Below are 115,166 nucleotides of genomic sequence, written 5' to 3'. Positions count from 1 at the left end.
TGGTTTCTAATAAAATGTCCTAGGCTTTAGTGAGAACTGTCTACTTTTAATTGCCAATTACTCCCTTTTTCTCATTTGTGTGATGTGCTCTTGGCTAGCTTTTTATAGGTTAATGTTTTTTCCTGAAAAACCTCAACACTTTAAATGTGTTCATTTGGGTGTGATCCTAAAAAGCCTGAATCAAGAGCACATCTCTGACATGCAACCTGCACGAGCTCCTGCTGCATCTGGATGTCTAGAACTGTTGGAAGATTTTGATGTCTTAAACCCTGAAGTTTGATTTTGAAATAAGTTTTGAAGTATTGTTCATTGCATTAAGATTTGTGTGTTTTTGCTTTGTAAGCCCAGCACCAGGTTTTGGAAAATGCCTGTACTGTGAAAGCAAATCCGAACTCTTTCTGAGCCTCTTTCATTGTCGGAAATAGAATTCCTTTCCATCAGCTTCCAAAAAATTGTGTATCTGGAGTCAAAGAGATTTAACAGCAAGAGTCCAGATTTTTTTTTAATGTACTTGTTTTCTAAATGCTGATGTTTGTAAAGCACCTTCAGTTCTTTGAAAGGTGCTATATTCTCTCAGTGTAAATTAATAAAAAGATTATAGGAAGTTTGTCAAAAATTTTTATCTAATGCATAGTCTGTAGTATGTCCCGACAAGAAGTTAGCATTTTATATAACAGTTTAAATTAAAAAATGCTTATTCCTTCACTTGGTTGCTTGACTAGTAAACAGAAATGAAACTTTTTCTTGTTCTGCATTTGACTCAGATGAGTGTTCCAGTTCTTTTAAAGCAATATTCACTGTTATGTCCTGGATCCAGTGCCCAGAACCATGCTGCATGAGATCGTCTCAACTCTTTCAATTGTGTATTTAAATAGCATGCAGTCATGTTAACGAAATATACAGTAGTAAAACATCAAAAAGAAGCATTTGGAAAATCCCCTAGCATGAAGCCAAGCACGGGAGGTGCTTGGGGAAGGTTAGTTCCTTATTTCCCTCTTACTAATTTTCTATTTCCTTTTTGATCAGTTGATGAATATGTGCCTTTCTTACCCTCATGATAGTAAGCTTATGCTGGCTTGGATCATTCAGGTGTTTTCTTGATTCAGAAATGCATGAAATTTATTAACTTTTTGTGTGTGTGTCAACAAAAATACTTATTACGTAAGTATATTCCACTCAATTCCTGGGCACTCACTATTCTCAGCATTTTGCTTTTTTATACAAATGGGAATGGGATATAGAAGATTGCATGGAAGCATTATGGAATAGTGGAAAGAATATAGGGTTTAGGATCAATCTAGGTAAAACCCCCAGTTCTGGCAGGCAGCGATAGCAGCTAACCTGTATTGAGCACACTTGGCTAAATGCTGTACGTGCCCTATTTTATGTTGTCCTTACTATGGCTCTATGACTATTCTCTCTCTCTCTCTTTTTCTTTTTTCTTCAGATGAGGAAACAGGCCTAGAAAGGATAGGTAACTTGCCCAAGGTTACACAGGAGATCTGGAACTTGAACCCCTTTAGGGCATCCCAGAATAGTACATGTTAAGCAATATTGGTCTTGTAGCTGTGCGACACTGAGCAAGCTGGGTTCTCAAAATCTTAAAATTCTGTGTCTAAAGAAGGAGGATACCATGCAACGTTGATCTCAGGCAAAAAATAGCACACATAAAATGCCCAGTCCCTGGCCCAAAGCTGCCATTTATTGAGGACACACACACACATTGTTTGCCCAAATTCAGTGTAGTTGGGAAGTAAGAATAATCCAAGGCAATGTATAATTGCTGACATAGTGTAATTTATGTAAGTACAACAGATTTGGAGAAGGAAATGTTTGACGTAGGATGGAGTAATTTGGGAAGGCTTAAAAAAGGAAGAGTGAATTAAACATGGACTAGAGTGATGGGGTATGCATTTCTTATATAGTAAAAGCACAGAAGCAGAGATTATTAAATCTTGGACATGCATGATATGAAGATAGAACTTGAGAGTACTTGGGAAAGCCTAAGAAAAGAGTAGCTCTGTTTGACAATACCATGTATCAGAGAGGCCCTGGTCAATTGTGAAAGACCTTGAAAATGAGGCAGATGATTTTAATTTATATTTTAAGAAACATAATGAGTGATATTCAAGATTAGTACCCTTGTAAGTTGATTCCCCCCAAGACTCCTCCTTCCCCAGTCTTCTCTGACAAATTATTCTGGGGTTCTTTCCCTTTTCTGGGTTGATGATAATAAACGTGGGTATTGTTGGTTGGGATTGAGGCGATTGTGGTTCTGTGATTTTGGGATTATGTAAAATATTAATTTTGGGAGCCAACATGTTCAATTTTTTTCCTTGCCAAAGCCATTAAAAAAAATCCCATTACAGTTTATCATTATAATTTAATAGAAGGAAGGTCATTTTAAAAATTAAAGATGTAAAAAGAGCCTTATCAGGATAAAGGACAGCTGTCTACACTAAATAAATTTGGTTTTGTGAAAAACTGAAGTATTCTTATTTTTGCCATATGTGAAGATCAGTAAGAGATTGGTCTCCAGCCTTTTGGTGTGTACAACTCTAAGCTGTCACATTAGTGATGCATAAAAATGTGTTGTAATAAATGGAAGGAGCTTAAGAGAAAGTTTATGCCTCCTCCCAGCTCCAAATAGATGCCAGGGATCTACCGAACAAACTAAACAGGAATGCAGAAAGGCTGAAGGGGATTCCACCTTACAGGAGGAATTTTGTTAATATGTTAATAAGCTATGTCTTATTTTCAGGGCTGACCTTGTTGAAGTAGAAGAGAACCTTAATTGTGCTCATGTGCTGGTAGTTTTGCATGCCTAGGTCTGTCACCAACACTAAAAATGGAAGGAAATTTATTCTAAAATTGATTAGCTGGAGTGGAACTCACAGTCATCTGCAGTATCACAGGATGGCTAGCAAAACATTCCGGGGTCAATTCTATTTAGGCCTTAGAAACGGAACAAATTTCTTTTAGTTATGGCATCAATTCTGTTTGCAAGGTTGACTTTCCTTTCATGGTAATTTAAAAAATCACTTGCTTTCTTGGAAGCCTGCACCCAAGCTTGTGACTTATTCTGCAGAGGGTTGAGTATCTAAACCCTGCTTTATTTTGATAGATTCTTACAGTTTTTTTGCTGCATCCTCTGTGAAGGGTATCTGTGAGCTCTGACCATTCTAGCATGGTGTAGTCAGGGACCGGATATGAGGTGGTTCAAAATGAAGCTCATTTTGGATACTTGCCTCACTGTCTCACCTGCCTGAGGAGTTTGGGAAATTGTCGTGCTTGGCTGTTGGTACTGGCGTGCTGCAGCGTTGCGGGGCGCCAGCAGGTGTGTGGGATGCCGGACGCAGAGCCGGGAGAACCTGCCCGCAGGTGTCTGGCTCCGGAGGTGCAGTTTCTGCTTTCGTCCGCACGGTGGCACTTAGGTTTCCCCGGTCTTGCTAGCAGTCTCTAAGGCACCTCCGCCGCCACCTGCAGTCTCAACCAAACTCTAGGTGGCGGGATATGACGGCCGGAGCGTCCAATCGACCACCAGGCTGTTGGCCACCCTACAGCTCTAGCCAATGGGAGCAGAGGAGAGGCGCGGGGGAGGTGGGCCCCACGGCAAGCCTGGCAGAGGCGCGAGGCCCTCCTCCCGCCTCTCCGCCTACTCCAGCCTCCGCCGCCTCAGCTTCCCGAGCGAGCCCTGCGGCCGCCGGAGCAGCTCCCGCGGCGGAGCAGGAGCCGGATGGTCAGAGGAGCCCGGCAGCCCCAGCAGCCGCGGAGTCGCCTGGCCCCCAGGTGGGCAGGGGCTGGGTGGAGGTCGGGGTTGGAGATGGGGCGGGGGCGCGGGAGCGGGCCCAGGGGCAGCAGCTTGGGGCCGTGAAGCATTCGGGGCGCAGACACTGGAGGGGCGGGGGTTCAGGCTGCGGGGGATTCGGGGGAAGCCTGGGGGCGGCGGAGCGGGCTGGGCGGTGATCGCATCCTCCAGGCAGGGTGAGAGGGGCGTGTGAGCGAAGGGGCACCGAGGGGTGAGACTGGGGGCGCTGGGCCGGGAGTGGCAGGGCGCGCGCGCCCGCTGGAGGGGCCGTGGAATGCGGGGGGCGCGGGGCCTGGAGGGGCGGGGTTCGGAGGGGCAGTTCTCGGTCCGGAGGTAGTGGGCAGAGGGAAGAGGAAGCCGGAGGGGCTTGCGGGGGTGCTGAGGCAGACAATGAGTAGGTGGTGGTGGGTGGTTTTGGGGAGCTAGGCTCTGACGAATAGGAGCTGAGGATGGAGTGAGAGACCAGGAGGCAGAGCAGGGTTTGGGCTAAGCAGACATTAGAGGAATAGTGAGTACCAGGATTACTTGGTCTTGGTAGATAGGAGAAACAGCATAAGGCATTTGTAAGGTCAGGTATGGGCTTAGCGAGCCTGTTGTTCCAGAGGGTGGTGCATCGAGTTCTTGACTGGCACAGTAGGGCTCTCAGATGTGTTCTTGTATGTTACTTTTAGTTATCATATTATCTGTTTGGTCTGTAGACTGACTGGCACAGTGGAGAAACCACCTCGAAAACGGAAAAGCAGGTAAGGCAAAATGCCTTCCTAATTTTGCTTCGTGTTTTTCCATTTGCTTGGCTGCACCTATGCTATACTGCATAATTACACACTGTCAGTAGGTGAAGTTTTTTTATTTAGCTCCTTTCTTAATGAATATAGCTATCTGCAGGATCTCTTTTTTGAGGACTTCAAAATACTACCTGTATGCTTTTTTTTTCGTTATCTAAAATTATATTGGAAAAAGATGTGGGTAATTGAGAAGTCCTAGTTTTTTACTTAAACCTTAATTTAAACTTCTGCACCAGCTCTGTTTAAAAAACTGATGTTTATTGAACATCTACTATGTGCCAAGAATGATGTGCAAGTCCTTATTTGTATCATCTTCTGTAATTCTTGAAGCACCCCGAGGAAGAGGTAAATAAGACACAAGAGAAGCTGAGCATTTACCCTAGATCACACATCTAATAAGTGATAGAACCAGGATTTGAATCCAGGCAGTCTGACTCCAGAGCTTAAGCTCTTAACCATTATACTATAATACTTCTAATAAATAATCCATTGAAAATAGATTTTCTTACTGCTTTTTCTTTTTCTGTTGTACATAGAGTCAAATAAACAGTTAAACCATAGGAAAACAGAGACAAAGGGCTTAAGTAGTCTGCAGCAAGTAATGAGGAAGAGCATGCATCAATTCCACAGACATTTCTGAGCACTTTCCATGTGTCAGGAACTACATAGCAATTCCATGTAGTCATTAGAAGATTCCTTTTTCACAGATGTAGGCATTGACTAGAGAGAGTAAGTTTCAGTAGTGAGGCTGTGACCAGTAGTTACTGGTTACTGATGTTACAGAGTTACTGATGTTAATACATGGAAGCCCTTGGCAGTAGGTAGATGTGAAATGCTGTTGGTGGAAGTTGCCAGTGGCCGAAGTTCCTTTGTCACTGTTTAGGCCTGTACTATCCATTATGGTAGCCATATGTGGCTGTTGAACACTCGAAATGTGGCTCACACAACTGAAGAACTGAATTTTTAATACTATTAATTATAATTAATTTAAATTTACATACTGATACTTACTGGAAAATGTTTAAGTATGTCTGGAACAACTTGGGTATGTGAATCAACTTTTTCATCTGTAAATTTTATGGAATCTAAATACAGGTCAAATTTTTCCAGTGAAAATTTAATGTCCTAAGGGAGATGTACTCTAAGTATAAAAAGCACACCAGATTTCAGATTAGTACAAAAAATGAGTGTCAAATTTCTGATTACTAATTTTTATATTAATTACATTGTGAAATAGTATTTTAGGAACATTGGATTAAGTAAAAGTTTTACTCAAATTATTTTCACTCTTTTCCTTTTTCTAACATGACTATTAGAAGATTAAAAATTACATACATGGCTTGTATTATATTTCTTTTCAACAGCCCTTGTTTAACTCTCATTACCCCACTGCCAGACCCTTGGAGTAGCTTTCTGACTGGGTTCCCTACCTTGAATCTGTAATTCATTCACCACACTATGCAAGTTGATCTTATAATTCTCATGCTTAATCTCTTTCTGTGGTTCCCTGTTGTTTATTGAACATAATTCAGACTTTTTAGTCTAATCGTAAAAAGAGACTGCCTTTTTTCACTTCTACCTGTCTTTCCAGCCACAGTTCAGTACTGTGGCCATGGAGATTCTCAAAAATGGGTCTACTGAAATGTCTAGTATTAAATGACTTAACTTTCTGGTGACCCCTTCACAATGAATTAATTGCTGAATGTAACTCTGTGTTGTTTGCCATTACCAGAACTCATGTTCTCTTTTTGCTTTAGGTTCTTGCACGAGATTTTTCTGTCTCTCTGGAATACTTTCTCCTTGCTCCCTGGCAAGCTCCCCCTTTTAAGACTTCCCTCAGACATCACATCCTCCATGCGGACTTTCCACCCTCTCCATCTCACCTGCCTCTTTTCTACTTTGTTTGCTCCTTTAATAGCCTGTAGATACACCTAAGTGCAATGGTTGTGGCTGAATGTGAATCCTAGTTCTGTCAAATACAAATTATGCAATCACATGCAAGTTAATAAACCTCTCTGAACCCCAGTTTCCTCATCTGTACAGTGGGAATAATAATAGTTCAACTCGTATAGGGTCGTTAAGTGCTTAGTATAGTGCCTGGCACATAGAAAGTATACAGTAAATTTTAGGTTAAATAGCACTTATTAAATACCTTTTATTTCCCACCTCTTTTCAAAATGTATGTAGTCTAAATGATTAAAAATAAAGATTAAGGCAAAGAAATGAGAGAAGAAGAATAAAAAATCAGTGGCAAAGTTAGTATATAGACTAGAAAGTACTGTGCAGTTACTATAGGTGGTTTCCATATTTGGCTCTGAGTTTCCTAGGACAAAAGTAAAAGAGAAAATAAAACTCAACTTCCTGATTAATGGTGCTTGTAAAATCAAGCACATGTTCAAGAGAGGCACACCTTTTTTGACTTGGAGAGAAAAATTTCTCTCATTGGTTTTCATAACGGGGACACTGTGGTTTTGTAGGGGGAACCCCCCCATGATAAATATATTAATGTGTTTTTTTTAAGACTGCTTCATATAATGTGTCTCAATCCAGATTTAGGTAATTCCAGTGAACGTTCTCCCAAGACCCAAAGCAGTTGGATTTAGGTATACTGCTCACTGATGGTTTGGCTTGGTTCAGAGAGGAAAAGAGATGAATAAACTGCAGGGACTCTGCGTATCCCCAGCACCTAGAAGGATGCCTTTGCACGTAGAGAGCATTCGACTGAATTATTGAATGAATAAGTCCTTAAATAATTTGCTCTGTGAATACCATTTCTTGTAACCAAGTCTCGATAAGCATCAGGCAGCAATGAGTTTGAAGTTTATATTCTCAGTCAAGAGTCATGAGCGCATGTATTCTGTATGTCTGACTAAGGTCAGATCCTGATCAAGTCAGGATTTTGACCTGAAGGGCCAGCCAGCATTCATCTCAGAAGAGATCCTGTGGGCAACAGCAAGATATTCCTCAGAGAACAGCTCTGGGATTGCTCTAAAAATAGAAAAAATAAGGGCCAGATAAAACTCTGAAGATGGATTATAGAGAGAGGATGTAATGGTTGTAGCCAGAAATTATTTATAGCCGTTTTTATGACTTGTATACTGTGGCCATAAAATTCTCGATATCAAATGATACAGCTTCCTGGTGAACACTGCAAGATGAATTAATTGCTGAATGTAGCCTTAAGTATCCCTTTAAATTGGCCTTTTGTGTAGAGTTGTTGACTATTATACTGTATATCCGATTCCATTTTGGAAAACAGTTGCCAAAATACGATTTTTATTTTAGGATAGTTAAGTTATTCGTTTTGATAGATATCAGTTAGTGGCTGAGTTATCTTCTGAGAACATTCCTAGGGAACCAAACTATAAGACAGTTTAAGAAGAACTAAGATAATTTGAGATAAGTGACTCATACCCTATCGTAATCATTTCTTTGTGTCTTTTCCCCCCCACTGAAACGTTCATTTCCTTGTCATAGTTCATCTTTGTACCCCTGTAATGAGGGGGTGCTCAATAAAACCGTAGTGAACTAATAAATGAATTGGTGGTGAGAGGGAGTTAGTATGGGATAGGACTTCGGTGGTCCAAAATGATATGTAGTATTTAGTGCCCCTGATAAACTGTACTAGACTGAAAGGAGTTTTAAGATTAGGGAACTTGATCTCTATGTGGTTTTAGAAAGTTCTGAAAACTTCAGTATGCTTGTTAATAAAGTTTGTGTTACGAGTTGGAGAGTCCTTTCAGACCCTGTTAGGAAGAAGACCCATTTGTTGGTTAAAGCTTTACTGTATGATTTGTGTGTGTGATGTATTTAAAGTAAAGAGATCCAGACATTTTGGTGGTGTATGTAATTTGTCTGAATTACATTTGAATTAATGCTTTCTAGTTCTGGATACTAAGGATATAGACATGAATGAGGTGTGGCCCCTGCTGGGGAGTAGCTCGTGTATTAGTGGGGAAGATACACACACAGAGATGAGACGGCGTAATTGACTTTGTGTGTATACATAATGTTTATGGTAATTCTTCATACTGGCAGTGAGGGCAGTTTCCGCAGACATTTTATCTAGGCCCTGAAGGTTTAGAAGGTGAATTTTGGCAGTAGCATGCCTTTTGAAATGACAGAAAGTAGAGCCTGCATGTGAACTGACTAATGATGAAGTCTTAGGTGAGCTGGATTCAGGACCTGAACCAAGACAGTGTTAGGTGTGGAGAGAAAGACGTTTTTAAATGCTTGGGCATGTCAGTTTAGAAGCTAGGCAATAGTTCCCAACAAGAGGTGATTTCGCCTCCCAGGGGCAGTTGGCAATGTCTGGAGACAGTTTTGATTATTACAATTGGGGGCAGCTAGTGGGTGGAGTCCAGGAATGCTAAACACCTACAGCGTACAGGACAGCCTCCCAGCCTGAGAATTCTCCAGCTCAAATTGTCAGTGATGCTGAGGTTGAAGATTCCTGAGCTACAGTTTGAATCCTAGCTCTTCCTAACACTTACTTGGGCTCCTGGACAAAGTAGTTAACCTCTAAACCTGTTTTCTGTTTTGCCAAATGCAGGTAATGTTAGTACCCACCTTGTAGAATTATCACTCTCCTCTATTGGTATATAAGCTGCATGAGGACTGAGGTTTTTGTCTGTTTTCCTTACTATTCTATTCCTAGCACTTAGAACAGCGCCTCACGTGTAATAGGTGCTCAGTAGCTCTTTGTTGGATGATTCAATGAATGACTTCTTGAGAGGATTTATTGAAATAATGAATGTAAAATACAGTTATCTGACATACATTAAGAGCTCAGTAAATGATAGCTGTGGCTATCCTTAGTTTAAAGATTTTAATTTTGCTTTTCCTTCCAGTGTTTTTAAAAAATCAAGTTTTATTGAGGTGTTATTTACATATGATAAAATCCACCAATTTTAAGGAGGAGTTTTGACAAAGGTATACAGTTGTGTAACCACCCACTGCAAGTCTGATACAGAACATCACTGTCCTGCACTCCCCCTGCAAAGACACCCTCATGTTTCCTTGCAGTTGTGGCTGTGGCAACCACTCATCTTTTTTTTTTTTTCTATCACTATAGTTTTGTCTTCTAGAATTTCATATAAGTAAATCATTCAGGATATAGTCTTTTGTGTCTAGCTTCTTCCACTTGGCATATTGCTTTTGAGACCAGTCCTCCATATTATTGTTTGTAATGTAGTTAATTTCTTCTAATTGCTTAGTGCCATTGTATGGTTTTACCACAATTTATTTATCGATTCACCAAGTGATGGAAATTTGTCTTGTTTCTAGTTTTTTGGCTAGTATGAGTACAACTGTTAGTTAAGTCTTTGTGCAAACGTATATTTTCATTTCTCTTGAGTAAATGGCTGAGAGTGGACTTGCTGGGTCTTAGGGTTAAGTGTATGTTTAGCTTTTTAAGAAATTACACCAATTTTCCACAGTGGCTGTACTGTTTTGCATTCCCAGTAGCACAATGGGATTACATTTGCTCCACATCCTTACCAATACTTGGTATTCTTTTTCTTTTTAGCAGTTATATTGATGTATGTAATTGGCATACAGCAAGCTGCACATGTTTAAAGAGTACAATTTGATAAATTTTGATACTTACGTATCCCCTTGAAACCATCACCATTGTTTGCCATTCTGGAGGTGTGTAATGTTATTATGTTTTTATTTGCCATTCCTATTATTTCTTTTGTGATTTCCTGTTCAAATCTTTTACCCATTTTTAAAAATCAGTTTTTTTGTCTTCTTATATGGTTATAAGAGTTCTTTATATATTCTGAAAACAAATCTTTATCAGGTATATATTTTGCAGGTATTTTCCCCCAGTCTATGGCTTGCTTTTTCCTTTTCTTCACAGTATCTTGAGGAGCTTTTAGCTTGAATAGTAGGTTGGAAGAGAACATGTCTACTTGAGACAGCAGATACAGGAGCAAGTTTGGAAGGGTAAGATTATGAGTTTATTTTGGCTATATGGAGTATAAAGTGTTTCAATGTAGCATCTTTAACCAGGCAGATAAAAATGTGGGTCTGCAGCTGAGAAGAGAGATTAGGGCTTGAGATACAGATTTAGAAGTCATCAGCAGACACTTAGTGATCTAAGTCGTCAAAAAGAGTGAGATGACTCAGAGACCATGTTGAGTGGAATGTGCAGAAAGCAGTAGAACATTAGAGTGGCATGGTGTGGAAACAGACCAAACAGCTTCCTGTCTTTTGGATGTTCTGTCGTGTGGATTATCTGTCCACTGCTGTCTTTCTGTAGGTAGTCATCAAACATGTAGTGTTTATCTCTGGGAGACAGATCTCTACACAAAGAGTACACTCTTTGGTGAGAAACTGAAATTCTACAGGTAGTTAAGGAGAAAACTAGGGGAATGTCTTCTAATCTACACTGAAACACAGGACTATCCTCCACTTACAGAGCTTCTTTGGAATAGTGTCTGTCTCAGCAGCATCCCTACAGAAAGGCAGTGGTTTCAGTAAAGCTGTTTCTTGTAGCATGTGTCAGTGAAAACCTAGGGCAAAATGCCAGAATTCAATTCTGTAAAAGCAGACTCTGTGGGGACCAATGAGAGCATGGTCAAATCATTCAGCATTTTCATGACAATATTTTATTCAAGATTTAAACCTAGACTAGCTCGAGTGGTGGTTTTCAGGGGTGTTCAAAAAGAGCCTGCAGGTTCCTTGGCAGTAATTCAAGGGCTCCCAGCGGGGTGGGAAGCCAGGAGTAGTCAGAAGAAGGTGAAGCAGGCTAGCTAGCCTCTCAGGTGCTGTATCTACTTTTATGTATGTATATATGTATATTTTTAATATGGAAAATTTCAAATATAGATTAACTTAAAATACTGCTGTGAACCTGAATTGTTCATCACACAGCTTGAATAATTAACAACTCAATCCCATTTCATCTGTATACCCCCCTACTCTATTCTATGCATATTATTCACCTGTAAATATTTTAGTATATATTGTTGAAAGATAGGGACTCTTCTAAAGCACATAAGCACAATTCCATTAACAATAACTTAAAAATTTTTATTTCCTTATCGTTAAATATCTCATCAATGTTCAGATATTCACAGTTGACTAATCACTTAAAAAATGTTTGCTTAAGTCAGGATCCAGATAAAGTTGAGACTCAGAATTTGTTGATTAGATCTTAAGTGGTTTTTTTTAATGTATAGTTCCCCTACTCTGTCTGTTTTTCTGCATGATGTTTATTTGTTAAAGAAAACATGCTTGCTATTAAAAGTTTCCCACAATCTGAATTTTTAATTTTCTAAAAGGTAGAGGTATAATTTATGATATAATTTATAATGAAGACATATGCCTATTTTAGTGTACAGTTTTGTGAATTTTGACAATGCACACAGTTGGGTAACCACCACTGTACTCATAATATAGAGCATTTTCACCACTCCCCAAAATTTCCTTCTGTCCCTGCTGACGAATTGGCAAACACTGACCAGCTTTTCCATAGTCTGAATTTTGCTGGCTCTGTCCCCATGGTATCATTTGGCATGTTTCTCTATTCCCTATGTGTCTTCTAAGTTGGTAGTTAGAACTACTTCTAGAGACTTGATGAGATTCAGGTTTTGTTGTTGTTGTTTTTGAAAGAGTAGGAGTGGTGTGTACTTTTATCAAGGCCTCTTTTTTTTTCCCTTAAATGTTAGGAAGTCACAGTAATTAGTATCTGTAATTTCATTTGGCTGGTTTTCAGTGCACTGTGCCTCTGACTGGTAAGCGCCTTGATTTAAGAGGGCGTGTTGATGTTTGGTGGCTCTAATCCTTATGGCTAATTTGAGGCATAAGAACACTTGCCAGATGTGGGGATTTTTGTCTCGAGGTTTCCGTTTTCCCAGGTACAGCACACACCCATTTCCCTGCAAAGACTTGTCATTCATCTAGGGCACTACTAGAAGGTGGAGTTATAAGCCCCCTCTTTTTGTAAGAACCAAAGAACTCCTTCCCCTTTCCAGTTAAATTACTCCCTTTTTTCTTGTTTCTACCTTTCTGCCCTCAAAGGCACTGTTTTTCCACCCTTCCCTCAGCGTAATCTCCTCAAGGAGTTCACATTTTCAGAAACCAAACACAAACCTCCCTTGAGGCAAGGACTGTCTTCTTGGGGGCTGGGCGAATCCAGTGAGAATAGAACATCCACTGATGTCTTAATAACTTAACTAGCTACTTTTTTTTTCTTTCTCCCCTCAATAATTCTTTTAGTCCCTATGGTGATTTTAAAGAAGTGTCCACAAATTCTTTGATTCTCCTTTCTTTAAAAGATGGAGCTTAATTCTCCCCTTGAGTGTGGGCTGGACTTAGTGACTCACTTCCAGTGAATAGAATGCAGATGTGATGGGATGTTACTTCCCAGATCAGGTTAAAAGGAGACTTCGGCTTCTGTCTCGGGTATACTCTCTCCCTCTGGGATCATTACCTCTGGATCGCTGGCTGCCATGATGTGAGGCAGCCCTGAATAGAGGGGAGCCAGTTGCCATGTTGTGAGGACACTTGGGCGGCCTGTGGGAAGGGCCACATGTTAAGGAAGCAAGGCCTGCCAGCAGCCACATGAGTGAACTTGGAAGGGGATCCTACATTAGTTGAGCCTTGAGATGACTACAACCCTTGCCAGCAGCTTGACTTATTATCTTGGCTTCACAAAGGCTGAGTTATGTTGAGCCTATGATTTTTTTTTTTATTTTCTGGAGAGTCGCCTTTCTTCCAGCACTGGCTCCATTGTACCCAAAGGGCTCAATCCCTGGCTAAGGTTTTTCTCCTTCTGGATAGGTCTCTGGTGGCCTCTGTGTGTGTGTGTGTGTGTGTGTGTGTGTGTGTGAATGTATGTGTGTTTTGGAAGCAGCTGTCTTTTGATTAAAGGGATTAAAGGACATTTTGCTTTCAAGCAGTGATTCCCGCCTGTGCTAATAACTGAATGTCTGGCCATTTGCACATTGTCTTCAGAGTCTTTGCTCATTCTCTGGTCTTCTGTCCCACAGACTGAGAGGTAGTCCCCTACTCATGTTCACTCTTATTAAGGGAAGAGCCAAAAGGTATTTGCCCAGTGAAGGATCAGTTTTCCTCTGTCTGGTACCTGTCACCAGGTCTTGAACAGTTTTTCAACCTCTTATTGGTTGTCCGGAAAGAGTGGGCAAATTAGTCAAGTAAACTGTGATGGTTAATTTTATGTGTCAACTTGACTGGGCCACAGGGTGCCCAGACATTTGGTCAGATATTATTCTGGGTGTGTCTGTTAAGATGTTTCTGGATGAGATTAACATTTGAATTGGTAGTCTGAGTAAAGCAGATTGCCCTCCCCAGTGTGGGTGGGCCTCACCCAATCAGTTGAAGACCTGAAAAGAACAAAAAGGCTGAGTAAGAAGGAACTCTTCCTACCTCACTGCTTTAGTTGGGACATCAGTCTTTTCCTGCCTTTGGACATGAGCTGAAACCTTGTTCTTCTTGGGTCTTGAGCCCACTGGCTCCCAGAACAGAACTTACACCATCAACTTTCCTATTTCTTAGGCCTTCAAAGTTGAGCTGAAACCATACCATTGGCTCTCCTGGATCTCCAGCTTGCTAGCTGCAGATCTTGGGACTTGTCAGTCTCCATAATTGTGTGAGCCAATTCCTTATTAGGTATCTGTGTATTTATACACACACACACACACACACACACACACACACATACACACACACACATCTTGTTGATTCTGTTTCTCAGGAGACCCTTGTCTAATACATAAGCCTAGTCTTTTTTATGGCCTTTATTTCATTCCTGGTTTTCCATAGTGCTCCTAAAGCTGCCATAATGTCTGCATTATTAGCTGCGGGTTCCTTCATGGGTGCAGTCTGTCATGAAATGGCCATCTTCACCACAAGCTAAGCAGGAGAGTTTCTTGTGTTTTCAAAAACTTGTAGGCTGTTTTGGAAACATTTCACTCTAAGCCTGGGCACCATTCTTTATATTCTTGTTTTGCATTTGGGTTTCTTTCTCTCAAACTCTCTCCATGTATTCCGTGGGCCTTGAAAGCATTTGTGCCTGTTGGCAGTCTCCTGGGAGCCCTTCCCAGGATGGGGAGCCCATGTTGAAAGTGCTCACACATGGTTTCCCAAAAGCCTGCAAAATGGCTGTCAGAACTTTTAAACTACTGTGATAATTTCCAACTATAGACTGATCACATGTGGATTTTTAGAGAATAACTGCCAAAAGTAAAGATTTTATATTTAGAATTGCTGCCATTAGCCTGTCTTTCTGATAGATAAGCAAACCATTTATCTATTGAGGTAACTCCTGGCTGGTGATAATAAAACTGTCATCAACAAGTAAGAGGATTTGTACTTTTTTGTAAAATAGGAACGTGCATCTATATTGTCCCAAACCAGTTTTATTTATTTATTTATTTTAATTTTTTATTTTGGGGAGAGGTATTTATTTTTTATTTATTTTTTAAATGGAGGTATTGGGGATTGAACCCAGGACCTTGTGCATGCTAAGCATGTGCTCTACCACTGAGCTATACCCTCCCCACCCCAAACCAGTTTTAAATCATTAAGATGTAAGTTTAAAAAAAGGGGAATGCTTTTTTAATAATTTATAAGAGAATTACAGAATTTATACAGGAGGAGACTAGTTATTGAGTCCAACCATAAACACAGCAAGGGAAATCCTACTGTAACATACCTGAAAAGGAAGTTCTGAAAAATTCCTCAGTCTCAGTCTTTTCCAATATGGTTTACTTTGTATTTACTAGTACCTGACATGTATTCCATGCTTCTTAAGAATTTTACCTAAATTGAATGTCTCATCTACATGATACTGCATAAAAATGCCCCTGTAACAAAAGACCAGTAGCATTTAGTAGAGGCGTCAGTGAGTTCGTGGTACTTCTTTCATTGATTTTTCTCAATACACAGATAATAAAATCACAACAATTTTCATATGGTTTGTCCCAGAATTTTTGCTCTTAAAAACATTTTGAAAATGTTGGAAACCACTGGATTAGATATCTTGGAGCCTAGTATGTGTAGAAAGGACTGTGATTTAAGGATGGAGTCTTTGTATAAGAATGTGTGTAAAGAGCAGATCGCGTAGCGTGCTGGTGGAATCCCCAGAGCTTTGGTTTCTAGCCACCCCCTGTTTTTTCCCTATAGGTCTCAGAGGTTTGAATTTTCTCCCCCCACCCCCGACATCTATTATGTAACCTGTTGTTCTCTTTGCCCGTAAACTCTTCTTGAAAGGGTTTGAAACAGGATGCAGGTGCTTCAGCTTTTCCCTTACCCTGTTAACTCTGAAAATATTTGATGCATTTAATTTTTTTTTACTTGAAGTACAGTCAGTTACAATTTGTGAATCTCTGGTATGCAGCACAATGTCCCAATCATGATGCATTTCATTTTTAAGGGTTTTTACTGACAATAGGTAGTGAAGTGAATAAATAAAAGTTTATACATTTTAGAATTTAGAGTTTTAATAAAATTAAGAGGTTTCCCTAATCTTCATTGTAAGGTACATGAAGAAAGCTCAATTTCCTGGTAGTCGCTTCCAACTCAAATGTGTTTAATTTTTAGTGAGAAATTGCTCAGTTTCCTCATTTTTTTCATCTTTTTATTCTGGGAAGTACCTAACAGTCCTTCTCTTTTTCTCTATCATTTGGCCCTGAAGATAATTACTTGTAGACCCATGAATTCATTTTATCACAGAGGAGGAGAAGCTCCAATTTATTTTCTCTTTACTCATTGCTTTTTTGCAAGAGAAGTCTACTTAATAAAAACCAATAAACACTATTAACAAAAAGTCAACTTTGATATATTCTGAACATAACCATTCCATTGGTGTGATAGATTGTGTTTCCCAAAGATGTCTGCAATTGTATCTTTCATTCCACATGTTCTTACATTGTGACCTTGACATTCCTCCCACGTAGTGATGAGGTTCATATCCCCGTCTCCTACAGGGCAGGCCTTTGTAACTGTGTCGACCAGTAGTAGAGCATGGCTCTAGCAGTACCATGTGACTTCTGGGGCTAGGTCATATAAATGCCTGTACTTCCACCTTCTTTTGGGATACGTGCTTGGAACCTGGCTACCAGCCTAGGTAAGAGGCCCACGTAAGGGAGAAACTGAAGCTCCTGACCCTCAGCCCCAGCTGAGCTCCCAGCTGCCATCCGGCATCAGCTTGCCAGCCGTGTGACTGGGTTGTCCTAAAAGTGGGTCCTAATCCTCCAGATCCTCATCGTGCTGCCGCATTGGGTGCCCATGTAGAGCAGAGAAGAGCTGTTTCTGCCAACTTCTGTCCACACTGCAGATTCACATTCTCAATGGAAAGTTGTTTTAAGCCACTAAGTTGTACAACAGACAATAACGGAATTGGCATTCCGTTTTGCCAGATTTTAGAGTAGAGACTGTACTATATATTAAACTGCCTCAACTTTTAAGAAAAAGATGTATTTCTACCTTCAGGAGCACTGTCGGTATTATTAAATAGAAAAACAAATTTTTTGTCTTCTTTATAGATTCTTATCTCACTGACTTTCATCTTGCATGTTTATTAAATTTTGGTTTTTTATATTAAAGAGTAGTACAAAACAACAAAAACTGGGCAATAATATCCTTGCCCAGATAACTCCATTCTCATGTCCTCCTGATTTAGAAGATTGTGTCCATGTTAATAATGAACAGTGACTTTAGAATGATTCAGGCCAGATGTGTGACCTTGGAAAGCAGCATCCTTTTTGTAAGTCAGTTTCTTTATCTATAAAATGGTATCGACTTCATAGGGTTATTGATAGACTTCAATGATACATATTAAGTGATAGTGCCTGTCACAGAATGTTGGCTGTTCATTATTATGCTGATCACTATGCTGTTATTGGCCTTATTATTTTCAGACTAGGGAGAGGAAGGATAACTAGTAGAAAAGTTGCAGTCTGAACTGTTGGAATAAATACTCCCAAGAAGTTAGGGATGGAGAGATGTTGGGAAATCTGAAGGGACTAAAGAATTAATAAACACGTTTTAGATTTTTCAAGGCTTAAGGGTTTACTTAAGAGGTGAAGAGCAGAATGACCTCTTTGGGGAAAAGGATTAGGGAGAAGGTAAGGGAGAAATTTCAAAACCAGGGGTGGGCTGGTGCTGGTTTTCAGACTTCTTGATAATGACTGGCATTTGCTGATAGATTAGGCAGTGATGTCTCAAATATATTACCTGTTGTCACTAGTTTATTTTTTAGCAAGCCCTTTAAATTTATTGATGAGTACTTTACATGCAATAAAATGTATAGATCTGAAGTGTTCAGCTCACTGTGTGTTTTTATCAGTTCTTAATTGTTTAATGTTTAGGTTGACTAGAGTAAATGAACTAAATGGAAGGAGGAGACCAAGGGAAGATAATTTAGTCCCTCATGTGCTGGTGCTCATTAGCAGATCAAGTTTATATTTGTTACTTCGTTAGAAGACAGATGTGTTATTCCCATTTACAGATAGAGAAACTGAGGCGCACAAAAATAAAGTGACTTACCCAAAGTAACATAGCTAGAAAGTGGCATAGTCAAGACAAAACACAGTTTTTGTTCGGCTCTGTAAGATTTTTACTATTACAGGGTTAAATAGTGACGTTGGAATTTATTATTATTTTTAACTTTGCTGGAGATAATTTCCTATGTGGGTTTTATTAAAGTCCCAGAAGTGAAATGAAAACAGTTCTTAATGTGGATGTCTTCTGGTTTCAAATGCTTTAAACTTCCTTAAAGCTTCTAAAACTGGTGTTTTCTGTTTTACTAATTTCTATAATTGAGATAGTGTGGTATTAGCAGATATTCCTCTCCAGTGGTTCAGTTAGTTAGATAAAAGTAGTTTTGTTGTGAGTAACCTAGTGCATTTTTACTTTTAAGTATCAAAGAAGGTAAAGACCATTAAGAACAAAGAGAATTGTTTCTAGACAGTTCATATGAATACAGGTCTTTTAGATACAAGATTTAAAAGCAGAAATGTTTAAGTGATGTTAATAAATTTTACTGGATAACAACCAAAGCATCATGCTTGAGACTAGATGATGGACAGGCAATTTGAAATGTTACTGAGTGAAAAAGATATTCAGGTACAGGAATGTAGTCTCTGTAATTCAGTCAGCACAGCAAAAATCTGAAGGCCTCAGATTTTTCTTTCCTCTCTCATATTTTAGATTTCTCTATTCTTTGCAGCATGTTCTGTTTTTTTGGTTCTACCTGAAAATTGACATCAGATAAAGAAATAAATATGATAGGTGGAAGGGTAAATGTGAGGCCATTTTTACAAATTCTTTTTTGAAATATTATTTTATGAAAAATACCAGCACAGAAAATGAGATAATTAAGACAGATTTCATGTGCAAACAATCATTTCTTCAGCAGATATTCCAAAAGCGTCTAGGTACGCTAAGGTTTTGGGTTTTATTTTTTATTCTGAGGACTTTTAATGGATAGTCTCCTCGACATTCTCAAGAATACTGAAAACAGAAAATGATTTTCTTTTAATATATTGTTGATGGTTTCATCTCTTAGATTTTTCCCTAGGTTCTTATAAATTGGTAAAAATCTAAAAGTTTTTATTTGTAATTAAAAAATTTAAACATCTGTGAGATAATAGAAAAGATGTACTGGTTTCTGTGCTCAGTTCCTGACAAAAAGCTCCTGAAACTAATTTCCAGGGTAATGAGTGTTTTGTTCTAATGAGGTGGCTCTGGGTGGGCTCCTGGGCAGGGCTGGTCACTGGAAAGACCATGCCACGATTAGAAACTTGGACGTTTCAGACCTGCCCCCCATTCTCTTTGAGAAGGGAGAAGGGCTGAAAGTGGAGTTAATGATTGATCATGCCAAAGTGTGAAGCCTCCATAAATTCCCTAAGTGTACGGGTTCAGAGAGCTTCCAGACTGGTGAACACTGGAAGGCACTGGGAGAGCAGTGTGCCTGGACAGGACATAGGAGCTTCACACCCCTTCCCGCTTACCTTCCATCTCTTCCATCTGGCTCTTCCTGAGTTATATCCTTTTATAATAAACTTGATCTAGTAAGTGAAATGTGAGCCACTCTGGCAAATTAATCCAATGTAAGGAGCGGATTTTTGGAACCTCTCACCCTGTAGCTGGTCAGCCAGAAGCAGTTGGCATCTGAAGTAGGGGGAGGCAGCAGTCGTGGGGCTGAACCTTTAACCTGTGAAATCTGATGCTCCCTCCAGGTAGATAGTGTCAGAATTGAGTTGAACTCCTGCTGGTGTCAGAATTGCTTAGTGGTGTCCACATATTTGGTGATCAGAAGTGAAGTGTTTTGTGTGAGCAGTAAAGGAGACTCACAGGAGAGAAATAGTAGGGAGGAACTGGGTTTTTCCCTACATAGGAAGGAAGAGGCTGGAGTTTTTCCTTTTTAACATCTCAGGTTAAATCCAGTGAGTATTTCATACTACAATTTGTCTTATACTCTTGATATCCCTTTCTCTGTTTTACAGTTTTTAAATAAAAAAGAGAGTGTGTGTACACATACATTCATTCTGCATTTTGCTTTTTCTTCTCCCAAAGCTAGAATATAAGCTCTGTGAGGGCAGGGATGTCTCTTTGTTCAGAAAGCACAGAAAATGTCTGGAACATAGTAGGTGTTCAGGAAATATTTTGTTGAATAAATAATGTTAATTTTAATTAATTATTTAAAAATGAAATCTGATACATGAACAAAAAAGCATATATAACATATGTGTACTTTAAAGAAGAATAATAAACATCCTCGTTCCCACTGGCCAACTTTAAAAATAGTATACTATCAGTATCTTGAGAGTTCCTCATACACCCCCTTTTATGACATTCACTTCCTTTCCCTATCAGAGGAAAGAACTACTTTGAAATGGTTTTCATTCCTTTGTATTTTCTTCATGATTTCATACATGTAGATGTAATTGTAAATATATTGCCTGGTTTTGGATTTGTTGAATTTTATATATGTATGAAATCATACTGCTTGTATTTTTTTCAGTTTGCTGTGTTCATTCAACATTAAGAGTCTGAGATTCATTCATGTTGATGCACGCAGATGCGTTCCATTCATTTTCAGTGTTACATAGCACTCAATTACGTGACTATGCCACAATCGATCTATTCCCTTAGATCTATAACTGGATTGTTTCTAAGTTACAAATATCTGTGTAACCACAGATATTTTTAAAAAGTTCCTGATGTACATGTGCAAGAGATTCTTCAGGGCTTATAGCAAAAGACTTCCTAGATCATTAGATTTCATCAACTAAGTATTGACAGTTGTTTTCCAAAGTGGTGGTACCAACTTACTCTCCTATGAGTAAGAGTTCTTTCTCTGCTTCCTTACCGGCACTTGGTATTTTAAAATTTTAACCATTGTGGTAGGTGTGTAATAATATTACTATGTGTGTGGGTTTTGGGTTTTTTTTTTTTTTTAAAGAAAACACTAAAAAAAATTTTCTTCTTAACTACAGTTACTTGGGCACTTCACAACTTCTCAGACCTTGGGATCATATTGGATGCCATCACCTCATTTCCTGTACCACATGATTGTCACATGGTTTTTGTGACAGCAACCACTGAAAAAACCAGCTTCACAAAGATACGACATTATTGAAAGGAGGGTAAAGTGAGCTAATGTTAACACAGAACTGAACACTGAGCTTGTAGTTTGTGTAGTAGCCAACAGGTGTCACTGTGTTTCCCTTGGAAGTTTAAAATATCCCACAGCATCCCTGTGAGTTTGCTGTCATGCCCTCAGGTGCATGAGCACACACAGTTTGGGAACCATGGTCTTGGGGTATTGATCGTGGTTATCTCTAGGGAGTAGAATTTTTACTTATTTTTTATACTTTCTGAATTTTCTACATTTATTTTATAATGAGCATATATACTTAAGAGAGATCAGAGAAAATATTACGTATATTTACTGTTTTTAAGAGAAATTATTATCTAAAGTCCATACTTTATTCTGCCTTTTTTAAAGTTTTTACCTAATGTCCTTTTTCTGTTTCATGTAGGATACCACATGAATCATCGTATTTCCTCAGAGGCCTCTTGACAGTGACAGTTTCTCACATCTTTCCTATTTTTGTTGACTCTGACAGTTTTGAGGGGTATTGATGAAGTAGTTTTTCAAGTATCTTTCAACTGGGGATGACCACAGGGTAAAATGCCATTTTCAGCACATCATATCAAGGGTGCGTGCTCTCTGCATGACATATCGCTGGTCATGTTAACCTTGATACCTAGCTGACGTAATGTTCATCAGAGTTCTTCACTGTAAAGTTACTCCTTTATTCCCCCTTTCATACCATATTCTTTGGTAGGAAGTCACTGTGTGCAGTCCACACTCAAAGAATGGGAGTTGTGCTCCACTTCCTTGCAGGCAAAGTACGTAAATTATCTTAACATTCTTCTTCATAGATTTCTCTATTCTCTCATTTATTTACTTAAATTATTACCTACCTATTTATATATTCAGTCAGTTATAATTGGACTCATGGGTTTTTTAATACTTTGGGCTATAATCTATTATTGCTTTATTCTTTGTTGTTGCTAAAATTGTTCCAGCTTGGCCATTGAGAGCTCTTCAGTTGGCTGCTGTATCCCTTTGACATACTCCTGTCAGTGTGAGTTTAAAAAAAAAAATTTTGGGGGGAGAGGACACTTCCCTATTTCTAGCACTACAAGATGTTCCAGGCTCATCTTGTATATTTCTTGCCTTGGAAAACAGAATCAGACATTTCTCCAAGGAACACTGTTTCCTTTTATTGGAGAATGGTATTTGCTGCTGGGATACAGTGCTGTATTCCTCTGATGACTGGTGATCACAAGCACCTTTATATGTGTTTATTGGTCATTTGTATATCTTGCTTGTTATATAACAAATCTGTTTAAGACTTTTGTCCAACAGCAGAATTGAGTTGTTGTGGCAGAGACCATGTGTCTCACAAAGCCTAAATATTTATTATCTAACCCTTTCAGGAAAAAGTTTGCTTACCTCTATAGTTATGACAACTTTTTAATGTCAGTTCTGGGTTGGTTTTGATTGGTTGATTTTTCTTGTCATTTGTGGTTGTATTTTACTGTTTCTTTGAATGCCTAGTAATCTTTGATTTGATGCCAGACATTGTGGAGGAATGGGGTTTTGTTTTGGTTTTCTCTTAAATTTCTGGAGCTTTTTCCTGGGACGCAGTTCAATTATTTGGAAATATTTTGATCCTTTTGAGTCTTGGTTTTAAGCTTTGTTGAGTGGGACCAGGGCAGCAGTTAGCGCTACTGTCGCTTGGGCTTATCATTCTCTTCTGCTGTAGCAAGACTCTTCTGAGTATACTACTAAGGAATTATAACGTTTTCCAAGTCTAGCTGATGGGAACAGACACCAGTTTTGGCCCTGTGTAAGCTCCAGGCACTGTTCCCTCTAATCCTCTCAGATGATTCTTCCTCTGTCTTCTGTAGTTTTCTCCCATTCATGGGCGGGTACACATTCAATGGAGTATTTGAGAGGAACTCCCCACAAATCTCCAGCATTTTCTCTCTGGGCAGCTTTTCCCTATATGTTATCCTGGCTTGTAAACTCTAAATGCATTGGTCTCTCTCGGCTCTCAGCTCTGTTTTTTTCAACTTATGATATCCCTTGGGCTCTGCCTAGGTTCCACTTCCCTGCCCCACACCCTGGAAATGCTTTCAAGGCAGTGAGCTGGAGCAATTACAGAACTCACCTTTTTTGTCTTCAGAGACCACTGTTCTTTGTTGCCTAATATACAGTGTCTTGAAAACCATTATTTATCTACTTTGTCTGCTTACTTTTGGTTGTTTAATGTAGGAGGGTAAATCTGGTCCCTGTTACTATGTCTTCGCCGGAAGTAGAAGTCCTTGAGATCCTTTTTTAAATCCTGAATGGTTACTTAATTTTGTCAAATGCTTTTTCTGTGTCTTTTGAGATGATCATGTGATTTTTTCCTCTCTTTTTTTTTTCTTGTTAATGTGTGTTGAGTTACCTTGATTAATTTTTCCTAATGTTCAATCAACCTTGCATTTCTGGAATTAATTATACTTAGTCATGATACATAATCTTCTTTTATATATTGCTGTATTCAATTTACTAGGTTTTTTTTTTTTTTTTTTAGGATTTTTGCATCTATTTTTATGTGTATATGCTCCCCCTCAGGTTTTGACATCAGGGCTATCCTGGTTTATAAAATGAGTTGGGAAATGTTTCATCTTTTTGTCTAGAAAAGATTTTATAATACTGATACTTTTTCTTCCATAAATGGTTAGACAAATTCTCTGGTGGAGTTATGTGATGATTTTATTTGGGAAACTGTTTAATTACAGATCTATGTCTTGAATAGATATAGGACTATTGATTTTGTTTTTGTTTCAGTTTTGATCAACAATAGTTTTAAGAACGAAAATGACCTGTTCAAGGTCATACATCTAATAATGAATGAATATTCCCATCTTGCGCTTTTTCAAACTGTCATATCATAATATATACTTTTAAATTTGTATACTTTTTCTATCCTCTCCGGTAGATTATAAACTAGCAAGCAGATTCTGTCTCTGATAAAACTCACTGTCAAATAGATGCTTGAATTGAATTAAAGCATACTTGGGGTTTATATTGAGATTTTAAATGGAGAAACCTTGGTTTAAGTAGTTGTTTTAACACTTCATTTGGGCTCACTCAGTCCCTAAAATGTACATTTTACCTCCTTGGTAGTGGGTATTATTGTTTAGAATATGTATTGAATAAAAGGATTGGGATAGTGAATTGAAAATATAGTTCTTAAATTTTGGAAATACCATTTATGTTACTGTATTTATTTTTCTAGATTTCACTCAGTTTATTTTTATTTCCTAAGTCTTAGTAGAATTGATATCTGTCTATAATTCTAGGGCATTTGAAATAGAGAAAAATAACTAGTTCAGAATATGATTTACCAAAACCGTTTTTTATTTCTTTTCAAGAGAGATTGTAACCTGAACTGAATTCTGTTATCAGGGTAATTTAGTGAATATGTAACATTTCAACACTGTAAAATGTGTCCACCTTGTTATAGTAGACTTGGTTTAAGATTCACGTGTTAGAGAAGAATGTGAAGTGGAGAGGGTTCAATGGAAGGTCTGTTTCTGTAAAGTATGTAGTCTGTTGCCAAAAGAAATACTACCTAGCAGCAGTTTACATGCTCCGAGAGGCCAGAAAAGTATTGTAGTAGAAATTGTACAGGAGAGCTGTCAAACTAGATCCCTGAGGGTGTCAGGCAGGAAATAAAGCTTACCGTGCTAAAAAACTTTGCTGGATGGCTAGGCCATTGGAAATGAATCTTCCAATGCTTGTGTTTTTTAATGCACTTTTATGTTGAGTAGACAATCAGAGTTACTCAACTTAGGTAATTTAAACCAAAATTTAAGAAATGTTCTAAGATCATGCTGAATAAATACTAACTTATTTATATCTTCTTCCTACAAAGTTTTTATTCTCTGAGATTAAGGTTTGGAAATGTATTAAGAGAAGGGCTTTAAGTTCTTGGGGATAAAATATAGTAAGTAGTTAAAGCAGTTTTTTTTTTTCTGTACCAAAAATGGAAAATACAGAAAACATAAATAAGCTGTTGTGCCTAGGTATTTATCTGTGGTTTTCTTTATTTCTAAAATACAATATTTCCCATTTCCACTGTACACATTCAGATATACTATACAGATTCATAAGAATTTTGAGCCTAAAGGACTTTGAAGGAACTGCTATTGGGATTTCTCTAATTTGTGGGGAAGAGAAACGAGGCAGGTATGGTTGAAATACAAGTAATTTGCCGAGTGTCATGAAGGAAGTAGGAACATTTTTAGCACTTGAGGAAATAGAATTTTACCTTAATTACTGTTGTGTTAATGAGTTATTTGAAATTTTCTGTGTGTGGTGATGGCTTGATTTTCACACCACCAGTTGGCTTCTCAAAGTTAGTGTATTGCTTTTAGTTCACTGCCAACATAAGTGAAAACTGTCATCATTCAGGAAACAAAAACAGTGTTGACAGTTTTGGATTCTTAGAATTGAGAGGTTATATGAAATTATTTAATTTAAGCTTTCTGGGCTGCTTCTACGTTGGTGACACATTTTTCTCTCTTTGATTATAAATGCCCCTTGAGGTTCACAGATAGGTTTTAGACTAATGTTATGGAACACTAATAGGAAGAGAGATGGTTCTGTAACTTCAGTTATACGTAGTCCTTGTAACTCTGTTGTATGTTGAAATCTTCCCTTCTCTGTTATACTTTAAAATCAGTATGGTTCACTTCTGGGTCATAGAATGTTGAGATTAATTATTTTAAAAATACATTTTAAAATTGTTTTAAAAATTCATAACAGCATTAAATAAATTTTTGAAGAAGCAAAGAAATTTTGCCATATAATTTGAGAAAATTTTCTTTTTGCAGAAAAGTTTTATTTTGAGCTCAGATTGCAGCTGCATTATGGCCTATATATGTAGCAGAGGCAGTATTGAAACAGAACTTAAAAGCTGAGACTCTAATGTTTTTATGATAAAGACTTATTAGTAAAGAAATGAAAAAGAAAAGGAAATAAAGTTTTGTATATGAAACTGAGTATGGTGTTTAATAAAAGTGTTTAATAAAAGCCATACCTCTGAAATGTGTTGTGTAAGCAGCTGAGCATGCTGATTTATCTTGAAATTTGCTGAGGATAAATTTGAAATCAGAAAAAAAAAGTTTGAGTCTTCCTGTAATTGGAGTTTCTAAGCCCAAAATATTCTTAATTTGGTCCTTAAAAACCGAAGTGTTCAAAGCTTACTACAAAGCTACAGTAATCAAGGCAGTGGGATCCTGGCGTAAAGATAGGCATATAGAACAATGGAATAGAATTGGAAGTCCAGAAAGAAAACCTGTACATCTGTGGTCGATTGATTTTCCATAGCGGTGCCAAGAGAAGCCAATGGTGAAGTAATAGTCTTTTCAACAAATGTGCTAGGACAACTGGATATCCACATGTGAATGCATGAAATTGGACCCCTCACCTCATATCATATGTGAAAATTAACTCAGATCATAAACCTAAATGTAAAAACTAAAACTAAAACTCTTAGAAGGAGAGAGAGAAGTAAATCTATGTGACTTTGGATTAGGCAATGGTTTCTTAGATATAACACCAAAAGTGCAAGTGGTAAAAGAAAAACATAGATAAATTGGACTAAATCAAAATTAAAAGCTTTTTTTGCTTCAGAGGACACCCTCAAGAAACTGAAAAGACAACCCATAGAATGGGAGAATTCATTTGCAAATCATATATCTGATAAGGGATTTACATCCAGAATATTAAAAAATTCTTACAACTAAATAATAAAAAGGCAGATAACCCAGTTTACAAATGAGCAAAGTATTTGAATAGATGTTTCTCCAAAGAAGATACATAAAAGGCCAATAAGCATATGAAAAAGTGCTCAACGTCATTAATCAGTAGGGAATTTGAATCAAAAAACAACAACAGGATACCACTCTGTATCTACTAGGATGGCTATTACAAAAGACAGTTGCAAGTGTTGGTGGAGATATGAAGAAATCGGAAACCTCACCATGGTGCTGGTGGGATTGTAAATGATGCAGCTGCTTTGGCGCAGTTTGGCAGTTCCTCAAAAAGTTAAGGACGTTCAGTTAACATGTGACCCAGAAACTCCATTTCTAGGCATATACTCAAAAAAAACGAAAACATGTTCACTTGAAAACTTGTACACAGATTTTCAAGGCAGCATTAAAAAGTGGATACAACCCAAATGTTCATCAATGGATGAATGGTTAAATTAGGTACGGTATTTCTATACTATGGACTATTATTCAGTCACAGAAGAAATCAAGTATTGATGCATGCTACAGTATTGATTATTGATGAATCTTCAACACGTTATGTCAAGTGAAAAAAGCCAGTCATTAGCGTCCACATACTGTGTGATTCCATTTATGTGAAATATCCTGTACAGGGAGATTCGTAGAGAGAGAAAGTAAATTCATGGTTGCCAGGGCTAGCAGTAGAGGAAGATGAAGAATGACTACACTGGGTATGAGATTTCTAGGGATGGTGAAGATGTTCTGGAATTACATAGTGGTGATTGAAGTAGAATTTTTGTAAGTATACTAAAAACCCATTGCGTTTTACACTTTGAAGGGGTGAGCTTTGTAACATGTGGATTATATCTCAATTAAGCTGTTATTAACAGGGCCCTAAGTAGTATAGTTTACTTTAATGACTAATAAAAGATTGTGTGTGGTAAAATATGAATTGGAATCACAATTAACTACCTCCAGATGTGGTGATGACTGAGAAGCAGCTGAGAAAAAAATTGCATGAGCCTCCAGCAGACACCAAATAAAACTTGGCATTACAGAGTTGCTACTGTATGGCCAAAAGTAAGGTAGCACTTTTGTTGTTTAGACTGTTTTTGGGATAGGCCATTTTGATTTAAATTTGAAAATGGTTGTTAGTTTGAAATATATATTTTGTGCTTGTAACAGATTTTTACTTACGTGGGTTAGAACAATTATTTTAAAATTAAAATGTGACAAAATAAAATCTTGTATCCTTAATTCCAATTCATTGTCAAATCATTCACCAAACAAATAGAACTGTTTTCGCCACAAATGTCTTACCTCATTATTGCTTAGATAGAAATAGATGTTTTCTTCTGGGAAACAACTTGAATTGCTTTCAAAAAGATATTTGGTGATTTGCCTGATTGGGTAAGGTCAATATTTTTATCTTATCCTTGACATTTGCTATTTCTGATGAATATTTGTTTTAAAAAATGGCTGAGCCATGAGTAGTTTTGGAATTGTACCAACACTACTATTATAATTTTATACAAACATTTCCCTAACTTTGTTAACGTTCATTTATTGTTGGCCTATGCTAGATTTCAGTGTGATAATGGAGGTTAGAATTTATACTCATGTAATTTTCCACTTTAAATTTCCTTTAATCATTAAAGAAAGATGAACTTAATTTTACAGTATGATTTGACCCAGGAGGTTGTCATTTGAAGTAATGCTATAAAGCCCTCCTAACTTTGTGAAGATGCATGCTCAGATGGTTAATTTGGGAAAGTATTTGACTTAAGGGCCAATTAAATTTTTGTGTTGGCTCTAGCCAGTAGCTTCTTTGAGATAATTAGCCTAAAGTGATTTTAGCTTTCTGCTGTAACAGTACAAAGAATTTTTTCCCTCCCCTTCCCTGCTAAGAATTTTTTAAGTAAAGTACACTGCCAGAAATCTCTTCATTTTGCAGCTTTTGTGAAATTTTTGTTCTGTTTGTTTTTCCTTTGATATATTGGGAGCTGGCAAAGATGACCTGACAGGCAGAATTAGACTGAAATCTTTGGAGGGGATTGTGAAGTGTTTGGATCCTCAAGGCAGGAGCCTAGAGGAAGTGTTGGCAAGGGTAGAACTGTAAACCTCAAAATGTTACTGATTTAAGATGCATTCATGACTCTTCTGTATTAAGATTTGGAGTTAACTTTTTGAAACTAGAGTCATGTAACAGGTATAACTCATTCTGGAAACTCCTTTGTTATTTTTCCAGTTACTCTGCCAGGTGGATTTTAATATACTAGGAAGAATATGATGTCAGCTCTTTTGTACTTTGGACTAGAATGATTTTGTTCTCTTGTCAACTTGAAGAGTCCAGCTCTTTCTAGTGACTGGCCTTATTTTTTGATTGTAGATTTTGTGTTCATTTCTGCTTGTGGTAATAATCCTGTTAGGATGCATATTGCCAATTGTATGTGAAGGTGTAGCTATATGGAGCATAAAATTAGATACACTTCCTTCCTTTGGCTCACAATCTAAATTTAGTAGGCGAGAATCTCCTTTCCTAGATGTCATTAAAAATAGAAGATACCCATCTGTCTGGAATGGTTTAGATACAGTTCTGCCTACAGGCTTGGAGATGAACTATATAATGCTTTCTTTTAGCCCTAGGATTCTTAGAAAAATAATGTTTTTTTTGATACAGAGACCAAGAGTGTACAGTTTGTAATACAGACTTTAAATTATCCTGTGAATTTGTGACAATCAGGAAGAGCTAAGATAACGAATTTTGAGAAGAAATTTAAAAGATAAGATGGAACAGTACACTTGATTAAGAAAATTGGCTTTGAAGTAAAGTCTAGTTCCAATCCTATATTTATAATTTACTAGCTATGTGAGAAAGTTACTCAACTTCTTTGAGATTATAACCTCATTTATAATGTTAGAATAGTAAGGCCTGTTTCATAGGGTTGTTGAAGAGTAAATTAAACGAGTTAATAAGTACTTATATTTTTTTCAGTGCCTGCATGTAGAAAGCATTTCTTGGTGGGAGTTATTATTATTGTTTATGTTAATATTACTTCTGGTTTCTTTTATTCAAAATTCTGCCACTTTGCTGTTAAAAAACCTTAATTTGGAGCTCAGGATATAATACGGGGTCAGAGATATACAGGGAATTCCTAAGCGTATTTGGAGTTACAGAAATCATTTAGAAGAGTGCTGAAAACCATCCCCAAAGGAGTACCTCTAATTAGAGGACACAGAAGAAACAGAGAAATAGAGAAAGACATCAGTAAGGGGAAGAAAGAATAGGAGAATAAGGTCATGGAATTCAAGAGGTAAGTTGCTCACCAGGTCAAATATTTTCTTCAGAAGTGTATCCAAAAATATTTTAAACACCCTGTGATGTGAGGTAATGGAAGGACCCTGAGGAAACCACTGAACTGGGCATGTAGGATCTTGGAGAGAATACAAAAATGGCTGCAGATCCAGATTTTATTGGGTAGGGGGAGTAAATGTGTAAAAGTTGTAAAAGTGAAAGAGTAAAAATAGAGGCCGTGAGTATAAGATGGATCCTTATGAGAATTTTGTTGTTTAGCGAAGGAGAGTGATAACTTAACGGGTGAGGGGAGAAGGGCTTGGGTTTGTTTTGTTTAGGAAAGAAAAAAATGAGCATGTTTGGAGCCTGAGAGGAATGAAGCATACTGACCAGAGGAGGATTGATGGGCAGGTTGTGGAATGAGGCAAGTGGGAACGGGATCCAGTGCGCAGGTGGAGGCTGAGAGGAGCAGCTGTTCTTTGGTAGAAGAGGAGGAAAGGAGGACAAGTAAGTTGGAGGCAGGAGGGGAAAATGAGGAAACTCATGTCTTAATGGCCTCTATTTAAATGGGGAAATGGACAGTGAACTTATTGAGGTAGTAACAGACCAGTGGCCCTCCACTGAGGACGGTTTTGCCTCCTGAGGGACACCTGGCCATATCTGGAGGCATTTTTGATTGTCCTAAGTTGGGGAATGTGCTGCTGGCATCTAGTGCGTAGAGAAGAGGGAAGCTGCTGACCAGGCTGCAACATACAGGAGAGCCTCCCCCATTAAAGATGACCTGGTCCCAAATGCCGAGTGCTGCGGTTGAGAACCTTGCCCTTCCTACACCAGAACACTTCTGCAACATTATCTTCAACAGAAGCCAAAAAATTTGAGTAACAGCTCAATATATCCCCTCTTAGAAAGTCACAGTATGTATTAGTTAATTAAAGTCTGAAAAATCTTCAGGAGAAAATCTGAACTGTTTAACTGACTGCCTCCCCCAACCCCTTTGATAACAACCGTTAACATTCTGAGAAATACGTTTAGGAAAAGATTGTACTTTAATTTCTTGACTGACTGGTACTGTGTATTCATCCTTGTATGTAAAGCTGTTAGCTCAGAATCTGGCCTATAGTAAAACAGTCAGTAAATGATAACTGCTATTATTACTATTTTTTCCCTTTCAAATGTGGAATCCTGGGCCACTTCTGACAAATGTGTTACAAGTTGCAATTTTAAGGTAAATGTAGGCAACATGAACAATCAACAAGAGGTAAGAGCTACTTCTTGTAGATCTGGAGAATACACTGGTAATTGTGCTTTAAAATCTTACATTAGAGTGTAGTGGTTCTCCAGAGATTTAAACATAGAATTACTACATGATCTAACAGTTTGACTTCTGGGTGTGTATCCAACGGATGAAATCACGGACTTGAACAGACATGGGTACACCAATGTTCATAGCAGCGTTATTCACAATAGCCAAAAGGTGGAAACGACCCAAATGTCCATCCATGGATGGATGGATAAACAAAATCTGGTCTGTACATATAATGGAGTGTTATTCAACAGTCATAGAAACGAACTTCTGACACATGCTACGGCACAGATGAACCTTGAAGAAGTTATGCTAAGTGAAATAAGCCAGACACAAAAGGACAAATATTGTGTAATTCCACTTATATGAGGTACTTGGATTCTTCAAATTCATAGAGACAGAAGAATGGTGGTTGCTTGGGCCTGGGGAAGGAGAGTTGTTCAATGGGTACTGAGGTTCAGTTCTGGCAGATAAAGCATTCTGAACATGAGTGGTGGTGATATTTGCACAACAGTGTGAATGTATTTTATGTCACTGATCTGTATACTTAAAAATGGTTAAAATGGTAAAATTTTATGTATAGCTGCAATAAAAAAAAAATCTCACATTAGACATTTAGCAGCCTCGAGCTTTACTGATGGTTTTTATAGAGCCTTAAAAAAGGGCAGTAGTTATACTGTGTAGCACAGGGAAATATATACAAGATCTTGTGGTGGCTCACAGCAAAAAAAAATGTGACAATGAATATATGTATGTTCATGTATAACTGAAAAATTGTGCTCTACACTGGAATTTGACACAACATTATAAAATGACTAGTACTCAATAAAAAAAGGTTTAAAAAAAAAGGTCGGCAGAGCTAGTTTTAAACCACAGATACTGTTCCAGTGAGACAGTTAAAACATACATAAACAAAAAATACATTTCTTGATTATATCAGTGATTAATATAAATTTAATACCCCTTACTGATAGGCATGTAATTTTCCCATGTTCATTATTTACTTGATCTGTTTTAAAAAATTGTCTAAAAATGTTCACATCAAAGGCAGTATTGGACTCTTTTATCTAAGGTAATGGTTTTTCTTAATCTGTGATATGTCAATGGAGAAGAAATGGAAAAAGGAGTGAGAGTTTTGAAATTATAGATATACTTACTGATTAAGGGATAAGAGCACATATACACAAACCCAGGAATTATCTTCCTTCTACTAAAACAACAACAAAACCCTCATCTCCAGTTCTAGGCTGGATAATTGCTTTTGACATAATAGCTATTACCTCAGGCAGGCTGAAAGTTTAATAGCTAGATTGGAGGTTTCCTCGGCAGTAACAAATAGGAAAAACACCACCAAAGAAGTTCTCTCCCACATCTGACCTCCATTTCTTAATTTACCAGCCGTGTGACGACACCTCACTGCCATGCTTCATCTTAGCATTTGTCATTTGTAATGTTATGGGTTATTGGCCTGTCAGATTTTTTCGATGTGTGACATTGAACAGTGCCAGATGAGCTTAAAACAATCTTGTCATTCAAAAGAGTTTATCTTTTGAAGGCTTATGTTTGATTTTATGCACCAGTATAATCATTTTTTTGGTAAATAAATGTTGTTACTTTAGTAAATCTCTTTTCATCCAGATTTAACATTCAATAGGAGATCATTTTAATTGTTATATTTTCAGTTATGTTCTAAATATGTTTATATTCTTAAATAATGTTTGTTTTGAAATACTGAAATTTCTATTGCTTGTTGACTGTTATTTAATTCTTGGAGGTTCACGAAGCATCTGTGATCTCTTCTTCCTTGAAGTTTAGGTATATTTCAAGCAACATACCGTTCTGAAATATCCATAAATTTTTTGCTGATAAGAAAAGGATATTCCTTGGAAGCAACAAACTTCAAATAGGAGTTAGAGAGACTAACAATACACATACAATTCATACAGTTCTTTCTCTTCTTCCTGCCTCTTTTAATCACAAGACTCTAAGGAAGAACATCCTGATTTTTAACATGAATTTTATACATATCTAATTACATGTATTTACGTATTAATATTTTGAAAGTTATACATACATATGTATTAATCTTTTTCAGGTCGTTAAACCTTTTCAGGAGTTTAAAGCAATAGAATAAAGAAAATAAAATTTATTTTTAATAAATGTTGCATTGCTTCTTCTTGATGTTCCTAAAAGTCAATGTATATATAATCTTTCTTTTCATTGATGAGCAAAACTACAGGGGTAAACCAAAGAATTCCCCCTCTTTAAAAATTCCTTCTTTACTTCTTTCCTCCAGAAATGTTTTCGATATTTATGTGTACTTTAACTTATAGGCAACCTATGCGTCCTTAAAAATACTGAAGTGTATATATATTTACTATCATGGAACATAGTCTATGAAATATTTAAGTGAAAAAGGCAAGGCAAGTAGTTTGTATTATATAATTCCATTTTCATTTAAGAGAATCATCATATATTTGGTTATGCAGAGAAAACAGTTTGGCATGTTACCAGTTAGCTGTGATGAGCCCTGCGGAATGAGACGGTACTCAGTGGTTACATTCAGTGATTACTGCCTCAGTTTGGATTCCCCAGAAGCGTAACTTGGGTTGAGGTTTCACAGGAAAGTGACTTACTGAGTAGTTTCAGGGAAACCTGGTAGGGAGTGAGGAAAAAGAGACTGGAAGCCAAGTAGGTATCAAGCAAAGCCCCAAGAAAGACAACTTTGTCTCAGTCCTGCAGGGGAGTCCTGGACCCTTTACCTGAGAGCTGCCACTATCAGGGACAGAGAAAGAGGGCAGAGCCTTAATTCACCCAGCCCTATCAGTCATTGCTTATGGACCCTCCTGATGGGGAGAGGTGCATGAATGTCCAGGAAGTGCTGGTAAGCTGAGGGTAGCCCTCCTACAAGACTTGCAGGTGCTGGCTGTTGGGAATGAGAGCACAGGGTTGGGTGAGATGTAGATGGAGGACTGAAAGCACTCATAGCTGTCACTCATGCTATAGAAAATTTAAACAAGGTAGAGGTTTCTTTCTTATGTAATAATCCAGTTTAAGCAGTCCAGAGCTACTGTGGTGGCTCCACAGGATTCCTGATTCCTTTTGTTCTTTTGCTGTGTCATCACTAGGTTTTAGCCCTCATCTGCGTGGCTCAAGGTGCTCAATATTCTGTCCATATTCCCATTCAAAAAAAGGAGAAAGATCAGAGGGAAGAGGGTACGTTAATTCCCCTAAGGACAAGTTCTGAGAGTTAGATACATTACTTCAGCTCAAATCCCATTGGCCATAACTTAGTTACATGGCTTAACTGGATGCAAGGACGATTCATTTTTACTGGTTGACCTTATGGCCAGTTAAACATAGGAGACTCTGTTACTATGCACCCATTTCTGTAGGAGGGGGGAATACATATTGTAAGACTATTGCAAGGATGTTCATTTCTACTTTATAGGGATGTGAGTTGCTGTCTTGTTTTTTAGTTTTAACAACAAGCTTTTTTTTTTTTCTTTTAACTATGTCACAGGTTGTGGTCTGCTGCAGAATTTGAGACAGAGTTTAGCATGTGGGATGTTAAGGAGTGTTCAGATGTTCAACTCTTGTGGAAGGAATGGGAAAGGGTCAGGATTTGACAGGAGGAGTAGTGGAACTGTGATGTAGTCCTGAACAACAGTCTTGACTAACTCCACAGGGAGCTCTGGAGCTAAAGTAGCCTTTTAGAGTTGTCTTGCATCAGGCGGAAGTGGCTGGACCATTATACCCTTGGATGTGAGCTACCTTGAGAGAAACGTGACCTTGGACAATTCAGTTCTGCAGAGGTGATCCCTGAAGGAGCTGACAGCACTTCTAGTAACTGGGACACAAATCCTTCCTTAAGGGGAGATCTCGGTAGCACATCAGTGTGTTTGTCACAACTTTTTTTTGTGTGTGAAAGCAGTGAAAACATTTTAATTTTGTATATCCATTTTATAATTTTTTAAAAGATTAAGTTTATTTAATTCTTCCTGCCACAAGAATTTCTTGAGCAACTGTTATGTGCCAGGCTCTCTTCAAAGCACTGGAGGTAGGGAAATGGCAAAGCAAAGTTTCTTCCCTCGTGGGATTTATATTGTGTTTGGAGATAGATGATAAATAAATAAGTAAATTTATGATATATCAGGTGGTGGTAATTACTTTGGAGAAAAATTTGCAGTATAAAGAGGGAGTTCTGTTTAAGTAGAGTGGGCAGGCAAGGCTCTCTGATAAGGAGATTTGACCAGAGGCAGAAGTGAGATGATGGAACTAGCTGTGAAGATATTTAGGGGAAGAACATTTTAAGCTGAGATTATAGCAAATGCCAAGACAGCCCTGTGGCAGGATTGTATAGTGTGTTGGCATGCTTGACATACAGCAAAGAGGCCTTTGTGGCTAGACCAGAATGACTGAGATAGAGTTTTGGACCTAAGAGTGGTGATCAGATCATGGGAGACCTTGTCAGCCATTGTAAAGATTTTCAGGCCTTCTCAGCATGAGATGTGAAGCCATTTGAAGATTTTGAGCTGCAATGTGATAGAATCTGACTTATGTTTTGAAAGGATCGCTTTATCTGCTATGTTTGGAATGAACTGTACCTGAGCAACTAGAAGGATGGAGTTGCCTTTAACTGAGAAGGAGAGGACTGTGAATAGTGTGGGTTTTGAGGGGATAGCTGGGATTCAGTTTAGGATGTAAGTTTGAAATACCAGTTAGACAACCAGCTAGAGATGTCAAGTAGGAAGCTGGATAATGGAGACTGGAATTTGGGAGAGAGGTCCAATCCTAGATTAAACAATTTGAGACCTCTCAGTGTATAGTTGGTATTAAAAGCCATGAGAATGCATACTATCACCCACGGAATGAGTGGAGAAAAGAATAATTCAGAGCTTTGAGTTCTGGGGCACTCCAGCATTTTGAGGTTGAGTGATGAGGTGAACCACCAGTGGAGACTTGAGAAGAAGCAGCCAGTGAGGTAAAAGGAGAAAATGATGTCTTTGAAGACAAATAGGAGTAGTCAAGAAGAGAGGAATGACCAACTATGTCCAACCTGTTAGTAAATAGGCCTGAGAATTGCTCTTTGGATTTACCAGCATGGAGATCATTAGTATTGAAATATGGTGCTTCAGTGGAACGATTGGAAAAAAGTGGATTGGTATGAGTTGGAGAGAGAATGAGAGATGAATTAGAAACCACTATATAGACACGTCTTTTGAAGAGTTACATAGAGAAAGGGGAGTAGTGAAATGGCATGAAAGCTAGAGCAGGATGTGGGGGATTTTTTCCCTCTAATTAAAAAAATTCAGTTTATTTAAACTAAAGACACCAAAAACAGTTCTCCCATTTCTCCCACCCTCCTAACCATCTGCCTCTGGCAATCACCGGTCTGTTCTCTGTATCTGTGAGCTTGGTTATATACTTAAATACGTAGTATTTATTTTTCTCGTCTGACTCATTTCACTTAGCATAATGCTCTCAAGTTCTATTCATGTTGTTGCCCATGACAAGCTTTCCTTTTTTTTTTAATAGCTGAATAATATTCACTTGTATAAACACACCACAATTTTTTAATTTAGTCATCCATTGATGGACACTTAGGTTGTTTCCACATCTTGGCTATTGTAAATAATGCTGCAGTGAACATGAGGGTATATGTCTTTTTGAGTTAATGTTTTTATTTCCTTCAGATAAATACCCAGAATTGGAATTGCTGGATCATATGGCAGTTATGTTTTTAATTTTTTGAGGAACTTCCATACTGTTTTTCATAGTGGCTGCACCAGTTTATATTCTGACCAAGAGTGCACAAGGGTTACCTTTTCTCCACATCCTTGCCAACCCTTACTTCTTGTCTTTCTTGATAATAGCCATTCTAACAGGTGTGAAGTGATATCTCATTGTGGTTTTGATTTGCATTTCCCTGATGATTAAATGCAGAGCATCTTTTCGTATACTTGTTGCCCATGGTCTTCTTTCAGAAAATGTCTATTCAAATTTTCTGCCCATTTTGTAATTGGATTTTTTTTTTTTGCTATTGAGTCATATGATTTCTCTATATATTTTGGATATAAGCTCCTTATCAGATATATGATCTGAAGATATTTTCTCATGTTAAATAGGTTACCTTTTCATTTTGTTGATGGTTTATTTTGCTGTGCAGAAGCTTTTTAGTTTGATAAGTCCCAGTTATTTATTTTTGCTTTTGTTGCTTCTGTTTTTGGTGTCAGATTGAAAAAAATCATTGCCAAGACCCATGCCAAGGAGCTTGTTTTCTTCTAGGAATTTTCTTCTATGTTTTCTTCTAGAAGTTTTATGGTTTCAGGTCTTACGTTCAAGTCTAATCTATTTTGAGTTAATTTTTGTGTACAGTATAACGTAGTGGTCAAGTTTCATTCTTTTGCATATGGCTGCCCAGTTTTCTCAACATCGTATATTAAAGGGAGTATGTTTTTTCCATTGTATGTACTTGGCTCCTTTGTCATAAGGAGTATATGTATGCCATATATGTGCATTTATTTCTGGGCTCTATTCTATTCCATTGACCTATATGTCTGTTTTTATGCCAAATGTACTGTTTTAATTACTACAGCTTTGTAATACAGTTTGAAACTAAGGAATGTGATGACTCCAACTTTGTTTTTCTTTCTCAAGGTTGCTTTGGCTAAGGATTTTTAAGTTGGGAGATAATGATGATAATTGTGCCATATAGAAGAAATGACTGGTGATGGAATAGATAGAGAACAGTTGCTGAACTGATGTCCTTGAGTAATAGTAGGGGATATGGGAGCTGATATATAGAGAAGTTGGCCTTAGATAGGATCATTGTTCAATCAAGGTAATGGAGGGAAGACAGTGTATATGTTTACAGATGCAAGTAGGTTGGTACACGTGTGGTTGGGAGTGTGTGGAAGACTTTTACTGATTGCCTTTGTTTCTTCAGTGAAATATAGAACAGTTGCTATCAGCTGAAAGTGAGGATGGGGAGGAGATTTTTGATGCAGAGGAGCAAGAAGGTGTGAAAGTGTCCTAGAAAGGTGAAGAGTGAATGGACTAGGAAAATGTGGCGGAAGTGCCAAGTTTGAGGTCACGAATTGAAAATGAGACCAGTCCGCATTATTGTCCATGTTTCTTTAGCTGTGTTTAGCTGCTCAGATGCAAGCTCAGAGTACATAGTTAATGAAGTAGTAAATAAAACTAATTATTCACTTTGAAAGCTGTTTTCAGGAGATTGGTGACATGGATGGTATTTAGGATTTCAGCTTTTTAATTATATCTGTTTTGGGAAGGCTAAACTTAGTGAGTGACAGGTCATTTTTTAAAAAAAGGGAAAAGGCATGGCATTGTTCCAAGAAAGGTTCTTGGTTGAGAATTACAGGCCCTAATTCCAGCCAACTTAAGCAGAAAAAGAATTTGTTGGAAGATTGTCAAGTACCTCATAGCACTGATGGAAAGACTAGAGAATCTGCTTCAGAAAACAGGCAGGAACAGGGGAATCAAAAGGTCTGGAATTCCTGCCAAAGTCATACCACCTGGAGACCTTGGTTAGCAACGTGCGGTTAAGGATACTGTTACGGTCTGAGTATGTTCCCCTAAAATACACATGTTCAAATTCTAACCCCCCAAGGTAATGATATTAGTAGGTGGGGCCTTCGGGAGGTGCTTAAGTCATGAGGGTGGAACCTCAGGGGATTAGTGCCATATATAAAGGAGGCTCCAGAGAGATCCTTAAGCCCCTTTCCACCATGTGAGGATACCACAGGAAGTGTCCACCCAGGAGAGAGTCCTCACCCGACCACGCTGGCACCCTGGTCTTGGGCTTCCAGCCCCCAGAACCGTGAGAAATGAACTTTATAAGCTGTACAATGTGTGGCATTTTGTCATAGCATCCCACGTGGGATAAGACAGATGCTGCTGCTGCCACTTCTGGACCTTGCTATTGCACCTGTTAGAGGAAGGGCTTCTGAACTTCTCATTTCTTATTTGAGTCACCAGCTCTATCTCAGAGAGCTTTAGAAAGATTACTCTGGCTGCTCCATAAAGAATGAAGTAAGGGGCTCAGTAGGAGAAGTAGGGAGAACGGCGGGGAGGGTACAGCACAGTGGTAGAGCACATACTTAGCATGCACGACATCCTGGGTTCAATCCCCAGGACCTCCATAAAAAGAATAAATAAGTAAACCTAACTAACCCCCCCTCAAAAAAAGTAGGGAGAACAAGTCATGAGACTCCAATATTAATGATAGTGACTTAGATTAGAGTAGTGACAAAGGACAGTCATGAAATAGCTTACTAGGTTGCTACTGAAATTCTTGTTTTGGGAAAAATTCTTTTTCATCCTCTTCTTCCTTTTTCTGTTCTTCTTCTTCCTCCTCCTCTTTTCCTACTTCTCTTCCTCCTTTTTCTTTCTCAAATTCCAGACCTTTCCAGAGGCCTTGATACAGTCTTATCTTGCCCGGGGTAGTGTAACATATCTATTAGATATGTCATAAAATCCCTCATTTGTTCATTAAGAAAAAATTTCTAAGCTCCTACTATGTACCCTGGAATGCTAAAGGGGTTGCTAGTTGCAGTCATTCCAGAACTGAGTTCCAGTCTAGACACTCAGAAATGAGTCCTTTCTTCCAGGGCGCTACGTGATTGCTGACTAGGCTGACCAGTCTTTTTCTAGGTGTTATTGATTGACACCATGTGATCTCACTTTCATTTCAACTTTTTTTCCTTGGGACTTATAAGTCCCACCCCTGCTTTTCTTTTTTTTTTTTTTGAGTCTTTCACATGTCAGTTATTTGAAATAAGCCAAATGCATATCCATTATTAAAAAATGTAATGAGAAAGAAAACAGTATTTTTTAAATCTTCCTAAGACAGTGATTTTCAAATGGAACTAATCATCAGAAATGGCTAAATTAGTTAAAAAACAACAGCAACAAAAAGAATCCCAGTCCTCCTAAATTGTTATATCTGGAAGTAGATCCCAGAAATCTTCATTTTAAAACCAAAATTCCAGAATAATCAGCCAGGTTAAGAACCATAGCTTTATGCTATTTACACTAGTTTTAATCTTTATGGGAAGAGTGAAATTCTTCTTTCTTAATAGGGAGGATCCATTATAAGTGACTAATCAGATTTCTCAGCATGATTTTAAAATAAGGCATTTGTGTCATCTTTGAGATTGGTTTCATAAGATTAGAGATAGTTTGGGGGGAGTGGTAGAGGTGGATTCCATTAATTTTTCTTTTACCCTGTGGCTATTTTTTGATTATACAGTTTTTATTTTCTCTCCCTAAGAAACTTGTTCTCTGTATCACAAGAATGTAGCCCTCTAAACTTCGGCTTCAAGAAAGTTTGTGTAAAGCTAGGTCGCGGCTCCTCAAACTTAATATGCATGTATATCACCTGGAGAGCTTGTTAAAATGCAGATTCTGATTTAGTAGGTCTTAGATGGAGCCTGAGATTCTGTATTTCTGATAAGGTCTGGTGTGATGTTGCTGCTTCTGGTCTGCAGATCTCATTTTGAGTAGTAAGAGACTAGATGATAATTGTATGATCCTTTGAGCTTTCATTTTTGTGTGAGTTACTCTGCTTTGGGGCATGCTTTGGGACTGTTTAGTTTGACCAAACGTTAAGTAGTACATTTTTAAGAATATTGGATTATATAACCTTTTAGTGCTTTTTCCGTATTCTTGAAGGTTATAGTACTATGTATAGTTTAAGGTTTCTAATTTCAGGCTTTGGAACTGAATAAAAGAAGTGTCAACGTAGTGTAATTTTTATTGAATCATTAAATGTGCAGCAGCAAAACTGATTTATCTTCTTGAAGTAGAGTATTTAGTAACTGAATTAAGAATAAGAGAGGAAGTCATATAATGTTGAAAAAATTTTTTAGATTATGCAGGATATACTTAAGCATTGGGTAATTTGTGTTTTGCAGAATTAAGAATGCTTTGGATAACATATATGATATGTTGGAGCAGTGGTTCTTAGCCGGGGGTGATTTTTCCTCCCAGGCCACACTTGGTAATAAATATCTGCAGGTGTTTTTAGTTGTCACGACAGGTAGGGTGGTGTTGCCTGTATTTGGTGGGTATAGGGCAAGGATGCTGCTAAACACTCTGTGGTGCACAAGACAGCCACTCACAACAAACAATTATTTGGCTCAAAAAGTTAGTAGTGCCTAGGTTGAGGAAACTAGAATTTTCACAAGTACTTGATTACTTTTTAAATTAAAAGTAATACACAAAATACAAATAGAAGACAACCATCCATATTCATACCAATCGTATTTAACCAGTGTTAACATGTTTGTTATGTTTGATTTTAGGCTTTTGATTTAAGAAATACTACTCCATATTGGGGAAAATAATACACAACTACTGTTTTGAATTCAAACTATGTAGAAAATTCATGGATGAAAGTAATGAGGCTACCCCAGATCTCACCACTCAGAAGTCACTAATACTAGGAGAACATTACCCCAGGTATCTTTCCATGCATTTTATACCAATAGAAGAATAGAGAAATGCTTTTATAAAATTGAGGCCATACTGTATATGAACTGAAGTTTTTTCTTATGAAAAACTTCAAACTTACAGAAAATTAAATAGAATCATTAACCCCTATATACTTATCACTTAGCTTCAAGAATCATGAATTCATAGCCAATCTTATTTCATTTGTAGTCCCACTCATGGGATACCTGAGTATTTTGAAGCAGATGTCACACCATTTCAGTGGTAAATCTTTCAGTACCTGCCTCAAAAACACAAGAACTCTTTTTTTTTTTTTGACAATTCCCTGATTCATTTAACAATTTCCCTGATTCATTCTTTCTCCTTTTCCTTCTCTCTTTCCCCCCTCTTTTTTTGGAGGGGAGAGGCAGGGGTTAAGTTTATTTATTTATTTATTTTTAGAATTTTTAATGGAGGTGCTGGGAATTGAACCCAGGACCTCGTACATGCGAGGCATGCACCCTACCACTGAGCTATAAATTCCCCCCGTGACTTCTTTAGCCAATTTAAATAATAAAAATAGCTGCCTCTTGTGCTAAGGCAGACCTTAAGTTTACCAAGAGTCCAGGCTGCAGAAAAATAAGACTTCAGTGTGGATGAGAGGACTCCGGTCAATTTGATGCTTGGTCCTTTTGTGAGAAACCCTCAGTCAGCAGTGTTGCTCTGTTTTTATGACATCATCACATCATGGCACATTTTGACCCTCTAGGTGGGTTATGAGCAGCAGGGACAGACGGAACTCCTCAGCAGCAAAGAATTTATTTTTTTAAAATGTGGAAGCCTGGGGTTGTTTATTTGATTTTTTGAAAACCTTTTTAGTTTAACATCCAGTGATACACACAAAGTCTTTTTCCTTAACAAAAATATTGTCTATTTTTATTATAATATAATTGCATTTGCTTTTTTTACTTGCTGTGTTAATGAAAAAAAAAGGTTGCATTTGAATAGACTTTCTCACAATGGTGAGATAGGGCAGTACTTATTATCCTCATTTTACAGGTGAGGAAGCCGAAGTTAGCTTAAACCATCAGCTGAGTGACTTTGGGGAAAATGGCACAGTTGAGACTTGTACTTGGGTCTTCAGAGTCCAGATTCAGTGTATATCACACAGCCTTATTTTAACTTATTAGATTAAAATTTTTATCACGATAAATAAGAACAATGAAAGTTGTGATGATCTCACATTATAACTTTGTTAATGAATGTCATTATAGAATCTAGTTCAACATAACTAGACTGTTTCCATTTGTCAGCTGACAGGCATAGTAACACCACTTTGATGATTGTAGATCCAATAAATGCTACTGAAACAGAAGTCTTGTAGGGGCTATAGGTGGCTTACTTGGAACCTATGTGCAAATTAGAAAAAGGCCTTCTCTCTTGGGTGGATGGATCAGTCAGAAAAAAAATGCATAGCTGCAACGAGCAGGTTCAGCCCCCACCGGGATGCTGGGCTTGGCAAATGAGTGTCTGGATTTTAGGCTCTGCTCTGCCTCTTTTATGTAGTGCTTAGAAAGCAGCAGCCATGGTCCTATTTATATTTATTTATGAGGAGCTGTTTTTAAAATTTTTTTCAGTGGTGTCTTTGTAGACAGAGCCTCTTCCTGTGTCAGTCTGCCGAGTGTACGCCTGCCTCGGCACCTTGTCCTTGTTCCTGCCACCTGGAACCTGACCCCCCTGACTTGACTTGGCTCCCTCTCTCACTTCATCCAGGTCTCCCCTTCCAGTGTTATGTTCTCAGGTGTCACCTTACCTACTCTAATCAAAATGCTACCCCCAGTCACACACTCTGCTGTGGTTTCCTCATAGTACTTCTCAGCACTTGGAATATTATATTTGTCTTATTTTTTTCCCTCTAATAAAAAGTACCTCTGTGAAAACAGGGATTTTGCTTGTTTTGTTCACTGCTGTTGAGCACGACTTTGGAGTACTTTATCAGCTGTGTAACTCTGGATAAGTAACTTATTTGAGCCTGCTTTTTCACCTCTGAGTTCTGGTAACAGTGCCTGCCTTATAGAGATGTGAAGATGTAATGGGCCTGGTGTGGTTTCTGGTGCCTGGGAGTTGGATTTCTCCAGTCTCTTGACCTTTTCTTCCTTTAGCTGCATGACTACAAGTCCAGGTTGTTGAGGGTGTGATTTCTTTTCTTGGTAACTTCCCTCCAGATAAGTAATCCCATGTTTTCAGCTGTTTTCTGGTAGGTAGTATGTAGGTACCTTTTATAATTTGCATATCATTTCGTTTATCATTATTATATAATTTTCATTATTATGTAAATGTTGTGCATTTACTCCTTTCACAGACTTTTGGGTCTGACTCTTGCTTTTGTAATTGAATGTTGCATGAAAACTATATTTTTTTATTTTCTTTTATTTTTTATTAACATTTTTTATTGATTTATAATCATTTTACAATGTTGTGTCAAATTCCAGTGTTCAGCACAATGTTTCAGTCATTCATGGACATGTACACACTCATTGTCACATTTTTTTCTCTGTGAGTTATCATAACATTTTGTGTATATTTCCAAAACTATATGTTAATAACTGGGAAGCCCTCTTTATTTCATTTCCCACATCTTTCTCCCCATGTTCCATGAAATGCCATGGCTTTAAAAGTTACCAGCCCAACATGTTTGCTAACACATATAGATTTGGACACTTACTAGAATTTCTAAAGCACCATCTTATGGCTTCTACAGTTGTCACCATGTCCATAGAATAGTTGTGTCATGCACAGACCCAAAGAATAGGGTTTACCTCAACTAATGAGTAATCGAGGCAGGTAAAGGCATCTTTATATGAAGATACTTTCTCTACAAAATTAGATTAAACAGTATAACATTTAACTACCAACTGTGAAAAATTATTTATTAAGAAATGACAAATGCAATTTAAAAGAAGTTCAACTTACTCCTAGTTAAAAGTGTCTGAGAATCCTTCTCAACTCTATGCTGATCTTCCCTCCCTCTCAATACCCTACTGTATGCTATATAATGAAGCAATAAAGAGGTTCATTATTTAAACATTATTGATTTAACTGGAAGGTATGTAATTTAAAGATTAATTGATTTAACCCCAAATAATGGTATAACTATATTGGGAGGGGGTTCTAGGAGTAAAAGAGAACTAATTCCTTATTTGTCATTTTAGAAAATCTGTAATGTCCTAAATAGAAGAATCAAGCAATTTCAAGAAAGCTGCTTATTTAGGACCATAGGGAAACTATCAGGTGAATCAGCCAGAAGAGCTGAAAGTTGTTGATGCTGGTGGTTTGGAGCTGGTGGAGGGAGGGTGAGCCAGTGGACTGTTGCTTTTCATTTAAGTGTTTCTGGGTACTGTTGAATTGTTAATTCTGTATATATTATTTTGATAAAAATAAAGGTTAAAATGATATAAGAGAAAATAGAAATATAACCAGTCTAAAGAAGTGAAAAGACAGCCCACAGAAAGGGAAAATACATTTGCAATTATATATCTGGTAAAGTACTTGTATCTAGAATAAATAATGAGCGCTTACAACTCAGTAACAGCAAAAACTGATAACCCATTTAAAAACAAGCAAAGGATCTGAATAGGCATTTCTTCAGAGAAGACATATAAAGGACCAATAAGCACATGAAAGGATGCTCAACATTAGTAACCATCAGGGAAATGCAAACCCAGGCCACAGTGAGATACTGCTTCACACCCGCTAGAATGGCTAGAATGAAAAAGACAGTGTTGGCAAGGATGGGAGCCCTCATACACTGCTGCAATTGTAAAATGGTGCAGTCACTTTGGAAAACAGTCTGGTAGTTCCTCAAAAGATTAAGTATAGTGTTACTATATAACCCAGCAATTTTACTGGTAGGTTTACACCCGAGGGAAATGAAAACATACACCCACACAAAAACTCGTACACAAATACTCATAGCAGCATTATTCATAATAGGCAAAAAGTGAAATCCGTCCAAATGTCCATCACCCGATGAATAGATAACAAAATGTGGTATGTCCATGCAATGGAATGTTATTCAGCCATAAGAAGAATGAAGAATTGATACATGCTACAACATCACCCTTGAAAATATTATTCACTTCCTAGGTGAAGGAAGCCAATCACAAAAGTTCAAATATTATATGATTCCATTTATGTAAAATATCCAGAAGTTAAATTCATAGAGACCAAAAGTAGACTAGTAGTTGCCCAGGGTTGGAAGAAGGTTTTAGAGCAAAATGGAGATGTGATTGCTAATGAATATGGGATTTCTCTTGAGGGTGATCAAAGTGTACTTATGTTGTATGTGGTGATGGTTGCATAATGTAGGACTATATTAAAAACCATTGACTTGTACACTTAAATAGGTAAATTACCTGGTATCTTAATATCTCAATAAAGTTATATAATACATATGAATATATGTATATAAATCTCCAATCAGTTATTCCTAAAAGAAACAGTAACTTTCCTTTCTCTTTTGATGAAAAGTTTATTACTGTCTTACTTCTGCTTCCAACTTATTGCAGATAAGGCATGCAGTTTAGGAAAGCAAAATTTTTACAGTATAAATCACAAGTACTTTTAATTTTTTTTTTAAATTGTACTTAATACAGATCAGTTATGACCTAACTAACATTTGCATGGCTAACAGCCTTCTCTCAGAGTGTGCTGAGATGTTGGTTTTGGGTGTCCTCAAACAATTTTTGTGTTACCTGTTTTTAGTGTACTGTCCACATAGACGTTTGGTTGCCAATGCCACCGTCTTTGTATATAACTAAGAAGAAGTCTGTGTGGCTTGTATTTCTTTACCTGCTGAATAGGAGTAGGGTCTTGGCTGGTAATTGAGACTCTTGCCTGAACTTCTTGTTCCCTCTTGAATTTTTGTGTTGTGAATAACTGGCTCTTTAAATCAAGCTACAATGTATTTGCTGCCTCTGTGGCTTTTCCACCTGGGACTGTTTTTGTGAATTATTAGCCCCAGGCTGCTTCAAGTCATGTTTCCTCACATCTTTCTCCAGGGTGCAGAGATTTGACACTTTTTTGCATTTTGTATATTTTCGTGTTTCCTGCCCCATTAGCTTCATAAATAGTCTGTGCATGTGTCTTGTTGATAGTCTTTCTTTTTAGTTGGCTGAATGACTGGCTTTCATTTCTGTTAGGCTGTGTGCTCTGTCTCAGTTGAATAAGGCCTGGAATTTGCCTATGTGTATGTGTTAGGTAAACACATCTCTTTTTTCACATTTGGTAGGCAGACGATATCTTTCAGGTCTCCTGGACAATACCTTACAGATGGCCTTCTGGCTATATGTACCTATATCCCCACTGCTCCAGGCCCTTGCTCCCTTGGCTTTTTCCCCATAATCTCTCTGCCCTCAGTTCATTCAATTTCTTTATATATTGAACCATGAGAATTTTGGTACCTATGCATTTCTCTTATAATTGTTATTACAGCTTGGAACTGAACTGCAATCACATGTTGTAGTAAGTCAGAAAAATTGTTTTCAGAAAATAATTTGTATATAATTCATGGTAGTTTTCTGGTATCTTCAATACATGCAGAAGCTTTGCATTCTATTTGGTTCACGTTATAGGAACGCCTTTTGCACCAAGCAGTATCTTCTTGTTCCTTTTACATTGAATATAGCAAAACCATCATTGTCACCCTCCACATACACACGCACATTCAACGCTTTTTTGGTACTTGGTATTCTTCAATTTATGCTCTATTTTGAGTGCTTTTATAACAATTTTACAACAAACAATTTTAAAGTACATTATAATTTACAGGGCAATTTATATCCATTAGTTCATTTTATTGTCCAGTAGCTTTATGAGGAAGCTATTATTAATATTCCATTTTTGTAGCTGGAAAAACATGTGTGACTCTCTCTAATACTGATGCTTAATTATATAGCCATTCCATCTCTTTACCTGTCTTTCAAAAAATCTAAGTGCATAAGAAAATGATCTTTTCCCTATCATATGATTTCTATAAATCTCCTCTTTCTCAGAGTAAGTCTTTTTTCTATTTTGGTTTTATTATATTTTGGTTTCATTTCCATTCTTTTCTTGGCCTGCTTCCCTTTTAGATCTAATCACAGAGTCATTCCCTGTCTTTTTGAAGCATCACTAAATTGCAGAATAATAATAATGATGATATTATACATTATGTAATGTTTTCAGACCTCTTTCACACCTAAATAATCTTGTTCTGTCTTCACAGCAGGTACCTGAGTAGGCAGAGCAAGTGTAAATTGCTTGTTTTTGTGGATTGAAAACCTGCAACTCAAAGTGTTAGCTAACGTTTTTTTGTTTGTTTACAATCACAAAACTGGGAAGTGTTCAGGACAAGAATAGTTCTTTCTTAGTCGGGGCCCTTTCCACTGCTGTCGTGACTCTGCATTGTGCTTTCTGGGATAATGCAATGTGCTCGTATATCATTTTCTCTCCAGATTTCTTTCTTACTTTCATATTGCCAACCATTTACTCAGAATTAAATCCAGAGTGGCAGTTTCTCTTTTTGCTTCATCAAGTCTTCCTATAAAAAGAAATTGTGGTTGCCAGCGGGTGTTGGGGGATGGATTGGGAGTTCGAGATTTGCAGATCCTGGCTGCTATATATAAAATGGATAAACAACAGGTTTATACTGTGTAGCACAGGGAACTGTATTCAATGTCTTGTAGTGACTTGTGGTTGAGAAGAATATGGAGATGAATATATGTATGTTACTATATGTCTGGGGTATTGTGCTGTGCACCAGAGATTGACAACAGTCTACAACATTGTAGACTGACTATACTACAATAAAAATACATTTAAAAAAATTGTCAGCAAGGCAGGTCAGTAATTTGCCAGATCCTCAGTATTTAGCAGAACAAGTCTCTGAGCAGTTGTCCACATTTCATACTCTTTTGCTCGTGTGCCCGTGTTGTAATCTGTGTTTGGACTCTACCATGTACGGAGATGTCCTAGGGCTCCTGGAACAAATTACCAGGAACTGGGTGGCTTGAAACAACAGAAGTTTGTGCTCTCACATTGCAGGAGGCCGTAAGTCCAAAATCAAGGTTTTAGTAGAGTCAGTTCCTTTTTAGAAGCTCAGAGGGAGAATCTGTTCCATGTCTCTTCCCTGTCTTCTGGTGGTTCCTTGACATTCCTTGGCTTGTAGCTACATAATTCTAATCTCTGTCTCTTTCTTCATTTGACTCTCTTCCCTCTGTGTCTGTGTCTTCACATAGCATTCTCCTCTCTGTAGGAGTCTTTCTCTGTGTTTCTTTTCCTCGGCTTATAAGGACACCAGTCATATTGGGTTAACGGCTCACTTGTTCAATATGACTTCATGTTAATTTACATCTTAATTGTATCTACACTATTTACAAATAAGGTCACATTGTCAGGTACAAGGGGTAAGGACTTCAGCATATCTATGAGTGGGGGTTGGGGGGGACCCAGTTTAACCCACAACAAAATGAGTCCTTTTCTCTGTCTCTATTATTATTACCCATGTGCTGTGTTTTACACATATGCTTCCCATAATGTCTATAGAACTAACCTTGTTTTTAGATTACCATATGTACTTCCCCCACATAATTAACATAGATACATATGTACATTTCATTCTTAAGTCTTAATATACCATTTATTTTTTAGAAAACCAGTGAAGTTGTGTTTGCTGCTTTATGTCAAAATTTCAGTTACCCATCATCTATTAATATTACAAGCATTTGAGGCCATAACAATTGTTGATATAATATGGACTTCGACTTGTAATTTTGCTTTCTATATTGCCCTTCTATTGCCCTTGGTGTCAAGGTTGTTAGCTTTATTAAAATGAATGTTGGAAGGGAATTGTATCCAATGTTACGTGTTTTTTAAGTGTTAGGTAAAACTTACTTGTAAAACCATCTGATTCTGGTGTTTGTCTTCCCTCTTCTTTCTTTATAGATAATAAATTTTCACAGTGTTAACTCCAGGTCAAGAAATAAAATATTTCTAGCACCCTTCTTATTCCCCGCCTTCTCCCCCTGAAAGTAACCACTATCCTGATCAATCTATCAAATACCCTAGTTTAGTTTTATCTGTTTTGTACCTTGTGTTTGGTAATCATATGGTGTGTGTTCTTTTGGGTCTGCTTCCTTTCACTCAATATTATGCTCGGTTCATCCATGGTGTTGCAGGTGGCTGTAGTGCAGTCATTTTCATCACACTTAGCATTCCACTTATTTATCCATTTCATTGTTTTTTGTTTGTTTTTATTTTTTGTTTTTAAATGGAGGTACTAGAGATAGAACCCAGAACCTCGTGCATGCTAAGCACACACTCTACTGATGAGCTATTCCCACCCTACTCTATTTAATTCTTAATAGGTACTTGATTACTTCCAGATTTTGGCAGTTACAAATTTTACTTCTACAAATATTTTTGTAAATGTCTTTTGGTGCACACATGGTGCGTATCTGTTGGTATATTCCCAGTTGCTGAGTACACATTTAATAGATACTGCTAAATAGTTTGCTGGTAGTTCCTGTTGCTGCATGTTCTTCCAAAACTTGGGATTGTCAGGTTTTTAAAAAATATTTGAGACATTCTGGTAGATACGTCATTTTGGCTTTAATTTGCATTTATCTGATGAATAATGAAAGTCAGCACCCTTTCATTTGGCCATCCCCTTTGTGAAGTGTCTATTCAAGCCTTTTGCCCATCCCTCTCCTTTTTTAATAGATTGTTTGATTGTTTTTTCTTACTGAATTGTAGGGATTCTTCATTTATTATTTTGGTTACAAGTCCTTTGTCAGATATATATGTTGCAAATGTCTTATTTTATTCTGTGGCTTGTCTTTTCACTTTGTCTCTTGATGAACACAATACATATTTGGTTTTTTAAATTGTCCAATTTTCCCTTCATGATGAGTACTTTGGTGATCTGTTTAAGAAATCTCTTTAACATTGTAAATCAACTACACTTCAATAAAAATTTTTTTTAAAAAAGAAATCTTTTTTTTACCGCATGGTCATAAGGATAGCCTCTTATATTATCATATAAGAACTACTTTGTTTTACCTTTTACATTTATATCCACAGTCTACCTGGAATTTATTTTTGTGTATGGTATATATAGGTAGGAATCAGGATTCATCTTTTTTCTTTCTTTCTTTTTTTCTTTCTTTCTTTCTTTCTTTCTTTCTTTCTTTCTTTCTTTCTTTCTTTCAATTGAGGTATGGTCAGTTTACAATGTTGTGTCAATTTCTGGTGTACAGCACAATGCTTCAGTCTTCCATGAACATACATATATTCATTTCCATATTCTTTCTCACCATAAGCTACAAGATCATCTTTTTTCTTTTAATTTAGAAATCCAGTTGACCCAACACTAGCTCTTCTTCTTTCTTTTTTCTTTTTTTTATGAACTATTTTTTCTCATTGCTTTACAGTGCCATTTTTTGTTATAAATCAAGTATCCATGTACATGTGATTCCTTTCTCAACTCTCTATTCTGTTTTATTGGTCTATTTTTCTCTTCTTGCACTGATACCATGTCTTCAGGCCTGGAGCTTTACAAAGGTCTTGATATCCAATGGGGTAAGTCCTTCCATTTTGTTGTTCTTCATGGTTTTCTTAGCCGCTGTTGACTCTTGGGATTTCCATATAAATTACAGAATCAACTTGCCCATTACTACAAATAAATTTATTAAGATTTTGATTAGTATTGCATTAAATCTATAGACCAAATTAGAGGGAACTGATGTCTTTATAATTTTGAAGCTTCCAATGGGAGAAAAAGGCATATTCTTAATTTTCTGTTGTCTTCTTTAGTTTACCTCTCCGAGTTTTACAGTTTTCTGTAATGTCTTACACATCTACATTGTATTCATTCCTAGTTACTTGATTTTAGTTGGTGCTGTTGTAAATGATATAATTTTCTTTAATTTCACTTTCTAATTATTTGTTCTTAGGATATAGAAATACAGTTGACCTTTTTATAATTTACTTTATATGCAGCAACTTTGCTAAACCCACTGGTTAATTCCAATAACATATCTGTAGTTTCTTTTGAAATTTCTGTGGAGAGGTTTGTATCATTTATGAATATTGACAGCTTTGTATCTGTTCAATAAAAAAAATCACAATAAAAAGTAAAAATAAATAGATGAAATTAATTTTAATGATATATTTGATTTAACTGAATAACCAAAATATTATTATTTCAACATGTAACAATATAAAAATTAAAAAAATTTTTACATCCTTTTTTTCATACTAAGTCTTCTAAGTTTGGTGTGTTTTACATTTAGAACACATCTCAACTTAGAGTAGCCATGTTTCAAGTGCTAAGTAGCCACATGTGGCCAGAGACTACAGTTTTGGAGTGTATCGGTCGAGAGGGTGAGACAAACTTTTTTAAACAATTAATTGTTACATGTATAGCTTTTGATGGTATCACTGAAGAAGCCTCTACCGAGTTGATCATGTGTAAGTGCCAGGGAAAGATCAGATTTTCAAGAAAGGTTTTACTGAAAAGATGTCATTTGAATAACGTCTCAAACTGTGAATATAAATTTCATAGGTGAACAGCATAGACAAAGAGAAAAACATGTAAGTGTCATGTTGTGTAAGAGAAGAACTGGTTCAGAAACTGGCACATATTTGACTGTGGTTGGAGAACAGGTACTAGAGGAAGAGTGGTAGGTGGGACTGGCTAGCCGTTCTTCACCAGTTCCCTGTGTTATGAGTAATTTATCAGTAATAATAGTTAACATGTTCCTCAAGATAAATTTGCAGAAGCATACTTGCTGAGTCTAATAGAAAGAATATATGTAGTCCCCGATATATACAGTGAATCTCAAGGGTCAGCACTAGTTTACACTGCCCCTAGCAAATGTGCTGGTTTCAGTGCATACTCAAATGCAATAATTAGTGTATTTTTAATGTGCTAACTTTGTTGTGTTGTTGGTTACCAGTAAGGTTTCATATTTTTTTCTGATTAACATCAATGTATTACTATCTAGTTCCTAGATCCCATTCATGGTTTACAGTTGTCCCAGTAACAACTGCACAGCAGAAAGATCCAGTTCAGAACCAGGCAGAGTACCTCAGTCTTCTCTTTCCTTTGGAGGAGCATCCTTGACATTTTTGAAGATCCCACTTTGACTGTTTTGTAGAATGTGTCTCTCGACTTGGTTTTGTCTGTTCCCTCATGACTAGATATGAGTTGTGGGTATTTGGCGGGAACATCACTTATCCTGTCAGGTGGTACAGGATTTTCATTTGTCTAATTATAAATGCTGCTCATTCGACTAACTTAATCGAGGTGATGTCTGCTGGATTTCACTGCTGTGATGTTACTTTTTTATTTAATTGATACATGTTTTGTAGGCAAGTACTCTGAAACTATCCCATTCACTAGCAAACTTTGCATTTGTTCATTCATTTATATCAGTATTGCTTCATCGAGCTGGATAGTTCAGGAATGAGAGAGGGCTCTGGATTCTTAAGTTTTGCTTTATGCTTCTATGTGTGCATGTGCTTTTGTGCCCCTCCTCCATTTATAAGTCTGTTTTAAAAAATCCTTTAATTCACCCGTAATACCTCCAGTTTCAATATATAGTTCATTGCTATCATTATTTGTTTTGATGCTGAAATTATCCCTAATTTGGCCAGTGGGAGCTCGTTCAAACTAGATCCTATGTCCTTTTTTTTAAGCTTGATTTTATTTTTTATTTTTATTTGTTTATTTATTCCAATTTTATTGAGATATCATTGACATATAACATTCTATTAAAGTATATACATAATGATTTGATGTATTATATATTGCAAAATGATTACCACAGTAAGTTTAGTTAACATCCATCGCCTCACATAGTTACAGTTTTTTTCTTGTGATGAGAACTTTTAAGATCTACTTTTTTAGCAACTTTCAAAGATATAGTATAGTATTATTAGCTTATAGTCACCATGCTGTACGTTACATCTCCAGAACTTATTTATCTTATAACTAAAGGTTTGTATCCTTTGATCACTTTCACAGATTTCTATCACTTTCCACCCCTGCTTCCAGCAACCACGAATCTGTGATTCTCTATTTCTATGAGTTTTATTTTTTAAGATTCAACATAAAAGTAAGATCATACAGTGTTTGTCTTTCTCAATGTGATTTATTTCGCTTAGCATAATGCCCTCAGGGTCCATCCTTGTTGCTGCAGATAGCAGGACTTACCCTTTTGTGGCTGAATAATATTCCATTGTATACATATACCACGTTTTCTTTATCATTCATCTGTCATTGGACACTTAGGTTCTGTATCCTTTTGGTATTTCCCTATCATTCTTTAAGAACTTTGTTGCTCTCTGGCACAGGAGATTACAGATTCATGTTGTACTTTTTCTGCCCCAGGGCTGTAATTAGCCTATTGCAATTCTCCAAGGAGATCTGGTTCCCTTTATTGGAGAATTGTATCAGAAGCCAAGATTTAGGTGCATGGTATATTCGTACCTTTGCTGGGGGAGATGGTCACTGCTCCCAGGCCCTCTCACTAGACTAGATTTACAGAGCTGGGGAGTACGCATGTGCTTTTGTGCCCTCCCCCCACATTTATGTCTCTGTTTTAAAAAATCCTTTAACTCACCTGTAATATCTCCAGTTTCAGTCCACAGGGTTCATTGTAACCTTTTCCCTTTCCATATTTGTATCCCCTTTCTCTTACAGAGAGAACTCTGCATTTTCTTTTCCTTAATAGATTTTCTTATTTGATGAATCCCTCATTTAATCTCCTGTGAACCCTTCCATATGGACGTACCCTCCTCCCCCGGCTCAGGCTCTCCCTTCTCCCGCCAGTGCCCACCTTGTGGATAGCCTCCTCACCTCACACAGGCTCCACCATCTCATGAAAGTGGCCCTTTGTATGGATGTGGATGGTCTCCTGACAGTTTGCACTCTGATGCTCAGCAGGCTACCCTCTGTGTGGACAACCGACTGCTCTACCCCACCTAATGGCTGTAGGACTGGACAGTTCAGGACTGGGAGAGGGCGTCTCTGGATTCTTAAGTTTCACTTTATGTTTCTAGCTGTGGGATTATTTCTTTTTCTTTTTTTAATTATTGAGTCGTCTTAGTTTGAGGTCTGTATATCTTCTCTCATTCTGGGAAGTTTACAGGAGTTTATTTCTGCAAGTATTTTATTGCCGTCACATACTTTTTTCTCTCTTTCTATATATACTATGATGTGGATGTTGGTTTCCTTTATTTCTCTATTCCATATCTCTAGAATTTTCTTTTCTGTATTTTATCTCCTCCTGATGAGTGCCTTAGACCTGATATTTTATTAATTTCTTCAGCTGTTTCCTTTCTGCTCTTCAGTCTATCCATCTATTTAGTTTATTTCAGTGATTATGGTTTTCATACTCAGTATTTTTATTTGCTTCATTATGATGTTTTCTTCCTGTTTTATATCTAATATTCTTCCTTACTCAGTTTGTTTATTTTGAACCTTTATTTTCTGTTTTTCTCTTGTGAACTCCTATGTCCTGGGGATATTGGCTACCTTGGCTCCTGAGGTATATGAGCAGGGGTGGAGAAAGTCCAGTTTGTGCCTAGTTTGTGCTTTTCTTTCTGGGTTTAAAGAATGAAGGGGTTGGGGGTTGAATGGGGGAGACGACTTACCCAGGGACATTGTGTGTGAAATCCCTTCCAGACTCTGCACTTTTCAAGGCCTGTTTTCCTTTGTCAGAAACACCTAGTGCATGGAGTGTGGAAAGAGGTGATGGGAGGAGGGAACTTGTGAACATGCAGGAACCACCTGGTGCCATCCATGCATGTTGTAAATACTTCCCCACCCACTGGCTCCAGTGCCACCCATATGAAGCTGTGCAGTCCCTTGACAGTTCTGCGCTTGCTGACAAATTTCCTGCCTTCCAGCCACAGTTGTCTAAGACCATGTTGGAGAGAAAAATGTTTGCCAAAATAACTGTACCACACCCTAACTCCCATTTCTGGTGTCTGGTCCTTGTCTGCTCTGCCTATTTTTCCACTCTGCACTGTGACCAGATTTCCTTGTGTTGTCCCAGGAGTTTCTATCTGTATGTGAGCACAAAAGATTTTTTATTTTTGCTTTAGTATTGGTTCATACTCTATATACTGTCTGGCAACATGCTGTTTTTAAAATGGCTGAGTAACCTGATTGCTTACACAGGAAGATAGTTTGGATTCAATGATAAATAGCTTTAAAATATATGTACCCATATGTGTGTTTTTTATATCTCTTTTATTTTTATTTTTGGGGGGCAGAGGGTAATTAGGTTTATTTATTCATTTAGGTTTTTTTTTTTTAATAGAGATACCGGGGCTTGAACCCAGGACCTCTTGCATGTTAAGCATGCACTGTACCCCTGAGCTATATACCCTCCCTGCCATATCCCTTTTATATTGAAGTGTACCGTATTATTGCCTCATCGTGTTAAGTGTAATTGTAAGTTAGTGATAGGATAGAGTGCAGTTGTGAGTGTTCTGTGAAGTACTCAGCCGTTTTCCTTTTTGATTTTTTTAGATTCTTAACACCTTTTAAATATTATGATCCTGAAATAAATATCTTTATGGAAAAAGCGTTTTCTATCTGTAGGATCATTTTCCAAGATGGCTATACAGAATAGATCAAAAAGATAAATGGGTTAAAAGGATCAACATTTTTGATTCTTAACCATGTAGAGGAGTACCTGGAATGTAACAGGCATTCAAAAATATTTACTGGATGAAAGAATATTACAAACATTGCTTTTCAGTATGGAGGTACCAGTTTTCATTCCCACCCACAATGTGAGATTGTCTATTCTCCCACACCATCTTACACTTAGATTACTTTGATGATTTGACTGTAATCAGAAGATTTCTTTATCACACACACACAAATGCTGTCAGATGATGTAACTAAGTTCTGTTTCTCTTTTTATTTTCACCTGCTTGGTAAATGGACACGTGTTTTCTTACAGGACTGAATTTGCTCTTAAAGAAATCATGTCTTCTGGAGGTGCTGAAGATGACATCCCACAGGGAGAGAGGAAAACAGTCACAGATTTTTGTTATCTTCTGGATAAATCTAAGCAACTGTTCAATGGGTTAAGGTTAGTGAACACTTGGTGCCTTAAACTTTTGCCTAGTTATGTGTTTTAACCCCCATGGCTGATGTCTGGTAAGTTTCTGAAAAGTTATGGATAGAATGTTACATAAATATCTATACTGGAAATGATCATTCTTTTTTCTTTAACACTGTTTCTTCATTCTCAGATGAAAAAACAGTAAGAAACGAGAATAACATTATTTTACTCAAATATTTTGTTAGGTGGTTTTATATATATTATTCCACATCATACCTGTTTTACCTCTGATTTTACACACTGCAGTGCCACGGATTAAGGACCCTACAGTGCATATACACGTGAACCTGGAGCTTCTCTTCTGTTGCCTTTTTGTACGCTTGTTTATTTGCATATTTCTTTTATTCTTTCTTTTTCTTAGGAGAAAGTATCTGTTGACTAAAGTAATGATGAGTGTTATAGACAGTGTATTTTTACTTTAGTTACATGTGCCCTGACTGATAAGTAGCAGAAGCTAAGTGCACTTTTGTCAAAATGTGTCTTTGATTGTATATTCTTGTGTGTGGTGGGTAAATAATTTTGTACCATTTTATTTCGTTTAAATAGTTTAGCTATATTTCAGTTCATGACATTCCTAGGATATTGACTTACTTCAGACCTAAAGCTTCATTAGCTTAATTTCAGTCATAAATAAATTTATACTAAAGATATAATACTGAGGATAGATTTTATCTTTGATATTTTCTACAGGAGCAAATAATTGTAAAGATAGTGAATTTTTAATTTGAAGTTTATTTCTGGGTAAAAAAATGCAATCTTCTCACATATTTTATGACTATATTATTCATCTCTAGGTTCACAGCTGTACTGGTAGAATTTATTTTTAAATCATTAATCTATCTTTAAGAAAAACATTTACAATCATAAAGATAATACAGGGTCATCAAATGAGTCTTCCATGACCACTCTGTCTAAAGCTATGCTTTCAGTCACTTTCTTGTCTCTTTATTCATTTAATTGTCTTCTTAAAACTCATCACTATCTCAAGTGATCTTATTTATTTGCTTATGATGTCCTCCTCTATTAAAAGGAAATGTCCCTAGGAGCCAGACCCTGTTTGTCACTGTTTCTTTAGCACCTAAGCTGGAGTGTTGCATGTTACAGGTGCTTCATAAACATTTGTTTATATATTATATGTTATATGTTTGTATGTTTATGAAGGATTCCAGAAGCAGCATTCTTAACTCCTATACTCTGGTCCTTCCTATTTTGTGCTACTGAAAAGATCTTTTTCTTTTGCTATACAGATTAATTGCATCTTTTTAAATAATTATTTCTTTCACTATTGTAATTATGAAAACGACCCCACTATGCCCAGGTTTTAAGTGTTTTTTTCCTTAGAATGTTGTAAAACTTTTACATTGCATACTTAGACTTTTTTTTTCTTTGTTCCCCTTTATTATCCAAGTATATCTTGTTTATTCAGCATTTATTTGACTCTCACTATGTCCCACATTCTATACTAGGTACAGACAATTTGTAAATAAAACTAACAGTCCCTGCCCTCAAATAATCTGAGGAAATTATAAAAATACAAACCCATGGCCACATTCTACTTACTGCTAGCTTCAGATTTGCTGTGTCTGTTAAGCAAATTTCTTGTATAACTCCATGTGCCTGTTTATTAAGGCAAATGAAAAAAAAGGTGTGGTAGATTTAAAGAAAGCATTTGAAAGTTTGCATGAAAGTCCCTACTGTAACTTCTAGCATGTGGTTCCAAAACTCTTATATTCTCAAGTCTCAAAACATTGTCATAGTTAAAATAACTTTGATCCCTTTGTCTGTGGAGTGACATGTATCAGTACTGTGTTCCTTTTGTTACAGGTTAATACACCATTGTACAGATTTACCACATTTTGTTTATCTAATCATGAGTTGGTGGACATTTAAGTTATTTTGTACTTTTGGTCTGTTATGAGTAATACCGCCATGGACATTTGGGTACGAGATTTTTGTGGACATGTGTTTTCAGTTCTTTTGTGTGTACACCTAGGAATGAGATAGCTGGCTCACATGGTACTCTGAATTTAACCTTTTGATGAATTTCCAGACTGTTTTTCAAGGAGGCTGTATCACCAGCAATTTGTGAGGGTTCCGGTTTCTCCACATCCTCATCAACACTTGTTATTGTCTCTTTTTGATGATAGTCATCCTGGTGTATGTGAAATGGTATCTCATTATGGTTTTGATTTTCATTTCCCTAATGACAAATGATGTTGAGCATCTTTTCATGTGCTTATTGGTCATGTTTATGTCTTTGGAGAAATATCTATTCTGAACCTTTGATCATTTTTCAAGTAGTTCATTTATCTTTTCATTTTTAATTTGTAGTCATTTTCTATATATTCCAGGTACAAGTCCCTTGTAAGACATAATGATTTGCAAATATGTATTTCCTTATTCTGTGGACTGTCTCTTCACTTTCTTGGCGATGTCCTTAGAAGCACAGAAGCTTTTAATTTTAATCAAGTCCAAATTGTTACTTGCTTTCATCATTTTACTTTTGGTGTTGTACCTAAGAAATCATTGCCTAACCTGAGGTCACCAAAATTTACTCCTATGTTTTCTTCTAAGAGTTTTGTGGTTTCAGCTCTTACATTTAGATCTGTGAACCATTTTGTGTTAATTTTTCTGTAGGGTGTAAAATCTTAGGCATTTCTTTATCAGAAAAGATAATTTTTCAGTTAATTATTGAATTTCTTTCTTTTTTTTTTTTTTTTGCTTGTTCGTTGTTTCTCCTTCCTTGTTCATACTTGTAAAGCTTTGAATTTCCAGTCTGAATCCTCTATAACCGTCTACTCTCTTTTGATTTTCGTCTTTATTCTTTTTCTCAGAATTTATAGAAAATGTCTTCAGTTTGTCCACCATATGCCCAACATGTTTTGCCTTGTCATTTCATATCAGTGTTTTTTGCTGTACTGCTTTTTTAAAACCTAGACGTTATGTATTTGACTAGCCTTTGTACCTATATATTCAAATGAAACAGACGCTAGAAATTTTGATGAGTTTGTGAATGAAAATGATTTGTAGTGTGTCTGAGAAACAGATTGAATTTAGCAGTGGCATTTCTCTTCTAAAAAAGGAATTATTTTCCTAATCTGATTCTGAATCATAAATGAATCATAAAGTTCAAGTAACCTGCTCGAGACTCTGCTAGTCTAAAATCACTCTGTAACTTCTGTAACAGTAACAGTAACAACACATTTCCACAAAGCATTCTATAGTTTATAAATCACTTTCAGGTACGTCTTTATCCTTTGGCCCACATCCCAGAAACACCTGTTATCTAAAAATGAATTGTTTTATTTCACTTCTTTTTGAAATGTTGTTTCGGTTGTGTAAACATATTATACCAGCTCATATGTGTTCTCGTTTTGATCTTTATTTTTAATGCGCCATTTTAACTATAACACAGATTTTATTTATTTTTAAACTAACTGCAGGGTAAAATGATGTCTGTGGGAATAACAGGAGACCCTAATACATGGGAAAATTGTGTGAGATCTCATCTTTAGGACTGTTTATTCACTGACAGAGAAGTTTATTATAATATGTTTAGGATGTATATTCAGTTTAGTTCCTGAGCACTTAAAACTATATCGGGTTCCTCCTACACTGTTGGTGGGAATATAAAATGGTGCGGTGACTATGGAGAACAGTACTGCAGTTCCTTAAACTAAAAATTTGATCCAGCAGTGCTTTCTTTTGGTTAGCTTTCCTTTGTTTTCTCCTTGCTTTCTTGAGTTCACAAACTGGTTATTGAACTTATTATTGCAGGATAATATACTTAAAGTACACATATCAGAAGTGTATTTTTTTGCAACTGAACACATCCATGGGGCTTGTACTTGGACAAAGAAATAGAATATTCAGCCCTGCAGCAACCCTCGCTTGCGTTCCCTCGCTTGGACTTTTTAACTGTTTATAAGCAGAGTGAAAAAGTACATTTCGGTGCGTGAAAGGCTAGAGTTTCTGTAGAATGTCTTATTTGGGGACGATACACTTTCTCTTTACTCTTGAAGGTATATCTTTTCACCTTACACGTTTAAGACGTTTATCCAAGTTGTCAGAGCTTTTTCATTTTCCCGGACATGAATGGAGTATTTTTCTTGACTGAAAATACCTTCGTATAATATGTGCATAATAAATAAGCTCTTCTTTCCACTCATTGTGTAAGAAAACAGTCCAGAGAGCGAGAAATGGATAAAATGAATGGTGTTTTGCTTATAATAGCTCTTGCATGTAGTTACAGTAGTAATGAAGTGAGAATGATGTTAGAAATAGCTTTGAATAATGTCAGAAAATGATCAAAAAAGCCTGAGTGTTTGCAGGGTTCTTGTTACCATGGTGACTAAGACTGTTGAAGCAGAATGGAATACTTGGTGGGATTATGTAAGGCAGCATCTTGAGACATGTATTTGAGATATGCAGCTGTGCCTACCAGTGATAACCATGACTTTTGAAACAACAGAGGACTCCAAATCACTAATTATTTGACTCCAGAGGAGCAGATACCCAAAACCAAAATGAGTGTTGGAGGCCATATATATGTGTATGTACACACACACACACACACACACACACACACAGAGCAGTGCCCCCAAATGAAGTGTAGTGGTCTTAAATAAAACTAATGGCAGAAATTTTTATTAACTATGTTCCTTATATTTCAAAGTAAAGAAGAAATTATCTACAATGCTTTTTTAAACAGCCTATTTTTAGGATGCCCTGGTTCCTGTATAGGGAAGAATTTCAACAGTTTTTTCCACTGTCCCTTTTCTCCCCTCCCTTGCTCTCTCCTCTCTCTTACCTCTCTTTTTCATCTCCATTCTCTTCTTCTCCTTCAAAAAATTAACACTTTAATAGAGACAGAATTCTGTGAACATGTAATAGTAAAACATGTGTTAGTTCAGAGATAATCCCCAAAACCACCTGTACAAGCTGGTGATACCTGCCCTCATTTTATATGGTTTACCACTCCAAACAGTTGCACTCGCAGTTGAGGTAGACTGCCACCAGGGTGCAGTAGATGTCTTCTTCGCATGATCTAGAGAAGCATTGACTGATAAAAATTTAATGTGAGCCACAAATGTGACTTAAAATTTTTCTAGTAGCCAGGTTTTAAAAAAATGTAAAAAGAAAAAAGTGAAATTAATTGTAACAGTATATTTTTATTTGTTCCAATATATCCAAAATATTTTCTTTCAACGTGTAATCAACATAGAAAAATTATTGAGATCATTTACATTCTTTTTTTTTTAATACTACGTTTTTGAAGTACACTGAATATTTTACACTTTCACACATTTCAGTTCAAATCAGACACATTTCAAGTACTCAGTAGCCATGTATGGCTGTTGGCTTAAGCAAAATTCCTCCTGCTTTTAGCTCCTGTTTTCATAATGGTCCTCTGTGCTCTCTGATGAATATGTGTTGATGGTTTTGGAGTCTCTTCTTCACAGTCCACCCTGTGTCCCTGTTGTTTCTTCTCTCCCTTCCTGTACAGATGCTGATAGCCTGCAGGTCTTTGGACGGTGGGTGACTTGTTCCCACCCACCTGTTTTGGGATTTGAAGGCTACCTTATCACTTACTATATTAGTTTGCTAGGGTTGTGATAACTAAATACCACCGAATGGGTGGCTTAAACAATAGAAATGTATTGTGTCACGGTTCTAGAGGCCAGAAGTCCAAGTTCAACCTGTCAGTAGCATTGATTCCTTCTGAGGCCTCTTTCCTTGGCTTGCAAATTGCCATTTTCTTGCTATGTCACCACATGGTCGTACCTTTGAGCACGTGCATCCCAGGTGTCTCTCTGTGTGCCCTAATCTCCTGCTGATAAGGACGCCAGTCAGAGTTTTTGACTTGCTGGCATCCCAAGAGTGAACTCCTGGAGAAGGACTTTACTAATGTAGAACCAGAATCTTGGTTGTTTTTTCCTAATGGTAGAAAGGAGAGAGCATTTGATTACAGGCTAGAAGAGTTATGGATTTCAATCATAGCTCTACAGTTTACTGGCCATGAGTTGCCAGACAACTCACCTAAGCTCTCTGATCCTCATTTTAGTGTGTGTGTGTGTGTGTGTGTGTTTACATAAACACATACTTGTGCTTGGGAAGCCAAGCATTTCAGGACTGAACTAAGGAAAGAGAAGCCAATGAAAGAGACCGTTAGAACAGAAAGAAGAGAGAGTAACAAGATAGTGAGGAAGTGGTGAGCCACATCATACCATAGGGAGGGCTGAGAAGCGGCCGTGGGACTTGGATTTCAGCTGTGGGGAGGCATCAGTGGTCTTAGCTTATTCAGTTTAATAAAGATGGTTGACTTGTAGAAACTTGGAAGAAATTTCCTAAGTTTTAAAATCTCAACATTACATTTGGAACATCTCTGAGAAGTAGGTTTAATCATTTGTGCCACACCTCTTCCTAGCATAATCTCCCAACTTTTGTTTATAGAGTTGAGGATTTTAAAAAAGAGCAAGATGAGTGTCATACTTTGAATTTCCTTTAAAGACTTGGAAAAAGAGCATGAGCAGCCAGTTTATAACGTAGGTGCCTTTGCAAAATGTGAAATATAAGGTCATTTAGCGTATGGGAAAATTCACACAACCCCATTTAATTTAATTCCATGGGCCATTAATTTCCCATCTCTACTGACAGTAATAATGACCAAATGATATATTCAGAGTTTAAAACGAGTCAAGCTCTGAATAGTACAGGAATTCATCTAAAACTCTTTATAAAGTACCTTAGTTAATTTTAGACTCTAATCATATTAGATTGGTTTGTGTATTAGCTTCTGTGATATGTTTCATTAGAAAAAGGGTGAACATGAGACTTATCCTTTAAGAAGTTTTTTTTTAAACTTAAACCTTACATTGAAAAAGAAATTGCTGTCTTTATAGCTGAGTCTTTGGACTGGAGTGGTAGACGTTCTAAATTCTTTGAATGAAAATAGTATAGAATTTAGTCGACACTGTTCATAGCTATAAATCAGAAAATACTTGTATATTACAACTTGTGTCTGGAGCCTTGTTCTAACTTTTTAGATCATCTTTTATGTGCTTTTAGCTCTCATAGAAAATTGCCTTCCCCTAAAACCCTTTTCATTGAACACCTGAAATTATATACTCATGACATAAAACACTGAGTTCTAATTCTATTTTCTCCCTTAACAATATATATTACTGAAGTTTATTAAATCTGTCTGTTTTGGAAATGCAAAGGAACTTGTGAGCAAATGCTTACTTGAAAATTTGCCGGAAGAATATACAATGGAATAAAGACAGTTTCTTCAGCAAATGGTGTTGGGAAAACTGGACAGCAGCATGTAAAACAATGAAGCTAGAACACACCCTTACACCATATACAAAAATCAACTCAAAATGGATTAAAGACTTAAACATAAGACAAGATACAATAAACCTCCTAGAGGAAAACATAGGCAAAACAATTATCTGACATACATTTCAAAAATTTTCTCCTAGAAGAAATAAAAGCAAGAATAAACAAATGGGACCTAATGAAACTTACAAGCTTCTGCACAGCAAAGGAAACCAGAAGTAAAACAAGAAGAAAACCTACGGAATGGGAGAAAATTTTTGCAAGTGAAACCGACAAAGGCTTGATCTCCAGAATATATAAGCAGCTCATACGACTCAATAAGAAAAAAATAAACAACCCAATCCAAAAATGGGCAGAAGACCTAAACAAGCAATTCTCCAAGGAAGACATACAGATGATCAAAAAGCACATGAAAAAATGCTCAATATCACTAATTATCAGAGAAATGCAAATCAAAACTACAATGAGGTATCACCTCACACCAGTCAGAATGGCCGTCATTCAAAAATCCAAAAATGACAAATGCTGGAGAGGCTGTGGAGAAAGGGGAACCCTCCTACACTGCTGGTGGGAATGCAGTTTGGTGCAGCCACTATAGAAAACAGTGTGGAGATTCCTCAAAAGACTAGGAATAGACTTACCATATGACCCAGGAATCCCACTCCTGGGCTTGTATCCAGAAGGAAATCTACTTCAGGATGACACCTGCACCCCAATGTTCATAGCAGCACTATTTACAATAGCCAAAACATGGAAACAGCCTAAATGTCCATCAACAGGTGACTGGATAAAGAAGAGGTGGTATATTTATACAATGGAATACTACTCAGCCATAAAAACCGACAACATAATGCCATTTGCAGCAACATGGATGGTCCTAGAGAATGTCATTCTAAGTGAAGTAAGCCAGAAAGAGAAAGAAAAATACCATATGAGATCGCTCATATGTGGAATCTAAAAAACAAAAACAAAAACAAACAAACACACAAAAACAAAGCATAAATGCAGGACAGAAATAGACTCATGGGCAGAGAATACAGACTTGTGGTTACCAGGAGGGTAGAGGGTGGGAAGGGATAGACTGGGATTTCAAAATTGTAGAATAGATAAACAAGATTACACTGTATAGCACAGGGAAATATACACAAAATGTTATGATAACTCACAGAGAAAAAAATGTGACAATGAGTGTGTATATGTCCATGAATGACTGAAAAATTGTGCTGAACACTGGAATTTGACACAACATTGTAAAATGATTATAAATCAATAAAAAATGTTAATTAAAAAAAATTTGCCGAAAGACTCTACTTCCTATCTTGAAAGAAGCACCCAGGAGCTGTCAGTCCTCATGAAGCTGCTGCTGCTGCTGCTGCCTGATGCTTTTACATAAAATACCGTCTTCCTAGCAGCAGCTACTTAAGAAGAGTCTTCAAGATTCTAGCAGCAACTCCAATTTAAAAATAACTGATTAGTTCTTCCTAATGCAGCCTCTCCCTAGAGATCCACGGAGACATAAAAAAGATAAAAATTTGCAATAAATGTCAAACTAGTATCTATAGCTAACCTATTTCTGTCATCTAAAATGAGTTTCTACTTATCATAAGGATAATGGAAATAGATTTAAAACTGGGGTTATCAGCTCATTCTTGTAATCTAGTGTCTGAAAATTTGGGGTAGGAAAACCTTTTCCTTTTTTACTCACTGTCTTAACATCTGGTACAGAAATGCAAATCTTCTTTTAGTCATTAACTCCACTTACATAAATTTGCCTTTTACTCACATCACATAACTATGCAAGTTTATTAGTATGAAGATGTTTATTGCAGCATTTTTATGACAAAGAAAACCTGGAGGCAATATAACTGTCCATCAGGAGGAGGGGATTGGTTAAGTAAATTGGTTCATCATATATTACCTTATACGCAGTAAATACTGATACAATTCTATATGCATTAAAGAAACCTGATGTATTGTTAAGTTTAAAAGACGTGTTACAGAACATTAAGTATAGTTAGATCTCATTCATGTAAAATAATAGAAAAACTGACATTATATATATTTAAATATGCATAGAAAATCCATTTTTTATTGTGGTTATTTCTGAGGACTAGATGGGAGCGCAGTAGGGTATTTTTTCTTTCTTGTTTTATACACTGTATATTATTTTCATTTTCTAAGAGGCATATTTTCAAAATTGAAAAAGAAAGAAAAATTTAAAGCCTCTGTGACAGAGTGTTTGTAAAAGTCATCCCATTCCTCATGTCCACGCCCATGAGTCTTCCTCCTTGCACATCGACACTGGGTTTGGCTGTCAGATTTGCTTTGGCTGAAGGTACGGTACAAATAAGATGCAAAGACTTGTAAAGAAAAATGCATGTTAGAGCTGTCCTCTCTTTTTCTGCGCTTGGGATCCTTGCAACCAGCTTCATGTAAACAGACCCGGGCTAGCCTATTGGACGATGAGAAACACATGACTGAGCACCTTAACCGCCAGCCAGCCTAGACGTTCAAGGGAGGCCATCCACTACCAGGTGTCCACAGCTGCGTGAGTGAGGTCTGGCTGAGACTTGTGCTGCACTTTTATTAGGTTATAGTGGCCTTTGTTTCTTTTATATATCTAATTTCTCTCTCTCTGCCTGATGACCTCTTCATTCTCTGTTGCCTATCTGCAGCTTTCTCCATGCAGCTTTCCCTGACTACGGGCCCTCCCAATGTGTCTCTTTTCTACACTGTTCTGTCCCTTTTACTCAGTACCGTATAATTTACTATTTATGTCTAAGTTTTTCCTCTTTTTCTGTATATGTGTTAGTTTTTTCTATCTAGCTAAATAGCTCCTTGATTGTAGAGATCATATTTCACATTACTTTCTCTGGCCTTCATAATAATTAGTACTTGATAGAATTACGTATGTAGTAACCAGGTTTTCTACTTCCATCCAGTGTCTTCAACATACACCTTTCCTAAAAAAATAAAATAATAAAAATACATCTTTCCTAAGTGTAAGACAAGTGTCACCAATAGCAAGATACCTCCATGGGTTCAAGATAAAAGTTACACAAACATAAACTACGTTTGTTTCTGCTCTGTGCTTGTCTCATTTCCATGAAATTATGTATCCTTTACTAAGTAAATAAAAATATTTATCCAGATGTATCTCTGTGTAAGTGTGTGGTGTCTTTCCGCCAATTTGAAACATGTATGTGTATTATACACAGAGTTGTACATGTATATATATATATTAACATGAAAAATGTCAATGATATAGTAACTGAAAAAAGTTTACGTTACAAAACAAGACAAATACCGCGCCTGAGTGTGTGAAGAAAATCTGGAAGGATATGCATCTCTTTCCCCCAAGTCAACCAAACAGCATAAAATACTACCTCAAATTTCTATAAATTTCTATGGTTTACCAAGAACATTCAGCTTATTTAGTTATGTGAGATAAGGAAAGGATTTCTTTTATACTTGAAAGTTAAAACTAAGTTAAATGAGAGAAATTATATTTAAAAGTCCTCCTTTTGCTTAACTTAGGTGTCTTCTCTATTTTGTATCTTGGTAGACAGTTAGGTTATAGGGATCATTCTGAAATACAGCCTGCACTATTTAACTGAAAATATTGTGTTGATCATATGAGTATTAATTGATTATTGGGGTACTGATTTATGCAGTGATACTAACACAGAGATGGACAGTTAGACTTACAGAAAGGAGTAGAAAGTCCCAAAAGAAAAGCGTTGTATTTTATCTGACAGTCCCAAGTAGAAAGGGTTGGCCTTAAATTTATAATCTGTGAAGCTAGTGGTAGTACACAGGGATTCATTGTGTGTTAGCTTTGGATAACAGTTACTTATTGCGCAGTCCCAACACCAGTGTCACATTCGTATTTCTTATGGCAATAATGCAGTCCTGGTAACAGTTTCTGTACTGGCTTTTCCTAAATAAGGCTGCTGTAACAACTCCAAGATTTTAGTACGTACCGTAATAGAGATTTATTTCCGGCTCCCATGTTAGCTACAAGTTGTCTGCAGTTCTGAGGCTCCATTAAATGTGTCTTATTCTGTGTTCCAGGCTGAGGAGCAGCCAGCCCTATCTTGGTCTTAGGTCAGAGGGAAAGTAAAATGGTGAACCATGTAATACCTCTTAAATCTTCTTCTCAGACATGTAGTAGGTAACTTACAATCATATTTCATTGCAAAGCAAGTTATACGGCCAGGCCCGGCGTGTATATGGTAGGGAAGTGTGTCTCTGAGAGATGTTACTGTAATTCACTGGACCCAAGGACAAGGATGCATAGTTTCACTTACAGGGAGGGGACAGAAGAGTTGAGAACCACAATGCCACCAGCACATCCACTTCTAGATGTATTTCCTGAAGTAGTGTTTTTCCAAGTGCTGAGTTCTTTGCTGAAGACAGACATGTGGAAGTTATCAGTATGTAAGTGAGTACGAATAAGATCACCAGGTTAGAAAAGAGATAATGCTAGAAACTTCCTGGGAGAAGCATCTGCAGAGGAGACTAAGAATGAGCTGTCGGAGGAAGGAGAGAAGAGCAGGAAAGAATGTGTCCTGAGTCCCTTGTAATGGAACTATTTCTGTTCTAAAAATTGTAACTTAAAAAAAGGAAAATCCTGAATGCAAATGATTTAAATCTATCCAGTTTGTATCATCAGAAGACTTAATTTCCAAATAGCATAAGAGATTTAAAATTATTGTCTGTTTATTTGTCATTACAGAGATTTGCCACAATATGGGCAGAAGCAGTGGCAGTCCTATTTTGGAAGAACTTTTGATGTTTACACCAAACTCTGGAAGTTCCAGCAGCAGCATCGGTAAAGGATTTTTATAGTTAAAAGAGAGTGAAGGTCCACTTTGTATTAGTCACAGTTTTGACCTTCACTGCCTCAGTGCTTTCTTTTTATCTCTTGGTGCATTTATTTTTTATTGTATTTTTTTGAGGGGGAGGTAATTAGGTTTATTTATTTATTTTTAGGGGAGGTACTGGGGACTGAACTCAGGACCTTGTGCATGCTGAGCATGTGCTCTACCACTTGAGCTGTACCCTCCCCCTTCTTGATGCATTTTAATATATTTTCTCTTCATGACCTAAATGAAAACAAATTGATTTTTCCCAACTTATTTAAGGTTTTAAATGTGATGTTTTTATCTGAAGACAATATCATATCTGAAATGGTTCAGATTAACTTTGACGTAGGTAGGTGGATTCATGGTTTCATTCTAAAACAGGTGTTGTTCATTGGTCAAAGCTATTTGTGGGGTGTTGCTTCTAATTTTCATGAACATAGCTCAAAGAAGTTTCTCTTATATTTCAGCGTACTTTAAATAGACATTTAATAAATGCTTTTTGGATTTAAAAATTGAATGATTATGTTGAAATCTCATGAAAAATTCATGAATTTGAATTCATGTATTCAAAATTTCATGATGAATTGGGTTGTATTTTATCCTCTTAAATTAACAGGTTTGGTTATTTTTGAAATTTATAGTTTCTTATTTCTATTTTCTTATCTCCTATATAAAACAGACAAGTCTTGGATAATCGGTATGGCTTGAAGCGGTGGCAAATAGGGGAAATTGCTTCTAAGATTGGGCAGCTATACTACCATTATTAGTAAGTGAATCGCATATGGAAAAAATTAAGCATTGTCCTTATTTAAACCCAGCATGCAGACGTATGCATAGATACTTACTTGATAGGAGGGAAAACTAAAGAGTAACAAATGAAATCCTGGTAGTTCAGATCATATTGATCAAGACAGCATTATAAAATGACCTCTCATAATCAAAGTGTCATTATTTGCTTCAAGGCTCACTTTCCAAACAGTTCATTTGGTCAGACTTATTTGTAAACTCAAAGGAGTATGATCTTGGTTTTAGATAAAAGAAAAGCTCAATGAATTTATGGTTCTTAATGGCCTCACTTGAGTCTTGATACTGTACAGACATATAACTTGTATGCTTGAATGAGTGGTTTTCAGGAGAATACTTTAAAACTCATTGTTTTAGGATGCGTCGAAAGGTTACATGCAGTCAATAAAAATACTTTTGATTATATCCTTAGAGCAGTTTCATCTATATCGTCCCACCCATGAGTCGAGGAAAGAAGAGAGCTCCTTTTAGGAATCTAAATCTCATTAGCATTTAGTGATATCACGTATTTCATTAAAAGGCTTGGACTATTAATAATTTAATAGGTCAGAAAATTCCTTCCTCTTCTTGTCTTTTGGCATGGCACCCAGATTCCCACCATTAAAATTACTCTCTCAGGTAAAATATTTTCTTAAGAAGTCCCTTGTAAAACTAGAAATGTTATTGCACATTGACTATACTTCAATTAAAAAAACCCCAGAAAATCTAATTCATCAGCATCCTCTGAAGATTAATGTGGATTAGTCCATTTCCGAATCCTCTGAGAAAAAACTAAAGGAATGACCCAAAAGACAAATGACTATGTATGGATTTGGGGAAAGTCATGAAAGGTGTGGTCCTGGGTGGAAAGATTTAACTGAATGGAATGCTGTTTGGAGAGGCCCTTTGAAGAATGAGAATAATGTGTGCTTTACCCAAAGTCATCAAAATAGGCTTGGGAGCAGTGGGGAGGGTTTTTTTTTTTTTTAATTATCCTTATCATTAGTTTTACACATTTTAAGGGTGACATGATTGTTGCTTTGCTGATTCAAATTTAGGGTAGTAATTCCCATCCCCTTGAGTAGAGAAATAGAGGAATAACAGAACAAGTATTTATCATGGTGAAGAGTTTGAGACACTGTCAAATTTGACGTGTTTTTCCTTCTTGTAGCTTACGCACATCTGAGACCAGTTACCTGAATGAGGCTTTCTCCTTCTATTCTGCAATCAGGCAGCGATCATATTATTCTCAAGTCAATAAAGAGGACAGGTATGTACCTATTATTTTTAGAAAGAGGAAGATAAAACACTCACAATTTTTAGTCTTTGTGGAAATGATGCAGGAAAGAACACATTTGTTTATAAATTTTATTCATTTAATGGGCTTTATTGAGTGCCTGTTATGTACTAGGCCTTTTTAAGCATACAGAGGTATATTACCTAAAAGCAATAAATATTATAGCTGTTGTAACAGATGTCACAATACCAGGGTAGAGCCAGAGCACAAAGGAAGGGTGGACTATTTCTTTATGAGAGATTGGGGTCACATGAAGTTCTATAGAAAAGAAGCAACTTCAAAGTGAGGCTTCGTTGATAACCTTTGTTCTGCTAGCCTGTGTTATCTTAGTTCATATTCATTCAGAAACCTGTTAAGAACTGCAATGTAGGACTGTAATGCTGTTTGAATTTTCTTTTATAAATAAAATACCATTTTGCAGTCATGTAGCTCTACGGTAAGGAAAAAAAAATCATGTCGAAGTCATTCATTCCTAATGGTAATCTTTTGAGCACTTATTATACATCTGGCTGTGTGATCAGTGCTTGGGTGGGAGAAGAAAAAAGAAAAGAAGCTGTACACGTTACTCTTTTCCTTTCAGACGATTACCTTTTTGTGGGAGTCTCAGACATATTTGAGGTGCAGGTAGATCCCCGATGGGGATGGAATTGTTTAGGAGAAATCAGGGATCTACTGGAGAATCTTTATTGCTGGCATTCTCAGAATTGTTGGAAGACAGTATTCAGGCATAGAAGATCTGAATGTTCTCTCTACTCCCAGCAACAGAACTCTTTAATTGTTATATAAGTGAAAAGATTATAATCTCTTAGCAATAGAAGAAAACATAGTTTTAATGCATTTTTTCTAGAGAACACTTTGTGGTTGGGTATCATAAGCTTCCCAGCTAAATAGCAACATTTTTGGGGAAAACCCCACTCTTTGTAAATCCCCTTCATTCCCTTGAAAATCTTGTTCAAACTTGTCTAGACGAGTTTGCTTGAAACGAGTAACATATGCAGATGCTGAATTCTACATTTTTCCCAAACTCGCTTTGCCATGCCTTACTTCATTCTTCTATCAGACATTCCATCAGTTACTTTTCCTTCAGATTTTCTTATGGTTCGCATCACATATTTTCACTACAGATACATTTCCTCCAACCCCCCTTATTTTTCATTCATGTTTTACAGTTTGTCTGACTTCTTGGTGAGACAAATTGCATCCCTAAAAAAATGCACAAGGGCTATGTAACATTTTATGAGTATGAAAATACATAAAAGCAAAGAACTATTTTAAGCAATAGTAAAATACTGTATATAATTCAGTTTTCTACATTTTCTAATTTGCAAAGGAAAATTGGACTTAAGTCCCTTGGCTTAAAACCCAACAGTCTGATTTATCGAAACCATTTTCTATCCTAATAGCAAATGCCACATGTGAATTGTTTCTTTTGCTGCCTCCTAGAGCAGGGCAGATGAAAAGAGGTACAGTTATTTGAACCAGGATGACAAAGTGCCTTGGCTTACGCCACTAACTTAGAATCAAAGGACAATCCAGTATGTAAAATCTTGACCTTGTTCCCTGTACTTTAGGAAGGATTTTGTCCAGCTGGTAGGTTGGTTGTTTGTTTCTTAGTTCACACAGTGCAAGGGTGCCAGTTAAGGTAGACAGTTGGTGACAGCTGCTAAAATCAGCAGCTGATAGATTAAAGCTAAGAAAGTCTTCCACAATTTCACAGCTGCTTTAAAAAGCAAAAATCTCTCCTCAAAAGGTCAAGTTCTCTCTGTATGATTGCAGTACCTAAGGACTGTGACAAAGCCAGGAGGAGTGGTATGTTCCGGCAATTACTAACTCTCAGAATGTCTCAGTTCCTTGGGCTCATCCCATTTAGCAGATGCACACAGTCACTTGTCCTGGGAGCTGCAAACCCCAAAGGTATAAATGACTAAGGCTGAACCTAGTTCAGAGTTAGACATGGAGAAGGTGAAGTTTCCAAGTACATAGAGACTGGGGGTAGAAGTTGCAGTTAGCCACCTGGAAAAAGTTTCTCAGGCAGTTGTGTAAAAAGCTGGCATCTTACAAGTAGCAGGCCTGGTAGGTTGGACAAGACTGCAATTCTGAAGTCTGTGTTTCATGATTATATAATTTATCATATAGATTCACAGAACCATTTTCCCCCCAAATTAAAAGGATTGTCTTATTATTTTAAGTATGAATTGACATCATCCTGCTACAGATTTTCCTTCTGTTTTAAAATTCCACTTCTGACAATGTGTTAGGATAGATAAACCTAAGATACTGTCTTCAAAACACCTAGAAATGCTTGGTAAAAAAGATCAACCATCCCTTTAAATGGACAGCTTAGCTGTCAAGAAAGTGAGGGAAATCCCCAGGTCATTAACCCTCTGCCCAGTGCTGTGACAGCCTTGCAGTGGGGGTGGCTGGTTTTGGTAACATAAAGGAACTACTAAGGATTTCTTCAGGAAGAAGAAAATTGAAACTAAAAGGAAGGGGTGATACACAGGTTTGGTGAGAAAAAATTATCCCCTTGCTTCCTAAAACAGCATGGGCTTTAAAAGACAGTAATCATTGTAATAATGGCTAATTGAGGTTATTAAGATAAAGTGGTACCAAATTCTGGATAACAACATGAAAGGAGAAAGAAAATAAAGAATTAAACCATACTAATAAGATCTATTTATTGTGCAGAAGAAGCTTAGAGTAAGTAAAGTTTGCATGTTAAAATATTAAGAAAAATATTTCTAAAAAACATAAAGAGAAGATATAGAAGGAGGAGGAAACTGAATAATAAAATTATGATCATTACAATAAAAGGTAGGAAAGGAATATGTATATGAAAAAAGTATAATTATAGCGCAAAATAACAAAGTAGAAACAAGTCCAAGTACTGCTGGTAATTGTAGTAAATGAAAGTGATCTAAACTTCCTAGGGAAAAGTCAGAGATTATCAGTTTGCCTTTTTAAGAAAAATCTGTTAATACACTGTTTATAAGAGGACCACCAAAGATATAAGGTACAAAGAAAAAGATAATGAGACAGATACTAAGGGCAAGAAATGCTGCTCTATTTATGTACACATTATTTATGTTTAAGGCAGAAAGCATTATTAAGAATAGAGTTTTACTTCATAATGCTAAAAGGGAAAACTCAGGGAAATAAAAAATTTTAAACTTGTATATACGCAATAATGTAGCATAATAATAAAGCAAAAAAGTGGCGTATTTCCAGGGAGAAATTGATAAATGGTCTAATAAACAGGAAGTTGATGTAATATACAGAAAATGGTCTATATACAGAGATTTTTAATACAACATATGTAATAATTTATATGTGAAGAAGATAAACAATTATAAGATTTGAGTAACATAATTAATAACTTGTTCTAATGTGCATAAAACGGCATACAACAATAAGTGAATGCACATAATTTTCAAGCTTATATGAAACTTGTGAAGTTGACTTATATTTGCCACAAGACAGGTTTCAATAATTTTTCAAGTATATATTGTCTAACCATGGTGCAATTCCATTAAAAATTAAGAATGAGACGTAGTTTTAAAAAGTCAGTATGTCAATTAGACACATTTCTAGAGAATTTCTGGGTCAAAGAGGACTTTTAAAATTTTTTATTATGGAAAATGCAAAACATATACAAAAAACATACTGTTGTAAGGTTATTATATTTTTAATGTAGGTTGTGCAAAATAGGAAGTAGAAATTGGAGATGTCCAGTTTGAACTGATAAGAGATATAAGTGTAAAGGGTCAGGCGGGAAGATGTGCAAGATAGATTGCAAGTCGCCCTTGATAAGTTAGGGATGTGTGTTGCCACTCCTAGCAACCACTAAAAGAACAATTTAAAAAACCACACAATAATAAAGCAGTCTACATTTAAGAAGCCAATAGAGGATATAGAATAGAATACTAACATGAATTTGATTAACTGAAAAGAAGGCAAGAGGGAGCAGCAGAAGAACACAGACACAGAAGAGACAAATAGAAAACAACGAGCAAGGTGGGAGTTGCAAACCCAGCCAAAGCAACAATAAGAGTGAATGTAAATGAGGATACGAGGCAGAGATTGTCGGAGTGAATAAAAAAGTAAGACCTAACAATATACTGTCTACAAAAGATGCGTTATAAAAGTAAAAAGACACAGGTACTTGAAAGCAGAGGTATACAAAAAGATACGGTTAACAAACAGTAAGCGTAAGAAAACTGGCTGGATTATATTAATGGCAGAAGAATAAGATTTCAAAACAAAGAATGAGCTTCCTGGAACTCTTTTCACATTGTGTTTTCCTGCCCGTTGTCTCTGACTCATATAGCCTTAACTTAAACATTACCCTCTCTTGGAAGGCTTGTCTCACCCAAGATCCAGTGCTGTGGGCTCAAATAGCAGCCTTTAATTCTCCTATCATTATAATATTCATCCTACTGTTTCAAGTATTTATCTGTCTCCTCTAATTTTGCATACTTTTCTGTCTGTAAGATCTTCTAGGAAGGGACCATGTCTACAGTTTCTTTTAAATCATTCTACTTCTAGCACTTAGCATAGTGCCTGATGCATCTAAGTTCTCAGTAGATACATACTGAGTGAATTAATATATGAATGAACAATATAATGAATCATTGAGTAAAAAATGTATTCAAAGACTATAGGCTATATGCAGAAATGTTTATAACCGTGCAAAATAGGATTGAAAGCATTTTTTAATCTAATGAATAATTTTCCATTTATCTACTGTAGACCCGAGTTAGTAGTTAAGAAGCTACGATACTATGCAAGATTTATAGTAGTTTGTCTTCTTCTCAACAAAATGGATGTTGTGAAGGATCTAGTGAAGGTAAGTGTACTTTAACATAATTAGAATCCTAACCTCTAGTTGTGTATGGATAGTTTTGTTTTTTTTAAATAGATTTAAGGTTAAAGTAATTGTGATGTAAATCATTACAACTTTCAGAGTATGGTAACTTCTGACAAGGGTGATGATAAAAGAAATTTCCAAGTCTTTTCATATTTCAAACACACTTACTAGAGATAATTTTCTTAATTTCTTTCTTTTGTCCCTTCAACTCATTTTACTTTTCATCACCCATCAATGGATGGTTGGGAAATGCAAACAAAATTTAAAATGTTTCATTTAAGAGAAAATACTTGAAAATTTAGGTCAAGAAAAAGTATGTTTTGGGGGGGCAGGGGTATAGCTTAATGATAGAGCATTCATGAGGTCCTGGGTTCAATCCCCAGTACCTCCACTAAAAAAATAAAAATAAAAAAAATACATAATATTTCACAAAGGTTCTGGGAATGAGTTTTGGTTTTTCCATCCCCTTAATATGCCTGCATCACTCTGTCCTTAATTAACTCAGATAATTAAGAGTTAACTGCATTCTGGGTTCACTTAATACCTGTAATTTTTGCATACTGCATTCTGGTTGCACTCTGTATTCAATTAGTGGTTTCAATGGCATACTTCTTGATTTTTTTAGTGCTTAAGTATAACATGCTATTTTTTTAAATTGAAGTATAGTTGATTTACAATTTTGTATTATTTTCAGGTTTACAGCAAAGTGATTCAGTATAACAAACTAGTTTTGTCAAATCTTATTCTGTCTTCCTTCACATCCCAAATACTGATAAGATTGTTCCCAAAAGAAACAGTAGAATATAAATCCAAAAACAAAAAAATCAGCTAGACAGTATTCATTTTTTTAATGTTAAAAATTTGGAGTTTTACCTTTAAGAATTTCCTATTACATAAGTTACTGCTGATGTAGCACTGAGTATGGGTCACTCTGGATCTCCATGGGTCTATTGACATGCATCATTCTGGAGTTTTTGATTTTGAAGCAAGACCATGTAATTTTCATCCTTTGTTTTGGTTATTGAAAGTGTGTGTTGATAATAATCAAACTGTATCAGTTTATGTCAGAAATATGTTCTACTATAGCAATCTATTTTGTTTTTTTAATTAACCATTTTTGTGTGTGATATTGTAAAATCAGGAATTGTCAGATGAAATTGAAGATTATACTCACCGCTTTAATACTGAAGATCAAGTGGAATGGAACCTGGTACTTCAAGAAGTAGCAGCTTTCATTGAGGTCAGTTTTTGACAAGAAAGGTTGTCATAAATATCTAAGTAAACACCTAAGTGGTATACATTTTTATTGTGTGTATATGTCAAGAAGGAATAACTTCTTATGTTGGCGTTTTGTCTTGGCCATCAAATACTTACTGCTTTTTTCTCCAGGCGGACCCTGTTATGGTACTAAATGATGATAATACCATTGTTATCACATCTAATCGCCTTGCTGAAACAGGAGCCCCGCTGCTGGAACAGGGCATGATTGTGGGACAGTTGTCTCTGGCTGATGCACTCATTATTGGTAATTGTAATAACCAGGTAAAGAATTGGGAAGGAATTATGGTTAAAATTCACTTTGAAAAACAGTGCTTTTGGAAAAACAGTGCTTTTGATTATTACAGAATTGTTTCTTTGTAAATATCCTAACATCCATTCTCGAGGAGATGGTTAAATTACATTGTGTCTACATATGGACTATGTTACAGACATTTAAATGGTTTAGAAAGAGTTTTTAATCACAAAGGAAAATATTTATGATATGGCAAGTGAAAATAAACCAGTTATGGACCTGTATAAGCAGAATTATTTCATATATGTTAAAATGTCTACATATATATATGCACAAGAAAAAGACAAGAAACTTACCAATATCATAAAAAGTTTAAATAGAATTTTAAGTGATTTTTATTTTCTGTATATTACTTTTACAATCAGGCAAAACTGGAGGAGGAATTATTTTTAAGTACATTTGTCAAAAGCAACTTTCAAAGATTTTTTTTCATGACAGAATAATCCTATGATGAGGAGGATTTAATATACTAGAAATGTAATTTACTGGAAATAATGGGATATTGGAAAAGTCACCAGTGAATACATTTTTTGATATGCATTATTTATACAAATTTTAATTTTGGAGCCTTCCCTTACATCTATCATTTTTGTTTTAACTTTTTTGTGTAATTCTCCAATTTTGGCTTTTATAGCCATTACTTTGCAAATTTCTAAATTAAAACACTACCTGCATGAAGTTCTATAGAAGTATTATTCAAAATAGAAAAAGATTCAGTCTTAAACATTATATACAGTACCCAAATGTATGAAGCAGTTTTAAAATAGGCCTCAGCAATATTTCAGCCTGGCTGTTTTGCCAAAAGTTAGCATGTTTTATAGGATCTAGGTCTCTGTGTTTACATGATTACTTTTTCTTTTAAAAATTCCTGTGGAAATTGATGGATTGATTGAAGTATTGATAGATGGAGAGAGATGTGATGAAGCAAATACAGAAAAATGTTAGTGTTACAGGATCTAGATGTTGAGCGTATGGGTGTCACTGTATAATTCTTTTAGTTTTCTGTCTTTTGAAATTTTTCATAATAAAATGCTAGACAATAAAATATCCAATGGCGTTAGGTATACATGAAAGTCAGAAGTAACAATGTGATTAAACACTTCAAGGTCTACATACCACATTAATGGTCAGGTTTGTTTTCCTTGCAGGTTAAGTTCAGTGAACTAACTGTTGACATGTTCCGGATGTTACAAGCCCTGGAAAGGGAGCCAATGAATTTAGCGTCCCAGATGAATAAGCCAGGAATGCAGGTGATGTACCTACATTTGCAGTTTTGGTAACACTCTTGCTGCTTCTGCTCCTCATGGAATGCTATTATGCAGCAAACGCAATGAATGTGAATAAAGAATTCTCCTGATGAGACACAGGAGAAATAGATAAGCATAATGATAGTACAAAAAGGTATCTGATGAAGAAAGTAGTGAAAATAGGCATTGATAATTCGTCTGTCAAGTACAGTTTGTATAGACATCTCTCTGTATCCACCAGGGATTGGTTCCGGACCCCCATGGATACCGACACCCGCAGATGCTCAGGTTCCTTATATGAAATGTGTAGTGTTTACATACAACCTATACACATCCTCCTGTATCTTGACTCATCTCTAGATTATTTATAACACCTAAAAGAATGTAAATGATAGATAAATAGTTGTAAATACAATGTCAATGTTATGTAAATAGTTGCTGGTATACCACAAATTCAAGTTTTGCTTTTTGGAACTTTCTGGATTTTTTTCCCCAAATATTTTTGTTTCATGGTTGGGTGAATCCACAGATGCTGAACCCTTGGGTACACAGGACCAACTGAATGTGCCTTCTTTTCTGTGTGTAAATATAGGAATCAGCTGACAAGCCTACCAGACGAGAAAACCCCCACAAGTATCTACTCTACAAACCAACGTTCAGCCAACTGTACACATTCTTAGCAGCATCTTTTAAGGTATATATCATCCAGTACTTTTTACTGTATGGAGAAAGTGTGCCTTAAAGGAAATCTGAGAGTCCCTTTTCTCTTAAGAGTCAAGAATTTAGGAAAAATATGAAAAAGAATACTGCCTTTAGAATAGCCTAATCATAGCTATTTTTAGCATGGAAATTGCTCATGATGTTACATATGTTCCCCACCATTAATTCATGAGAATACCGATTAATTCTCATTTCCTTCCTCCAGGTTTTTATTACTATACTGTTTTAGGTATAACAATGCAGAACTGAAAAACAGGAGCAGATCACATAGGCATGTTCTATATTCAGGTGGCTCTGGGAAACATTTTGGTCATCTGAAAGAGCCATGATTCAGGAATTCCTCCCAGAGTTTGTATAGACAAAGGCACAGATGGGAGTTTGTCTTTTAGACCTACTGTCAAGATCTTTACTTCTCCTTTTTAAGTTTTTAAGAGTGCATTCTCTGAATGATGGGGTTTTTGAAGCAAAGAACGTCTTCAAAACTTTTGGCAGTAGTTATAGATTAATAACGAATCTTTGCTGTGTAGACAGTTGTAAGTTAGAACCAGCAAGAGTGACTTTTCCTCTTGGAGAAAACCATAATATGTTAAATTAGGTTCTTGTCTTGCCCACAACTTTACAATATCATGAACTTTCAATAAAACTGTTGTTTTCTGTTTGTTGTTTTGTATATGTGATTTTCTTTAATTTCAGGAGCTGCCTGCCAATAGTGTGCTTCTGATTTACCTGTCAGCCACTGGCGTTTTCCCCACAGGTCGTTCTGACAGTGAAGGTACAATAAAGGAATGCTCCCTGTCGTGAGCAGGGCTTGAATTCTCTTTATTTTCTACAAGGCGATGGCCCTTAGCCCACAGAACCATCTCAAGCTTTCTAGAGAAGCTTCCCAATTTGAAACCTGGTCTATTTGCTGACTTAGCAATCTTGTAGATACCCCAATCTATTTTATTTGCTGAAATATTATACCGTAAAGTTAAAAAATCATCAGCAAATTCACATGCTACATGCATGCTTCACTAACAGATTTGCTAAAAGCACACACACATATATGTATGTGGAATAACCAAATTATTATTATTGTTGTTGTTGCTATTATTATTATTATTATTATTACCAAGCCTAATTATCTGCTTCACATTATTGAATTTTTCTGAGCCTTTAGTACATTGGGGAATCTGGTCAGAGGCTTCATTGTGGCTGAAAGTCTTGTAGAAATCAGTGCCTTTTGTAACTGTGAAAGTTCAAGTCCTTGACATGATTTTGTTTTGTGGTTTAATGGATTCAACCTGTAGAATATTGGGATGCTATTTCAGAATAAAAACTTAAAACTGTCCAGACCACATGAGTCCAGAATATATGAAATTGGTCAGAATTGATGATTAACTTGGATGTAAATAAAACAATTTAATTTTTATCTGGACAAAAAAGTTTTTCTTAACATCCTTAACATTTTCCTACTCATTTGTTTGTTGAAATTTGCATTCCTTTATACAATGCATGTCCCTGCCATCTTCCTTGCATGACCTGTAGAGCCTCTTAAAGTGTTACAATGAAAACAAAATAAAATAAATCTGTCTTTTCATTGCAGTGATTGTTTTAAGGGACAAAATATACCACTTAGCATTAAAAGTGATGTAAAATCATAAACTAATTTTTTGTAATAAAGTTAGTAATGTATTTATAAATGATTATTTCCATGTCTTATAACATACGCCATTGAATCAGACTTTCTGGGCCCCTTCCTACTTACTGTATTGACCTCTTGTTTTACTTTTTCCAAAATACAATAGGTACTAACTGAATGATCCTTTGGGAGAGATCCCACAGTTGCTGTTCCATTTAAAATGAGAGTTTAAATAATTGAAAGAATTTCTGGGAAAGGCTAATTCCCAAACTGGAACTAGAATGGTTGATACAATAGTAATGATAAAGGATTTTTTTCATGCACTGCTATTTGGCAGTTTTTTTCTTAAAAATAAAGTTTTTGTCAATGAGAATTTTCAAGTTCCATTCAAAAATTTCCCTACAGTTTACAATTAGTGGATCACTTAAAATTATATTTGAGAAATTATAAATTATCGCAGACTTCATTCTGCAACTTTCTCACATAATTTTGTTAAACCTGAGATTTTAATTTTGCTTGAAATGAAAAGATCATTTTGAGCATCCCATATCTCCATTCCTTTTTTACTCAAAATAATCAGATGCAGTAGATTCTTGTTTTCTCATTATAATCTGTTTGAAGAACTGATGAATAATTAAGTGATCTTTTAAAATGTTGAAGCAGGCAACAAGCTGAAATCATTTAAATGCTACGTTAAACTAGAAATGTTAAATTTTAAAATAATAAAAATGTTGTGCAATTATTTTCCACTTGTATCAATGAGAAATTCACACAATACCTTTGTATTTGAGCATCAGATAAACATTATTCTCCAACTGAAGTCTAGGATTCTTCCCTTTGTTTTTATAGGTCCTTATGATTTTGGAGGGGTACTTACTAATAGTAACCGGGATATTATAAATGGAGATACCATCCACAAACGAAATCAGTCCCACAAGGAAATGCACTGGTATGTATTCTGGTGTCTTCCCCTATTATAAAAATTATAGTTCTCTCTAAATGTTAAGGACTAAATGGGGACTTTTTCCCGTATACTAGAAATGTTCCCACAGACTACTATTTATAACACTTACTTGGATTCTAGCAGTATTTCAGGCTCTGACTATCGTAGGCAATTAGAATTTTGGGCTGATATTTATTTTTAAATTTTTCATTGAGTATCATATGTCAGACATGACTCAGTCACTGGAGGTATGTTCATTCAAGTTGGAGGAGACTAAATATATCCGTAAATAAAGAATATGCGAGGACATGATACATGTTAATATCAATATAAACTTTTTTTGGGTGGGGGGTAATGAAGTTGATTTATTTACTAATTTTTTAATGGAGGTACTGGAGAGTGAACCCAGGACCTCAAGCATGCTAAGTATGCACTCTACCACTGAGCTATACCCTTCCTCCAGTATAAACTTTTTAATACAAGATTCTGTTGGTGTGATATAGCATAAATGAAGTTAGCTGTATGGTTTCAGGTAGATTTCATCCATGAAAGTTTGTTCAACACATTCACTGCTTAGAGCCATTAGAATTTTTCTAATTGAGAGAGCAACCTGATTATAGAGAAAACTGGACTGTCTTGAAACTGCATTTCTAATAACACTTTACATAAAAATGTTAACTGTTCATATTGAGGAATGCGGAAAGGAGAGCAGAGAGAGAAATTATTCAAGTTACATTATGATAGCTAACAGTCCCCTAAGCCATAGTTGGTGCTTTGGTTAACCTTCTTTGTAAATTATTTATATTAGAGAAACCCGTGTTTGAAAGATATTGAGGTTTAATAATATTGCTCATTGACACATCATTTAATATATTTATATCTACATTTGCATTAATGTTTATAAACATGCACACATTGTCCACTAGGCCATAGGAAAGAGCATGCACCCCAAATTTGCAACCTTAAGCAGTGGCTCTCAAATAAATGCAGATTACTGGACTTTAGCCTTTGCGTTCTGAGGACCAGTGAATCTATATGTTTAACAAGCACCCCAGCTGATTCTGATGCAGATGTCCAGAGGAAATGTAAAAAATAGTAAAAGGGGATCCCCTGCTTATTGTCTGCAATATTAAGATACAGCTTGAAATATTAAAAATCTTCAAAATTGATGTAGACTTTGAAAGACTCATTGAAATACAAATCTGGTTGTGTTATTACACCTTGTTTTCAGAACATGTTCTCAGGAGGAGATTTAAATACTTAATAAATCCCTAAATGCTGACTTCTGAGGTTTTCATATTGTGCATTTAGTCCATCTTTAAATATATGGACTTCTTTTTAGTTTGAATATTCTTTCTTTTTTTTAAATTGTTTCTTTTATTTTGGGGGGGAGGTAATTACATTTTCTTATTTATTTTTAGAGGGGGTACTGGGGATTGAACCCAGGACCTTGTGTATGCTAAGCATGCACTCTACCACTCGACCTATACCCTCCCCCTTGAATATTCTTGAATAATAATTATGTCTGAATTTTTTTTCCACATAAAACTGCTACCTTGTCTATCCCATTAAATACAGACTTTTTCTGTCTTTTGCTTCATTAATCTTTGTTTTTCTCTCAGTGCTATGGCGAGAAGGAGATGTGAGCAGTCCAGACTGAAGAGTAAGATTTCTGAGCGTTACACAGCCATTCACTGTGACTGTTGTTGTTTCCCCAGCCTTCACCCTGGAGATCTCTATCCCTTCACAAGGAAGCCCCTGTTCATTATTGTGGATTCATCCAACAGTGTTGCGTATAAGGTGAGTTCCATGAGCGCTAGTGCCCGTGTTAGACATTATGGCACCGCCCCGGGGTAACCAGTCTGAACACGTGCCTTTTTATTTTGCTTCCTTTTATTTAATTTTACACGGTTTGTATTTAGTCTTTCTTTTCTTTTGAGGTTGTGCATGCTAGTCAGGATCTGGTGCTATGAATAGAAACAAGAAGAAAACGCATGAATGGACACTCAGTGGAAAATAATAAATCCTCCCGCAGGAAAAAAAAATTCAAGATTTCCAAGATCTCTGGTGGGAGGTTTATTTTTGTTATATAACCCAGAATAATTTTCTTTTACAGAGGTAGACGTATATGGGCAAATTTTATTTCCTAGTTTTCAAACTTCTTCCCCTCTGCACACGGAGCTGCTATAATTTAAGTGAAATGTCTATCTCATGCTATATAGTGACAGTCATTGAATATCAACATAAATGGTTTTAGGTGCACTTAATTTTTAAAAAATTTGTGACAACAAGTAAAAAAAAAGATGACCCTGAGTGCTGAAGTAACAGGGATCTAACATGAAAATCCTTTGCTTTATATTTTGCTGTTGAAGCAGCAGTTTTCAATGGTTATATAAAGAATGGCAGCAGCGAGGCACTTTAAGATTGTTAGAATGCAAACTCTAGTAATTTACAGGAAAATGAAAACAATTTTTGGAGTCGTTTGTATGTGGTAGGAATATTTCATTAGTGGACAATATGTTCAGAAATATGCTGGGAACACAGATCTGCCAATTAAAACTATTTCTGTTGTGGGTGTGTATAGAATTAGATGGAGAAGCAAACATTAATAGGTTTATTTCAGGGGAGCAATAGAGAAGTCTGGTAGCCAAGAGAGCTGACCCCAAGCATATGTTTTCCATCAATTTTCATGCTTAGTTTCACTTTTTAAAGTCTGAATTCCAAGAGTATCCGGCTCACCCTGAATTGTTCAGCATGTTTCCTCTACCCATTTTATCAAGTTTAACATTGCAACTTTTGATTTTTAAGAAAGTTAGTTGTGTACTTTATTAAATTGTGTGCATTGTCATTTTTAATCTGTTTGAGAGGGTGGGAGGAAAAGGTTTATTGGCTACCCCATTTAAACATATAAAACCAGGAAAGCCTAGGTATTCTGTGTCTTCCCAGAATTCAGAAGAAGCATTCTGTGCCTTTGTCAATGAACAGGAATCGTTTGCTGTTTTGGAAAATACAGTTATTGTTCATGAATATGTGTTATTTATGTTAACTTGTAATTATATTATCATTATTTTTAATTTATTTAATAAATAAATATTTTGACATTTAAAAAATTAATAAATAGAAAAGGAATCGTTTGTTACAGTTTAATGATGTAACAATACATTGATGCACCAGGTCAAGTGTATTGCTTACTATGCTCTAGCATGCATTTAGAGTATTTTAACAAGCTGTTAATTTCTCTTAATTTAATTGAACATTATTTGATACCATCTTCTATAGTGTCAAGAATATCATTTGTGTTATATACTTGCTATTTCCAGAGTGATGTTTGGATATAGAATGAGTGTTGGATGCTGACTTCTAAAAAACACCATTGTGCATAATTGGAATTATGTATCATGATTTAATTCTAGATTTCAGTATTCTGACACCCAGAATTACAGTGGAATAATAGAAAGATTTTTGTATTTGTTTGCTTTTGATGGCACATGCAGTAACACTCCTCTAAAAAATTAAATTGTCAAGAACATATTGATCTCTAAAAATGAAATGGGGAGCCCATATGCAGGAGGCAAATCAGAGCATGACACAGACCCATGTGATCTTTTAAAAAACTATTGAATGCCTCTGAATCAAGTGTGCAGTTTTCTGTTAACATATGAAAGTATCTGATATTTACTTTTCCCACGAAGCACATTAAAAGTCTTAAACTACCATTTTGCAAGTTTCTAATGAAAAAGAACTGGGTGACTGATGTATTATTTCTGGAGTACATATTTTGTTATTCACATTTCATACATAAGAATGTTTTATTAGCATATATGTGTTTTCTAAATATTCCTTCATATAAGTACAAACATTTTATGTGTGTTTTTCTTCATTTAAATATTACTTTTTTTTTTAATGTAAGCAACTCATGCATATAGTTTAAAGCTACAGTTCACAACTCTTTCTGTATATCAGAAACATTCAGAATCCTTTTTGAAACACTTGTACCTGGGCCGCAGCTCCTGTGATTCTGATTCTCTTGACCCTGGAGGGGGTCTCAGATGTCACTGTAATTCCCTTGTGTGCCCAGGGGGAGAACTACTCAGCCAACAACTCCACCGGGAATTGGTACTAGAAACAGAAGTCTCCTGCTCTCTTACCCTACCCCTGTTTGCCTCTTCCCAGAGGGTACCATTTACATCTTTTTCAATTGATTTTTTTAGTATTTAACCATCATTTTTCTAAAATCACATGCTGGTATTGATATTTCTTGATTCTTCAGTTTGGAGCATTATGTGTTGATATCCCATTATGGAAGAGAGTTAGCTGTCTATCTCTCCTCTTCCGATCTCCAATTCACATTCATACCTTTTATAATCTTTTAGTCACACAATAGAATTGTATCATAATTTTGATTCCCTTAATATTTAGTGCTTATATTATTATGACTATACAATGCTTTTAACAGCTAAGCCACATAGTAACCTTTTTCATTCCTGTACAACTTTCTGCTTTCCCTGGAGCAAATAATTGTTTTTCTTTGCTCCTTGTTTTTTTATGAACTTATCACTAATTCAATGCCAGGCTCCTTACCAATTATCTAAATCTTCTTTCAGGTTGTTCAGATACATCATCCCCTTAATTTTATCTTTGGGATGAATTATCTCGCAGAGCCTCTGGACCGATGCCCTCTCTATGTACCGTGCAGCTCTCATCCCAGAATCTCTTTTCATTATTATCCTGAGAATAATAATATCCTCTCTTCTCTGTTGGATCCCCTGTTTCCTGTATCCGTGTCTTCCTCTTGGACATTCTCATTAGGCTCTCGTTTTAGTTTGTTCTTTCATTTTGATGCAGCATCTCCTATAGTAGCTTTCTGAGAAAGGTGAATATGAGGTAAAATATTTGAAGTCTTGCACTTTTACAAATGTCTTTGATTTACCCTCATACTTAATTGGTGGTTTTAATATCGATTAGAAATTATTTCACTCCAGAATTTGGAAGGCATTTTTGCACTGCTTTCTAGCTTCCAGTATTTCTTAAGAAGTACAAAGCATTTTAATTTTGGATTCTTTCATGTCACCTGTTTTCAGTCCCTGAAAACTTAATAGGATCTTCTCTTTGCTTCCAGTGTTTTTCAACTTCTTAACAGAGTGCCCTGGTCTGGGTTTACTTTTAATCATTGTATTTGGCATGTACTTGGTGAATCTTTTCAATCTGGAAATTCTGCCCATTTTCTTGAGTTGTTTCAATAATTTTCATTTTCTTCATTCTTTATTTTGGGAATTTTTGTCTTTTATATATTTGACCTTCTGGTCTAGTCCTCTGATTTTTTTTTCCTCTTTATTTTCCATCTTCCAATCTTACTGCTCCTTAGGAAATTCCCTTGCCTTTATCTTCTAAGCTTTTTATTGAGATGTTTCATTTATTCTCCAGATGTTTCTTTCATAAAGATACAGATGTATGTGTATGTATGTAAAACATATATACATACACATATATAGTTAGTTTTTATCCTGGTTGAAATATCTTCTCTTACCTTTGAGAACATCAATGATCATTTTAAAAATTCTCCCTGCATGGTATCTCTCCTCTATGATGATTTGTTTCTGGTGTTTTTCCTGTTCATTTCATATTAGAGAGTTTTCTTCAGAGTCTGAAACTTTTTGCTTGTCTGCTCAGACTGATGAGTGGAGGCTAGCAAAATGATTGGAATCTCTGAGGTTGTGGGTAGAGCTTGTCACAGTGAGCTGCTCACTGAATGGCACCTTGCCGGGCCATTCAGTTGGGTCATCTCGGATGCTGGTATCTTTAGGCCTTTCTTTGTGGTCTGGTCATATTCAGTGGGGGAAACTCGGCTCTTCTGCCTGGAATGTAGAGTTCTATCAGCATTATGCTGTGTTTTCCCTAAAGTCTGTGTGTGTTTATAATTGCGTATATGTGTATCTTTCTGTACCCAGTTCCTCATATTTAAAAGATTCTTACTATTTGTTTTTTGTTTTGGGGGGAGGTAATTAGGTTTATTTATTTACTTACTTATTTTTAATGGAGGTACTGGGGAATGAACCCAGGACCTTGTGCATGCCAAGCATGCACTCTGCCACTGAGCTATATCCCTGCTTAAAAGATACTTAATAGTTGTATGTTGAAGGATTAAATGAAGATAGACACTATTATCCTTATTTTATAGTTGAGGAAACTGCCCATGGAGGTTAAGTATCATGCCTAATTGATTCCAGCAGTCTTTCTCATTTTTAAGCCCAAGCTCTTTCCACATTTAGAAAAAGAGGAGCTTTCCACACCAGTCTGAGCCTCATTTCAGAGGAGAGGGATTGAAATGCCAAGATCTGTAACATAACAAATATGACCCACATTTTGGTTCTCAGATTCCATCAGGGAATAGGCCTTGTCTGTAGTAATACAGTACTGGTGGGATTAGGAAAAAAATCCCTGTCATTTTGAGCAACACTTCTTTCAGTTCTGCTTTCTTTTCTTTGGAAGAAGAAAATCCTTTGAGTATTCAGTTATTTATGATTTATGACAGAGCTGGATCCCTGCCAGTAAACATGACTTACACATTTGTCAAAACAGTCATATTTCTCTAAACAGCCTTCTCTTAAAGTGTTGACTGATGTCTGCAGGTTGTGTAAGCGCTCCTCTGACAGTCAGCCTTACTTCGTTTCTTTCTGGCCAATTTGAAAGACCGTCTCTTTGTTTTTGGCATTCTGCAGTTATACTGTAATATATCTAGGTTTTGTTTCTTTGTATGTAGCCCTGTTGGGGTTTGCTGGACTTCTTGAATTTGTAGGTTGGAGTTTTTCATTATTGCTGGAAAATTCTAAGCCATTATCTGTGCAGATCTTGGCTGTGCCCCAGCTCCTCTCTCATCTCTTTCTGGAACTCTAATTTTATATATATATATAAATAAATATATTGAGATAAGTATGTGTGTGTGTGTGTGTATAATTCTCAGTGTGTCTTCTGCGTCTCTTGACTTCTATATTTTCCATCCTTTTGTTTCTCTGATTGAGATTTGGGTAATTTCTTCTGATCTAGCTTTCAATTCACAGAGTTTTTCAGCTGTAACTAACTTGCTATTAAAGCCATTTATTCAGTTTTGTATTAGTTGTGATATTTTTCATTCAGGAAGTTCTATTTGGTTCTTTTTCAAATAATTCATGGCCCTTTTTATAGTTCCCTATTTTCTATTTTCAGTTTTGTTCTTCATTTCTTTAAACTTAATAAGCATACTTACTATATTATTTATTATCTATCTGGTAGTTCTTATACCTGAAATCTGCTTTTGCTTCTTCAAGGCACCCTTTGCTGTTCTTATATCCTTGTATGCTTGATTATCTTTGACTAGATTCTTCTTGTTATCCTTGAAATTATGTGTGGGAAATTCGCTGAGCTCTAGAATGATGGTACTTTCGTCCAGAGAGGGTCTGCATTTGCTTCTGCTAGATACCTGGAGGCACTGCCATTTGGAGACCAGGTTTTGGGGATTAGCTAGATGGTATGAATTTGGGCTGCAAACATGCAAGAGGGCTGGCTCATAGTTCCAACCCTCAGAACTGTTTGGTTTGTTTGTTTGCTTTGTCTCTGCTCTGCTCTGCTCAGCACCAAGAGAATTCTCCTTGCAGTCCCCTGAGGAGTGGTTGTGGGGGCCAGGAAGTTGTGAAATTTGGTTTGGTTCATCCTTGTATTATGTGAGTGTAGCCCTTCAGGACTCCAATTTAACAAGGCTGGTTTTCTATTAGACTCTGAGCTCTGACTTCTGTTGCCTTCTCTGTATAATGCCTTCAAAACCTAAATTCAAGTTGTTTGATTGCTTCAGGACAAAGGAGGTCTGGTGTCAGCTTATTTTCTCAGTTTCTCAGAGGTGGGTTTTCCTCACCTCTCTGACCTATCACTGGCATGCCCCTGGGCTCCATCCTTGTTCCTCTTCTTTTCCAGCTACAACTGACTCCCTTGATGCCCTTATGTAGTTTCATGGCTTTAATTATTATCTCTATGCTGACAACTTCCGCATTTATATCTTCAGCCCAGACCTTTCTCAGTTACTCCAGACTTGAATATAATATACTTACTCCACCTCTCTAGATGGATTGGTAATTCTAATAGAGATTACAAACCTAACATGCGCAAGACAGAATTTCTAGACCTCTTCCACATCCAGCTTTCCCCATATCAGTTAATGACTATTATGTTTTTACAGTTGTCCTAGCCCAAATCCTTGGTTTCATGCTGGACTTTTCTTTCCCTCACATCCTCATCCATTTCAGGATATTCTCTTGGTTATAATGAATATATCCAGAATCCTACCCCCTGCACTGCCATCATCCTGTTCCATGCCACCATCATCTCTCCCCTTAATTACTGTGGTAGCTTCCTAACGAGGCTTCCTCCTTCTGCACTTGCTCCTCTGCAGCGTGTGCCTGTAAGTCTGATCATGTCACTTATCTATTCAGAATCTTTAAAGGTTCCTCACCTCACTCAGTAAAGGCTTTATGTTTTCTGCCCTCACACACCTCCTCCTTCCCCTCAAATGCATCTCTGATCATCTCTTACTGGTCTATCACTCAGTTCTCTTAAGCCACACTGACCTTGCTGTTCCTCAAACATACCTGGCAGTCGTCTTCTTAGGATCTTTGTGTTCTATTCTCCTGCCTTGAATCCTCTTCCAAAGATACCCACGTTGTTTTCCAAGTGTTTGATCAACTGAAGCCTTTTAATAGAGTCTTCCCTAATTGCCCTATTTAATATTATATGCCTCTCCAGCACTCTACCCACCTTTCTTACTTCATTTTTCTTATAATCATAATAGTTAGCTTCTATATAGTGCCATGCACTATTCTAAGCACTTAACACATATTAACACATTTAATCCTCACACAACTCAATGTGTTACTTTTATTAACCCCATTTTACTGATAAAACCAAGGCTCAGAAAGGTTAAGTAATTTGCCAAAGGTCACACACACAGAACTAATAGGTGGGATTTAAGCACAATCTGATTATAAAGTCTTTGCTGCGCTGCACTCTGTGCTGTCTTTCCGTACGTAGCACTTCTGCAATGTTATATTCTTTACTTTGTTTACTGTGGGTCTCTGCCTGCCACCTCTACCCGCATTTAAATGTCAGCTCCAGGAAGACAGGTTTGTTCGATCCCTAGCACCTAGAACAGTGTCTAGTCTTTAGATTCAATGAGTATCTGTTGAAGAAAAGAGATCTTTCAAAAGAGCACTAAGTATTATTTTAAAATTGTAAGATGTTTTAAAGTCTCAGTTAAATAGATAATTTCTGGAGAAAAAAAAAAATCTATTGGCCGCAAGAAAGGGAATCTGAAAAACCCAATCACAGGGTATGAAACAGTATGAGGAAAGTGATCATAGTTATCTCCCTTCTCTCCATAAAAAAGGCTCTAGTCCTTTTGAGTTCGCCGATAAGTTCTTTTAAACTTTTAGAATCTACACAATTCCAGAGCAATGGAAAAGATCAGAAATATGTAATTTTTTCTCCAACAGGCCACAAGACACTTGTATGACCTTGAGCATACAAGTCTTTCGGTCTTTTCTGAGCCTCTTTTTCCATCTCTATACTGATTCTACAGGATTGTTAAGATTACAGGTTAGGAGCTAAGAATCCTAGGTTAGTCCCTGGAAAATAGTTAGCATTCAGTAAAAGATAGAAATCATTATGACAATGATGCTGTTTCAAGACAAAAGTAGCGCATACAAAAAACTGTACCCCAGATTAGTGTATAATTATAGATTAGAAAATTTTAAATAAAATACTAGTAAATAGACTTATTAATAGAAAAATCTCCCAAAAGAGTTTACCTGACTGATGCATGAAAGTTACATATATGAAAACTAATCTGTATTGGGTACTGTGTCAATAGGATAAATAAGGAAAATTATATGCTATCTCAATGATCATCTTGTAAAATCTAATAAAATTCAGTATCCATTCCTAATAAAAAAGGAAAACTCAGCCTCTGATGAAGAGATTCTATATTAAGTAGCCAACTTTGTTCTTAGAGGGAGAAACGCTTAAAGTATTCTTAATTAAAATAAGCAAGAAAAAGAGAATGTCTGCTACTATCGTGTGATTATTCTTGTCTCAGTCCTAACCAGAATTTTGTAACATGCCCCAAATAAAACAATTTTAAAAAGCTGTCCAAACTAGTAAAAGATGTAAATATTGGAAAGAAAGATCAAAATCATTAACTGTAGATGATATGATTTTATATTTAGAAAACCCAAAGGAATCACAGAAAAACCATTACTATGAATACAAATTCAGCAAAGTAGTTAGCTATGGGATAAACATACAAAAATCAATAGCAACCTTTATGAGCTATAAAAAGTTAAAATTTCTTCAATATATGTTCCATGTACATACATTTGCCATAATTTTTGTTATACATAATAACATTGAATCATATAATCCATATATGGGGGCAATAATGAGACAGTCCCAAAAGCATGCAAATAAAGAAAAGAAGGTTGTCCTGTGGGGGATCAAACTATAAAATTAATTATTGAATGGGTTAAAACAGAGACATGTGAAGCATCTTTATAGAAACTATTTCCCAGGCCTAGAACCTAACTATAATCTGACAGAAGGGAATCAGCAGTCCCCAAGGTCACCCCCAGGTTCAATGATTCACTAAGAGGACTCATGGTTCTCAGCATGTAGTATACTCACTGCTAAGATTTATTACAGTGAAGAGCTACAGAGCAAAATCAGCAAAGGATCTGAAAGAAAACCAATAAAATGCACCTAAGCCATTAAAAAAAAAAAAGATCAGCAACGGAAAAGGCACATAGGATGATGTTCAAAGAAGAGCAGGTGCAAACTTCTGAGAGCCTATTCACAGAAGAGTCACACAGGATGTGCTTAATTCCCCAACAACAAGTGAGACAACAGAGGTGAAATATCTACCAGGGAAGTTCAGCAGGGACTCAGTGCCCAGGGTTTTTACTGGGAATAATCACAGGCACCCTCTGCCTGACACGTGCCAAAATGCCATTCTCCCAGAAGGAAAGCTGCTGTTCAGCATAAACCATCTTGTTTGCAGTCTAAGTAAAGTGAGCCACTCTTAACAATTCTGCATGGTGGGAACCCTCCCCAGATCTAAGTTCCCAGAAGCCAGCCAGTGTCCAACCTTGTAAACAGGTCTTTTAAAGGATAGCAGTCAGGCTTGTTTTGCGAACTCTTTCTACACAATAAGGAAAAAAAAAAAAGGTCAGGAAAGGTTGGTCAGCAGGGGAAGCAAAGAAAAGGAGACCTTGGGACATAAAATAACAGCAATGCAAGAGCAAGCATGTCATGGTCAAGGATCCAGAAGGCTGTCTGCAGTGTGGGAGAATGTCTCAGCTGCCTAATCTGAAGAGTGCTCCTTAATATCTTCATTTTACTCCTTTGTTTTGATTACTAGAAAATTTTAATCTGTTTATTTTTTATATTGATATTATACTCACAAAATCACAAAATTAAAAATGTCAAAAAGGCTTATGGTGAATTCTGTTTATCCAGCACAGCCCCAATCCACTCAGTTTCTGTCTCTCCCTGGTAGGTAACCATTGTTGTCTGTTTCTTGTTTATCCATCTAGAAATTTTTTTAAATGTGTATACAAACCAAACAAATGCATAGTCTTTATAATCTTCTTAGCTGTGTAAATGGTAGTAACATGCTATATGCAACTGTTCTGTATCTACTATTTTTCACTTAATAAGAAATGTTAGCAATTTTCCATATCAGCTGATAAAGAACTTCTTTTTTCTTTTTATAGCTGCTTAGTATTCCATTGTATGGTTGTACCACAGTTTACTCCACCAATCCCTTATTGCTGATCACTTGGTTGTTTCAAGTCCTTTACTATTACTAACAATGCTGCAAGGAATAATTTAGGACTTATTTCACAAGTTTAAGAGCCCTATACTGGTGGGGTGAATTCCTAGTTGTAGAATTGCTGTGTTGATGGAATATGCATTTGAATCTAATCTACTGTATCTACTGTCAAATTATCTTCTAAAATATTCGCACCAATTTATACTCCTACTGTCTATGTATGAGTGTTTCCCCATATTCTTGTCAATAGTGTATATTCGCAAACTTTTGGAAATTTTGCTAAACTGATGGTTTTTAACATGGCATTTAATGTAGCTTTGATTTTATTTCTCTTGTTATCAGCAACGTTGAGCATCTTTTCATTTTTTGACCCAAATGTATTCCCCTTTTCTGTGAATTCCCTGTTACCGTCCACCCGTTTTTCTGTTGGGTCAGTGGTCTTTTTCCTATGGATCTGGAAAAGTTCTTTCTATAGTAAGGAGATTAATCCTTTGTAATGGGAGTTGCAGATATTTCCCCCAGTTCATCGTTTGGGTTTTGAGTGAGTTTATGCTGTATTTTACTATGCACAAGCCTTTGATTTTTGTACCTGGGTTTATTGATCTTAATCATAATAGTTAGGAAGATCTAGGTCACAAAAATAACCCTTGTTTTCTTGTATTTTCCTTCAGTACTGTTACTGTTTAATTTTTTACATTTATCTGATATATTTGGAATTCATCCTAGAATTTGATGTGAAATATGGAGTCAACTTTTTTTCTAGATAGCTATCCAGTTTTTCCTACCAATTCCAACTGTCATCATTATTATATATACTTAAGTCCTGTCTTTTTCGGGGTCTAATTCTGGACTCTTCATTTTTGTCCATTGGTTTTCTGCCTCCCCGTATGCCAGTGCCACATACTTTTAATTACTGAGGCTTAAAGTATGTTTTAATATCTAATAAGTCTAGTTTCCCCTCTTTTCACTTCTTTTTCAGAGTTTTCCTGACTAATGTACTTTATCCATATGCACTTTAGGATTTCTTTCAGTTGCAAGGAAAAAAAATCTATGGCCTTTTTTATTGAGGTTGATTTAAATTTTAATAAATTAATGTAATGACATCTTTAGAATGGGTTTCTCTCTAAGAACATAGTATATCTTTCCATTTGTTCAAGTCTTCATTTTTATCATTTAGGAGTATATTTTAGTTATTTTTGTTTTTTTTTACTTCTTAGTAGGTTCACTCCTAGGAGTTTTATCTTTCATTTTTTTACCAAACAGTTTATGATTTTACTTCACAGGTAGATCTGCCTTGAGGGAAGAAATATCCTTAATCATGCAAAGAGTAGTGAATGTCAGTTTAATTCTCACTGTAAGTTAACACGTTGACATTCTTGTTTTATACATCATCCTGTATGAGCAATTAACATGATTCACAATGAGAGATGGATCCAGTCTTCACATGCCAGTAAGTCAGGTTTTAGAGCCTGTGAGACTGAGAGCCAGATCCTAGATCTTGGAAAGTTCACCCTTGTAAATCCTAGTGTTTGTTGCCCAATCGAGTGGCCTCTCGGTAGACAGCTAGATAACCTGTCCCTGTAACACTGCAACCAAGTATATGCCTTTATTTTAAAAATCAGTGGTTCACTTAGTAAACTTCAGCATGTTAAGAAGGTCTGTTATGCAGGGTATTATACGTGAATGATCGTCTCTTCAGCTGGTGTTTCTGCATCTGCTTATGAGTAAAAGGGCCTGATCTATGAGCTAATGATACGCTTCGGAAGGTTACTGATTAGTTTCATTGGTCAAATCTTTAATGAAAGTTTTAAATTCTTGTATATTACAGAATTTCACAAACTTATTTGGACAGCCACTAGTCTGCTTGCTTTCTCCTACAGCATATCCAAAAGCTTTACAAGGTATGTTCTGTCATTACCTGCTATATCCATAGGTTGCAAATAAACTTAAGTCAACATTTTGAATAATACTGACCTGATCTTTGTTTCTCCCACCTGTAATGATCAGTTGTGGATTTATAGTACTTAATGTAGCAGATGTCAATCTGAAACAACCCGGAAGTCTTGCCAACAACCAGACTTCTTTACTGGGCTTCAGATAATTCTAAAAGAAATTATAAATCATCCTTGAGAAAGGAGTGATTTGGGGCCCTTGCTGTTGGGGAACTCATGATTTGTGACTTTTAAAATCTGTTTTGCAGGTGTGCTTGTTTCATGTATATAACATGATTCCCTGCATCTCTGGCGACGTATTTTAGGTATCTCTTAAGACTGGAAGCTTTCTGGCACTTCTCAGTCTATGCCTAAGAGTTAGGATAAGCTAGCTGGCACAGCTTAAAGGGTTTCTTTTATTCACATTTTGACCTTGTATTTTTAAAATAAAAGAACCTCTTCTCAGTGTGCCAGAGAGACAGGTCAGTGTTTTGCTACTTCTCAGATGGCTAAGAAGTGAAAACCTTTTTGTCTTTAATAATTTGCCTCAATAAGCAACACATACAATCTGATTCTAACTCCCAGTCATTACGCTAGGTAAAATACTAAACAAACCTGAATACTGTTCTGGAAGTACTTGTCACTGTTTCACTATCTCCTAACTGTGAATAGTGCTGGTGTCTCTGTGGGAGATGGCATTTTACTGCTACTTCCACCCAGAAGGCCTGTCTGCTGACATAGTTTGACACAGGAAGTGATGGTCAGCATTTGAATGCCCAAGAGAAGCTGGAGACTTTTTTGTTTTAAGGTAAGTTCTGCTATTTAACAGGGAAAAACTTGTCGAAATACTAAGTTCATGTATCTAAAAGGCAAATTACTAAGGGTTAGAACTTACCTTCAAACAATGGTAAAATTCTCCTGCTTTGAGGACTTTGTTAACCTGCATTGTATCATTTCTGGAGAAGTGTGACCCTTTCTGATGATTTGAAAGCACTGTTTGCTGTCAGTTTTTCCTGTCAAGATGTAGCTTTATTTTAAATTGCATGAACTAATGGGTTAATACCAAGATTGTTTGGTCTGAAAGGTTTTGTTATGTAGAGGGAAAACACACAAACTCTGGAGGCAAACTGATTGTATTTGAATCCCAACTCAGCCACTTACTAGCTGTGTGGCCTTGGGAAGCTACTTAGCCATTCTGTGCCTCAGTTTCTTTCCTATCAAATGGAGATAATAATAGTACCTACCTCATTAAATAATTCTGGGTACACAGTAAGTATTCAATATGTGCTAATTATCATTACTGTTAATATGCTTAGTTATAATATATGTCCTTAACATTTCTTAGTCCAGTATCCCATCTTTTATGCTATAAAACTTAGACCAATCCCTTATATGTGCCTCTTCTGGGCACAAAAGTAGCAATTACCTAAGTATTTGAAGTGTCAAATCAGATTTCTACACCTCTGATACTCAAGTCTACAGTTCTCTCTTTAACCAAGAGTTACTTCATTGGTTCAACAGGCACTTATTCAACATTTATTTATCAGGTACTGTGCTAGGCACTGGCGATAACACTCTGACCAAACACAGTTAACGTTCCTCACAGAGCCAGACGTCTGGCAGAAGGTATAGACAACCTAACAGGCGATTACCATTGGTGCTCTTAGTGTTTCATAGGAGGAAGCACGTGGAACAAGTAAGATGAACAACCAACCAGCCATTGAGGATGAAGAAAGTGGGTGAAGTGAAGTCTGAAGTGGAGTTGAAGGACGTGTAGAATTAGACAGGGGTGGGAAATGGCTGAACAAGTGTCCTAGGAGAGAAGCAGCACGTGAGCTCTGAGATAAGAGCTCTGGGATGAGAGAGTTTATGGAGCATTTAGAGAAGCGAAAGTAGTTCCTGCTAGTTTTAAAGGGTAGAGCTTGAGATCATGTGACTAAGATTTGTTAGGAGATTTAAATGGAGGACAGTGGGGTACCATCAGATTTTAAACAGAGGAGTAACACAAAAGAGCATTCAGTTAACCTTGTGAAGAATGAATTGGAGAGGAGCATTGATGGAAATGGGGAGATGATGGTGGTCAGAGCAAGAACAATGGCTGGTTAGCTGGCTCCAAAAGATAATAATCCCAGAGAACCAACAGGACTTGGTGATGGGCTGGATGAGAGGCAGGGAGGGAGCGGGAGGAGGCAGAGATGGATTTCTAGGTTTCTGGCTGAGGTGCTGGTAGAAATGGTGATACCAGGTAAGAACCGGATTGTAAGAGAACAAGGGAAAGAATCTCCTTTCAAGTTCTGATGTGTTGAGTTTGAGGTTACCTTTGAGAATTAGGTTGAATCTAGTAGTCTGGAGCTACTCTGTCCAATAGAAACATAATGGAGGTCACACATGTGGTTGTAAGTTTTCTGGTAGCCACATTTTTAAAAAAGTAGAAACATACAGGTGAAATGAATGTGAACGATACATCTTTTTGTACTGAGGCTTTGAAATCCCATGGATATTTTATACTTCATAGTGTGTCTCTGTTTGGACTATTCACCTCTTAAGTATCTGGTGGCTACTGTAGGACAGCACCATTCTAGACCTAGGAGCTCACTTAGGCTGCAGATAGAGAACTGGGAATTAGTAGGCTTATAAGTGGTAATCAAAATGATGGATGTAGGTGAGATCAGCAATGTGTAGAAAGAAAATACTGACATTTAAGGGATAGGAAAAGAAAGAGCAACTAACAGAGGACAGTGAAAGAGGCTGGCAATTCTGGTGCTCAGAGTTCCATCGGGAGCCTCCTGCCCATGACCCACACTTGCCATGTTTACATGAAAGTTGTTAGTTGGAGGGGAGAAAGCAAAGGAGTATGTTCGTTTTCTACTTCTCCTAAGTTTACGTTCAGCAGAAAGCAGCATACCTGGAATATGTTTTTGTAGTTCCATGAAGAATCTACTTTGTTGAATTCAAGTTAATGATATAACTTTAATTTTATACATTGTCAGTATATTACAATGTTCCTCAAATGCTATCTTTTGCAAAACTGTATTCTATATATATAACCTGTTTGTTATTACAGATCAATCTCAACGAGGTAGCCTCTTCACTCTCTTTTTGAACAATCCTCTAATGGCCTTCCTATTTGTCTCTGGATTGTCAAGCATGCGTAGAGGCCTATGGGAAAAGTGTCAAGAATATCTTCGAAAAATCAACCGCGATATTGCCCAGCTACTGACCCATTCACGTTCAATAGGTACCCTACTAATCTAACTGCACACTTAACAGAATGTACTATAATGGTTAACAATTGCTTACAATTGTTCGAATGTTTGAACTTTTTAAGGTATTTGTTGAAGGCAGGGAAGTTAAGAAGGTTTTCCTGAACTTTACTTCCCTTTTGAAATGTATCTTTCACTTAAACATCCTTTTGCTGTCACTTTTCTCCTCTTTGCAGATCAGGCATTTCTCCAGTTTTTTGGAGATGAATTTCTTCGCTTGCTTCTCACGAGATTTATCTTTTGTTCAGCCACCATGAGGATGCACAAGATTTTTCGGGTAGGTCAAGAATATTATTAAAGATCAGTTGTGCCATTTTAGGCATTTAAGAATCATGTGTTACAGTTTACCTATACTAAATAAAGTTTGAATAGATCTAAAATAATATTCACAAATTAATACATAAGGTATAAAGATGAACAATATGAGGCACATCTGAGTGCCTACTGCTTGCTTTAAGAAGTAGGTTTTCATTAACTTTGAGGCCCCTCCGGGTCCTCCCTGATCCTATCTCCATCTCAAATGAATCTGAAATCCTGAATTTTATCATTATCGTTTTCTTTTCTTTATAGTTTTGACACATATTTCTTTGTTCCTACACAACATATTGGATCCATATGGTATATATTCTTCTACAGCTTGCTTTTTTTTCACTCAGTATTATATTCCTGAGATTGAGCCATGTTGATAACTGACTGTCATTCATCCATTCATCCATGCATCCATTTTCACTGCCATGTAGGATTCCATTATTTGACTATACATCACAAATTACTCATCTGTTCTACTGATAATGGCCATTGGGTTGTTTCAAGTTTGTTATGAGTGTAAACGATGCCATTGTAAAATCTTCCATTGTTTCCTGGCACACATATATAAGATTTTCTCTGGGTAACATGCCTAGAGGTAGACTGCAAGGTCCGATAGTATAGGTGTATTCAGCCTTCATAGTTGAAGCCATGGTTGTACCAGTGTACTCTTGCCCTACAGGTGTAAGAGTTGCCATTGCTCTAGTCCTTGCTAACACTTGCTGCTGTCGTTCTTTATGTTTCATGTGAATCTGGTGGGTGTAAGCAGTAGCTCCCTGTGGTTTTAATTGTCATCTCTGGGATTACTATTGAGGCTGAGCAAATTTTCATATGTGTTATTCTGTGTTCTTCTTTGTGAAGAGCGTGTTCAAGTCTCAGGTCTGTTTTGCTCTAAGTAGTTTGTTTCTTCTGTGTATTCATGTCACACTGTTCATTGAGGTTTTAAAAAGTTTAGTCATTATATTTTTCACTTCTTATAAGTAAACATTTGGTTCTTTTTCAAATATGCTTGAATATTTTTAAAAGTCTTCTGCAACTTTTAGTTTTAAAATACAATTTTTTTTCCATTTTATTATTATAATTTTAGAATGTGAGAGAATTGTGTAGTGAATACCCATGTAGACACTAACTAGATTCTGCAGCTAACATTTAGGTGTATTTGCTTTCTCACATATTTGTCCATTTATCCATCTCTCTTTTCATTCATCATCTCAGTTTTTGATACATTTTGAAGTAAATTGTGGACTTCACTGCCCAAAACTTCATCATGCATATAAATAAATGGAATTTATATTTACATATTTATTTATTTACTTCCTCTTTAAATGTAAAGTTTACATGCAGTGAAAAGCACAGAACTTAAGTGTACCATTTGATGAATTTTGACAAATGCATACACCTGTGTAACTCAAAGCCTAATCAAGTTATACAACACAGCTTCATTCCAGAAAGTTCTCTCCACACCCTTTTCTGATCAGTGCACCACCACCCATTACCCCAAAGACAATGCTTGTTTTATTATTTTGACTACAGATTAGTGTCACCTGTTCATGAGTTTGAATTATCCAGTGTAAATCTTCTTTGGTCAAGCACATTGTTGTTCAGCTTCATCTACGTTGTTTCATGCATAAGTAGCTCATTCTTTTTGAGAAGGTTCATTGCCTGAACATAGTACAGTATATTTAGGGCTTCTCCTTTTGATGAACACCTGGGCAGTTTAAAGTTTTTTGACTATCATAAATAAAACAGCTGTGAACATTCTTGTACAAATCTTTTGCAAAGACATGTCTTGAATTTTCTTGATCATAGAGTAGGTGTATATTTAGTTTTTTAAGAAACTGCCACTTTTTCTTAAAGTAGTTGTACCATTTTATATTCTCAGCAGCTGCATATAAAAGTTGCTTTACATCCTTTTCAACACATGGTGTTGTCAGTCTTATATTTTAACCATTCTGGTGGATTAATAGTAGTATCTTGTAGTTTAAGTTTGCATTTCACTGATGTGTAAGGATATTGAACATCTTTTCATGTGCTTATTAACTGTGTTTTACCCCATCCTGTAGCTTGTTTTCTTAACAATGGCTTTTGAAAACTAAACTTTTGAAATCTTGATAAAGTTTCAACTAATCAATTTTTTTCTTTTGTTGTATGTTTTATCTAAGAAATCTTTACCTATCCCAAAGTCACAAGGATTTCTCCTATGTTTTCTTCTAGGAATTTTATGGTTTTAGCTTTTACGTTTAGGTCTATGATATGAATTAATTTTTGTGTACAGTGTGAAGTATAGGTTAAAGTTTTTTCCAATATGAATGTAAAATTGTTGTAGTATTCCTTGTTGAAAAGATTGTACTTTTTTCATTGAATTATTTTTGCTGCTTTTTTAAAAAAAAAAACAGTCAACCATATATGTGTAAGGTTATTTCTGGACTCTGTTCTATTCTGTTGAATTATGCCATTTTTCTCCAATATACTACTGCTTGATGATTGTAGCTTTATATTAAGTCTTGAAATCCTTGTAGTGTGTCTCCCTCCCCAAAATGTTTTAAATCTTTTAATTGTTCTAGATCCTTTGCAGATCTACATGAATTTTATCATCAACTTTACATTTTGATTGATATTGCATTTAATCTATGTAATCAATCTGTGGAGAGTTATATTTTGATAATATTGAGTCATCAATTAATATGGTATATCTCCCCATTTATTTAGGTCTTCTTTAGTTTCTCGTAGCAATTTTTTTGTGGTTCTCATCATACAGGTCTTACATATGTCTTATTAAATTTATTCCAAAGTATTTCAAATTTGGGGATGATTTATAAATAGAATTATGTTTTTTATTTTATTTTCTAATTATTTGTTGCTAAACATAGAAAAACTGATATTTTTGAAGTTAACCTTATAGCCTGCATTCTTGCTAAATTGAAGTATTAATTCTGTTAGCTTTCTTTATGTATTCTGTAAGATTTCCTATGTACATGATCATGTCATCTTCAGACAAGAATAGTTTTACTTCCTGCTTTGCAATCTGTATGCCTTTTATTGTGTGTGTGTGTGTGTGTGTGTGTGTGTGTGTGTATGTGAGCTTGAGCGCGCACATGCGCACACGTGCTTTATTTCAGGGCTAGGTCTTCCAGCAAAATGGTGAATGGAAGTAATAAGAATGAATATCCTTGCCTTGTTCCTGGTTTTAAGGGAATAATTAATCATTTACCAAAAAAACAATGTTAATTGTTAGTTTTTCATAGATACCTTTTTTCAAGTTGTCTCAGCTCCTTTCTATTCCTAATCTGCTGAGGGTTTTTATCCTCAGCAGGAATGAGTATGAAAGATAGTCAGATACTTTTTTCCTGCATTAATTGATTCTGATATATATTAATTCTGTTAATATGGTGACCAGCATTGATTGATTTTCTAATAGTAAGTCAACCTTGTTTATCTGGACTAAACACACTTTGTGGTCATGTATTATCCTTTTGCATTTGCTGGATTCATTTTGCTAGTATTTCATTATGGATTTTTACACCTGTTTTTATGAATGATTATGGCATTTAATTTTCTTTTCTTGTAATGTCTTCATGTGGCTTTGTTATCAGGGTAATGCTGACTTCATAAACTGAGCTGGCTTATGTTTCATTCTCTTGTATTTCTTAAAGAATTTCTTTAAGACTGGCATTACTCCTTGAATGGTTGAAAGAATTCTTCAGTGAAGCCATCTCAACCTGGGGTTTTCTTTTTGGGATGTTTTAAATTATACATTCAGTGTCAAAGGCTACTCATTTTTTTTTCCTTAGTCAGTTTTAATCACTTGAAACTCGTTTGTCTAATTTATTGCCAGAAAATCATTGATAGTATTCCATTATCCTTTTAATCTCTATGGACTCTCTGGTGATCTTTCATGCCTCATATTGGTAATGCTTCCTGTCTTTTTTTTTCTTTTTCAGCCTAGCTGAAGGTTTATTAATGTTAATGATCTTTCCAAATAAATAGCTTTTGCTTTCATTGATTTTTTTTTTACTACTGTTGTCTCTTTTCTATTTATTTCCATTCATACTTTATTTTTTTTCTTCTTTTTAATTACTTTGATTTTAATTTGCTCTTTTAATTCCTGTATTTTAAAATTTGGTTCCAAAACTTTTCTCTTCTAATACAAGCCCCTCCTTTTTAAGCACTGCCTTAGTTATCTGATTTTAATAGTTTTAAATTTATTGAGATTTGTTTTGTGACACAGCATATGGATTATCTTGATGAAGGTTCTTTCTGCACTTGAAAAGAATGTGTATTCTGCTATTATTAGATGGAGTGATGTATATTGGCAATTCAGTTTGATGTTCAATTATTTTAAATAATGTTCTTCAAGTCTTCTATATCCTTACTGATTTTCTGTCTGCTTTTTCTCTCTCTGATAGAGGACTATCTAAACCTCTAATTATAATTGTGAATTGGTTAGTTTCGTGCTATTTTTTCATGGTGCAGTTTGAAGTTGTTATTGAGTTCATACATACTTAGAGTTGTTATGTATTCTTGTTGAAGTTACCTACTCGTCATTAGGATATGTCTGTCTTTATGTGTGGCAGTAGTCCTTGACCTGCAGTCTACTTTGTTCAATATTAATATAGCTATGCCTGTCTTCTGGTTTGTGTTTGCATGGCAAATCTTGTCTTATCCTTTTACTTTTAACCTATGTCTGTCTTAATATTTATTCATTTACAGAAGGAATCTAGTACATTTTTGTTTACAAGGTGCTTTTCCAAGCAATCATTCTTGAGATCCTGAGGGTTTTGTTCTTTTTTCTTTTCCATTTTTAAAAAATGAAGGTACTTGGAATTTAACCCAGAACCTCATGCATGCTAAACATGCGCTCTACCACCGAGCTGTTTATTACCCTCCACCGCCCACTCCTCCCCATCTTAGTATTTAAAGTGGACTTCTTTTCAACAGCATTAGTTAGGACCTGCTTTTTAAAATCTAGTTTGACCGTCTCTACCTTTTACATGACATTTTTAGTTTTAAATTACATTTCAATTAAATGTAATTTTAATAAAGTTTTATTTAAATATACTATTGTTTGTTTTCTATTTGTCCTGTCTGGGGTTTGTGCCTTCTTTGTTTCCTGCTGTTCGTCTTCATTTGAATTAATTGAGGTTTTGTTTTGTTTTGCTTTAGAATTTTATTTTAACAACACTTGATTTATGCTATATCTTGTTTTGCTTTTTTAGCACCTCTTTACAGTTAATGTAATTATCTTATGAGAGTATACTTCCATTTTCTCACTCTTCATCTCTATGATCATCATTCATTTGACTTTTATATATGATATATGCTGTTAGATACTTTGGGTTATCATAGAGGTATATAGTCAGTTATCTTTTTTAAAAAATGTTTAATGAGGAAAAACCTTATATGTTTATCATTTCTGGCACTTTTAGTTTATTTATTTAGATTCAATTTTCCATTTGTAAGAGAATTTCTCTTAGTACAGAAAATTTTTTATCACTTCTTATAGTACATATCTGGTGGTGATTAATTTTCTCCTTATTTATCTGTAACAGTCTTTATTTCACTCTGATTTGTGTGTGTGTGTGAACCATGGGTTATTTAGAAATATATTATTTAGTATCTAAAATTTGGGAATTTTCAAAGTATCTTCTTGATTTCTAATTTCTTTGTGGTCAAATAATATATTTTGTGTTTGTGTAATATGAGTCCTTTTAATTTATTGAGACTTGCTTTATTTTCCAGAATGTGTTCTATAATGGTAAATGTTCTATGGGTACTTGAAGTGAATGTATACGCTGTGACTATTGGATGAGGAATTCTATGAGTGCCTGTTAGATCATGTTGGTTTATAATGTTCAAGTTCTTTATTGCTTTACTGATTTTCTGAATATGTGTTCTATTATTGCAGTGCATAATGTGTCTTTTCATTTTCCTGTGACTGTTTTAAAGATTTTCTCTTTATATTGGTTTCCTACAATTTGATTATGATGTACTTACCTTGATACAGTTTTCTTTGTTGTTGTTATTGTGGTTGTTTTTTCCTGCTTGGGGTTTATTGAGCATTTTGGATCTATCTAAATATCAAGGTATCTAAAATATTTTGGAGTATTTTCAGCCATTATATCTTTAAATATTTTTTTCATCTCTCCTCTTTTTCTCTCACTCTGGAACATTCATTACGTATATGTTAAACAATCTAATATTGTCCCACAGGTCACTGATGTGTCTTCATTTTTAAAAAAAAACTTTTTTCTCTCTGTGTTTCAGTTTCTATTACTGTCTTCAAATTTACTGATTTTTTTCTGCAGTGACTAATATGCTCTTAATCCTATATCCATTTAATTTTTCATTTCAGGAATTGCACTTTTCTCATCCATAGAAGTTCCTTTGGGTTGTTTTAACATTTTCCATTTCTCTTCTCATTATATTTATGTTTTCTTTTGTGCTCTTGAATGAATAATAATACCTAAGGTCCTTATCTGCTAATACTATATTCTCTATCATTTATAGGATTTTTTAAAAAGTTTTTCGTACTGGTTAGGGGTCTCATAGTCCTAATTCTTTGTATGTCTAATACTTTTCTATTAGACCATGAGCATTGTGAATTTTCTGATTTTGAATTCTGGATTTTGTTGTTTTTCTTTAAAGAGTGTTGGGCTTTGTTCTGGCAGGAGTTAAATTACTTGAACATCTCTTTGACCTTTTCATGGCTTGTTTTAAAATTTTTAGAGGTAGATTTATTAAGGTAGCATTCAGATGTAGACTTATTTCAGCCTAATACTAAGAAGCATGATTTTTCTGGGGTGTCTTTCATATGTTGCCTGTTTTAAAACATATTCTCCACTCTGGGAGGTGTTAGCTCGGAATTCAGACATCTCCCAGCCCTGTGTGAGCTGAGAGAATTGTTCAGTTTAAAATAGTCCCCTAGTGGTTTCTGGTTTCGATTTTTTTTTCTCTATTTTTTGGATTTTTGAACATTTTATTGTTGTCACTCCTTATAGTATTTAGTGTGATAAAACAAAAATTTGGTCTTTGTAATGTGTAATGATTGAGGCCTACAGGCAGAAGAGAGATAGAAACAGTATTTGAATATATGGACTGTCTTGTTAGATACATAGAAAAGTAGTAACTTATTTTTTCAGAAAATTTTAAATGCATGGCAAAATTGTAGTCTATAGACATGACCAGATGAAGAAGAATTTCCAAATGAAAATCACTTGATTCTTGAAATTGTTTCCTTTTGCTTCCATGTAATTACAAAAACTATTTTCTTTTTTTTTTTTATTCCTTTTCTGTCCTCCTTTTTTGTTTTTTCCCCTGATCATTCATCTCTCCTTTTAGAGACTCTTTTTCACTCTCTTTGCTAATATTCTCAGAAATCTTATCTATTTTCCTGGCTTTAATATTTATCTCCATGCAGGTTATATCAGTGTATATGTTATATAGGTATATGTATTCAGTATATAATATGACATAAATTGCTCAAACCTGTCTTCTCAGACACAGCCCTGAATTTTCAAATTCTAGTTTAGGGGCAGTCCTATTGGTACAGCCCTTTACCTCAAACAAAATATGCCTAAAACCTGAAGCTTTATACTGTCACCAAATTATCTCCTCCTTTACATCTCTTTTTCTCTGGGTAGCTCTCAACTCTTCTTTCAAGTTATCCATTCCTGAAATCTTACAGTCATTTTTGACACCTCCTTCTCCTATAATTAATTGCCGAAGCCCATTTTTTTTTACCTTTTCTGTGCTTATGATGTCTTTTGTCTCATTTTAATTTCCACTGCAATATATTTATTTATTTATTCATTTAAGAGATACTTGTTGAAATTCTATATATGTTAGGAATTCCCCCCCAGCAAGTAGGAATTATATGGTTCCCATAATATAGCATAGTGCCCAGAAATGATAGGCACCTTTAAATATTTGTGAAATAACTCACTAAATGAAGATATTGGGTTGAACCATATGAAATTATCATTTTTTAGGGTCAAAATGGTCAAATGTCAACAATTTCATATGTTCAACAAATCTATTACCAAGATAAGTGAGAAAAATATGTATTAAGTTACTCCTTAATATTGTTAATGTGAACAGTAATACTATTAATGTGTATAATTTTATTTCATTAAACTATAATACTTGACTTTTCTCTTCTTTGCCTACCAGGAAACACGAAATTATCCAGAATCATATCCACAGCTGCCAAGGGATGAAACAGTGGAGAACCCTCATCTCCAGAAGCACATTTTGGAATTAGCATCCATTCTGGATGTGCGAAACGTGTTCCTTGAGAATACCATAGATGACTATTAAAACAAAAATCCTCTTGTTGAAACAAGTTTTCATTTGCCACAGATTTTAAATGGTGCAGTTTTCTAATGTGATGACAGACATATAGTGGTGTTACTTAGTTTTTATTTTTCAAATTAGGACCACCATTTTAAAAACAAATGGAAAAAAATGTTCAAACTTTTAGGGTAACTGTTTTAAAATACAATATTTCAGGTCTTTTAAAAACTCGATTAATCTTGGAATTTTTATTTTTGGGTTTTGAGGTATGAATACTTACCTCCAACATCTAATCCTACGTTCAAATAGTCACTATTCTGACCCTGAGAAGAGTAAATCATTTATTTTTGTATAATGAGGAAAATCCAGCTCTTATACTTGGACCTTAAAAGTGTGGATTTGAAAAATATGTAATTGTTCACAAAGATGAAACTAGCCAGCATGGACTACTAAAAATCAAGAACAGAGCCCTTCCATAATATTTTTCATTCCGAGTTAGTAGGTAGAAAAATGTGTTTCTTTGAAGCATAATCAAGATAGTTCTTGAAATCATTTAATTCATTTAAATACTGTCAAAATTTCAGAAACTATAGGATTGATTTGCATCTGAGAAGCTGAATCTTTAATTGGGGTCTTGATATGTATTATTTGGAATGTGTGAGTCTTGTATTGTCATGAGATATCTTTGCATATTTTGATTTCTTTGTAGTCTTTGAATGCTGGAAATGAAAAAGAACAACTTTTAAGTATTTCATTCAAAAAATCAGATTGTTGGTTTCATAATACAGTGTTTCCATAGGAATCCTATTTAAGCCCTTATTATTTAAGGAGATCAAGTTCAGACACTGTCTAGATGGAAGTCTGTGGCATACAGTACAGAGTTGATATATAATCTTTTGTCTAGTTCAGATTTATGAGACTTCGAAGTCAGAAATATTATTAATTTTAGTTGAGGGTAACTGAATTGTTATTTAACCTAAAATGGAAGTTGCTTTTGCATTGACAATTTGGAAATAGGATTTTTTAAAATTCCTTATCTTTAATATTTTATATTCATGCACACGTTTTTTTTAATTATTTTAAATAGGGCCCAGTGTATAATATAAAGATTTTTGTATTTTTATTCCCTACCATCCCCTTCATAATTTCACAGGCACTAGCTGTGACTTTTTTCCCCTTTTTTTGACTCCACAGGATTCAAGCTTATAAATCCATGAATCAAAATGTCCTTCTGCCTGATTTTCTGTACAGGCTCACATTCTGCCTCTGGTAGCCCCAGGGGAAATGAGATGATGGCTTTTGGTACCTCTTTCGTGTGTCCCTAGGGAAATTTTACTGTAACATTTTTAACTTGGTTTTTGTTTCTGACATTGAGAATTATTTGGGTCTAAGTTATTCATAAACTTGTTCCAATTTGCTGATTTTTCATCTGAACTCTTGAAGTTACTCATCTTGGGCTTGCGGGATGTTGTAGGGTTTTGTTAATTTTTAAAAATTATTTTTTGTTTGTTCTTTTAAACACTATTTCAGAAAGCTTTGGAAAAGTTACCCCAGAGAGAGATTTCCTTTGCTAGTGGGTTGTCTTTATCAGATAAAGACTGCTTTCTTTCTTTCTTTTTTCCCTCAGTACATTAATAAACTTCATAGCTTTCCTTTCATAGCAGTATTCATCTGGACTAGAGCAGTAGACTGTCCTTAGTCTTCTGACCTCCTGTTTCAATTCCCTTGAAGTTCTGTGCCAGTAATGTTCCAAACAACACATATTCGTCTGTTCTCTGATGCTTAATACAATATTTATCGTCCTGAGCTTTATCCTCACCTGATTAAGATAAAGAACACTGGTCTGAGGACTGGGAGACCTGAGTTCTAATTCTGGCTTTCCTGATAACTAGCTTTATGCCCTTTGACAAGTGTCTTCATGTCTCTGCTTTTTAGCACTCTCATCTGCAAAATGAAGGTGTTGGTCCAAGGTTCTATCCAATCCTATGGTTCCACAATTTGAACTCTTCATTCCAAAAGATACTGATTTTTCCCACCCCTGCTACCTGGAAAGCTAGTTTCCCTTATTTTTGTATACACAACATTTTCTTTTCTAGATCATGTTTACCTTGTTTTTGTTCAAGAAAATATCTGGGTCCCACTTAGTTGTCGTGGAAACGGTTCAGAGAGACAATCTCCTGAAGAAATTAGAGCTTTTGTTACTAGAAACATGTTTGTCTAAGAACAAGGGGTCTTAGAAATCACAGCTGGGGCTTACAGGATGACATTGCTCCTTAAGCTAATAGTAGTGTAATTCCTTACTGGTGGTTAAAGATCTGAAGTGATCTTGAGAGGAAAACTGTCCTATAAAATTCTAAGTTATTATTTTATTCATGCCTTCAAAATATGTGTATTGAATGACGACTATACTCCAGATTTTGTTTAAGCTTCGGGGAAGCAACGTAGACTTAAAAATCCTTGTCTTCAGGAAGCTTACATTCTAGTAGGAGGAGTCAGGCAATAAACATAATAAATGTGTAAATTTATGTCAGAAAGTTAAGTAGTGTGAAGAAAATTTAGAGCATGGTAAGGGAAATTTTTCATTTGTTTTTAGGCAGAGAATAATGTTTAAATGAGTGGTCAGGATAGGCCTTATTGAGAAGGTTACATTGGCGGAAACACTTCATATTTCTTTGTCTTTTTGGTTTTGTTTTGTTTTTTTTACTTTTCAGTATGAAAGTTTTAAACATACACAGAATTTAATAGCCCTCTTGGGCCCATTACCCAGCTTCTACATTTTAAGACCTTACTTTAATCAAGGAAGGGGAAATGAAAAAGGACAATCACTCACTGGGCTCAAGATGACAATGGCAAAGAATCTCATTTCTCAATAATACTGCTCCCCTTTATGAATATAAATATGTTAAACCCTTCATTTATTTATCTTTAGAATTCACAAAGATTTAAATTTGGGGACTAAGAACAAAACAAGCAATAGGAAAGAGCACGTCTTTATTTTCAAATTGCACAAACTCCCCCTGGAGATTCTGATACAGTCTCTCACCTCGTTTAAGAATCACTGTAAACAAAATAGTATAACAGTGCAAGAAGTCAGTTATGTACTAAACAAAATTAAGCACAATGGGATTATTTTCTCTTTCTTTATCCTTGTAGTTCTGAAGTTGGTAATGCAACTGTCTTCCCAATTTTACAGAAGAGAAAGCTGAGACCTCCCCCCAACCCCGAAAAAACTTCAGTTTATTCATAAAAGTACAGCTGGAACTAAAACTCAGATCTCCTAATCTCCGCCCAGTCTTTCCAGGAGCTCAGGTTGCTTTCTATAATTAACAAGAAAGAAATAATTAGAGATTTATATTTTGGCACAAAGGTTATGGTATTTTTTTAATATATCAAATATTAAAACCAGTAAATCAATCAGCCGTAGTAAATTTTTATTTATTAATTACAAAAAATCCACAAGTCAGACATTTTAATCTTTGATTTTAGCCAGGATATATTGTGTGTGTGTGTGTGTGTGTGTGTTTTCTTCCTAGGAAGTGGTGCTCTCAAAACCTCTCAAAGCACATAGAATTTATTGTACCCTTTATGTTTTTACCAAGTTGAAATGTTTTGAGATTATAAAAGCAAAGTGCAATCTAGAGTCATGACTGAAATTTTCCTGGTAAAGATCTGGGTTTTATCTTTTCCATACTTACGGCTACTCTGTTTTCTTGCAGTAGAATTCCCTGAAACAGATTAAGTGGTGACTGAACTGAATTTCATTGAGATAAAGGGAAAAGCAACAAATCTGATTTATATATCAATCATAGAGCTTTCTTTAGCATTCTTCTCCAAATTTAATCTCTGACCTGTGTGTTAGTAACTTTCTGTCTCTTTGAAGGGTTTTGGACTCAGTTGAAAAATCTTGTACTTAGTTATCCACAGAGATTTGTAGTCAGCCACTGAGACTTGTAATCAGCCTTATGTGCAGAGGACATTCTGGACAGGAAATATAGTTGGGTACGAAAGTCTGCAAACTTGGCTACTGCCTGTGATTCAGAACCACCTCCCCACCCTAAGTGAGTAAAAAGATTTGATATGAATATGAATGGTATGAATCTCCTGGTGATATTTTGGGTGTATATGTTCCTGTATGTTTGGAGAGTATTAAGGGTATTTACATTGAGGGCTCTTTTGTTGTCCTTATTTATTTGAAATTTTTTATTTGCAATGGCATGTATATATTTTTGTGATGCTAAATGCAATCTCTGTGTATACTTTTTGTATATATGTACATATTTGTAAATATATTGGTATGCAATGATACAGTATGTGTATATTATATACCCATACCCATTGTGGGCTGAATTTATTTTAGTTCTGTGAGGACATCATAGTGGCATTGTTCATGCTGCTGTAATTAGGTTGTGGCTGTATCTCATTCATGAGCCTCTGTTTTGAGGGGCTTGTGTTTGGGTAAAGTGGGCTAATTTGGAATTGAAATTAGGATATGAAGATCTTAACAGAAAGCTGGATATTCTTAGCTTTAAAATCATCTGCCGATTTCCATTTTAAACTGATGGTAAATTAGTGATATAAACCTGGAAAACTGAAGTATGTGAAACTGAGACACCAGCAGGTTTTTAAGCTATATTAGTCCTTTATTTTCTTGACCATAATTGAGTATTATTACCGACTAGTAAAGTATGTATTTACATTGAGAATCAAGGGGCAGTGGAAAAATTACTTTGGTCACATTTCAAAATAGGAAAATGTCCTTTAAATAGGGAAATATGTTCCTAGTTGCGATTTCAATATCAGATACCAGATTTTAATTTTGGAATAATTTTTTTCACCAGTGTGTCTCATTTTGTATCTGTCTCTGTGAGGCAGAAAAAGGGGCATTAGCTAGGGAAAGGCTTTACCTAGGTAGGGTGGAATTTAATGAGGAACAGGAGGTTGATAATCTGTATATTTGCAGCAGCTGTGATTATTTAGTCCTGTTTTGGCATTTCTAACTATAGATTTTTCTTATTGGAGTTGCGTATCAGATGAGTATGCTCATCTGAGAAAATGCTTCCAATGAATAAAATGCCTCCGGTTGTATTTCTTTGTCTCTATGAGACCACTGTGTTCTGCAAATTGATACATTCACACATGAAGTAGGATTTTTAATATAGGGTGCATGGCGTGCTGTAAAACTGGGGCCTTCAAACTTCTACCAAGGATGACAGGTAGGGGGGGATAAGAGGACAGTAAACATGTGCAGTGCCAATTTGTGAACCTATGGAATATCACAGAGATCGATGTTTGGTTATTCCTGCCTTCACTGGGCATGTTTATTTGCATGAAAGAGTGTAGAAGATGTTTAATATACACTTGATACACTTGAGTACATTTACCACAGAAATTAAGTAGAGGTTTTTTTGCATGATAAAAATATAACTGCAAAGCAGCTGTTTACCCCATTATTTTTCAGAAGATTAAATCTATCTGATCCAATATTACATTATCTTAAAGACAGAAGTCAGAAGTCAATTTTACTGTCCTCCAAAATGTTACATTTGCCTATTTATTGTATTTTTAATGTAACAGCCAATTATTCATAACACTTCTCAATTCCAGTGTTAAATTTAAGTAGTTATAATAGCCTTTTTCTTAAATAAATATTAAAATTTGGTAATGTACTATTTCTAAAAAAGATCAGTGAAAGCATCCATAATGTCTGATGTTCTGTTGTTTTAGTAACCAAATCATTCATTGCAGCTGGTGAATAGCAGAGCAGATGTTATGCTATTTAAAAGTCATGGAACTGATTCACACTTAATATAGTCATTGATTTGAGGAGAGCAGCAGCAATAAAAAGTTAGTAGATGAGATTGACATTGTGACTATGACCTCTGGCTCTTTAACAGTTGTAAAACTCGTTACTTTGCAGTAAAATAAGAATTGGTTAGAACACCAAGCCCTTTCCCCCTATTCTCCTGTCATCTTAAATGATACTTTATACCTGTTCGTGCTGTACCTCCAGTCCTTTCCTGGATACTGTGACCACTTTACTGAAGAAAAAAAATTTTAAGGCAATTCATTTTCCTTAAATTAGAATTTCAAAACATAATATTATACTATATCCCAGCATCACTGAATTTTTGAACACAGAGACTTATTGAGCATACCCTGTGTTTAAAGAAAAAGAATTGATGTGTGAATGGAATTAATCACCTATTGAAGGGAGGGGTGTCAGAATGATGTAGGGGGACATACCCTTAATTGGGTAAAGATAAATGTATTAAATTAAGTATAACTAGTTTGCTGGTGCCATACAAATACTTCCTTTGGAATTCTGTAGATATGAAATATTTTCTTAAGCTAAAGTTGGTATTTTTTCATTTACTAGTTTGGTGTAATATTGACTTTTGAGAATTCCATTTCTGCATAACATTGTTACTTAATCACTGATTAAAGTACCATTTCTTAATTTTAAAATGCTTTTGTTGATTTCTTTTGTGTTTTTAAGTTATTTTTTAAATTAATTATCAACTATTCTGAGCAGTATGATTTTTTTAAAACATTTGAACAGGACTTTCAGATTTTTTTTTTTAAGCAGTTGGAGGTATATTAATTCTGCACTCTAGATTCATTTAACCATAAAGCCTGAATTTGGTCATAGAAAAAAACTATACATTGGGAATATTTTCCTATTTTTGGTGGATAATTCCAGTCTGTATCCCAAGACAATCATCTTTTTAGGTGTAGTATTGTCTGTTGAGACATTGGTAATTTCAGGTTCAGAATTTTTTTTTGCTTTTCTGATAGGCTTTATGGAATGAAAGTTAATACATTGAGTGTTTATATCACTTTTCAGAATGAGATAGGGAATTATAGCTAGCCTTCCTATAGGTCTGCAGTAAACAATATTTAAAGTTTTATATTATATCACTAACATTCTTCTATCTTTTGAAACTTGTGAATCTCCACTTGTCCATGATTGAAAATTAAGACTTGTAAACATTACAGATTGACCCATAGGTTTTCTCAAACAACGAATCAGTAAGATTGACCATTGTAAAATGTGAAATGATCATTTATGATCATTGCAAAGTAAAGATTTCCAAACT

At 36.0% G+C, this 115,166-nt stretch overlaps 1 protein-coding gene across 1 annotated transcript; it reads left to right on the top strand.

Moving 5' to 3' along the window:
• Positions 1–3,661: 3,661 nt before the first annotated feature.
• On the top strand, positions 3,662–108,795 carry SCAI (suppressor of cancer cell invasion). Its single transcript, XM_006205518.4, has 18 exons — positions 3,662–3,789; positions 4,507–4,551; positions 57,005–57,136; positions 69,249–69,344; positions 70,058–70,144; positions 71,333–71,431; positions 76,208–76,304; positions 77,467–77,565; positions 77,715–77,867; positions 79,047–79,148; positions 79,738–79,839; positions 80,559–80,637; positions 82,336–82,435; positions 84,148–84,229; positions 96,106–96,178; positions 99,273–99,446; positions 99,648–99,748; positions 107,947–108,795. The coding sequence occupies exons 1-18, from the start codon at positions 3,737–3,739 to the stop codon at positions 108,091–108,093; spliced, it is 1,821 nt and encodes a 606-aa protein (XP_006205580.1). The 5' UTR covers positions 3,662–3,736; the 3' UTR covers positions 108,094–108,795.
• The last annotated feature ends 6,371 nt before the right edge of the window (positions 108,796–115,166 follow it).

The sequence above is a fragment of the Vicugna pacos genome, chromosome 4 (assembly GCF_048564905.1).
Source record: "Vicugna pacos chromosome 4, VicPac4, whole genome shotgun sequence".
Classification (NCBI taxonomy): Eukaryota; Metazoa; Chordata; class Mammalia; order Artiodactyla; family Camelidae; genus Vicugna; species Vicugna pacos.
The sequence above is the reverse complement of the archived record's forward strand: the minus strand, read 5'-3'. Positions and strand labels throughout refer to the sequence as shown.

Coding starts and splice junctions, on each gene's coding strand:
- SCAI (XM_006205518.4), top strand. CDS start 3,737: ATGGTCAGAGGAGCCCGGCAGCCCCAGCAGCCGCGGAGTCGCCTGGCC. Junction 82,436..84,147: donor TCCCACAAGGAAATGCACTG/GTATGTATTCTG, acceptor TTGTTTCCCCAG/CCTTCACCCTGGAGATCTCT. Junction 96,179..99,272: donor ATATCCAAAAGCTTTACAAG/GTATGTTCTGTC, acceptor TTGTTATTACAG/ATCAATCTCAACGAGGTAGC.